The following is a 123,834-nucleotide window of genomic DNA, read 5'->3' on the forward strand; positions in this document are numbered from 1 at the left end:
AGGCATGGCAAAATTTTTTTTAACTCCACCTGGTAACATGTTTAAACATTACAGAGATCATTCAAACAGACTATTGTTCTTAAAACTAAACTAAAAAACCACAGCTATAAAATCATACATTGCAAATAAGACTTAGATTTCAATTGATACTTTGAGGCAAAAAAAAAAAATCAGCACTCAAAGATTGTCTTACTACAAAATACTGTCTCAAAGGTAGCTGGGAGGCTTTCCTCTCTGGATCTTCCCCTCCCCTTCTTAAAATTCCTCCTCTTCACCCTTTTGTAACCTAAACTTTCTTTTTCTTTTTTTTTTTTTTTTTTGAGACAGAGTCTCACTCTGTTGCCCAGGCTGGAGTGCAGTGGCGTGATCTCGGCTCACTGCAAGCTCCGCCTCCTGGGTTCACGCCATTCTCCTGCCTCAGCCTCCCAGTAGCTGGGATTACAGGTGCCCGCCACCACGCCCAGCTAATTTTTTGTGTTTTTAGTAGAGACGGGGTTTCACTGTGTTAGCCAGGATGGTCTTGATCTCCTGACCTCGTGATCCACCCGCCTCGGCCTCCCAAAGTGCTGGGATTACAGGCGTGAGCCACCGTGCCCGGCCCGTAACCTAAACTTTCTTTTTCTAAAATAGCTAAGCTATTCTGGCATATTAATTATTCTAAAACACTTGAAACCAGCAGATATAAAATCAAATTGTTTTGACCTTCGTGCTGTTTCTTAAAAGCTAAAGATTAAATTCTCATGTAAAACACTATACTATAAGGAATGGCAGCATTTTTATCTTCAAGGACAAATAATTGAGAACAAGAAAACACTGTACAGACCTTGTTAGAGTAACTCCTACCTTCTACCCCTCCTCATGTAATTCAGACACATTTCCACAGTTACTCTTTGTCCAATCCACTATATTGGTAACCGCCTCAAACTGCTTTACTCAAAATTTGTTTCACAGCCATATCAGGACTACAAACAAGTTAAAAGCTTAGCCTTCTCCCAGTTTGTGAGGAAATAATTTCAATTCAACTGCTTTTTAAGAAACCAGTATGTATGTTTTAATATCTCATGACTAAAATTCTAAAATAAAATCCGTAAGATCTTTATTTATATCTATGTGTATGTGTTTAGATGTATTTATGCATATATACATGTATTGTGTGATGTGTTGCATCTACATGATAAAACCTGGTGTAGTCGGCCAGAAATCCCTTAAGGAATTCTATTTAGATAAAATATGTACTCATATAAAATATGTAACAACCCCAGATATTTTGCTTTGCCTTACTTAAACAAATCCTTGATAAATTAATTGGTTTTTAAATTGTTGATAAAATAAAATTAGAAAAGTCTTCAAAATTGTCAACATTTTTGGCTGGGTTTATTGTTCAGTTTTATATTTGCCTCTGCTAGAGTTCTTAAGGTTATAAAGCTGTAAACCCAGCCTAAAACAAAATAATGTTTGTGTATGCAATTCTTTGATTGATAAGGTTTAATATTGTTGATTTAATAAAAACAGCTGTATTTTCTGGGTTAAGAACAGGATACCCATGTATTAAACTTTACGGTTTCACCTTAGGTAAACACTTGATATTAACAGGCTATGAAATTGGTTCATAAAAAATAAAATAGTGACTTGCTCTAATATTTTAATTTTCATAAGTAATCTAGGTGTAATTACTAAAAAATAAATTAGGTAATCAGAAATGAAATTAACATTTATAAATGAAACTTCTATGCAATTTAAAATTTTAAAGTTGTATTAAATAATAATACTCATTAAATGACCAAGTTATATCCAAAATTGAGCCAAATTGGTAAATACATAAAAGTTCTTTCTTGGCTTCTTAAATTTTATAAAAATACTAAATATGTTTAGGTCTATTAATCAAAATAGAATTTAGGGAAAAATAATTTTGTATGAGAAAAAAATCTTAAGTGTTACATTTTTGTCCTGAGATTAAATAATTAGTTATTCCAAACTTTACAAAAAAGAAAAACTATAGGACTAAGAATGGGGGCTTGGGAAAATAATGAAAGTTCTAAACAAGTTGAAGAGGATTTATAGAAGATGGGATTTATGAAGGAAATTTTATTTGTGATCAGATTGGCTGGGATTAGAAAGAAATTGTTTATGTGTTTTTCTAAAAATTAAACACTGGTGTCAGGAGTTGCTGATACCGGACCAGAGTATAGTTCTCTATATTTAAAATAACAAATATTTCCTGAAGTACTGATCTGTCCTTAATAAAACTGCAAGAAGTTTTGATTTTTAATTCTAAAATCTGTTTAACAGCCATGTTCTGAACTGCACAATTTTTGTTTCTGCCATTTCTTCCTGAGATCTATTTAATTTCTCTAGTTTCAGGTTTAAAATGCTGCCTTTTCATTGAAAATGGTAATTTCATTTCCTGAGGTAAAGTTTTCCTTTTGAAATTTCTCAGATTCACATCTCAGAGATTCAACTTTTGCTATATCTCGCTACACGTGACTTGTAGATCCGACATCCCTGCCTTCACCTTTTTCCTCCCCTTGTGAAGGCCTGGGGTGACAGTGCTCTTCTCCAACTTTGCTATCAGCTCCTAAAACATTTTTTTTTTCCAGTTCTAACTCTGCTTTTTTGGCCTGACACTGAAATATTTATCTTAAAGGCTTAGAAAAGCAATATTTTCCTTCAGTATAACTTGATTCTGTACTCTTAGCTTTTCTTGATGTATATGAATTGTTACACTCATAACTTTGGACATAGTATTCATATGTCTGCATCAGGCTTGACTTCCAGGTTATCTAAATGAGGTTCCGTAAGGAGAAACACTCACCCTGCAGAAAGTTTTTCTCTACCTTTTTGGTAGCGGGTCCAAGAAACAAAGATTTTACATTTTGTCAAGATAACTTTCTATGTTGCCTTTATTAGATTTTTTATTACTTAGGAAAACTAAGCTTTGAAAGGGTTAAGGTTTTTATATCTGTGTAACTTTCTGGATTGCTTTTAGAGTCTTTTGACTATCATTCTTTTTAAATGAATGACTATTATTTTACAGTGACCTGTTACTCTGTTTTGATCAAGTGTTTCGAGCTTTTTAACATCTTTGAAAAACTTCCCTAAAATCAAATCCTAAATTAAGTCTTTCTGACCTAGAATTAACTTTAGGATTTTTCAGTTGAGCCCATGGAAAGCCTCAAAAGATATATGTCATCTTGTAGAGATATTAGTTAGGCTTATTTGGTAAACTGTGTAGGAAACATTGTCAAATAAGTGATACTAGATCTTTTAGTTACATTTATGGGTATGTTGTTGATAATCATGTTTCAAAAATTACATAAATTCACAGAAATCTAATATGTTAGACAGATAGGTTCATCCTGTCACTAAGGAACAATTAAGCCTTACTACATAATGGTTGGTCCCTGATGTTTTCAGAGAAAAATCATGATCAGAAAAGGGAAATGTGAAAGGTGATCATACAAATTGGGTCATTTTTTATATTCAATGAGAACAAAGTTGAGAGTCCAGGGGGAATAAGCACTCGGAGCACATAATATAATAACATTGCACTAAGAATGTAATTGTCTGCAAGGCTGGCTTCAGAAACTGCCTGTTGTAATCTGAAATCAGTTTTAGCTACTCACTACTGAAACAACCTGCTGCTACTCTAAGACCGGTTTTACCCACTACTGTCACTCACCAAACTTTCTAGTGCCAATGAACTTTCAGAATAACACGTAACATTTCTCCTTTTTATAAAACCTCCAACCTTCTTTGTTCTTCAGACATACTAAAGAATGAAGACTAAAATAAAATGTTCTGTGTGGGGCCAGAATTGCAATTCTTGCTTCCCAAATAAAGTGTTTTAAATTTAGAGATTCATCTCTATATTTTGACTTCAACATTATCAATAAAAACATGTTTCTGTTCATGTCTTCCACTGAGAAATGTAATGCCTTTTGCATCTTAACTAAGCAGTTATCACACACTGTGGTCATAACTTTTGCAGTTTTAGGTGCAACGGCAAAACTAACCTGAATTTTTCTTTCTTCACAATTGCACAGGTCGAAGATCATCCTTACCTTAGATCTTAGCAGTCTCAGCCTATTTTTTTCTTTCCTTATTAAATTGAGAACTTTTTTTTTTTTCACTTAAAGGAAGCACTTCACAGCTTCTCATTGGCATATCTGAATTGCCAGCATCACTACTCTTGCACTTTGGGGCCATTTATTAAGTGAAACAAAGTTCACTGGAACACACAGTGTAATACCACAACAGTCAATCTGACAGCCAAGAAGTCCACTAACTGGCTAACTAATGAGCGTGGAATGCCTACAGTGTGGGTATTCTGGATAAAGGGATGATTCACATGCTGGGATGTGAGGGCAAAGCAGGAAGGTGCCAGATTTAATCCTGCTACTCAGAATGCTGCACAATTTAAAACTTATGAATTATTTATTTCTAGGATTTTTTACCTAATAATTTTGGACCGTGGTTGACAGTTGGTAAATGAAATCATGGAAAATGAAACTGTGGATAAGGAGGCCTATGTTAGTTCCATCCTGTCTTAGATTTCTGTAGATGTGTGACAACCACCACAAACAAGATACAGACTGTTCTATCACCACAAACGTCTCCCTGTTGCTACCTCCTTGTAGCTGTACCCACTGCCTTTCCCATACCACCCCTAACCCCTCATAACCAGCAACGTTTCCCATCTATATAATTTTGTCATTTAAAAAATGTTATATGAATGGGACCATACAAAATGACCTTTTAGATTGGCCTTTTTCGCTTAACATAATGCCTCTGACATCCATCCCAGTTTTTAAATGTATCGATAGTCAGTGCCTTTTCATTACTAAGTATTATTGCATGGTATGGATGTACAAGAGTATCACAATTTATTTAGCTATTCCCCTATTGAGGGACATTTTTGTTGTTTCCAGTATTTGGCTATTACAGCAAAACTGCTATGAACAATTAGTGTATAGGTTTTTATGTGAACATAAGTTTTTATTTTCTTTAGGATAAATGCCCAGAAGTGTGACTGTTGGGACATATGGTTTAGTGTATGTTTAGTTTTTTTGGAAACTGCTAAACAGTCTTCCAGAGTAGTTGTACCATCTTATATTCCTACCAGCAGTGTATGAGAGATCCAATTTTTCCATATCCTCACCAACATCGGTATTGTCACTATTTTTTATTTTCAATTTTCTAATAGGTATGCAGTGATATCTTATTGTAGTCTTAATTTGGGACATCTTTTCATATACCTGTACTTATTTGTCACCTGGATATCCCCTTCAGCAAAAGGTCTTTTCATGTCTTTTGCCCATTTTAAAATTTGCCCATTTAAAATTTTTTATATGTTGAGTTTTGAGAGTTCTTTTTATCCATTAGATATGGATCTATTGTTAGATATGTGGTTTGGGAACATTTTATCCCCATTTGTACTTGTATTTTCATCCTCTTACTCTTCCTCAAAGCAAAAGTTTTTCATTTTAAAGAGGTCCAATTTATCACTTTTTTTCTTGTATGCATCGTGTTTTTGGTGTCATGTCTAAGAACTTTACCAAGCCCTGTATTTTCTCATATGCTATCTTCTAAATATTTTATAGTATTACATTAATTGTATAATTTATTTTGAGTCACTTACACTGGGGTTCATTTTTCTTGTATCTAGTTGCTCAAGCACCATTTGTTTTAAAAGACTATCTTTCCTTCATTGAATTGCTTTTGCACCTTTGTCAAAAATTAGTTCATTGTACTAGTATGAAGCTATTTCTGAGTTCTCTGTTCTGTTCCATTGATCTATATATCTATCCTTCCACCAATATCATCTAGTCTTGATTAGTGTAACTAGGCAATAAGTCCTGAAATCAGGTAGAATGATTCTTTCCACTTTTTTTTCCAGAATTGTTTTAGCTATTCTAGTTTGTTTGTCTTTCCATATACATTTTAGAATAATCTTGTCTGTATCTATTGATGCATTGGAGATTTTGATAGGAACTGCTTTAAACTTTTAGGCCAGTTTGGAAGAACTGCTGTTGACTTTTCCAATCCATGCACACAGAATATCTCTCTACTTATTTAGAAATCTCTCTTAATATTTTTATCAGCATTCTTTAATTTCAGCATATAAGTCCTGTACATGTTTTGTTAGATTTACAGCTAAACATTCCTCTTTTTTTGAGTAACTGTAAATGGTATTGTAGTTTTTGTTTCTATGAGTTCACTGATAATATATAAAAATACAATTGATTTTTATGTTTGTCTTATACTCTGCAACCTTGCTGAACTCGGTTTTTTTTGTAAATTTCTTGGCATTTTCTACATAGATCATTATGTCACCTACAAATGATGTGTGCCTTTTGTTTCCTTTTCTTGTCTTTTCACACAGGCTAGACCATCCAGTACTATGTTAAATAGCAGTGGTGAATGTACACCCTTGTCTTATTCTTGTTCTTAAACAGAAAGCATTCAGTCTATCACCAGTAAGTATAATGTTGTATATCTTTCTAGATGCTCTTTATGAAACTGAGGAAGCTCTCTACTATACTCAGTTTTCTAAGAGTTTTTATCATAAATGGGTGTGAATTTTATCTAATTATTTTTCTGTATCAGTTAATGTGATAATGTAATTTTTCTTCTAGACTTTCATATGATGGAATACATTTATTGATTTTCAAATATTCAAATAGCCTTGCATCTCTGGAATAAAGCCCACTTGTTTACAGAGTATAATTCTTTTTATATATTGCTGAATTCTATTTTTAATGTTTTGTTAATAATTTGTGTATCTATACTTATGAGAGATATTGGTGTATAGTTTTCTTTTTATGTACTGTAGTAGTCTGGTTTTGATGTTAGGTTAATAGTGACTTCATAGAATAAATTGGGACCTTCTTTTCTATTTTTTCTATTTTTCTGAAAAAGATTTTGTGAAATTAATGTTAGACTTCTTTAAAGGTTTGGTAGAATTCTCCAGTGAGACCATATGGGTCTAGAGATTTCTTTTTGAGATTTTAAGCTATCAATTAAGTTTCTTTAATAGTTATAGGACTATTCAAATTACCCATTTCATATGGAGTGTGTTGTCACAGTTTATACTCTTTCAGAGAATTGGTCTGCTTCACTGAAGTTGTCAAGTCTATGTGTGTAGAGTTGTTTGTAGTAGTCCTTTATTATCCTTTTCATGTCTGCAGGGTCTGTAATGGTATCTTCAGTTTAATTCCTGATATTTGTAATTTGTGACTTTTGTCTTTTTATTTATTTGTCAACATTTCCAGAGATTTACTGATCTTTTAAAAGGGAAAGCTTTTTGTTTCACTGATTTTTTCTATTGTTTTTCTTTCTTCAATTTCATTAACTTTCTGCTTCTATCTTTATTACTTCCTCCCTTCTGCTTGCTTTGGGTAAACTTTTCTCTTTTTTTCTAGTTTCTTGAAGTAGGAGTTTAGATTATTGATTTGAGATTCTTCAACATGATCCCATAGTTCCACATCTAACGTTCCCTTTTCAGGAAACCAAGGACAGTGTTCTTCCACTGCCCTGAATAGGGTGACCATATTTTCCATGGGCACCCGAACTCCTCCCTGTTTTAACAGGAGTTTAATATAGCAGAGATGGCATAATGTTTAGACTCCGTGTGCCCCATAGCTACCCTGGACAATACACAGACAACTCACCAATCGTCAGGGAGCCGAACAAGCGTTTCTGTGGACAGAACGGATGAACGTTTCTACGCACCTACCAAAGGGAATCGGGTTTCCACATGCCCTTAGGAAAAAGAAAACCATGTTGGCACACCAGATATTGGGGGAACCCGCCCCCAATATTTCAACATACATTCTTTCTATTTTCCGTAAGTGTCAGCTGGCTGAGAAATAAAGAGAGACAGTACAAAGAGGAATTTTACAGCTGGGCCGCCAGGGGTGACATCACATATCGGTAGGACCGTGCTGCCGGCCTGAGTCACAGATCAGCAAGTTTTTATTAAGGGTTTCAAAAGGGGAGGGGGTGTGAGAACAGGGAGTAGGTACAAAGATCACATGCTGCAAAGGGCAAAAAGCAGAACCACTAATAAGGGTCTAACAAAACCTAAGTGTCCATCAACAGATGAATAAAGAAAATGTGGTGCATATACACAATGGAGTACTATTCAGCCACAAAAAGAATGAGATCCTGTCATTTGCAACAACATGGAAGAAAATGGAGGCCTTAAGTGAAATAAGCCAGGCACAGAAAGACAAACTTCACATGTTCTTATTTACTTATGGGAGCTAAAAATTTAGAACAACTGAATTCATGGAGACAGATAGTGTAATGATGGTTACCAGAGGCTGGAAAGGGTAATAACGGGGAGTAGGGAAAAAGTGGGGATGGTTAATGGGTACAAAAACAATAGAAAGAATGAATAAGACCTAGTATGTATTAGCACAACAGAGTGACTATAGTAAAAAATAATTTAATTGTACATTTTAAAATAACTAAAAGAGTGTAATTATTTGTAACACAAAAGGTAAATACTTGAGGGGACAGATACCCATTCACCCTGATGTGATTATTATGCATTGTGAGCCTGTATCAAAATATCTCATGGAACCTATAACTATATACATCTACTATGTACCCCCAAAATTAAAAATAAAACATTAAAAAAAAATTTTAGCTTGTGCTATTATTATTATTACTCAAAAGATTTCCTTATTCTAAAACAAAGATGAAGAAGCATCCTATCTGGCAGTTACTCCGATGTGAAGTTAATCTAGGCAAATTTAGAGACAAACAACAGAGAAAGCAACACAAATATTTACAAACTCCTCCTGACTTTCCCTACAGTAAAGACAGTTTTATACATATTTAGAAAACCACTCCTACTCCTAAAGTTCCTCAGGTAAAAATATAAAGTAAAAAGCACTCATTCTTCTCTTCTACTATAATACCAAAAAGTAGTATTGTTACTTTTTAAATTATTTTTTCTAATTCCTTCTGTCACTCAATCCACAAGACCTACTTGAGCAGATCTTTCCTGCCCATAGGCAAATAGTTATATCAACAATAGAGAGCTGGTTCCCTCAGCAAATGAGCACTTCCATGCAAATGAAATCTTCAAATATCTACACAAATTATCTGTAATATATCCATGTCTTTTAAATATCATGTTAGCACAGGTTACTTTTTTCCTTCCAAAAATATTTCTATTTCTAGTAGATACACCACATTTAGTTGATTTCTAAACAATTCCCTAACTATTAGCAGTAATTCCCAAACTCTGCTAAATTTGTAAAGTTTTTATTCATTTTAAAATAAAGCATTTATGACTTGAAGTTGTTTTTCCCTCGTGTACCTTTATAACCCACCAGCATGTCTGCTGGGAGCCTCTGATCATTTGGATTGCCAAGGCAGAACAAGGAGCAGAGCGCAACGGATAATATCTCATCATAAACCCAAAACAAATATCTGAAGTTCATTGCTGACATAGTGGAATTTTCCTCAGTAACTTCAATGACAAGTTAATTATGTAGGGCATCTTACTTACTGTAAATATGTCCTTAGGCACATTTTTCTTGTAGGTCCATCTTTAAGTAGGAGAAGGCCAATAAGGACAGTAAATGTTTAATTGTAGGACATGGTTGAAATATAAAATTTATTTTTTAAATCTCTTTTTGTCTCCAGCATAAATTGAACAATGGTAAAATGGTAAAAAGGAAATTCCAGATATCATATTTAACTTTGTAAAGTGTGCAGGGAACTGTAGACAGTTCCATGAAATAGTTGATGCTGCCGCTGTCATAAGGTCACTATATTAATTCGTTCTCACACTGCTATAAAAATACTACCTGAGACTGGGTAATTTATAAAGAAACAAAGATTTAATTGACTCAGTTCTGCATGGCTGGGGAGTTCATGGGAAACTTACAATCATGACAGAAGGCACCTCTTCACAGGATGGCAGGAGAGAGAAGAAGCAAGCAAGAGAGGAACTATCAAACACTTATAAATATATCAGATGTCCTGGGAACTCACTCGCTATCACAAGAACAGCATGGGGAAACTGCCCCCATGATCCAATCACCTCCCACCAGGTCTCTCCCTCAACACCTGGGGATTACAATTCAAGATGAGATTTGGGTGGGGACACAAAGGCTAACCTTATCAGTGACCCAAGTCAGAAGCTTGGGAATCATCCACATCATCGTCAAAACTGAATTCATCACCAAGTCCTGTAGATTTTACCTGTAAACATCTCTCCAATCGGTTCTCTTCTCTTTATTCCTACAATCTTTGCTCCAGATCTTCCTTCCAGGATTACCTGCATACACTGCTTTCAATAACTTCCTAACAGGTTACTCTCACCTCTAGTCCTGACTTCCTCAGATCCATCCTCCATACAGGAGTGGACTCAAAATTAAAATCTGATCATATCACTACTTGCCTAAGACCTTCCCATGTCTCGTGATAACCAAAGTTCAAATTGCTTACCACAACATAAAAGATCACTCAAAATCTGGTACCTGCCTATCTCTCTAGCTTTATCCTTTGTCATTTCTGCCTCAAACCTTAGAACCCAGCAAAAATTAGCTATTTTTAGTTCTCCACACAGCACACTTTCCCAATTTCCATACCCTTGCTCAAGTCCTCTCCCTTGCCAGAGTACTCTCTTTACCTCCTTTCTCCCACTTTCTCTGTACTGGACAAGGGCTGAGGACTCTTTACGACTCAGCTTAGGAGTCACTTCCTGAAGGAGGCATGTACTGACCACACCCTTCCCTTCCACTAGGTGCCCTCTCAGTGCTTCCTTGATTCTTTGGTTATATCACACACACCAACTACATCGTCCATCTACATGGCTGTCTCTCTCATTGGCTCAAGGGTTCTTTGGGACAATGATGGTTAGTCGCATTGCTATCTCCAGCACTAGCACAGTGCCTAGCACTCAACAGATGTTCAGTAAGTGTTTTTGAATGAATAAGAGCATAAATGTGATCCAGAAGATAGATTTTAAGTACATGGAAAATCATAATTATATTGTAACCAGACTGAGAAATGTGGATTTACTTACTTATCTGTCACTAGCAAGAGTACCAGCAAAGTTTTAAATTTTTTCCATGACTTCTGCTAAAGCTGAAATATTGTTTTATTTCTTTTCCAGTATAGAAAACAGAGGGAAAGGGAGGCTAATGTCAGCAGCAGCATGAAAATAGTTTAAAATGAAAATGTGTGCTGTAATCAACTTGGACGTGATTAAGTCCAAGTCTGAGGTGCTTGATAAGTAACACAACAGGAACAATGGAATGGGCAATGGCATTTTCATACCCTATGCTTCTGGGAGTCACATGTCAGATACACAGCTATCTACTTTGATAAAAATAGTCTAGGAACTCTAAGGTTGATTCGAGACGAAACTAAACCCTGGACATCAGTGTCCAAGTATGCAACTGCATCCATTGGATCCTTCTTTCCCTCAATTCCCTCAGTGATTACCAATATCACTCCTTGCCACCCACCACTACTCTTCTCTTTTTATTACTGTGGCACAAGTGGGGATGCATAGCCTTTACCTTGCTTTCTTATAGCACTGTTAGAATATTAAAATGAACTTCACGAAAGGATAGCAAAAAAGAAATTATGCATAAAGTACAATGATTCTGTTACAGGATCTTTGGGGTGTCACTTTTCTGGCAGGAAACCTCTGTGGCTGGTGGCACCTTTGCCTGCAGGCCCCCTGGGCTTATTCCACCCACTTGGCCTGGCAGGCGGCACTCAGCTCACGCTACTGGCTGGATGCCATGCCTGCCAAGGGTGAGCCAGGTGTGGAGGCACAAGGGGTGTGTCAGTGAGCAAGCATGGGGTTCAGCCACTGCACACAGTCAGGCACACTGGCTGCTGCAGCAGGGCAGGGCAGCTGCAGGTGCTGGCACAGGCACTGACTCTCTGCAAGGCTGCAGCTGGACCAGGCACCCTGCAAGCAGCTTCCACGGCTGCCACCAGGGAATGTGGTGTTGCCCAGAAACTTGGAGACTCCAGGAACCGCAGGGCCCCAAAGAGGGAGTCACAACCCAGGGTTGGGGAGCTTCCAGGTCTGGGGTCCCTGAAGGGCCACAGTTCTTTCCTTTTCACCTGCAACGCGGCGAGCAAGGGGTGTGTTTCAACCCTGTTTGTCTTACAGCTTTTTCAGCCCTGCCATTCAGTAGGTCCTGAGCTCTTCTCCTGCATCCAGGAAGAATGAGGTATGTGGACACAAGAAGGGTGAGCAAGGCAAAGAGAAGGTTTATTAGTGACACAATAGCTCAGAGGAGGACTTGGAGTGTGTAGCTCCTCTCTGTAGACAGGTCCTCCTGATGTCTCTGCAGCTCTCCACAGAGAGGAGGCCCTGGAGTGGGTAGCTCTTCTAGCTTGTCCTCTTGACATATGCTCAGCCCCACCCTTATGATCTCATTAATCTTAATTACCTCCTTGTAGGCCCTGTCTCCAAATACAGTCACATGTAAGGGGGTTAAGCTTCAACATATGAATTGGGGGAGACACATGACTCAATCTATAGCAGATAAAAACCAAAGCAAAGGAAGGCCAAGGTGGTAAAATAAGATAAAACAAGAGTAAAGTTAGTAACAAGATGAACTAACATTCAGTAAGTGTTTATCATGTGGAAGTATTTCCAAACATTTTATATACATATATACATTATCTCATTTAATCCTAAGAATAAGACTGAGCTAGTGACTGTCATTCCCATGTGTCATATGGTCAAATAGTATCTTAGAGAAGCAAAATATCAGGCCGAAGGACACATAGTAAATGTGACTAGTATTAATACCAGAGCCTCCATAGCCTGTTTTATACTTCTTCCCCATGGTTTTAATATTAACTATACCTGACACTTAAATTGTCCTTACATCAAGCACTGATGTAAGTATTTTATGTATTTAATGTGCATTAACTCCTTTATTATGTTAAGGGGTATATTATCACCCTAAAAGGTACTATTATAATCCCTGTTTTTAAGGTAATGAAACTGCAGTACAGAGAGGTTAAGTATCCTACCTTAACATTACATAGCTAGTAACTGGCAGAACCAGAATTCAAATCCAGGCAGTCTGGCCCCAAAGACCATGCTCTTTACCACTAAACAACAGTTCCTCTCATGCATATATAAAGATGCATTTCCTCAAGTCCTGCACAATTGCTCCAAGTGGATCTCAAATTTGGTTTTGAGCTTATCAGCTAAATCAAAGATGGTAGCAAGATTCAGAATTCATGACATAAAATCTTACCAGCTTCTCACAGGCATAATATAAAAGATTGGGAGACATCTGCTTGTGAATCCATTCAATAAATATTTGTTAGGCACCTTTTATATGATTAGAAATGGCCTTTTTGGTATTTGGGTATTTGGTAATGTGAACATAATTTAAAACTTCAGACCAGGCACTGTGACTCACGTCTGTAATCCCAGCACTTTGCAAGGCTGAGGTGGGTGGATCATGAGGTCAGGAGTTCAAGACCAGCCTGGTCAATATGGTGAAACCCTGTCTCTACTAAAAAATACAAAAATTAGCCAGGCGTGGTGGCGTGCGCCTGTAGTCCCAGCTACTCGGGAGGCAGAGGCAGGAGAAATGTGGGAACCCGTGAGGCGGAGGTTGCAGTGAGCCGAGATTGCGCCATGGCACTCCAGCCTGGGTGACAGGGCGAGACTCCATCTCAAAACAAACAAACAAACAAACAAACTTCAAATGTCTTTAATTCTGCCTTGGTTAAAATTATTGTTGAAACCAGAGGCCATAAGTTCAATAGCACAGATATTAAGAACATAAAGTGTTGATACATGTGCTTTTTGGAATAAAGAACACTTGGCTTCCCTTTGTTTAGATAGATAGGAAAGGCTAGTGAATATCCACAGTTACCACAAAATTTAAATTGAATCTATATTTACTTTTTACCTGTCTTCATAAAACAGAGGGGTTTCTTTCCCCATGTGTATATACCAAGTAGGACAAAGAGATTTTCTGTAATATTGAAAGGTTTGTTTTAATAATTGCAAGGACTGTGACATAAAACCTTCAGACTGCAGGTGTTAAATTTGAGACATTACATTTGTTAGACTATTTCAGAAGATTGTGTTTTGTTCAATTAATGTAAAGTGTATTTGTCTTAGGAGGCTGATTTGTCTCAACAACGTTGTGATAATCACTTACTATGATCTCACATCTGGGGTCATAAGTAACCAAACAATTGTAAACATTGAACACATTCTTAATGCTAGGAAGATACGTAAAAACATTCCTCTTTGCCAAAAACTATTTTGCAAATAAAATAGGTAAATGACTTTAACTGATTAGACATTAAACACAATATAAAATCTCATTCTTTCACTATACCACTTCTGGGAGCTGGGAAGATGTAGGATTGAAAAGTAGCAAATCTCTGACTTAATGAAAATTTCCTGACATTCCACCCATGAAGTTCCTTGTCATCTCCCTGACCTCATATTGGGGTGTCCCAGGATCCAGTGTGAGGGTTCCTTTTCTTCCTACATGCACTCTCATGGAGATCCAATCTAGCCTCAGGTTTTAAATAGCATCTATTATATGCAGATCTTTCCCCAGAACTCTTATTGTTCCTCTTCATTTCTCAATGTCAACAAGTCCAAAACTGACATGAACCCTCCTGATCTTCAGCCCCAAACTTGTTCCTCTTAGTCTTCCCCTTCGTAATTAACGGCAACCCAATCCTTCTGAATTCTTAGTATAAAAACCTTGGAGTGATGCTTGATTCCTCTCCCTCTCTCTCAGATCCCACATCAATCCATATCCAAATCCTATTAAATCTAATTTCAAAATATATCCAGAATCCAATCCCATCCCATCCCATCCCCTCCACTGCCACTGCTCTGATCCAAGCCACCTCTCTCCTTATTGCCATTGCCTCCTAACTGCTTTTCTTCCTTTCCCTGTCCCCTTCAGTCCATTCCAGCACAGCAGGCTGGATGCACCTTTAATACTTTCATGGCTTATCGGGCCTAACCCTGTCTGGCTCTCTGTAACTCCTCCGGCCTCACGGAGCCACTTCTTTGCTGCTCTACTGCAGCCAGCTGGCGTCCCTCCTGCCCTGGCCTTTTGTAGGATTCCCTCTCTCCTAACAAACATTCTCCCCCGAGACATGCACGAGGCTGCCCACTCTCATCGCCTTCATGTCTTTCTCAAACGTCCCCTTCTCCACGAGGCCTTCCTGACCACGCTATTAAACCTAACGACTTCTCCTCGGCACTCCCCGCCTCCCTACCCTACTTAATTTTTCTCCAATGCACCTATCACCATCTGCCACACTAAGATTTTGCACATTTATCTTGCTTATCTGTTTTCCCCCAACTACCAAGTAACATGTGCGTCCCACAAGGACCGGGAATGCTGTTTGCTTAGTGCTCTAGCAGCAGACCCTAGAAACGCATCTGCACACCATAGGCGCTTCGTGGATTTACTCCCACGAGCGTGCACCACGCTTCCCCTCCACACCAGGCATGAAGATGTTCCAGTCATGGAGATTCCCACCACTAAAGGAACTGCAGAAGCTGTAAATTCGGGCATGAGAATCTGAGGAGAAACGTGCCGAGGCAAGAGGCTGGGTAGCCCCTCTGCAGCACGCAGTTAGCCGGGGCTTCAGCGCTGGAGCTCCCCGTTGGACGTGTTGCGCTGATCCAGCTTTCCCGCCTTCGAGGGCGGCCAGAACCTTGTGTCCCGGCCCCACCCACACCAGCTCAGGCTGAGAATCTCACAGGGATTCACTGGGTCATCCGTGACTAGCTTTGGTCGGTTCCTGCCTTGGCGGGAAAAGTTGACCTACATTGCGTGCCAGGAGCGCAAGGCTTGCAGGGCATGCTGGGAGAGCGCAGGGAACGCTGGGAGAGCGCGGGAAATACTGGGATTGGCTCCTGAGGGCCGTGAGGCGGGCACGAGGGGACACTCCGACTAAGGCAGGGCACACGAGGCGAGCCGGGAGCGTCTCCTGAGGGCAGCGAGGAGGGAGCTGAGGCGCACGGGCTGTCAATCGACGCCCCACAGAGACCAAGAGGCCTGGCCTTGGGGGGCAGCTGCTTGAAGGAGGCAGAGCGGAAGCGAGGGAGACCGCTGGAGGCCCTGCCGCCCACCCGCCCTTTCCTCCCCCTGAGGAGAAGCCTGACGCATCTGCAGTGCAGGAGGCCGTGGGCGTTAGAAGCGTTGCTTTTCCAGTTTGTAAGACCATTTTCCTGATTCTCTTCCCCACGGTTGCGGAGGAGCAGGTCAGGGCGGCCATGAGGGCAGGATCACGGTGCCGGTGCCGGCGCCGGCACCCTGAGGACGTTGGTTTGGGTCAGGAAAAAAATGTATTCATCTGCAAAGACCCATGAGTCCCAATTTTTCAGGCATTTCATTATATTGGAAATTTATAGAATCACCTTTTAAAATGGATTTAGCTGAACAAAGACCTTAGATTCGTTTCCACTCACGTCCATTACTGTTCTCACAGAAGCCAGGCCGGAAGAGGGGTGGGCGCTTGCCTGGGGGCAGCGGGAAGCCGGGTCTGGGGCCGCCCTGAACCCCGCGCCCCAGGATGATTTTTAGGAAGGGTCCCTCGTAGCCGCGGTCCCGAGGCTTAACGCACAGCACTGCAGGAGCTGGGCGCTCCCAGAGTTTTGGTCCTTTGGGGTTCTCTGAGTCCTCCCTCACGTGTAGAATTGTGTAGGTTCCTGTTGCCTGCTCCTAGCACTTGTTCCTTGCCCTGCTGGGGATTGGGAATAAAGATGAAATCCTGGGACAGAAACGTAGTGGAGCGACTCCCTGGACGGGATGTTAATAGCGCATCCGTAGATCATAATAAGGCTTGGCCCACGTTTTGAGCTTCACAATATAGTTCTACAGCCTAGCCAAAGAAAACAACATTCTTTTTGAATCTGCAAGTTTTGCCAACTAGGAACTCACAAAATTAAACAATAGTAATAATTCTAATAAATTCATGATTATCCCCGAGCGGATCACTCTTGTTTACATACAGTGTTGCAATCCGTGAGTATTTGAAGATTGGCAAAACGGGAGGACTTGCACCCAGGAATTTTTTGGTGACCTGGAATTTGCATTCCTACTGTATTACATTCCTACTGGCATTGCCAGCATTCCTCAGATGACACCACAAACTCATTTCAGTACTGTGATCAGAAGGCTGGTCACACTGCACATTCCCGGGCCAGTATGTTATTTTTTCTTAAAAAGAAAAAACATGTTGATGTTGAAAAGTTGAAAGTACTAGAGTCCAGCTTACTTTTCCCTAATGTATTTGTGCATGTTAGTGTACTGAAGCTTCACTGGGTTGCTTTACTTTTACATTCCAGTTTTTGTTACTGTAGTAAAATGTAATGTAGACTTCAAAGGTATACCTTATGAATTATCAGCTGTAAACTGTGTCTCCAATAGAATTTGAAAGCTGGATAATTTAGTGGAAACAAAAACTAGGTAACAATTTAGAGACCAGTAAACATTTTCTTTCGTGTACAGTGAAAAATAATATATTCCTCAACCTTGAGGTGCTTTACGGAAAAATCTGAAACAACAAAAGACTTTGCTATACATTTTGACTTTTAAAAAATAGTTATTGTTATAGAAAAAGGAGTGATGAAAATATTCTAAAAATTATTGCAATGATGGTTGCACAACTCTGAATACAGTAAAAAACAGTGAATTGTACACATTAAATGGGTGAATTTTATGTTATGTGAACTATATCTTAGTAAAACTTGTACCAAAAATCCTAGAAAATCATTAGAAGACCTTAAAGGTAAATGGCAGTGATACTTAACTGCTGAAGTTTGCAAACTAACTTGTTTGTATCATCCTATTCTAAAACAATATCAAATATTGTATGCTGACTTGGCATTGGAACTCTATTGGTAAGATAATTTACTACCTTTTTTGCTGTTTATTTTTAAAGGCCTGATTGCTGAGACACTCAGTCAGGAAAGTATGAATGATTCTAGGCAGCAGTCTCTGTTCTTCATCACACTTCCAGATTTAAACAAACTCTGTGCTGTCAGAATAATACTGAGTAATAAGGTGGCAGATACTGAGATTAGGACTATACAAATGAAGATGTGCAGGTAAAAAAATACATCTTATAACTAAGACTTTTAAAACTTTGAGACCTATAAAAGCTGTTTTAGAGGAATTTTCTATAAAGCAAAATACTCATTCACTCAACTTGTGTTTATAATTTTAAAATAAAGGAAGTCAGATTTTGTTTTGACCAGGTATATTGAATTATATTTAAGGAGGGATTTAAAATACTTGCAATAGAATTATCTCACTGTTGAGTTTTTATATCTGTGACCTCTTATGTGCTTTTTAAAAGTTTAAAATCTCCACAGACATTCATGAATTAAATTCAGGCTCCCAGAAACTTAGACGTCCTAATTAATCAATATTTATGGAATACCTACTGTTTTCCAGTAGGTATTTCCAGTAGGTGGGGCACTTAGAGATCCTATAAACATCTTAGATTAGTATAGTTTCTTAATTCTCAAGTCAGTATGAGACACTGTGGAGTATTTCTCTAGGATCTGTCTCAAAATATCTGATCCCACATAGTCGTTGAAAAACAGCTTAAGAGGGCCGGGCGTGGTGGCTCACGCCTGTAATTCCAGCGCTTTGGGAGGCCAAGGTGGGCGGATCACGAGGTCAGGAGTTCGACACCAGCCTGGCCAACATGGTGAAACCCCATCTCTACTAAAAATAAAACAAAGTAGCTGGGCATGGTGGCAGGCACCTGTAATCCCAGCTACTCAGGAGGCTGAGACAGGAGAATGGTTTGAACCCGGGAGGTAGAGGTTGCAGTGAGCCAAGACTGTGCCACTGCACTCTAGCCTGGGCAACAGAGCGAGACATTGTCTCAAAAAAAAAAAAAAAAAAAGGAAAGAAAAACAGCTTAGAGGAAACCTAAAGTATAATTCCATGATTACTGAGGACCCTCCTTTAAATTGTTCGAGGCACTCAAAGGAAGAGTCATAGAATACATGAGGAGATTCTATATTTAAATGAATTGCTTAGAGAGGAACAAACAACTAGAAGATACCCAGAGGCAAGAAATAAGGAAGCCACTTTTGGGGTGTCCTTCATTTTCGTCTTATTTACAAAGTTTTTCTTCTCTCCATTGCACATTTTCCCACCCAAGGGCATCAGGGAGCCTGTACCCTTCCTGCTAAAGTATAATATGATACCTGTTAAGGACTTAATCTGTGACTCCTTTTGAAAATACTAAAATAGGTAGAAAACCTAAAGTCAGGTTTTTCTTCTGCTTGTCCTCAAATTGAAGGCAGCCATGCCCACAGAGTGGGGTTATCTTAACTCACCCTCCCGGTAATTGACAGAGAGTCTTGAATAGCATTTGGCTCTCTCTAGTAGCATTTGGCTGTGTCAGGTAATGGCAGGCCTTGCCAAGGCAAGTACCTGATATACCTTGGTTCCAACAAATATGAAGCCACCAGAAACAGATTGGCCCATGTTGCTTTTTAAGGTAACCCCATACACATCCTAATGGTTATTTTAATTTGTTTCTTTGATGATTAGTAATGTTGAAGGCTTTCAGATTTCCAGTTGTATTCTTTTTGTGTTTTTCCTCTTTCCCTTGAACCTTGAAATGAAATTATTAATGGTAATTTGATTCTGATGATGTTTGTTTTAAGTTCATTTGGCTGTTGAAACCACTACCCAGTTCTTTCTGGCTTGGGAAGAATTTCCTTTCTGAAGGAAAAGGATTTAGTCAGTAGTTCTAAATGTTTAAGTGGTTGGTAACTTCACTGATAGGTGAATCCTTAGACTCTTGCCTCTGGTGCCCCCTGCCCACCACCTTTTTTTTATTTTAAAGGAAAAATGGAAGAAATAGGAGTTAAAGGAGACAGATTCTTCACTGTGTGTAGATTTCTTCAAGTATATAGGACAAAAATTGAGTTCTAAAAGATGAATTTAGGTTCACAGATGAAAGAGGTTGGGAAATTCAGATGCGGGGACAAGTTCTCAAGTTAGCATTAGTGTCTAAAACTTCCTAATTCTCTTAAGTCAAATATTGCCTGAGTACCTACACCTACACTGTTCAAGGTGCTATGCTAAGTGTGGGGAGAGAGTCTCTAACACAATTGCTGCCTAGGAGAAACTTAACGTTTTAGCTAAGCAAAGGTTTAAAATGTTCCAATAGAGTAAAAACGGATAGTGAGTGTATTAGTCTGTTTTCACACTGCTGTAAAGAATTACCTAAGACTGGATAATTTATGAAGAAAAGAGGTTTAATTGACTCACAGTTCTGCAAGCTTAACAGGAAGCATGATTGGAGGCCTCAGGAAACTTAAAATCATGTCAGAAGGGTGAAGGGGAAGCAAGCACCTTCTTCTAATGACAGCAAGAGACAGAGGTGGGGGGAGGAAGTGCTACACACTTTTAAACAAGATCTAATGGGAACTCACTATCACTAGAGCAACAGGGGGGAAATCCGCCCCCATGAGCCAATCACTTCCCACCAGCTCCCTCTGCCAACACTGGGGATTATAAGTCAACATGAGATTTGGGTGGGGACACAGAACCAAACCATACCAGTCCACTTTGTAATATATTTCATCTCCACAGGCAATTGCTGTTTTTGCATCAAGATATTCTTACATCACCTGTGTCTGGAATATTAAACCAAATCTGGGTGGTGATGGCGGTTAGTATTTTAATATTTTGTGAAATGTCATTACTAGTTGAGAACAATATTGATAAATAATAATTTAGGTATTATAGCTAAAGTTAAGATGTTTATGAGGATTAATTGATTAATCACAATGTGTTACAGGTTAATTGGATTATTAACAAACTAATATTGAAATGCCTGATGCTTAAAATCCATTTTTGTGTTTCTAATTTAACATTTATTTTTCTCATTATAAATGCTAAGATAAAGACTGTTAATGAATAAAACATGCTACAGTATAATTTTTAAGATAGCATGGGCTTGATACATTTTATCATATTTTATTCTTTAGACTAAAAGGAAAAAGTTTCTCATTTCAACAAATCTCCAGTTGTTTTTAAACAACTTGGATCAACATTTCTTCTAATGGAACATTTTGTTTAAAAATATTTTTACACTTAAAATTTTAAAATTAGTATTGGAAACATATTTCCCAATTCTGTATGTAACCCTGAATTATAGCAAAGTGCCAAAAATCTTTCTAAAAATCATATTATCCTGAGATTTTTATCAAAAATCTTCCTGGAAATTCTGTTTTTCTGATATTTTAATTCCCAGAATCCAGTGAAATCAGCATTTATTGACAATGCTGATAAATCATCTAAAAGTTTAGTTCTTTTATTTTTCTCCTAGGTCTTGGTTATATGTCCGTCTCGTATTTTCCCTCCCTCCCTCCCTCTCTCTCTTCCTTCCTTCCTTTTTATGAGACAGGGTATGGCTCTCTTGACCAGGCTGGAGTGCAGTGGCTCCATCTCGACTCACTGCTGCTTCCACCTCCCAGGCTCAAGCAATCCTCCTCCATCAGCCTCTCGAGTAGCTAGGACTACAGGTGCATGCCAACATGCGCAGCTAATGTTTTGTATTTTGTGTAGAGAGAGGGTTTTCCTGTGTTTCCCAGGCTGGTCTCGAACTCCTGAGCTCAAGCAATCCTCCCACCTCGACCTCTCCAAGTGCTTAGATTACAGGCTTGAGCTACCGTGCCCAGCCATATTTTCTTATTCTTACTATAGTTTTTTTAAAAGGCAAGCTGTTGGTGAACAGGTAAATTAATATCTTATTCGTATCTTTTTCTACCTAAACATCTTTATGGAACAAGGACATTATTTTAGAGTACTAGTAAATTCAAGGATGTGAATTTAAGCAAGGGCGATAAGAGGAAAGTAGCCATCTGTTTTTAAAAAATGTATTGCTTTCTTACAAAAGTATTCTGTAAAAAAAAAAAGTTGATGTTTAAAAGTAGAAAATGGGATTACATACATACTATTTTGAAACTTGCCATTCATTTCCCCTTTAACAACCTTTCCTGGATATCTTTCCATGTCAGTACACATATATTCCTCACTTTTAAGGCTGTGAAATATTTCATTGTATAGATGTATAGTAATTTACTTAATACTTTCCAGTGCACATCTGAGTCTGTGCTCTTACAGTGTTTCAGAAAGCATCATTGAAATTGTATCACTTTTATTTGTCTGATAATTTGTCGGTTACATTTTTAGAGGTAGCTTGTAATACACTTTAAACTATAATATAGATACTGCTAAATTGCTGTCTGAAAAGCTTTTTGCCAGATTGCACGTTAACAAATAGTCTGGGAGAAAACCTGTTTTTCCATACCCTCACGAACACTGTAGATATTCACGCCTTTAAATAGTTGTCAGTCTGTTAGGTTACAAATAATATTTCCTTTAATTTGTATTCCTTTTATTAATGAGTTGGAGCACTTAGGCCTTTGAACATGATCTTCCATTTATGTCCATTTTCCTTATTCATGCCTAAGAATTCTATATTAAGAAAGGCGTTAAATGTTTATTACACAAAATTTATTGACCTTTTCCTTTATATGGATACTGGGGTCATGTCACTCCTAGAAAGGCTTTCCTCACTTTGAAAATGTGCCCACAGATTCCAATTCAGGGAGAGAATGATCATCACTTCTTCTCCAAGGCACAAACCCTAATCGGATGATGGCCTGATTCTTTGCCCTCTGTAGAATAATGCTTAAAATCTTTCTTTATTGCATTATTTAATTATATATTTATGTTAAGTCCTTTTTATAAATGTGGATTTTTGTTACAGATACCATTTTATAAAGCAAGAAAACTTAATGCTTATGTTGAAAAATATGGAGCTAAGGTAAGTGTTAAAAAATGATATTAATACCGTATGTTGTTTATAGTGATTATACGTTCCACTCCTTTTGTCAACAAACAAAAACTGGAGTATCTTTCTCATAGACCATTGTTATGCATATGAAAGAACCCAACAAATTTTTTCTAACAATTATTATGTGCACAATTAGTGCAGAAAGAGGAGAAGAGGCTTTTTTGTTGGATGCTTTATTTCAGGCATTTTATGTGGCATAATCTTATTTGCCATATACGTCTTCAGATAAGTGAATCTTGTCATTTTCACAGATAAACCCAGAGATGGGATTATTGTCCACATTCTATAGCTAATATGTAGAGAAATAAAATATTATAGATTGTATTCTACATGGTGATGAGCTTCTGGATCTTCACAAAGAGAAAGATGAATACAGTGGTTAGTATTCATTTACTGAGACCTCTCTGTGTCTCAGTAAGTCACGAAGCCTTGACTAGAGCTCCTTTCATGCCTCTGCATGTAACTCTGAGACACTGTGTCATTGGTTATCCCAGAAGTAATAGCTGTTATTGCTGGCCTCTGTTCCTAAGTCTAGTAGAGTTTGGAATAATGAGGTTTCTAGTCATCTTTAAAATGAGATGTTGCCTTTAGGTCCTAGGGAAGTAAAATGTCAGTAACACTTTCCAGTTCCCTGAGAAATCTTTGAATGACCTGAAAGCTGGTTCCAGCCATCAGTTACAATCTGTGGGAAAACAGTATTATTCAGGAGCAATGAGGAAAGAATATGTTTACATCTTTTTGCTGAGACAAGTCTTTGGTCATCTAAGGATTCTGGTTATCTTGAAAGGCCATTTACAAGCTAGCTATGAGAACCAGATTTATAGTATGTCACTCACCTAGAACTAGGACTTGGGTCTTTAAGCAATCTCTACCATATTCTATTATTTATTAAGGCCTAAGAATAGGTAACATTTTAGTATAGCAGATCCTTGAGTAAATTAATTTTGTTCAACGTTGTTTCAATATAACATTAATGAGAAAGGAAAATAATTCAGTTCCCAGCCAAGGCCACTGTCTGTGTGGTTTGCACCTTCTCCCCTTGTCTGGGTGGGTTTTCTTTTGATACTCCAGGTTCCTGCCACATCCCAAATATGCACACATTAAGTGAATTGGCATGTATAAAGTGTCCCAGGCTGAGTAAGTGTGGGTATGTGTGTGTTTGCCCTGCAATGGAATGGAGTCCTGTCCAGGGCTGGTGCCCACCTTGCACCTGGAGCTGCCAGGATAGGCTCTGGCCACCCACCACCCTGAACTAGAATAAGCTAATTGGAAAATAAATGAATAAATTGCTGCATGAATACAAATTATAAAATAAATGTTCATAAAGTATACAATAATCATACAGATGCACTACAGTAAATGATGCAGTACAAAAGCACTCAGGGAGCCTGTCATATTTGTGATTGTTTTGAACCGTGTGGTAGTAGGAGGTGCTCCTTACAATTTTCGCTTTGCAAACATTTATTCCTTGATTTTACCCACTGCCACTACTACCACTGTCATTCACTGATTCACCAAAAATTGGGTAAATAATTCTTACTTGTTTTTATTAATCTGTCTTAAATGTATGTATAGCTTACATTTATTTCAATGTTAATATTACAAGTGTTTTTGGTCTTTATTTAAAAGCTTGGTGATTTTTGGTGACCAGAACTATGCCATAGGAACTTTTATTTATATCAGCATATAGTTTTAGCAATAGCCAAAACCAATATAACAAAATTGGTTTTGTTATATGTCATTTTGCTTAAAGTCATGGTTTGTAAGAACTTATCAATGACATTAAATGAGGACTTACTGTATTGATTTAATAAAGCAACATTTATACTAAGCATCATCATTTTTATGTGTACTTTACAAGAAAAAATGAAAAATTAAGAAAATATCACCCATAGTCCTTATACAATAATAAAAATGCTTTGTCCTATATTTTTCTTCCACCTTGTTAATTCACATCTGTGACTTCATCAGTACAAGCTGTCATATTTCCAAAATGTTTAAGATTTTTCTGTTTACACTCTTATCCTTTTTCCATGTATCTCAGTTTCTATTCCTATAAACTAAATTTTTGTTACCTTCACTAGACTTCCAACCCTGAATTCTTTATTATTCACAAGCTTTCTTCCAGTATCACTTGTTTTTCTACCCTCATTGAGCCTTTATGGTTATGCTTAGTTTTTCTTTATATGAATACTTTTCACATAATCATAATCAGCAGATATTTATTGAACATCTGTAATATGTCAAGCACTCTACTTGATTCTGGGGATAAAGCTGTGAACCAGATAAAGTCTCTGCCCTTGGTAATCTTATAGGTCTTATTTTTCTAATTTCTTATTGTGGAAGCTGAGGTCATTGATTTGAGAATTTCTTTGTTTTGTAATATAGAGACATTTCTTCCTAAACACGTTCGTGCTATACATTTCTTCCTAATCACGTTTTGTTTTGATTTTCTTCAGTTAAAAAACACGTTCTAATTCCTGTTTGATTTCTTTTTTGATCTATGGGTTATTTTGAAGTGTGTTATATAGTTTCCAAATATTTGAGGATTTTCCAGGGATCTTTTTGCTGTTGATTTCCAATGTAATTGTTGTTAGAGAATATGTTCTTTATAACTTGAATCTTTTTAAATTAATTGAGATTATTTTATGCTCCAGAATATAGTCTATCTTAGTAAATGTTCCTTGTCCATTTGAGAAGAATGAGTATTCTATGAATGTGTCATCAAGTATTCTGTAAATGTTTATTGGGTCACATTGGTTGATAGTGTTTTTAAGTCTGCTATATTCTCACTTATGTTCTGTTCACTTGTATCAGTTATTAAGAGAGCAGTATTGAAGTCTTTACCTGTAATTATGAATTTCTCTGTTTCTCCTTGAAGTTCTGTTCATAGCCCTTAAACAATTGCTGCAAACTTTCCAAAATGAGGCTGCCCTTGGTTATTTTGGAGGAGCTTCTTAGAGAGATAACAATCCATTGTTCATGCCCATCCTGAAAGCAGTTTTCCCTGCAATGGGAGTCACTCACATAGAAAAGGTGGTAGAGAATTTGTCCTTGACTTTAGCTGAAGTGATAACTCACACCATCTTTGCACTGCAAGGCATCCAGGTCACCAAGCAGGATGGTTATGAATGACAGAATTGCCCCATACTTCCTCTTTGCATGCCAAGGCTGAGTATGTGCTGATAGATTTTGCTGTATCTGGATTAATTCCTTGGGCCATAGAGAAAGTCAATACAGAAATTAAGAGAGAAATCCACCTGGCCTTCTGAGGAAGACCCTGGTGGTTTATGGGATTTGTTCAGCTGTTTGGGTCTGGGCCCCTGGGGCCATGTTTGAGGTCAGCATTATGGAGTCCTAATGATAGTCCTTAATTAAATTCTGTATGAGACAAACTGAAGAAATTTGGTTCCATCCTCTGACAACAGATTATTCAGTTATGTCCTGGAAACATTCACCAGAAGTCAAAATGGTACAAAAATTAGAGATGGATAATATTGGGAGACAATTTTCCTTGGCTTTCTCATGCTTCTGCATGTCCTTTTTCACAGAGGCAAAGCCAGCAATTTTTTCTGGACTGTATTTTCAAGGATGTTTATATACCAAACAGCCTTGGCTCTTTCTCCAGCCTTGGGTAGCTTCCTCACATGTCTGTGCTAATCCATAATCAGCTGATTACTCAAAAGAGACTCTCTGTTGACCTCCAGAGTTTGCTTTCTGTGCAGCTCCCATACTTCGCACTGAAAACTCTAGCTTCCTAGACTCTCAGCTCTGTCTCCTCAATTCAGGGAGACTACTGGCCTGTTCCTAGGTTCCCCTGCTCTGTACTGCAGCCTAGAAACCCTCTATCATCAAGAAGCTGGGGAAATCCTAGGACTTATCTTGTTCATTTCCCATCTTTTGGGGATCACTTTTCTTTGTTGCCTGATGTCCGATATGTTGTGAACTGTTATTTCGTCTAACTTGCCTGGTGTTTTAGGCATTTCAAGTGGGAGGATAAATCTGGTTCCTATTACTTATTGGTCTTAATTTTAAGTGAAAATCTTAATTTTTAAAATTAATTTTGTATTATACAAATAGAGATATTCTCTTGGTTGCATGTGCCCATGTATTGTTTTCTATAGTTGTGGCAGGCAAGGTCTCACTAACTCAGGCCTCCATTACAACTGTCCCAGCACTGACTGAGTAGCAAGGTTAAACATTAAAAGCTAATTGAGCCCATGCCCTTATACAAAGGCTGGAATGTAACAAAGAGCCCACCAAGAGTTTTGCCTAGGCTTTTCCTGGGCCTTGAAGCATGACAAGATAACAAAGGAATTCTTAACCGGACCCTTTTAGGATTAAACAAGTTTTATTGTGAGTCTGAAGAAACTCCCCAGGCCTCCACAAACAAGTTTATTGGGGTCTAAAGGAACTCCCCAAACTTTTATGATTTAGCAGGAGACAAGATAAGGGTAGTCACCTCAGCACCTAGACCCATTTAGATTAAGTAAACTTAATGAGGCTCCACAAGAAGGTCTTCAGGACTCAGACCTTAGTTATAGATTAAAAGAAGTTAATCACTTATGTCTTTAGATAAATGCACACTTACACATAGACATATAGCTTAGGTGTATAAGCTCTGGAAAACTTTGTAATTTTGAGTTGGTCTGGCAATAATTTCCAGGCCTTCTCCTTGTAACCAGTTGCAGAAAATAAAAACTCTCTTCCTCCCCAGTTCATTTGCATCTCGTTATTGGGCCGCAAGAAATAGCAGCCCAATGTTCAGTTTGGTCCAGGAACAGACTGAACAATAATGAGAACTATTACAAGTTTGTCCTTGTTTGGATTTCTCTTTGTGGAGCAGAATACAAAGTGAAGATCAAGGGTTTTAGCACAGAACTCCCAAGATTTAGACTTACTGGCCAGGGTAAGCAGGTAGTATTTGGCCATGATAGCATGACAATAGTAGTGGTTTTGAAGTGAATATATTTTAACACTTCTTTAACTTTAGAACCAGATGGGATTAGCTCTAGCAATGGCTATAAGTTTTACCTAGAACACCCGAGTTTGTTGGGTGGTGATCTAAATGGGCAGTCATTTCCTATTAGTATATACATACACAGAAATTGTTCTAAATTGGCCCATATTTTGCCATTTAATATTTTTAGATGGAGGCTCCACAAAGAGTAATTCCTGTAATCCTTCAGAACTGCCTGTCATATTCATTCATGGCTAGACTTGCTCCAGCCTGGAATAGAACTGGTCATCTCTTCATACAAGGTAACTTTATCTTTTTAGTCATTGGGGCTTTCTGAGCTAGATTACGTCTGTTATGTGTGTATTAGTCTATTCTCATGCTGCTAATAAAGACATACTGGAGACTGGATAATTTATAAAGGAAAGGTTTAGTGGATTCACAGTTCCACATGGCTGGAGAGGCTTCACAATCATGGCGGAAGATGAAGGAAAAGCAAAGGGACATCTTACTTGGCAGCAGGCAAGACAGCGTGCTCATGGGAACTCCCCTTTATAAAACCATCAGATCTCATGAGACTTATTCACCATCATGAAAACAGCACATGGAAGCCCCACCCCCATGATTCAGTCATCTCCCACCGGGTCCTTCCCACAACATGTGGGAATTATGGGAGCTACAATTCAAGATTCAGATGGGGACACAGCCAAACCATATGAATGTGCATCTGTTCTTAATTTTAAGATATACAATTTTTAGAAAATAACTCTTAAAACTGACCCAACTAAGCAATCTCAAGCAAGCCCACAACGATATAAATGTCATTTCTTTACTTTGGGATTATATACAGAGGCCTGATGTTTCTTTAAAAAAATCAGTATGTAATACTTGATACTTAGGAATAAATGTAAGTTACAAAGCAGTATGATAAAATGAGCACAATACTGTTAAAACTGAGAAGCTATCCTGAATTTTTCTTGAAGTCTGACTGTTTTCTAAATATTTTATAGCAGGAAATAGACATTTGGGGGAAGAATTGGGTATTTCCATCCTTTTAATTGAAGAGATACCTTTTGAATGATTATATTTTTTCAGCTGTCATCAGGTATTGCTTTATATAAGAACTGCATTTTAAAGTATTTTCTTTAGCTTTGATAATCTCACATCAAGCATAGTTATAAATATCAAGCATGATTATTTATGAGTTGTAATAATATGGCATATTCTATGAATTTTTTAAGGAAGAGATTTTCTTTCTCAGATGGGAAAACAAAGTGCTGTTGGTAAGTAAAAATGCATAAGTCAATAGATAAAACAATGTAATTCATAGTTGCTAAAGAAAACAGTATCATATGCTGGGCACAGTGGCTCACGCCTGTAATCCCAACACTTTGGGAGGCCAAGGTAGGTAGATTGTTTGAGCCCACAAGTTCAAGACCAGCCTGGGCAACATGGTAAGACCCCATCTCTACAAAATTATTAGCCAGGCACCACACCTGTAGCCCCATCTACTTGGGAGGCTGAAGTGGAGAGCCAGTTGAGCACAGGAGGTTGAGGCTGCAGTGAGCCATGATTGTGCCACTGCATTCCAGCCTGGGTGACAGAGCAAGACCCTATTTCAAAAAAAAAAAAAAAAAAAAAAAACCAGTAACATAGATCATTGGGTTGTTTAAATATTGATTAATTAGGTTGTATAAGACCTTAATCAGATATTATTGTAATCAGAATTTCACCTGGGAAATCACTTCTTATTCAAAATGTACATTCTAGACTGTATGAGAAAAATTCATCTTAATTGGAAAAAGCTATATTTTTATTCTCTCTACTTTAAAGAAAATCATGACTGTGAAGGAGTTTAATTCTGTAGGCATTTATAATGTATAGTTTCCAGAATCATATCATCAAAAATTCTTTAGTACTGATGTAAGTCAAAACTTTATTTCTTATAAGAATAGGATTCATTTTCTCCTTAAAAAATTGGAAAAAGAGACACAGATGATCTAAAGTATACAGTTTACTACATGGCCTAATCCAGTTCTTTCATTGATTTGCACAGTTGTGTTTCAGATAGACACTTTCCTAAACAGTAGTCCAGAGATAGCAGATAGATGAGAATCCTGAGTCACCACCGTAGACATTATTAATCAATCATGGTAGCTTTTCACATCATTTGGGCATAGCCTTAAAATCCTGACCTGTAATCTACAGCTATTAGATCTGGGTTGACTTTCCAGCTGAAGCCTGTTTGCTCTCCTTGCACTAGTTGTATGTTTAATTTGTGTAGTGTCAGTCAGTGTGCCCTACCTCTGGGTGAATGGGTTCATTACCTACATCTAGTTTCATCTCCAAACACTGTCATGAGACTACAGCTGTAGGGATTAAAAATAACAGTTTAGGAGAGGAAAATTCCTCACTCCTGTGTTAGGATTTGTTTTCTTTTACTTTTATTGAAATGTAATACACAAATTTTAAGTGTCTAGCTCATTGAATTTTAACAAACTAAACATTCTTGTAACCATTTCTCAGATCAAGAAACAACATTAAGAGCACCCCAGAATCCCCCTCATGCTTTTTTCATGTACTAACCCTTCCCAAAGTCACCACTATCCTGACATTTCAGAAGTAGTTTTCTTTATGAAAAAGAAAGGTAAAGACTTCAAGGCTCTAGGAGATTTGGAATATATCTGCCAGTATATTTGATGATATTTGTTAGTAAAAGACTACTCAAGTCAGAAACATGGTGTGATACCTCTTTAGATTACAGAAGAGGACAATCTCCATATTTATATATATAATATATGCCAGATTTGTGTAAGGTATTTGTTGGATTTTTCTCTTAACTGTGGGGTGTCTCATTTTTTTTATTGTAACCTTGCCTATGACCTGCACCCCCCACACATATTCATGCTGTTTCATACCTTTGTCCTCTTTTAGATGTCTCATCTGTAAAATGTCAAATATTAAGTGGTTATTGTTTGAATTTTACCATGTGCGGAAAAAAATCTGTTCTTGTTTTTGACTTGAATAAGTTAGTTTCCTTTGTTACTAAAATACTTAATTTAATAGTAGAGTAATAATTCCAGATAGTTCACAGTTAAATATTTTATTTTCAGTATTAAACATCAATGTAACAGAAACTCAAGTTTGTCTAAGTATAGAAGCTTGCACAATCAGACTGCCAGCACCTGAGGTACCACATATTGTGATTTCTATACTTTATTATATTTACTATATACTTTTTATATTTATTATTGTTACTAACGTGATTAGGTTTTAATTTTTAACATGAAGCGTGCTAGAAAGGTTTTTATTATCAAAATCTGTATTATTAAATGCTTGATATATTTATATCATTCTAAATCTGCTTCCCCAAAGAAAATATTGTTCTGTCCATTTAACACAGGTCTTCACATTATTCCTTTGTTCAAAAACTTTGTTAAGATGGTATCCGAGACTCTCCACAACCTATCCTGTCTTAGCACCCACTTCTTGCCTCTTCTTTCACCTCCAAATATAAAAAGCATGATTTCAGTTCTTACTAAATTTAATATTAATTCCCCTGCCCTTGATATTCTGGTAGCATTTTTTTTGCATCTATTTTTTACACATAACACTTTCTGTCTTCTTAGTAGAATGATATGTCTTTTATTTTGTGGATTCCCATAGCACCTAGCATAGAACCTTACACACTAGTGTCACTCAATGTTATTGTCTTTCCTCTAGGCCAGTAGTTCTCAATGGAAGCGGTTGAGGGCAGGGAAATGAATGATTGGCTCCTTATGAGAAATTTGGCAATGTCTAGAGACAATTTTGGTTATCACAGTGGAGGAAGGATGGTGTTGCTACTGACATCTAGTGGGTAGAGGCCAGAGAAGGGATGCTAATGAATATCTTCCCCTGCACAGGACAGTCATCTTATCCCCACCCACAGAATTATCCAGCCCAAAGTGTCAATAGTGTGGAGGTTGAGAAACCCCAGGCATAGGACAAATGATGCTTTCTTTGCTTAGAATGCCCCTCTGATTGGCTATACGTGTCCTGCTCATCATTTAAGGGCCAACTCAAATGCTACTCCTCTATTCATTTATTTCCATTTAATTCTTTGATTACCTCTTATGTGGATAAGTAACAAAGGACAATGGATAAGTCCAAGATGAATAGGAGCTACTTTTCTGCCCTGGAGAATCACTTAAGCCAGTAGGGAAGATGACCTGCATATAAATAACTGGAATGGGTAACATGACATGTATATCTTGGACTGATGAGGAACCTTCCCAAGGTTCCAAACCCTGTGTGATCTCCCACCCTCATTTAAACCCTCATACTCTCCTGTACCAAACTGTCTTTGTTTTCTGTCACTTAGAATACCTGAAATTGGGTAATTTGTAAAGAAAATGAATTTATTTATTAAAGTTATAGAGGCCATGTCCGGTGAGGACCTTCTTGCTTTCGGGGTCTCTCTGCTGAGTCCTGAGGTGGCACAAGGCATCACATAGCAAGAGGGCAGGGTGTGGAAGCTGAGGTCTCTCTTCCTTTTATAAAGCCATGAGTCCTACTCCCATAATAAACCATTAATTCATTAACCTTCTAATCCACTAATCCATGAATGGATTAATCCATTCATGAGGGCAAAGCCCTCATCACTCAATCACCTGTTAAAGGCTCCACATTGGCTCAGCACAGTGGCTCACACCTGTAATCTCAGCACTTTGGGAGGCTGAAGTGGGTGGATCACGAGGTTAGGAGTATAAGACCAGCCTGGCCAAAATGGTGTAACCCTGTCTCTACTAAAAATACAAAAATTAGCTGGGCATGGTGGTGCATTCCTGTAATCCCAGCTACTCGGGAGGCTGGGGCAGGAGAGTTGCTGGAACTGGGACCCAGGAGGCAGAGGTAGCAGTGAGCCAAGATCATGCCACTGCACTCCAATCTGGGCTACAGAAGAGCAAGACTCCATCTTAGAGGGGGAAAAAAAAAAAGGCTCCATCTCTCAATACTGCCACATTGGGGATTAAATTCCAAAATGAGTTTTGGAGGGGACAGATAGTAAAATTGTAGTTTATACTCACATGCTTATTTCTATTTTTATACCTCTGATTTCCTTATAAGAAGCATCATGAAGACTAATATTGTGGCTTATTCAACTTTGAATTTTCTACAGATGATACTTCTGTATTCTACACCTCAGTTTGAACCAATTTAGAGATTGACAGAGGAGTAAGACATAAATAGAGATCAGAATGTCACCTGTATTACTTGGGTGAGATTATAATTTATCCTCAAAATAGGATGCTTCTGAGAGTGAAAGTGGCACTAACCTGATGAGATACTGGCCCAACATGCACGAACTGGGATATATAGTCATGCTGTTCATTACTGGAAAGGAAAAACAGCTCTTGGAGGACATGGTTTATCTGAACCTTAGAATTAGGCAGACTTACCCACCCACTTATTGCAGTAGTGGAAAAACCTTAGGCCTCCCTTGGGAGACCAGGCACTCGTTCTGATATGACAAAGAGAATGCAGAACACCACTCTCTGCCAGTAGGCCAACTCCCAAGAGGAAGGGGAGGAGGTGAGCCAGCATGCCTGGTTATTCATCCCAATTTTACCATCTGTATTAGTCCATTCTCATGCTGCTCTGAAGAAATACCTAAGACTAGATAATTTATAAAGGAAAGAGGTTTAATTGACTCACAGTTCCTCATGACTGGGAAGGCCTTAGGAAACTTACAGTCATGGTGGAAGGGGAAGCAAGCATGTCCTTCTTCACAAGGTGGCAGGAGAGAAAAGTGCAGAGCAAAGGGGGAAAGGCCCTTTATAAAACCATCAGATCTCGGGAGAACTCACTATCACAAGAACTGCATGAGGGTAACTGCCCCCATGAGTAAATTACCTCCCACTGGGTCCCTCCCACAACATGTGGGGATTATGGAAACTACAGTTCAAGATGAGATTTGGGTGGCAGTGCAGCCAAACCATATCACCATCCATATGCCCTAGGGAGGAATGAATGACAGAGCAGAATGATTCCAGGAATATGTGTTAGTAGAGCTTTCTGGGCATGGAAGGAAACACCAAAAATGGGGCAATAACATTCCTCTCCTCTATTCAACATTATACACTCAACATGTACTTGTTAAATTAAATCGATTCTCTAAATTATGATTGTTCATCAGCTTCTCTGAATCTCACTTTTACTTATGTTTTTGATATGGGGTCTTACACATTCTGACTGCTACAAAAATTAGTTTCATATATACCTATGTTCCCACTAAATTGTAATATTTTTGAGATTCTAGGTCCTGTGTTATTCATTTTTATTCCCCATGGAGCCTAAAAGATAATTGCATTTAATTTTCCTTTTATTAAAATCTGGCATTGGTTATGTTAACCAAAAAGTGACTGAGGCAGATCTCAGTTGACTCAGGTTTATTTTGCCAAGGTTGATGACATGCCCAGGGAAAAGAAATACAAGTTACAATAGGATCCGTGCCCCATGCTTTTTCCAAACAGGGTTTTGAGGACTTCAGTATTTAAAGGGGAAGGAACAAGCAGAAGGGGAAAGAGGAAGGGGAGACAAGAGGAGGAGGGTAGGCAATGAGTCAAATGGTTACATTCTTGTGAGGCTTTGATTACAGCTGAGTGAATCTACATTATACACATGAAAAGGGGTAGCAGAAAAGTCAATTATGCATTTCTCTCACTCAGTAAATCTACATTTACAGTAATAATCTGAAACTAAGCTGTCTGGGAATGAAAGGAAGGCAGGGGTTTTTTGTTTGTTTTTTGTTTTTGTGTGATTCAGTTACCAAGCTTAATGTTCCCTTTGGCATAGTGAGTTTGCGGTTCTGAGATTCTGGTTTTTTTCTTTCATAGTTATTAGGTCAGGTTGTGGGGAGGGGAGAAATAAGGATGAAGAGGTGAGAAGGAGGATGTTTCTGGTTTCTCTTCCCTCCAGTTTATTTTGTTTGCTTTCATTCCCCCTTTCAAAAATCTACCATGGCCTCCATTGACTATAAGTTGAAATCTCAGCTGTTTACTATGATATACAAGGTCTTCAGCAAACTGATCCAAACCAACCTTACTTATAGCCTCATCTCCCATTACTGCTCTCCAAGTAGCCAGACTATGAATTGTTTCTCAAAGATAGTATGGTCTTTCATCCTTCCATGTCTTTGATCTCACAGTTGTCTAAGCCTGTAATTCCCTTTCTTCTGCTCATCTTTCAAGGCTTATCTCAGACATCACCCCTTTGAAGAATTCCCCAGCTCCTAAGTCTCATCTCTCTTGGTGCTGTCTGCCTTGTTTATCACATATTATCTATGCAAATGTCTCATTCAACTGAGAAGTCCTAGAGGGAAGGTTCTGTGTCTTATTAATCTTTCTATCATAGGAGCCTACTCTAGTGCCTGTCACTCACTTCAGTAAAGATTTATGGAATGAATGGAGCATTGACTGGAGTGAAAGACTAATTTATTTTTTGAACTAGGTGACTTTTGTTTCTAAATTCTTTTTTAATTCCTCTGGGCTAGAGATTGGAGTAGTTTTCTAAATCCTGACCTTTGACCCTATTTAGACAAATTTGGAAGCAGTTTATTATAATTCATTATGAAAAATGGGATTTCAGCCCTTATCTTTACAATTTACATAGAGATCAAAAAATTTAAGAGGTAATTGAAACAGTAATTTACTCATTTCTCAAATTTTGGACTGTGCTAAACTTTAAAATAATGCTTTCCTGGAAGTAATTAAATGTTTCTAAAGGAATTTATATGCACAAGTTGCCATTTTACTGTTTGGTGCATTGAGATTATAATTGAATCCACAGTTACATGAGGGATATATTTCAGAAAAGCATTATGTAATATTAAACTGTTTGCCTTGAAATTTAATTATATGGAAAATTTGGGAAATGAGTGCCTCGAAACAAATTTCTATTTATTTCATAGATGGATATTTACTGGGTACTACTATGTATATATGCCAAGTGCTGATGGAAAACACCTTTTCCTCCAAGAATGTTTTATCTAGGTCAGAAGAAAGAAGAGCATGCACACATAAAACTTACCAGAAGAAGGGAAGATTTACTGAGTACTGGTTAATATTCACATACCCAGAAAATTCAGTGTAGGCCTAGAATCACATTAAAATTCTCAGATCTGCACTTATTGGCAGTGCCTCTTTGGCATGTTAGTTAATCTCGCAGAATCTCCATTTTTCTTATAAATTGGAGATAATGATATCCCTTCTAGGGTTGTAAGGAGGTTATGGTGTAAAGTACATTAAGGGCCTAGCATAGTACCTGGCAGTAGAGGTTAAAAAATGATAGCTATTGTTATTATTTTATAAATAAGTAAATTAAGACACAAAGCAGTTAAGTAAGTTGCTCTGGATCATAAAGGTAGTAAGAGATTCAGGATCTGAGTTTGTCCTTCAACTCTGTCCTTTCTGCTGTACCATGCTTCCTTCACCTAGCCTTAGGTTTTTTGGTTCAAATTTGTATGTCCCATAGAGCCTCACAGAAATAGAAACCTAATATATGTTAAATAAAAATACAATTAAAAAACAATGTTTGGTAATGGAGTATCAAAATTTGTGTTATAGGAACTATGTTACTTGAGGAATTAAGAGAAAAAGAAAATGTCTGAGGGAATCATATGTGAAATCTTTGAAACACTTATACTATTTTTCACACTTTTCTTCTTGAAATAATCTCCTCTCTTGATTTATCTGAAACTGATTTTTCTAGAATCTCCTGGAATTCATTTATCTTCATTCATTTATCATTTTAAATGTTGCTGTTTCTTAGGGTTCCATTTTCAGCCCTCTTTTCCTTAGCAGGCTTACCCATTTCAGTGGCTTCAGCCTATACACCAGTACCTCCCAAATATTCTTGTATAGTTGTAACTTTTCTGTCATCTCTTGGATACTTTCAAATGAATGTACTAATGGCAGTCAGACCCAATTATGTCTAAAACTGAATGTATTTATTTGTCACCTTCCTCAACCCCAAATCTGTTCCTCCTGTGTAATTATTCTTTTCATTAGTGGCATCAGCAGTCAATAATTTACCTACCTAAAGACTTCAGAGTCATCCTTGGCTTTCCCTCTTTCTCACTTTCTCTTTCCAGTTAGTCTTTAATAGCCTACTGTGGTCTCTGAAATGGACTCCTCTCTGCCTCCATTTATGTTACTCTAATTCAGACTCTCTTTTTTTACTTGAACTATTAAACCAGTCTCCATATGGGCCTTTCTCCTTCAAGTTTATTATCTAATTTTTCCTTACAATGTCAACAGAGTTCACTTTCTAAAACAAAGGTCCCCAGCCTAAATATCTTTAGTATTTCAACATTGCCTAGAGAAAATTAAGTCTAAATTCTTCAGATTGGCGTTATAAGGAGAAAATAATATTTATTGAATACCTGCTTTTCAGTATGGTTTTGGTCATCATATAAGGGCACTTTATAAATATTTGCTAAATCAAGAAATACAAAGGGTTAGCATTCGCAGTCTCTTGGAGTATATGGTGAACAGCTGGGTGGTTTGCCAGTCTTTAATCTGTGTTGAGAAAGACCAATGTAAACAATAAGTACTGGTACTTATTGAGGTCCCTGCAGCAATCGACTTGAGTCTCTGAATACTGTAGAAAGTACCCAGAGGATGTATACTCAAGCTATATAAGTAGGTGTGTGTGGGAACCCATAAACTTTAAACATTTGAACCTGATACCTACCTTCTGTGAATTCAATTTTAAGTTCTGTTTTCTCTCAGTTTAGTCCTCCCTCTGCAACAAGTCTTTTCTGACATTCATAACCATGCCTCCTCTAACCATGTTTTTATCACACATTTCAGGCAACTGATCTCTTAAGCACAGTACATCACAGTGCAAGATTTATCTCTCGTGCACAGGAAAATATGTGTCCTTATTCATTCTGCGTGTCCTTGCTCTTTTACCTCACAACGTAACTAGCATATCTTATCTTCCTCTTCCTGCATTCATGTTTTCTGCTCTTCCCTGCTCCTCCATTTCCATTAGTCTTAATGAATGACATAGGAACTCAGAGAAGGATCAGTCACTGGACATGGAGAAGATGGGTCTAGATCCAGGCATTAGGACCTTATTGGTAGGAGTCCAGGCAATAAAAAGTTGTCCAGTTTAGTTGGACTTCCTTGAAAAGTAGTAGGCAGCGAAGTTAGAACATTGTTTCCCAAAAGATGTTAGGTGGTTGGTTAAGAATGGGGTAAGGGTTTATGAATCATCCTGTCTAATCTTAATATAGTGTCCTTTCACCCATTAATACTTTATTTTTTCACCCTCCTTGAGGTCTCTTTATATCTTTGGCTAACTGGAACAGTGCCTCTCAGGGAGATTTTCCAGGGTAAGAGAGCTGTAATTGGCAAACTCTTGTAGGTTAAATACAAGCCAAAATGCCCTACAGGGAGGACACTTGAGGAACAGGGAAGAAAGTGTTCTAGGAAGCTGGGAGGGGTATAAAAGGAGACTGGAGCATTGGGTCTGTCTTTTCTCCTCCCAAAGACCAGATGGAGGTATAATTCCCTTACTCATCCTCCATTTAAAAAAACAATTGAGGTTAAAAGCTATTATTTTAAAATATGAACACCTTCCTTTGGAAGAGATTCAACTTTCTGCAAATTAACATAATTAAAAAAAACACCTGAAAACCAACTAAAATCACTGCAAAATAGGAGTTTGGGCTTGGATGGTAAGAGGGAAAGCATGAAATACTTCATATATTGTATAAAGGAGAAGCAGGGTGAGCTGCAACTTTGACTACTTATGTAAAGTGGTTATGCATGATTCAATGTAACTTGAGTCTTTAAATCTACTTTATAACCTACTGTGTGTGTGTAACAAATATGTATCTTTTAAAATGTTTCCTTTTTTGCCAAATGATTTGAGGACTTACAAATCTTATTTCTATTAAAAGCTAAAAGAGTTTGAGATTTCCCAGAGTATTATAAAGGATTTTCACGCTAACAAGCGTGCTGTCATTGAGAGACATTCCATTTTAAGCAACTGGTGCTACGTTTTGCCAAGGTGAGATTTCAATTTGTAATATCTAGGGTGGGTTCAAAATATGGTGGTTTCCCTTATTTTGCTTTCTTAACATTGATATGTGTAAAAGTATAAACTATTTTGGTGAATTTTAAAATACTGAATTATGACTTCACAAAGGTATTGAAACAATATTGTCATATTTACAAAAGCCATGAATTTTCTTTATCAAATTAATAATTTTATTATATATTCACATCTTATTAGATCTAGTTTCAAAAAAGGTAATATTTCTAAATTTCTCATTATAAAATGAAAACTATCAAAATAATATTAATAAAATCTCATAAACTTGTATCTAATAATGATTCATTATAATTTGATATGAGCTGAGTTTTGAGTTTGTACTATTTTCAGGAAAAAATAATTTGTTACTAGTATAAGCAGGACTATTGGGATAAAATTTTAAATTGCTTGGGAAAAAGAACTTCAGTAGCATACACATAATAATTCAATCATTGAAGCTGGGAGGAGGTAGGTAGAAAACATAGGTTTGACTCTCTTTACAGACTTTTCCCTAAAGTCTAACAATTACCAGCAATATCTTTGGGTGGAAAAATTTATTAGTCATTATTTTGTGCTTACAATTGGCACGTTGTTTACAAAAATCTAATTTAGTTTTTTCTAGTAATTCTAGTTATTAAAATATAATACAAATAAAGGCCATATATGACAAACCTGTAGCTAACATCATACTCAACAGTGAAAAATTGAAAGCTTTTTTCTCTAAAATCAGGAACAAGACAAGGATGCCCACTCTCTCCACTTCTGTTCAACATAGTACTAGAAGTCCTAGCTAGAGCAGTTAGACAAGAGAAAGAAATAAAAGGCATCCAACTTGTAAAGGAAGAAGTTAAATTGTTGCTGTATGCAGGTGACATGATCTTGTGTATAGAAAACCCTAAAGACTCCACAAAAAAACTGTTAGAACTAATAAACAGATTCAGTAAAGTTGTAGAATACAAAATCACATAAAAAAGTAGCATTTCTATATACTAACAACAAACTATCTGTAAAAGAAATCAATGAAAATAATTTTGTCTGTAACACCTACCAAAAACATACTTAGCAATAAATTTAACAACCAAGGAGGTGAAAGACCTGTACACTGAAAACTATGTATCTGTGAAAAAGCACAGACAACAAAAGCAAAAATAGACAAATGTGGTTACATCACTGAAAAGCTTCTATATGGCAAAGGAAACAGTCAACAGAGTGAAGAGACAACTTACAGAATGAGAGAAAATATTTGTAAACCGTACATCTGATAAAGAGCTACTATCCAAAGTATATAAGGAACTCAAATAACTCAATAGCAAGAAAACAAATAATCTGATTTTAAAATGGGCAAAGCCCTCGAATAACATTTCTCAAAAGAAGATATTTAAGTGACCAACAGGTGTATGAAAAAATGCTCAACACCACTAATCATCAGGGAAATGCAAATTAAAGTCACAATGAGAGATCACCTCATACCTGATGAATGGCTATTATCAAAATGACAAAATATAACAAATACTGGCAAGGATGTGGGGAAAAGGGAACACTTGCACACTGTTGATGAGAATGTAAAGTAGTTCAGCCATCATGGAAAACAGTATGGAGGTTCCTCAAAAAATTAAAAATAGAACTATCTTATGATCTAGCAATCCCACTACTGGTGATACATACAAAAGAAATTAAATCAGTATGTTGAAGAGATATCTGCACCCCCATGTTCATTTCAGCATTATTCATAACAGCCAACATATGGAATCAACCTAACTGCCCAGCAACAGATGAATGGATAAAGAAGTATGTCGTCACCCTTAAAAGAGAAGAAAATCCTGTCATTTGCAACATGGATGAATCTAAGGGATATTATGTTAAATGAAATAAGCCAGGCACAGAAAGACAAATACCTTATGACCTCACTTCCTTGTGGACTCTAAAACAATTGAACTCTCAGAAGCAGAGAGTAGAATAGTGCTTACCGGGGCTGGGTAGGTGGGAGTGAAGGAGTGGATTGGGGAGATGTTGGTGAAAGGATACAAAATTTCAGTTATATAGGAAGGATAACTTCAAAAGATCTATTGTACAGCATAGTGACTATAGTTAATAAAAATGTATTAGGTTGGTGCAAAAGTAATTGCAGTTTTTGCTATTGAAAGTAATGGCAAAAATCGCAATTACTTTTTTTACATACATATTAAAAATCACTAAGAAGGGGTGAGGTGGCTCACATCTGTAATCCCAGCACTTTGGGAGGCCAAGGCAGGCAGATCACCTGAGGCCAGGATTGAGACCAGCCTGGCCAACATGGCAAAACCCTGTCTCTACTAAAAATACAAAAATTAGCTGAGCATAGTGGTGCACGCTTGTAATCCCAGCTGGCGGCTAAGGCAGGAGAATTGCTTGAACGATGGCTTGAGCCCGGGAAGCAGAGGTTGCCATGAGCTGAGATCGCACCACTGCCCTCCAGCCTGGGCAACAGAGCAAGACACTGTCTCAAAAAATAAATAATAGCACTAAGAGTACATTTTAAGTGGTCTACCACAAAAAAAAAAAAGTATGTGAGTAAATGCATGTTAATTAGCTCGACTTAGCAATCCACAATGTATACATATTTTGAAATATGTCATACATGATAAATAATATATACTATTTTTATTTGTCAATTAAAGCAAAATAAAAAGATTTAGTACGTGTTTGAAACTTGAGATGTTTAGTTTACTATATATAGCTAGTGATATAGTTGTTGAATCTTTTTTGAACACTTTCTAAATCATGTAGTTGACTTATTAAACTATATTTAAGCATTGGCTCATAATAGCTTCCTCTCATTTTTCATAGTATGAAAATGGGACAAATTATAAATATTTTTCATGCCATCCCCGCTGCCTGTCCTTTTCACTCATATGGAGATTTCCAGAGACACTGGGATGCCCTGGTAAGGAATGGAAATATATGTTACATTAGAAGTTATTTGATTTTTGTTTATTGTAACTTAACCTAAGTTTAGCTTTCTCCAAGATATTTAAAATTTTGTGCTTAATTTTTAGTATGGCTATAAACTTCCAGATGATTGTGGAAAAATTAAAATATACTGCAACATCTATTTCAAAATGCTCGGAGAAAGGACCTTCACATATCCTTTACACACCAACTGAAGCAGATGCTGTCTGCCCGCCTTATAATCTAGTTTTGCTCCCACTCTCATGTCATACTTTTCAACCTTCTTTCTCTGTGTCTAACTGAAACTGTGGTACATTTCCTCCTACTTCTTATCTGCACAAGTGTTTCTGGTTTGCTTAGAATATCTTCCTATTTTTATTTGAGGATGAGCTCAATAAGGATATTTTCCTTAAACACCATTTCAACAATTTAGAAAAGTTAGAAAAAAATGTGTACTTAGAAAGTAAGAAAGCAATCATGATTCTCCTTAGCCAAGTGCTCCCTCCAGTGGCATTTCAGATACAATTGAAAGGGTTGAATTAAAAGCTTAGGTTGTAAACAAAAACAAGATTTTTCTTTTGAGGAGATTATCTAATTTTATAGGCAAATTTTCGATGATCTGACTTATACTTAATTGCACCCCATTGACTTAAGAAAATATCTTTTAAACAATATTTTTTAAAATCGAAATATACACACGAGAAGAGCATAAGTGCTCAGGCGAAACTCTTAAATCTTAGTACTGATTTCACCATTTCTATCTTCTGACCTGCTGGAGTTTAAAAATGGGAGAAGGAAGAGCCTCAGTGTTGTCTTTTTGCATTCTTTGTTTCCTAAGCCAAACTTATTTTAATAGTAAAACTGAGGTTAACATACATCAGTTATTTTATTTCATTAGATGCCAACATGTTATTCAAAATCTACAGAATATGTTTCATCAGAAAAAGTAACTGCTTTCTCAAAGAACTGCTTTTGCAGCTTGAATACAATCTATATGTGTTGTTTCTCTGTCCTGAATTTTTAACTGTTTTTGGAGGTGCAACCTGTTCATTGTTTATTATAATACTTATTTTGTAATTGGTAAGGCTTATAGTATCTTCCTTATAATTTGTTTTTGGAATATCATAGTTGCCCTTCCATTTAGAAAGCCATATAGTAAGATATTATGAATTGTCTTGATTTGGAATGTTAGAATAGAAGGAATGAAGATCCCTGTGAGAAAACATACTTTCAGCTGTGGATGGTATCAGATAGGCAATATAAAAGAGTTAAGATATATTTATGTGTGCCTTTTTAACATTGCTACTTTAATACTTTTTAAAATCCCTTATAAATTTCTGCCTCTTATGTAATAAAATCAGACATTGTTCTTTAACATTGTTCAGATATCCTCTCAGTTGCATCAGAAGTCAGCCCATGCAGTTCTTTCCAAGGGTAGATTCGGAAGTTGTGTTGAAAAGTTTTCTTTCAGATTTAAAATCTAAACTGCCCCATATATGTGGATTTCCCATAAAGATGACAAGTAAACCATGCTACTACACACAAGAACTAACTAAACCTAATATACAGGTAAGAGATCTCTTGTCCTATCTAGTTCTCCAAGACATACTATCCATCTATTTTACTTGAATCTCTTGTCTTCTGGGGTGGAACACCCAACCCAGTGTGCAGTAATTCTTTTCTCAGTTCAATGTTTCCCTAAAACTATTTGTTATTATTATTACTATACTCAGTCATTTGTTATTATTATTATATTTAACACGGTCTTATACTAGTAGTTGTTTACTGAAATGTTTCACCTACATCAAGGATATAAATGAGTTGGGTTATTGGAGATTAAAGAGACAGAGTTTTATGAAGAGTATTTATTTGGAGATACTGTGCTGACAGTACAAGTTCAGTTAAATGGAAGGTAAGATGCCTGCCCCTCACCAAATCAAGTAAGTTGGGGCTTCTATGGAACCACTTAGAGATTGAAGTATGATCCCTGCTGTATAAGGAAAACAGAGGGCTAGTGTCTGGCTCCTGTCTGATTTCATTAAGAAATTAATATAATTGGCTGTCTGCTAATGGACAAGTTAAAGATGAAATGGCCATATGGGGATTGGCCTACATCTCAGAGTTTGTCAGAACAAAGCTGTTGAAGACTTAACTTGAAATCAGATTCACGGTTTTTATTTTTACTGAGGCTGGAAACTATCGGGGAGGGAGGGTGTTTTCTACTGAGTTTGTCTGCTCTGCATTTTTAAAATCTATTCTTATGGTGACATATGACACACATATAGAAAAGTAATACTGTATAGCTTAATGAATATCAAGCGTCCATGTAACTATCACACAGATGAAACATAGAACCTTGCCAGGACTTAGGAGCCTCCTACTTAACACCTTCCCAGTCATAACTCCTTTCCTCCTCCCAAAAGGTGACCACTACTATGGAAATTATTCCTTGTTTCGTTTTTATCAACTAAGTATGTGTCCTTAAACATCATATTTCATTTTGCATGCTTTTGAACTTGATGTAAAATAAATCATAGAGTATGTATTCCTTTGTGACTGGCTTTTTAGGCTCAGCATCATGTTTGTGACATTCATCCATGTTGCTCCACTTAGCTATGGTCGGTTTATTTTCCTTTATATGTAGCATTTTATTATGTGATTATGCTGCAATTTATTCAGAATATTATTGATGAACATTTGGATTGTTTCTCTTTGGGGGCTATTACTAGTAATACTGTGATGAACATTCTTGTATATGTCTGCTGGTGCTCATGTACATGAAACCTCCAGGAGTAGAATTGGTGTGGGTATTTCCAACTTTGCTGGCTACACCAAACTATTTCCCTAACCAATCTGTATTCCCCTCTGCCCTAAAGCAGTATAGGAGAATTTATGCTGCTTCACATCCTTGCCCATTTTTGGTATTGTTGGTCTTGAATTTCAGCCCTTTTGATAGGTGTATTTATTACTGTGTGTTTTTAATTTGCATTTTCCCGATTATTAATGAAATTGAACATCTTTTCATATGTATTTTGGCCATTTGGATTTTTTTGAAATGCCATTCTTTCATTTTTCTACTGTGTTATGTGTTTGTTTGTTTTTTTATTGATTTATACGTATTTTTAACATAAGCCAGATACGAGTTTTTCATCAGTTATACATAATTATCTTCTTTCATTCTATAACATGCTTTCTCTCTTAAAGGTGTCTTGGTGTCTTAATAGTATCTTTTGGCAGCAGGTCCTAATTTATAATCAAAATGATCAGTCTTTTTCTTTATGGTTGCTACTTTTTGTACCCTGTTTAAAAAATCTTTCTGTACCCAAAGTCATGAAGGTATTCTCCTCTAATATCATCCAATAAAAGGTTGTTTTGCATTCACATTTAGATCTGCAATGCAGTTGGAATTTATTTTTGTAATGTGATGTAGGGAGTCAGATTTCTTTAATATGGATATCCATATGTCCAAGCCAAAAATAAAAAACACAATTGTTACCCCAGTACTTTTTCCCCAATAGTTTTTCTCCCCTCAGTACTTTGCAGCACTACCTTTGTCATAAATCCAGTGTCTTTGTGTGTATGGTATTGTTTCAGGCCTCTTTAATCTCTTTCTCTGGTCAGTTTGTTGATCCTAGCACCAGCACCATGCTTTTAGAATTATCTTAATTATGTAATCTTAAATTTTATATTTATTATAAATAGTGTTTTAATCTTAAATTTTATAAGATTTTTGAAATCTGATAAAGCATCTTATCTATTGATCTGTGCATTTCCGTACACATTGAGTTTCAACTTGTCAACTTACACATAGACACAGACACACTCGTGCACACACACACATAGAGAGAGACAGAGAGAGCATGCTGGGATTTTGATGGGAATTTCATTGAGTCTTACAATCTAAGAATATTGTATATTTCTCCACATATTAAATATATATTCTTTAATTTATCTCAATAATAGTCTATAACTTTGTGTACAGGGAAGTCTTTTGTACTTCCTATACATAAATTACTTCAAAATGTATTAATTACATGAATTATTTTAAAATGTATTTATTAACTTTCTAAGATATGGGAATTTTCTAGCTATCTTTTTCTTATGTTTCTGGCTTAAATACATTATGACCTGTCAGTCAGTTGCTGAGAAGTGTGTTCTAATCTCCCAACATGATGTGGATTTATCACTTTTCCTACTTTCAGATTTTGCTTTATGTATTCTGAGACCACAATATTATATACATGTAAATTTAGAATTGAGAGTTGTTTATCTTCCTGGTCAGGGGTCAACTCCTCCTACTGTTAGTTAGAGAAAAATTGTACAAAAACCTGACAATCTAGATACAAAGGCCTACAGGCAAGGTCATCTCCTTAGAAGGGAGAGTGAGTGGACAAATGCCCATTGACATCTTTAAAATAGTATTAAAGTTTTGTCCAGACATAATATTTTTTAAAGTTGCTGGCCAAATATGAACCTAAAGAATCTGGAAGAAGCTATGTTGTTACATCATGCATGTTTATTGAATATATTTCTGGAATACTTAAGATTTCCAGCCCATGTCTGTTTTAAAAATAGTGAATCAGAACAATGTACTTGTTAAAATTTGCTTCATAAGTGTAAAATAACACTTAATTGGAAGTTATGGTTTTATATTGTTCCTTACAATAAGAATTTATCCTACTCAATTCTATTGAGTGCTTTCTGCATGCCAGCTGCTTTTATGTGTATTATTTCATTTAATAATCAAAATTGATCTTTGGATAAAGAATTCACTCAATTTTGCAGAAGAGGAGACCGAAGCTCAGAACATCCAAATAATTTAACCAAAGCCACACAGTTAAATGTGTTGCAGAATTAGAATTGAAACCCAAGATTCTTAGTCCTGTAATTGGAAAAAGTTTATATTTGTAGCTAAGAACTCAAGCTCTAGAAACAGGCTGCCTGAATTTGAACCTCTTATTAATTGTATAATTTGGGACAAGTTATTTGATCTCTGTGTGCCCCAGTTTCCTCAGTTGTCAAATGAGGCAGAGGCTAGCGGTGGTAATGATAAAACTTGTCACAGATTCGGTTCTCTAGGAGCTGATTCTGAGGTGGTCTAGTGCACATGATGTTTGTTAGGGACTGCCCTTGGAAACAATACCTGTGGAAGGCAGGGAGGAAGCAAGAGTGGAGAAAGGGAGAAGTCGAAAACAAAGCAGACACCAGATGGCCTTGGCCATTCTTCTGAGGAGCTCTGAGACTAAAATGGCCCATCAGAGTTGTTCTGCACTGGTCCAGATAGCCAGGCCTTTATAACCCTTTCTGTATCTGTCATTGGATTTGGGCCACCCTGAAACAGGCACATCCTTGGGCATTGGCCCTCTGTAACCTATTTCTGCTGACAGCACTCTACCAGAGGCAGTAAGTCCTTCCTTTGAAGGGGGTCATGTCTTTTGCAGTACTTACTTCAGAGGGGTTTTTAGGACTAAATGAGATAACACATAGAAAAGTTTCTTGGTGAGCTCTCAGTAAGTTGTTATTACTAGACCATATACATGTTAACTCTAAGATTCATGCAGTGTAAAAGGCATAAATTTAAAAAATGGAAAATAAATTGATCAGACTACTTGATAAAACTCAGCCAGCTTAAAAAAATTAGGAATCCTTAGTCAAACTTGTTTTTTTTTTTAACATATAGAAAATGTCAAAGATACATAAAGGAAATTAGTATAATCACCTCTCACGTGCTTCTCATCTAGTTTCCCCTTGACATATTTTTGGGTAGGGAGTGAACTGGGGGATTTTGGAATCAATCCCAGATATAGTGTTTTACCTGTAGAGACTATGGTGTACATTCTCTCTCATTTCAAAATATTTTTATATAACCCCTATGTTATTATTACACCTAACAGAATTAACAATAGTTTCTTAATATCTATTAAGTACTAGTTCACACTGAAGTTCCCCATTTATCTCACACAGACTTATTTTTAGGAGTTTTATTTAAATCAGAATCCAAAAAAAAGGTCCACATAATTTTATGTATGTCTCTTAAATCTCTTTATTCTGTAACATCTCAAACTCTCTCCCCTTTTATTTAGGCCAGTTATTTGCTAGAAAACTAGATTGTTTTCCCTGGAGAATGTCCCATATTCTGAATTTGACTACTTCCTTGTTGTGTCATGTCACTTAAAGAAAATATTCTTCAAAAACCCTTATGTCCTATAAACCTGTGGTTATATCTAAGCTTGACTGAATTCGGATTCAACTTGAAGCAAGAAATACACTGAGGTGGTGCAATGCACTGAACCAAATTTTGATCGATAAAACACTTTTGATTAGTCATCTTTGTCATTTCTCAAGTTTCATTTTCATTTAATTATTGCTTTAATATTAAGCTTCTGTGAAATATTCGTTCATATCTAAGTTCAAGCTTTTGGCCTTCTTCTATAATGTTATGTTAATATATAAAGTTACATAAGTTGTATATAAATTCTAGAAATTAAAATTCAACCAAGTTGCATTTGCCAATGACACTTGGCAGAATAATGACAATGATATAATAAAGCATATTTTTTTTGTTGGCTTGCGACTTCACAAAGCTGTAGTTTGTTGACTATTAAGTATATTTAAGTTCTGTGAATTATTTATCATCTCATCTGCTGTTTACATAGGCTCTTTTGTAGTCTTTTTATAAATTTGAATATAAACCTTGAGGTTTCCCCCTTTGAGCTATTTACTTTATCTTAAAAATTGAAAGAATGAGTAAATAATATATTGACAGTCTAGGCTAGGGAGCAAAAGAAACTTCTGGAAATTATGTTCACCATATGTATATTTACAAAAGACAGCTGAAGAAGAAACAGTGTGTGAATATAAACATATTTCATATACCACACACATATTCTAGTACAGTTTTATGTTCGAATACAAATAACTTATATGAATCTGCCTATGAGTTTTCTTTTATCTCAAGTAGTAGATATGTTGTTTAAATGTTACTACAGTTTATAGAACCCAATGGTCCAAACAGTGGGTGTTCTTTGCTTTTCTATAATTCATTTTAATTCTTTAACTTTTTTTCATGAAACGGAAAAAAATTCAATCTGGACACTTCAAAGTGACTCAGTCCCTTATGACAAAACATCTCTTTAAGGTAGAAATGTTCTTCAATCCAATTTAAGAACCCTTCTTCTCACGACAGCATCTGTGCAGAGAAACCTTGCATAGGATGAGGGCAGTGGTATGTGGTGAAGTGCATTGGTATGTTTGCCTAGTATGCTCTATAGCAGGGGTCCCCAACCCCCAGGTCATGGACCTACCAGTCCATGGCTTGTTAGGAACCAGGCCACACAGGAGGAGGTGAGTAGCAGGAGAGCGAGCGAGCATTACCGCCTGAGCTCTGCCTCCTGTCAGATCAGCAGCAGCATTAGATTCTTGTAGGAGCACGAACCCTATTGTGAACTGCGTACACGAGGGATCTAGGTTGCATGCTCCTTATGAGAATCGAATGCCTGATGATCTGAGATGGAACAGTTTCATTTCAAAACCATCCCCCCCACCACCCCGGTCCATGGAAAAATTGTCTTCCACAAAACTGGTCCCTGGTGCCAAAATGGTTGAGGACTACTCCTCTATAGCAAGAGAATGGTGCCCTACATTCTGCTCCCCTACACTTAAGCTGCTAACTCTGTAACTGAAAATCAAAGGCATTCATAGTTAAGCATTTCTGCAAAAACAGAAGTGTGGCTTGACCTTACTTCTACTTCCAAATATTTTATGAGTGCATCTGATTGGCTGGTTCTAAATCACATCCAAACCCTAGCTGCAAAAGATGAAATATAAATTTTAGATTTCCAGGCTTTAGTCTGTATAGGAGCACAAGGAGGAGGGTGGAATGGAGGTTGAACACCAGTCCATCCTATCCATTGCAGTCACAGCATAGAGATTGGATGTGGGGTGTGGGGGTAGGAGGCCTTCACACCTTCACTTCTTGACCTGGGTTGATTTAATGGTGGTGGTCTCTGCTCATATGGTATCTCAACAGAGATAGTATATGAGCTTTTATCAGTTACTTTTTAGCTTTACCCTAGCTCCCTTGTACAGGGAGTCTTCAGAAAAACAGCTCCCTCCTCTCTCTGTTCTCTCCGGAAGTGTATATCCAACCCTGTTACAGGTTGAATTGTGTACCCCTCAGATACATACACTGAAATCCTAACCCGCAGTTCCTTAGGATGTGACCTTATTTGACATAGGGTCACTGCAGATATAGTTAGTTAAAGTGAAGTTATACTGTAGTAGGGTGGGCCCTTAATCCAATATGACTAGTGTTCTTATGAAAAGGGACAATTGGATACAGACACACATAGAGGAAGAACACCATGTGAAGGTGGAGATGGTCATCTACAAGCCGAGGAAACAGGCCCGGAACAGATCCTTTCCTCCTGGCCCTCTGAAGGAACCAGCCCTGCCAACACCTTGGTTTCAGACTTCAAGGCTCTAAAACTGAGATAATATGTTTCTGTTGTGTAGGCCATCCAGTGTGTAGCACTTGGTACCACTTTGCCCTAGCAAACTAATACAAACCCCTTCTTGATGCATGCTTTTTCACTCAGCTGAGCAATGTCAAGGGGCAGTAAGCCAGTAATTCTTCCGTGGTTAACTTCTGTATTTCTTCATTCAGGGTCATGAAACTTAGCTGGGTTTTCTTTGCACCCCTTGAAAATAATGGGCAAATTAAGAAGGATGTGCTATGCTCTGAATATGTTTCTCCAAAATTTAAATGTTGAAACCCTAACTCCCAAGGTGATGATATTAGGAGGTAGGGTCTTTGGGAGGTGATTAGGTCATAGGGGTAGAGCTGTGCTAAACAGGATTAGTGCTCTTATTTAAAAGGCCCAAGAGAGATTTGCCTTGATCTTGGACTTCCCAGCCTCCAAAACTGTTGCTTATAAACTACCTACTTTGTTATAGCAGCCAAAAGAAACTAAGACTGGGTGTCTTCTTGCCCTGGTGGCATGGGTAAGCCTCCAACTGAAGTAATCTCCAGATAAGAAATGAATCCCAATCACCTATTTTCAGCATTGCCCCCAAATCTCACTCAATATTTTCTTGGGGACTTTCCGTTTTTCCCAAGAATAGTCAACATGGAAGGAGGAGTATTGTCCTCTATAATGACTTTCTATTATGTCAACTTAAGTATCATGGAACTAAGTTTCCTGGAATTTCCTTCTCCACATCATTTTGGTCATGGGACAATACTCCTCCCGTTGAGGTATGGGTCTCGTTCTCTTGAGTCTGGATGTCCCTATGATAGAGTGATGCAACATACCCTGAGGCTAGGTCTTTAGGAGAAACAGCTTCCACCTGGTCTTTCTGGGGACATTTGTTCTTGGAACTCAATCTGTGAGAGATCCCCAGCACAGGAAGAGACTGCCTGTCAGCATTCCAGCCAACAGCCAGCATCACGCATCACATGTGAAAGAGGAAGTGACTCCAAGGTGACTCCAGCTGCAGAGTATCTAACCACACAGCATGAGAGATGCCAAACTAAGCCAAGCCAACCCCCAGAATAGTGAGAGATGATAACATAATTATTATTGGTTTTAAGCAAGTAAATGTTGGTGTGATTTGTTTATGCCTAATAGATAATTGCATTAGTCTCTTACTTGTGCCTATTTCCAACTCTGATTTCCCAAAATCTTTCCTATTCTCTTCTCAACCTAATTCAACAATGGAACCTCCAGTAGTGGAGAGAAAAACCAGTCATTCAAGTTTGCATATTATTCCTAGCAGTTTTAAAATGTTTATTTCAAGCTGTGAACCTGTGTTTTGATGGGGAAAGTGAGAAAAGAACTTGGTGTTCAGTGTTTCAGGTTATTGCTACCTATCACTCTTTTACAGACAACAGGACAAGATATGTACTTTAAAAGACAATACTTCCACCAAGAGATGAGTGGATAAAATATGCTATATAAGTACAGTGGAATAGTCAGTCATTAAAAGGAATAAATCCTGACTCATGTTGCCATATAAATGAACCCTGAAAACATTATGCTAAATGAAATAAGCCAGACACAAAAAGACAAATATTGTATGATTCCACTTACATGTGGTACCTAAAATGGGCAAATTCATAGAATAGAAAGTAAAATAGAGGTTACCAGGGCTAGAAGGAAGAGGAAACAGGAAATTACTATTTACAGAGTACAAAGTTTCTGTTTGGAATGAAAAAAAATTTTTGGAAATAGTATTGATGGTTATATAACACAGTACAGTGGTAAATGTACTTAAAGTCACTGAATTGTTCACTTAAAAATGGTTAAAATGGTAAATTTTATATTATTTATGTGTATGTGTGTGTGTATCCACAGTTCATCTTTAAAAGACTGTAAACGCTTGGCTCTTTTTAATGTATCTGACAAATTTCTTTGACAAATACTTGCTGAATTGCTACCACGTACCAGGCACTGTGGTAGGCAGTGAAAAAGTAAACATGATTAAGATACAGATAGCGCCTTCCCTGTAGTCAAAATCCCACTTATTCCTAAAGGCCCAGTATAGATGCAGCCACCTCTTCATTAATTTCTTTCAACAAGGATTTTTAGTAACTGTGAAGGATATAAGAGTAAATAAGTCATGGTTCTTACCCTCTAAGAATCTGGTACCTACTTAGGAAGATGGAATATGTGCACTAAAAGATAAGAGAGCTTACCTTGTACTATTTTTTTGTGACAAATATTATTTAATTGATAGCAGATCCTTGGAGAGTTGACAGAAAAACAGTCACTCTGTGGTAGATTGATGGGTGGGAGAAGGTGGGACTTTGAGTATCTGAAGGAGGTCATACCTTGTTCAGTGAGCAAGGCAGCAGCATGAGCATGTTTGGAGGACAGTGGGTAGCTGTGTGAATGGTTTTTATGGTAGATTTATATGAAATGTAGTATATACCTTTATCTTAAGATAGTATCTTGGATAGTATCTAAAGGAGGATACAAACCATAAGAAATGTACACATTTCCACCAGAAGGCTCATTTTTATTTTGTTTTTCTTTACCTGTTCTGTAAATCATAGTGTTGCTTTATATTCTTATTTGGATGATACTTTATATTTTATTTCTTTTCCATTAAGGACATTATTAACATTTTTAATTTTTTTTTAATCTCTATCCTTTCAGGAACACAAAGTCAAGCCACCCAATTTGACCACTAAAAAAATGCTCAGGGCATCTCTGACTCAAGCCACTTCCAGAAAGCCTGCCTGTGCTCAAAGTCTTCTACCATGTTCAGTAGCAGTGGACCACAAGGTGGAGCTTTCAGTCAGCCAGCCAACATCAGGCATTTTCTCAGCTTTGCATCTCCAGCCAGAGTCTGTTCAGGGTAGAAAGAAATCCCTGTCTATCAGGGCTCCACAAGTACATTCAGAAGTATTAATGCCCAACAGAGGAAATACTCAAGTTCAGCACACAAATCTTAGCTCCCAAAGCAACATCACCCCTAAGTTTGTACCAGTTTTCAAAAATAGATTGTTACAAATGAACAAAAATACCTCAGTACTTGGCAGCCCAAAAAGAAAACAGCATGATGTGACACAATCTAAACTGTTTTCACTCAAAACTAGTATGATCCAGCATGACAAACTGAATTTAGGTCCAGCTATAAAAAACCGTTGTAATAGTAACATTCAGATGCAGGCTGCTAACAATTTAAATCAGGAGAATTCCAGACCTCTGCAAGAAAAAAATACAGAGTCTTCTGAAAATATGACAAAATTTCCCTCTTCTCGTGGAAAATCGACTGTGAGTTTAAACAAAAATAAGCAACTATCTAATAGTGCAGTATTTGTGGTGTCAAATAACAATTTAGGGGTGGTAAAAAGTGCTGTTGACTTCCAAACGAAAGGAAAAGAAAATTTAACAGGCAAAGGCATAACACAAATTTTAGGGAAAAGCCATGGGTCACTAAAACTGAAAAGACAGCCACACATTTTTGAATCAGATGGAGAAACCGAAGATCCACGACTGCTACAGCAGCAATCAGAAAATCAAGCTAAAGAAGTTGGTACAAGTGACCACAGGTTGATAGTAAGCAAAATAGCCCACAGGTCTAAAAGAAAATTATGTCCAGAGTCTTCCAAAACTTCAAAGAAGCATCATTCTGATACTGTGCACTATGGCCAATCCGGTTCTTCTAAGAAGCAGGTAAAAAAAAAAATTAATCTGGCACTACTTATCATATGCTAGACCTTTAAAACCCCTAAATAAGGATTTAAATGATTTCCCCAAGATCATTTAGAACCATACTAATTAATAAACAGAATATCTACCCTAGAGCGACTGTAAGTATATGCAGTTAATTTGTAACAAAATGTGATTCTTCAATCTAATACAGATACTTGACTCGGATAAATCAAAACCTAAGAAATCTCTCATCATTCATAATGCTTAGAACATGGACCTGAAAGAAGGAAATGTCTACCAGGTAACTGAAGTGATAGCTTTTGATTTGTTTTTACATTATCTGAATTGGGATTGCCAAGTTTAGGGGTCCCCAACCTCTTGGTAAAAAGCAGCTACTTTTAAATTCTTTGAAACTGTAAAATCAGCAAAGAAATAGGACATGGTGGGAACAGTTCACTCCTTGAATAAGGACCATACACAGCAGCTGTTTTGCAATGACTTCAAAGAGGGATGGGTGCAAATGGTCCACTGTGGGCTCCCCCTCACTCTGTTCTGGGGATCCTTGCAGACTAGGAAGAGCTCACACAGCAGCAGCAGACTATCTAAAAATAGAAGATTTGAACAGCTACTACAATATCCACTTTTTGGGATACCTACCCAAGATAATAAACCTTAAATGATGTTTCAAAGGTTAATCATTTAGTTAAAATTTACTCCAAAAGTGCTACAGTGCTGGCTATGTTTAAACTTGATACTCAGTTAATAATGCCCAGTTCATGGCACTGAATTTACAACATGATACATCTGGAAATTACATTTTATTTTGTTCTGCCATCTGTTCTATTCTAAGAACAAACATATTACTAAAATACCCACAAGTTATTTTTTTACATAGAACTATTGGAATACTTTCAATTCAGATTCTTTAAGAACCAACTAGAAAACATTTTCTTTTCCAACTGCTATTTCTTCCTATAACTAATAAAATTTTCAGCCTGATTTTAATTAACCAAAAAGTATTTGAGTCTATTCCTATATATGTTATGATGTTGTATTTTACGTACTTTTTGACATCTTAACATTTTAATGCACTCAGTAGGTGACTGAGGGAAAAATGCATGTGCCTTTAAGATGTTACTTGCATTTTTAGAAATCAATGAAATCTATTCTAGGTTTCATATTGTTTTAGAAATATAGCACTTTCCCACTTTGAACTACTTAAGTCCTGACACAATTTTTAAAATTAAAAAGTCATCCAGGAGGGGGGGCTTACACCTGTAATTCCTACACTTTGGGAGGCTGAGGCAGGCAGATTGCTTGAGCTCAGGAGTTCCAGACCAGCCTGGGCAGCATGGGTGAGACCCTGTCTCCACAAAAAATATAAAAAATTAGGGCCGGGCATGGTGGCTCACGCCTGTAATTCCAGCATTTTGGGAGGCTGAGGCAGGTGGATCACCTGAGATCAGGAGTTTGATACCAGCTTGGGCAACATGGCAAAACCCCTTCTCTACTAAAAGTACAAAAAATTAGCTGGACGTGCTACTCAGGAGGCTGAGGCAGAAGAATCACTTGAACCCGAGAAGTGGAGATTGCAGTGAGCTGAGATCACGCCATTGCACTCCAACCTGGGTGACAGAGTGAGACTCCGTCCCCCGCCAGAAATATTAGCTGGGCGTGGAGGTGCATGCCTATAGTCCCAGCTACTTCGGGGGCTGAGGTGGGAGGATTGCTTGAGCCTGGGAGGTAGAGGTTGCAGTGAACTGTGTTTGCCACTGCACTCCAGCCTGAATGACAAAGTGAGACCCTGTCTCAAAGTCAATAAATATTAAAGTTTAAAAATAATTTCATCAGGTAGAAAGAATAACGAGAACATTTTTAATATTTTATTTGTATAAATTTGTGGGGTACAAGTGCAACTTTGTTACCTGCATGTATTGCAGGGGTAAAGTCAGGGCTTTTAGTGTATTCATCATTGGAATAACGTACATTGTACCTGATTAAGTAATTTCTCATCATTCACCCCCCTCCCTTCTTCTATCTGTCAACACCCTACTCTTCTGTCTATCATTCTGCACTCTATGTCCACGTGTATATATTATTTAGCTCCCAATAACAGGAATCATTATAGAAAATAATTTCCCCTAAATATAAAATTAATACATACTCCTATACTTGAGTAGTACAGAGAAGTTTCAAGAAAAAAGTAAAAAACCATCTGTAATTTCTCTTTGCAGAGATGACCATTCTGAATATAGGATGAACACTCTTCCAGATGTCTCTCACACTCCTGTGACCATGAAATCAGCTCTACTTACTGCTGTGGAACCTCCTTTTTCACTTGACAGTTTCTTTTTATTGTTTGCATAGCATTTTGTTGTATGTGGGTTTCTGTATTTAACTAGTCCCCTATTGATAGACACTTCAGTTCTTCCCAGCTTTTCACTATTACAACATCATGTAAATAGTCTCCTGCAGATCTTTGCAAAATATCCAATGATCTTATACAGTAGTTTTGATAGTTGAAAATATCTTTATTTTGCCCTTATTGAAATTATCAAACCACATAAAGCACAGATAAGAGTATGAAGAACCTCTAAGTACCTATCACCCAGATCTACCAGTTATTAATATTTTGCCACTGTTTCATCTGTTCCTCACAGACATGCTTTTTTTTGCTATAATCTTTTAAAGCAAATTCAAGACATCATATAATTTTACCCATAAACACCAAAGTGTATATATTTCTAACATAAGATATAGTATATTTTTTAAGAAAAAAAGAATGTGTATATATATATTACATTTTGGGGATCTCTACTATATCTCTGCAGGCTCACTAAATTTCACTTTTGCTTTTATATGCAAATTAACAGGAAGCCCTGAATAAATGTAAAAGCTATTTCTCAACAAAACTGGAGCCTTTTTTGGGTGGAGATTTCTGTTTCCACCAGTACTCATTAGCATCTTCCGTGTGCCAGGCAGTGGGGACAACACTGTGTCCACGGCAGAAATGGATGAGACAGCCGTGGCCTGAGCCCCTGAGTGCTGGTGGTCTAGTCTCAAGCAAATTCATTCTGGGTTCCCAGCACAGACTTAGGGATATGTATGTATTGAAGCATATGTCCAGAATGACCTTCTAGTCCATATTACAAATAAATTATCTAACATTTGAAAAAAAAGAGAAACAGAAGTGGAGCTTCTCAGACAATGAATATTATTCTGGCTTTCAAACATTTTATATGTTTGATATACAAAATATTATATAATTGTTGTAATATATTTAAAAGAAACCAAAATCTTCATTGGCTATTCCACTGAAACAATAATTACATAAAAATAGCCACTAGAGATCCAAGTATAAGTTGAACTCTGATTTTGTAAATGTGATTTATTGTCTCCACCACTTTACTAAACCATTGCAATTAAAAGCAAAAGTAAACACAAACTCTCCTTCAAACATTAAATGTAACTCCTGCTCCTGAAATTGTGTTTAGTTAATTAATTTGCTATATACCTTTATTGTAAGCATTTCTGTTTTCCAGAATTATCTCTATTTCCCAATTATTTTACCATTTTCATAAGGATAAGCATTTTGTCTGAAGCCCATTTTGAGTGTGCTTTTCTCATTCCAAAGTTTGTATTATAGATATCTAGTAGACTGTTATAAAGAGTGGTATGTCATTTTGTTTATGAGGCTATGGTGAAAATAACATTAGTAAATATGCATTTTTGATGAGCACAGTCATCCACAGCATGTAATCATTCCTAAAACCAGCCTTCCCCACTGTTCCATACATTCCCAGGCCACCTTCCTGCTACTGCCCAGTCACTATGCCTCAGGTAATGGATACTTACTTTATTATTACACTGAGCAAAATAATGAAAACCATACATCCACTGCTGAAGTGGTATTAACATCTTCCATTTCTTTATATAAATAATCTTGATGTCCCCTCCTATACTCCATTAGTGTCTAAAATTTAGAATATATAGTATAGTACTTGAGTTAGATCAATGTTAACCTACATGGCAAAACCTGCCATGTTAATATTAGTGTATTTTTTTGTATAAAGTAGGTTTTATTTTTATCTTACAATATTTATCCTAATGAAAGTTATAAAAATATATGCATATATGTATATGTGAGATTTAATATAGATAGGTATATAGATTGTTGATTTCATATTTCATGTTCCAAGAAGAGGTTCTAGATCAAATTTCTGTGTTCAGAATCACCAGAGAAATCAATTAAGATTTTGGTTCATTTTAAACATTGCAATTTTTGAAAGCCAAGATAATTCCAAATCTAATTAGGGAAAGCTACATTTTACTTCTTTGTGTAAGTTATTGGTGATTTATATGCAGTATGGACCATCCTCCCCCCAGAAATTATTCTTATATTCCAATAGTGCATTAGTTTTAGAACCATTTTAATTTTAAAACCATAAGCAAATAATTTTATGTTTGCCTGTGTCCAGGAGCTGAAGAAATCAGAGATTACTTTAAAAAATATATGGCAATGTCAAAATAAATGCCAAGAATCATATTTCTAGGAATGCAAAAGTGCTTCTCATATACTCATATATTAGGTTTCACAGTATTGGTTGCTTACTATATTTGTTTTTATTTTTATTATATATCATAATTACACATTTTTATTTGCATTTGTTGCTTACTGTAGTAAAAAGGTAAAAAAAAAATGGACTTGTTAATGATTAGCTTTTATCTGACTAACCAGTTGACCAATTTTGCTCTGTTTTCAAATTGCATATGATGGGGTATTATGCTGAAACTGCTAATATATTGGGTATTTATTGATACTTAGGAATAGTCAGTATTTATAAATATTTAAGAATGTCATGGTCCTTATGTTTTCATGTTTAAAATGTTCACTTTGTTGTACGCTACATAGTGTCTTATTCAAAATTGAAAATAATAAAGGTATTTCTAATAGATGTAGTTTTCATATGTCAGAGTGACTGTATAGGAATGGAAAGGCTTAGATAAATTACAAATTTCTTTCCCTCTGTGGTTCCATTTCTTCACATACATTTGCTGCTGGACCCGTGTAAACTACCTTAGGTCCTTAGTGCTTCACAGAACTTTTATTCTCAAAAGTCCTTCATTCTTTCATTTGACACATATTTTACTATTTGTAATGTGCAACCATTATTGTAGATACTTGAAATATATCTGTGAACACTGAAATTACATTCTAGCAGGCAGACACAGATGATAAGCATATGTAATTAAATTACATAATGCATTAGAAAATGGCAAGTACAGTGGAAAAATAAACAGAGTAAGGTAAGATAAATAGTAAGGGTAGGCTTCCTTGAGCAGAGACTTGAACGAAGAGAGCACATGGAGTTGTCATCTGAAGGATATGCTTCCCAGGCATAAGGAACAACCTGTGTGTTTGCAAAATGTTTCAGGGGGAGCCCAGGCTAGAGTAAAAGCAGCAGAGAGGAGGATTCGCTTTACCCTGACTGAAATGGGGTTGAGGCCAAAGAAGTGAAATGATCTGACTTAGGTTTCAACAGGACCTTTCTGGCTGCTGTGTTATGAATAGACTTGGGGTGGGGGTGGGGGTGAGAAGAAACAGAGACACCAGTTAAGAATGCAAGAAGTGGCTGGGTGCGGTGGCTCACACCTGTAATCCCAGCACTTTGGGAGGCCGAGGTGGGCGGATAACAAGGTCAGGAGATCTAGACCATCCTGGCCAACACGGTGAAACCCCGTCTCTACTAAAAATACAAAAATTATCTGGGTGTGGTGGCACATGCCTGTAATCTCAGCTACTCGAGAGGCTGAGGCAGGAGAATCACTTGAACCTGGGAATCGGAGGTTGCAGTGAGCCAAGATCACCACTGCACTCCAGCCTGGTGACAGAGCAAGACTCCGTCTCAAAAAAAAAAAAAAAAAAAGAATCCAAGAATCAGATGGCAATGATGGCTTGCACCACTGTGGTAGAAGCAGAGAGTATGAGAAGTGGGGATTCTGAAGGGTAGAGCCCACTGTCTTGGGGATTTGAGAGAAAGGTGTCTAAGATGGCACCAAAATTATTGGCTCACTTGGAAGCATGGGGTTATCATCAACTGCGATGAGAAGGAGTGGGTTTTGGAGTAGGAAGAGGACTGGGAATTGACCATGGGGTTTCACACATGGGGACCACTGTTACCCTGAGGAGCAGTTTCCGTGGAGTGATGTAGAAGCCCGACTGGAGTGGATCTAAGAGAGAAGGGAGACCAGAATTGGAAATCGCAAGAACAGACAGCTCCTTAGAGAAGAGTCATCAGTGGACTTTTCTAAATCCTTATTTTCATTTTCCCCTAAATATCATTGCTTTTGATTATATCCTTCTTTAAATGCTGTTCTCCCATGGCCGTTATAGTCTTACATCTCTGGGTGCATTTTTTCAGTCTCCTTTACTGACTGGCATTAAGTACCCCAGGGACCTTGAAGGAAGAACACATTTGGGTCACAGGAGAAATGGGAAGGCCATTCCAAAGAGAAAGACTACAATGAGCAGAGGCATGAAGATGCATGTGTGTTAAGGGAGCAGTGGATGCCGATTCTGGTGTGTTTAGCATGAGCTTCATGTTGGGACCAGAATGACCGCAGAAGAAACTGGAAGATTGTCCCAGGCCAGGGCCATGAAGTCATATGGAGACTTTCAGAAAACAAATCCAGAGGGCGGAGATAGAAAATCACCCCAGGGACACACCCAGAAATGGCAGCTCCTGGAAAGCTGAGAGCACCGTGTGCTATAGAGGTGGAGGCAGAGATGAAGCTACATTTTCAAGCTTGAGTCGCTGCAAGGAGAGTATTGCTTCTTAAAAACAGAAAATGAAGGCGTGGTAGGAAACAATGCCAGCAGATAGATGCCTGGTTTATGTGTTACAAACTGGGTTGGTGGCCTTAGTGGAAGACCCTGGTAAAGGTAACCAATCACTGAGATTGAATATCAGGAACTGTCAGCATTTGGGGAGTCATCCACATAGACATGTCAGCTGGAGGTGTGTGTGCGAGTGCTGGGAGTGAAGCGCAACTGATGCTGGCGGAGTAGGGAGGGAGGAAGGAGGACGGAGACAGTCGGCTCGAGTCAGAAAGTAGAGGTTAGGTCAGGGAGGCCGGGGAGAAGGGAGCGTCAGCAGCCCACAGTGTCAAGTGCGGTGAAAAGCCCAGGAAAAGGACTTGAGAAGAGATGAGGGGACTTAGTCTCTGAGGGGGTCCGGATGGCCACCACAATCCAAACTCAGGTCCTGAAGACATGAGAGGTGGTCGGGCATGGAGGAGACGAGTGTCCGAGGCCTCTATGAGAAGCTTGGCTGTGAGGCAGCACAAAGAAAGATCAAAGGAATCTTTGTGATGTGAAGCAAATGGATAGACACTTTATTATATAATTTATAATTATATATTTGTATATAATATAATGTATAATATATTTGTATATAATATAATTTATAATATATTTATATATAATATAATTTATAATATATGTATATTATATAATTTATAATATATGTATATTATATAATTTATAATATATGTATATTACATAATTTATAATATATGTATATTACATAATTTATAATATGTGTATATATTATATAATTTATAATATGTGTATATATTATATAATTTATAATATGTGTATATATTATATAATTTATAATATGTGTATATATTATATAATTTATATAATTTAGCCAGGAAATCCAAAAATACCTAGTGAGAATATAAAAATAGGTAGGATTTTTCCATTTTAACCTTTTCCCCTATGATTTTTTAAATCTGGGGAATCTGCTACCACTTAATATTAACAGAAGAAAACTCATAAATAGTCATCTTAATTTATTGAAGAGTAACATGACTGAATTTTTAAATATTACATATATTTTTACTCTTGTTTTCTGCAGTAAAATTTTTTCTAATTTCCATAAAAAATAAAATGCATTAATGTTTTATTGTATTCCACAAAGATCATCCTGATTACTAATATATATATTCATTGTACTATGAAATCCCTGAATTTAAAAATACTCAAGAAATGTTTAGCTATTGCATTCAAAGGTTATATATTATACACTTTGATACCATGAAATTATATAGAGAGTATACACACAATATTTTAAATTTTATTCCACTAGCTTCTTTCCAAAGCATCGAAAGGAATTATTTCTACTTAACAGCCTGTATTCCTTGCATAAGAAGTACAAATCTGCAGTCATCCTCAAGGAGAAAATTGGCAAAACATAATCGTTGTGTGGTTTATTCTATATCTACTTCACCATTAAAATAATTTTGAAATAAAATCTTCAAATCTCTGAAGAACATGAGTTAAGCTGCCTTAAAAGAAAGTCCTGGGTCAGTGCTTAGAGGGAACACACATCAGTATAATCATTTAGCTAAAATGAATAACATAATGGAATTTTATAAACAAACTGTTTAAACCATTACGAAGTCTTTTTTTTAATTCTCCTGATAACTCACAGAACAATAAAGTTTTATTTCTGAGAATAAAAATTTTATATAAATTTTCAAACTCATTTCTAGTTCTGCTATTTACCAATATTGCCATACTGAAACAAATAAGCATATTAAGCAATATATAAATATATTAAGCAAAGAGAGCCTCACTACCTTCTTTTCCTCTTTAGTTCTAAACTCTTGTTTTGGTCTGAATCAGAATTTGAAAACTAACAGCTTTCTGCTGGGGCCAATGGCAGCCTAGGTTATTCAAATTTGCCTCTCATGGACCACAGCTCATCATGATGGATTTTTTAAAGTTTATAGAAACATCAAAGAACCAAAATAATATAAGGAATTACCTGTCTAAAACCAGAAAGGTAAGCAGAAACCAAAATGAATTTTGCTCTGAGAAGATTTGATAACCTAGATTTGAAGCTGAGCTGCAGTTTTGATGATGCCGAGGAGTGAGGGGAACAGAAACAGGGAAGTCCAGGGCCCACCAAAGCTGGCAGTCTCCCCAGAGCTGCCCATCAATCCCAGCCGCACACACATTTTGCTGGGTCCCTGCAGGGCTGTACCCTCAGAGTAAACCTAAGCCACAAGTCACCAGCTCCACTCCCTCCACCCGCAGGACACCATGGGGGTCTGTTGCCTTGGTGCTGAGTAAAGTAGGGGAAAAGAATCCCTGAAAAAACCCCCTCATCATCCCTGGTGGATTTCAGCCTATATTCATATCACCAACGTGATCCAGGAAACCTCAAACCAAGTATTTAGTTTAAAATAACATCAGAAATATCAAAAACTTTAGTGAGAAAAATGAAACTTTATCCAGTGGCATTAAAGGAAATCAAAGTAACTGGAGAACTCTGTTACGTTCATAGATTAGTCTTGGAGATGTGGATGTAACTCATTCCAGAGATGAGAGTGAGCAAGGAGAGTGTTTATTAGCAAACAGGTGGCACTTTTTCCTGCTGAACTTAAACCGTCAGCTGCTGTCTTGGCAGTGTGAGACTGGGATCAACACAAAAAAGATGATAACTCGTCCCAGTGATGTCTGAGTCCCAGTGAAACAGTGCTTGAAGCCAGCTCTTCAGTCTTGGGGACAAAAAATTTCCCTTTGCTTTTGAGCTGGTTCATGTTGGGTATTACTGACTCTTGTGACTCAAGGAGTCATAATCAGTACACACCCTAATTATAAAGAGTTTATACAGAAAAATGTAAAGAAGGAAATTCAAAATCATCACCCCAAACCCCACCACCCCAAAATAATCATTGTCAACATATTGGCATTCTTCCCTCTAGATTTTCATGGGTATGTGTATAAACCTATATTTATTCTTACAAAATTCCCGTCATACTGCCTGTTTTGTACCCTTGTTTCAGTTAACATTGTTTTATATAGCCCTCATTTGTTGAATATGCTTCAAAAAATTATTTTAAGAAATGTATAAGTTTCCATTATGTGAATATGCCAAAACATAAAAATTGTTTTCTTATTATCCTACTCTTTTTTTTTTTTTTTTTTTTGTAGAGACAGAGTCTCACTCTGTCGCCCAGGCCGGAGTGCAGTGGTGCGATCTTGGCTCACTGCACCTCCACCTCCCAGGTTCAAGCAATTCTCCTCCCTCAGCCTCCCGAGTAGCTGGGACTACAGGCGCACACCGCCACACCCGGCTAATTTCTTTGTATTTTAGTAGAGACCGGGTTTCACTGCGTTGTCCAGGCTGGTCTCAAACTCCTGAGTGCAGGCAATCCACCCGCCTCGGCCTCTCAAAGTGCTGGGATTACAGGCATGATATCCTACTCTTTTAGCTATTAGCAGAAATTTAGTAAACCATTTTTGACTCCTGGGACTCTATTCTGAGCATTGAGGATACAGAAATAAAAATCCCCATAGTCAAAGGGCGCCTCGTGGGTTAGGGACCAGCCATTCTGACTCGAATGAAACCCGCGCCATCTGTGTAGGGAGAAGCACAGGGTCTGTGTCCACTGTCTACGCGACTCTTCTTTTATATCTGCTATTGCTAGGAAAAAACTAGGAATAATTATACAGCCTTACTGGGTGAATCCTTTATTTTTAAAAAAAATACAGTGATACTACTTTAGCCAATAGCGTTTCATCACAGTGGCAAATTAATGAGCTTACAGCAACTAAGATCTACTGGAATTCTTTCTACTTTGAAAAGCTAACAAAAAAAGAAATACAAACTAAGTAAAATGCGCCACCTTTAGAAATTTTTTTAGTTAGGAAATAAGAGTTTATATAATTTGCAGATACTCATCTTGGCCCTGAATTTTTTTATTTCTGTTTTTATTCTATGAAACATTTTAAAATTTGAACAGTTGCTTTTCAAGGTCACAAAAGTATAGCTTTTTGATCAGTATTATTTATAATAAATTCTGAAAAAATACATATAATAATATGTTAAATTGTACTATATTTTATAATTAAAAGCACTTTCACTACAATTTTCTATTGTTATTCCTCACAATATCTTGAGGTTATTATTTTCATTGATGAGATAAAAAAATTGATGTGGAAAGAATTTATAAAATGTGCTCAAAGTCATACAACCAACTACGTGATAATGCTAAGGCTGGAACCCAGATTTTCAGACTGTTAGATTTTTACTTTTAGATGGTGATGGCTCCTGACCTTCTGAAAGGGTGACATTCACAAAAAAGTAAGTTAGCCTTTGCTGAGCCAAGTAAAGAATAAGAATCCGGGGCCGGGCGCGATGTCTCACGCCTGTGATCCCAGCACTTTGGGAGGCCGAGGAGGACGGATCACAAGGTCAGGAGATCAAGACCATCCTGGCTAACACGGTGAAACCCCTTCTCTACTAAAAATACAAAATATTAGCCGGGCGTGGGGGGTGCCTGTAGTCCAGGCTACTCGGGAGGCTGAGGCAGGAGAATGGGGTGAACCCGGGAGGCGGAGCTTGCAGTGAGCCAAGATTGTGCCACTGCACTCCAGCCTGGGTGACAGAGAGAGATTCTTGCCTCAAAAAAAAAAAAAAAAAAGAAAAGAAGAATCCATCTTTGAATGTGGGGAGTTGCAGGGCAGTTCTGAAGATGAAGCTTTCAGCCACTCTGCGGACCCTGGAACTTCCTTCCTGCTCTTTCTCCTCCTCTGGTAAAAATGGGTGAAATATAAGAGTTCTACTAATCCAGAGTGTAATTAACCTCCACTGCGTCCCTCTTGAGAAGCACAAGTTCTGGCCAGCCAACAAGTGGTCTATTTAAAGTAAGAAAAATAAAGGGTTAAAAATGGAAAGGAGGCCTGGCAGGTGGGGGGGCCTCTGACCACAGCTGAGGAACAGGGGCCTCCACTGTCCAATCTGCTGTCCAACAAGCTGAGCTCTTTTCGCCCTGGAGTGGGGGGATCCTGTTTTTGTTATTGATAAGTTCTGGTCGTCTTTGGACAGCTGCTTGCAGGGGAGAGATCCAGCACGATTCCAAGGAAATGTATTTCCTTTTTTGGAAGTTTAGAAAGTGGAACAAGAAATGATTGTCTTCCAGATCCATTACTTATGTAGGAAAATGTGTCTTATTAATAAGGAAATTCTTTACAAGATGGAAATCACTTCATATAATGGTAAGACTATAAAATGCTTTCCTGAGATAGTATTGCAATTTTTAACTTCTGAGTGAATTGAAAAGTCCTAGAAATAAACAGAATTCTCAGAAAATGTGGTTGCCAACCAATACACCCACAGCTTAGTAGAACTAGATTGTAAGCCTCACATATGACCTGCTATGGCATGAAATGTAATCATATGAGGCTATTGGAGAAGTTCATACTATAAATGGTTAGTGATAAGAACGCGAATTGAGCTGTGATCTTAGGTCTGCAGCTGGGTTGCATGGCTTTTACTTTGAGGGCCTCTTTTTAAAAAAATCAACTCATGTGAGTTCCAGAAAATAACAATAGCTCATACTCTCTGTTTCCAATTTAGTTTAACAGATATCCACATAATGAAGATGCTGAGAGATAGACCTGAGGACAAAGAGTGGTGAAGGAAGCTCCATGATGGAGCTACTTGTGACCCACGGGAATCTAAGGTATTACTATTTTATGTGTCTTCTTCAGGATTAACTAGAGAACAAGAGTACAACAGAAAACTATTCCTTTCCTCACTTGAAAAGCAAATGCAAGTTGTTACACTGCGCAATAGGAAGCACTATGAAGAAAGAGCCAGGACCTAGCATATCTTCAATTTTAAAGGGAGGGGGAAATGCCCCCCTCCAAAAATTAAGTGACTCAGAAAAGCAGGAGATAGTCACCAAAAAGTTTAATTGTTTAAGAATGGATGGGGGAACAGAATTCACAGCTATAATCAGTATTGAAAACGGGAAACATGGATAGATGGGAGGCAGAGTCCACCCAGCATCTTATTAATCGCAGCAGGGTTACTGCGGGCCTCCAGGATGGCTCCCACGGAGTCCCACCTTCCTCTGCGTGTGGCCTGTGTCATCTGTTCCCATAGCCAAGCCTCAATCAAATCCCTGGCCCACAGAAACTGCAAGGAATAAATATTCACGGCTGTTTTCGGCCACTGGATGTTGGGGTTAATTTGTTACATGGCAATAGATAACTAACACAGTGGTGCAGTGTAGGAACAAGGTCAAGAACCAGGGGTTGCAAGCAAAATGGCTAGGTAAGCCCTTGAGAACAGTCATATGAAAAATATGAGAAAATGTCTGGCAAATTAGACTGTGCAAATTAGACTAGGCTCACTCTCACCTCACTTTGCATAGGAGGAGAACAAAGCTCTGAAGCCTTACTACCCAAAACAGATTCCTCAGAAACTCTGGGGAAACCTGTGTTCTTACCAAGTCCACCCACTCCATGGGAAACACTGATCTAACTGTTATCTCAAGATTGGGAAATGACAAAATGCCAGGGCTTCTTTCCCCAGTTAACTCCCCCCAGTGTTGCTAACATACAAGAGCCTGGTCAACCTGAGTCAGGGTTAGGTGCCCCCTTCCCAGTACCCTGTCTTTTCCCTTTCACGGGACTTTCTTGGTTTTGTAATTGCCCTTTTACTTCTCTCTGGGCCGTGCTGGCCTCCTGAGCCAGTCCTGGGTGGCAGGGGCCATGTGGCATTGCCATGCCTGGCAGCCTGGAAAGAAAGCCAAGGCTGTGAGAGGCAAGGTGACCTCTGCCTGAGGTCAGTTCAGCAGGCTGGTGACACACAGAGCAAGAATCGGATCTTTCAATGCTTAGCGCGGTATTCTCCCTGCTAAGCCACACAGTATGTCACTACTTTCAAGAAGTGTTTAAAAACATGTGATCTAGGCCGGGCATGGTGGCTCATGCCTGTAATCCCAGCACTTTGGGAGGCCAAGGTGGGCAGATCACCTGAGGTCAGGAGTTCAAGACCAGCCTGGCTGCCATGGTGAAACCCCATCTTTACTAAAAATACAAAAATTAGCCAGGCGTGGTGGCAGGCGCCTGTAATCCCAGCTACTTGGGAGGCTGAGGCAGGAGAATCACTTGAACACAGGAGGCAGAGGTTGCAGTGAGCGGAGACCGCGCCACTGCCCTCCAGCCTGGGTGACAGAGCGAGACTCCATCTCAAAAAATAAAAAATTAAAAAAAAATTTTTTTTAATGCAAAAATTAGCCGGGCATAGTGATGTGTGCCTGTAATCCCTGCTACTTGGGAGGCTGAGGCAGGAAAATTGCTTGAAGCCAGGAGATGGAGGTTTCAGTGAGCGGTGATCGTGCCGCTGCACTCCAGCCTGGGTGACAAGGGTGAAACTCCGTCTCAAAAAACGAAACAAACAGAAAAATGTGATTTAAAGGAAGGACCTAGAAGGCACGTTCACATGGTCATTTTCATGGGTGTCAGCAGTCTCCGCTGTATGTACATACAACTCCTTTGAAAACCTTTCTTCAGATTAGTAGCTCTCCGTCTTTTCTGTCCTTCCCTGTTCCCATGTAAACTCACTTCTCACTTCACTCAGGGTTGACCGAGGCTTTGAGGGCAGTGCCTGGAGCTGATCTATTTGAAAAGCCGCTCCTGAAGTTAGCTATGTAGTCAGGAAGTGCCTTCCCCGCTTCTCCTCTGTTGTCCTCGGGAATCACTCTTAATCGGCTTGGGCCAGTGCCCTGAAATCTTCCTAGTTTACAGCACTGAGAACTTTTTGAGAAACAAGCGTAAACGCTCCTCAGTTATCAGCAGAGAGGATTGGCCCTCAGAGATTGTGATCAAGGATCCAAAGTCCATCGAGCGGTAACACATTCTCCTGCCAATCCCCAGTCCCCAGCCAGGCAGTTGTTTTGCAGGCGGGGAAGCCGGGGGACTGACAGAGCCCCCGACGCACGTGGCCATGTGATCCACCACCTCAGAAGGTCCCCAGGAAATGTGGTAAACTTGCCACGGCTCCCAGTGTAAATGACAGCTAATGGTTACAACTGAGATTTTTATCGCTTATCTATAAAACAAAGAACTTTTATGTGTTGTAAAATTGAGTAAGCTTGGTATTTCCCAGAGCAATAAATTCAGCCTTTTTCCTCCCAAGAACTTTAGGACTTTGTAAACCAAAGTAAACCACACTATGTACAAGGCTGTTGAGATGAAACAAAGGAAAGTATTTTTAGTTATATTTCTCTTTAACCAGATTTACCGCATTTCATTACTTTGCTGCCTACTATTGCTCTGTGGTCCCTAAGGAAATAAGTAGATGAAATCGAGAATAAAAACAACATAAAGGAGGATATTCAATACCCCAGGTTGCATATACTCAATCGGGTCACACAATGATTACATTTAGCTCTAGTTAACCTGATTTCAAGTGCGGTTCCATTCTGGGGCTCTGAGAAACAGAATACTTACTCTAAATTATCAGAAAATATTTATATTGAAACACATGGTTTTGAGTTTCCCTGCTGGATAGGAATACTAACACACAGCAGGCAGGTTCTGCTTTCAGAGATCACTGAACATGGCATTTGCCATCAACTTCACAACTTTATTTGGCCAAGGAGAACATCAACCAGCACTCCTCACTGCTCACCTCTTCACAGACCTGTGTACACACACACACCTCCCCCATCTGTAGCATCTCGGCCCTGTCGTGTCTAGGAAAGAATATAGATTTCCATTGTCTTATGGGAACCGTGACATTTTGACAGGCAGCTCCATTTAGATTTAGTCCTCCAAAATTTTGCCAACCTTGGATGTGTTGTAACATTGTTTGGAGAGAGGCTCCAAATTGTGGAAAATCTGTGTAGGTCAACAGAAAGAATTTTCAGACACTTAAAGCTGATGATATAACCAGGCTGTGTAATTTCTTCCTGGGGAAAGGGAGGGGTGGGGTTTCCAAATCAGATTGGTTCTCTCTTGCCTGAACTGGTTTTAATTAACTAGTAATTCTGCAAGGAGAGTATGGAGATGCCCCATATGTCCCCTCAAGACTCTGTCAAGCCTGCCTGCGGTTGACTGAGTCACAGGACACAGAACAGAAAGGGATCTTCCTCCTTGTGAGCCCAGCGCCTTCACTTGTCAGGGAGGGAGCTGAAATATGAGGATGCTATGCAGTTCCCGCTCACACAATGATTATGAGCAAATACCACTATGTCACTTGGTATATTTCCATCTTCCCCTTGTTTCTTTTAAAAAAATTTTATTGTGAAGAATATCATGGATTCAAAAGAGTTCATGCAGTCATGTGTACAACTGAAAGAATAATAGTGAATAATAATGAAACAGAGACCTTGCACTCTCACCCAGGCTGAGAGACAGACCCCCGCAGGAACTTCAGAAGCTTCCTAAGGGCTCTTCCAGGGGTCGCCCTTGCTTTTCTTTAGAGTTTCACCACTGATGTATCCATCTCTATACAGTACATCGGAATATCATCTAAATGGACTCAATACTGTATGTGTTTTTCTGTGACTTTTTTCTTTTTCTCAACATTATGTTTTGAGGTTCAACCCTGTCAATGCCTTAGTTGTAGTTTATCCATTTTCATTTAGATATACAATCTCATCATATGAATCTACCGTAATTTATCTAGTCCACTATTGAAGGAATATGGATCATCCCCAGTTGTCATTTGTTTTTGTTTGTGTGTGATTTGCATATGTGTAAGTTTCTCTGGACCCTAGAGGTGAAAGTGAAGGGAGAACCACCTTTAAACTGAAGTGGCATTTGAGCCGAGTCCCCAGTGGTAAGAAAGAGGCAGCCATATGAACAGAGCAGAGTGTTCCAAACAGGAGCGACATGTGCCAAGGCTGCGGTGAGAAGCCTGGGGTGCTAGAGGAAGAGCAAGAAGGCCCGAGTGGCCAGTATGTCGGGAGCCCATGGGAAAGCCGTAGAGATGAGATCTAAAAGGCAGACAGACGCAGACCAGTCAAGGCTGGATGCAGTGAGTGGATTACAGGGGCTATTCTGGGTGACATGTAGTGAACCAATTATACATGTACAAAACAGAAGGCAGGAGGACCATGAGGAGGCTGTTGAAATAATACAGGCAAAACATGAAATGGTGGCTTAGATAAGATGAGCTGGAGGTGGAGAGATGAGAACGAACACAATTTTTTGGAGAGAGAGAGATGCATTTGTTGCTGGGTTGGACATGAAGCGTGAAAAAAAAAGAGAGCAATTGAGCTTGAGTCCTGCATTCTTCCTGCCTTGAGAAACCAGGTGACTGTCATGGTGGGTACTGGAGATGCAGAAGGCTAGGGGAAAGACAGAGGTGTTTTAGAGATATGAGGAAAATAAAACTTTTGTGTTAGCGATGTTAGGTTTGAGATGCATAATAGACACCCAGAGAATACCTCTGAGAAAGGTCTGGGTTGGAGAAGTCAGCTTGGCATCATCAGCAGATCACTGGTAGTTAAAGCCATGGGAGAAAATAAGATTACCCTGGGAATGTCTAGAAAAGAAGAGGTCCAAAAGGAAACCCTAAAGTACCCTCAACAGTTTTTAGACAAAATGAGGGAGAAAAGCCAGCGGAGGATGCAGGGGTGAGAGGAGAGGCGAAAGGGTTGGGGTGACAGAAGCCAGGAGCTGAGAGTGTGTCTGGAAGGAGGGTTTGCTCTACTGAATGCTGCCAACGGGCTAGAGAAGATGAGGACAGAGGCGTGGATCTGATCAGCAATGGTTGGTAAGCTCACAGAAAGCAGTTTTAATTCAGGGGTAGATGATATACCTGGTCAGCGTGCATGGCAGTGAATACTGGGTAAGGAAGTGGGGACTGTAACCAAGATCAGATCTTCCCATAATAAGTGTAGCTTTCAAGGGAGCCAGAGATATCAGTGTAAAGCTGGAAGGGAATGCAGGGTGAGACGAGGGCTTTTGTTCATTTATGATGGAAGCTATTAGAGAATGTGTGTGCAGATGGGAAGAATTCATGGGAGAGAGAGACATTGATGGAGCAGGAGAGAACGTGGCTAACTGCAGGGATGAGGTCCTTGAGAAAGCAAAAGATGACCCAGAACACAAGAGGGGAAGGTGACCTGTGATTCAAGCCGAGATGCTCACACAGAGTAATTTATATTAGTAAAAAATAGAAGCAACCTAAATGTGCAACAATAGAAAAATTGTTGTTTAAATAGTTATAGCATATCCACAAAATAGAAAGTCATAAAAATTATTTTTCTTGTTTTTTTGAGACAGAGTCTTGCTCTATGGCCCAGGCTGGATTGCAATGGTGTGATCTTGGCTCACTGCAACCTCTGCCTGCCGGGTTCAGATGATTCTCCGGCCTCAGCCTCCCGAGTAGCTGGGATTACAGGTGTTCGCCACCACGCCCAGATAATTTTTGTATTTTTAGTAGAGACGGGGTTTCACCATGGTGGCCAGGCTGGTCTCGAACTCCTGACCTCGTGATCTGCCTGCCTCGGCCTCCCAAAGCGCTGGGATTACAGGTGTGAGCCACCATGCCCAGCCAAATATCACTTTTTTGGGTTATGATGTATGTGAAAAAAGTCATGTACAAAAAAATTTTAATTTTGAAAAGAAAAATACACATCTGTCTGTATATGTATAAAAAGTTATGAAAAGAAATGCAACAAGACATTCCCAATGGGCCGGGCACAGTGGCTCTTGGGAGGCCGAGGTGGGCAGATGATTTGAGGTCAGGAGTTTGAGACTAGCTTGACCAACATGGTGAAAGCCACCTCTACTAAAAATACAAAAATTAGCCCAGCATGGTGGTGGGCACCTATAATCTCAGCTGCTTGGGAGGCTGAGGCAAGAGAATTGCTTGAACCTGGGAGGCGGAGTTTGCAGTGAGTTGAGATCATGTCATTCCACTCAAGCCTGGGCAACAGAGCAAGACTCTGTCTCAAAAAAAAAAAAAAAGACATTACCAGTGGGTATTTTGTGTATTATTTTGGGTGACCCATTTTTAAATACTTTTAAAAAGTGTCCAAATTTTCCATAATGAATATGAATTATTTGTATTATCAAGGAAAAAATCATTCATATTATCGTTTTTTAAAAAAAGGTGGTATGAGGCACGGCATTTTGTCATCAAGCCAGATAGCTATTTCCTTTTGTTTGATAGGTGCAGATACCACAGGAGTGATAGTGTTAAATTTAGGTTAATTCCACTTTGATTTTCTTGTCTTATTCTTACCTTATCTGTTTTATCTCCTTTGTGGCTTTAGGCCCGTTTCACTCAGAGATGTCACGTTATGGCTTGTGCTCTTTCTAGGGCACTAGGTAAGCACCCACATCCTTTTGAACATGCGAAGCTAATACATATGTAACAAACTTGCACGTTGTGCACATGTACCCTAAAACTTAAAGTACAATTAAAAAAAAAAAAAGTAAATAGTCAAGCCGGAAAAGCCTAACAGGAACCTGCCAGATACCTTCACCCCAGTACCGCTCATTAAAGGGGGATGACTTAATGGGAGGACCCTGTACACTTCCAGGGAATCCCAATAACATATTTAACTGAGAAATGATAGTTTTAAGTAACCAAGCCACAAAAACAGATCTGTTTTCTCAATGATGAATATTTGAGTAACTACTTGAGCTGGGATAAGTGGCTTCTCAGGAACCTCATGAGCCCCCAACAGAATTCAGGGCTGTTATTAAAAAAGAAAGACAAATGGATGCTGGGAGATGCCCAATGTTGACGCGAACTATGATCCAGGAATGCTGATCTTCTCAACCTGTAACTACAATCTCAGTGGTCATATTTCCACTAAAATAGGCTTTCATTCATTTGTCAAATAGAAGTTAAGCACTCAATAAGTGCCAGAAACTGTGCAAGGGGACAGATACACAATCTGATATACAAGACGAGACCCAGCTGCTGGGGAAGACAGACAATTAAAGAAATCACGAGCATAGGTTAAATGCCACCACAAAGGAAGTACAATGAGCTAGAACGGAAGCGTATAGCAGGACCCAGCCTTCCAGAAAGAAGAGAAATTCCATGGGTGGGAATTAGCAGGGTGAATTGGAAATAAAAGAGTGGTCAGGCAAGGAAAATGTGTGTGAGATGACCCAGAGAAGACCATGAGAGCTTTAAGGAACTAGAGACATCAGTAAGGCTGAAGTGCAAGGAGAAAGTAGTGGTGAGAGGTGCAGCTGACAAGAAAGAACTGGGCATTTGGGGTTGGAGACGACTTAAGATAGGGGGATCAGGAGGCTGTGACAGCAGGACAGAGGGAAGGAAACTGATTAAGAGTTATTTAGGAAATACAATTGACAGGATTTACTATTAACTGAATATGGTAAAAGCTTAGATGACTGACCTTAGACTTCTCTTTGCCAATAAAAGCATGAAATGCTATAAGTATTCCTCAAATCACTGCTTTAGCTATAACTCACAATTTTGACATGTTATATTTTCATTTTCATTCAGTTTGAAATACTTTCCAATTTCCATTTAGAAGCTTATTAATTTCCAAATATTTGTGGCTTTTCCATATATTATATCTTTCTCTTATTGCTATTTAGTTTTATTCCACTGTGGTTACTATTTTAAATTTATGTAAGCTTATTTTATAGTCTAATGTATGATCTGGTATAGCAAATGTTTTACAAGCACTTATGAAAAATATGCATTCTGCTGTTGTTGAGTAAAGCCATCTATAAATGTCAGTGAGGTCAATTGATTAATACTGTGTTCGAGTCTTCTATATCCTTACTGATTTTTTATCTACTTGTTCTATAAATTATTCAGAAATTAGTTTGAATCCCTTGAGGTTTACTTATAAGCTTTTTGGGGCCTAGAGTAGCCTTTATTCCAGGACTGATTTGACTCCTCTTCTAAGTCATGGCCTTTCTGGGGCTTGTTCTAAATGCCCCATATATTCAGTGAGGTCTCTCTCTCTGGCTGGAGGGAACTTGAGTGATTTTTGGCTTTGCAATTTTAGGGAATTGTTCATTTTAGAACTCCTCGCCAGGTGCAGTGGCTCATTCCTGTAATCCTAGTGCTTTGGGAGGCCGAGGCTGGCAGATCACTTGAGTCCAAGAGTTTGAGACCGGCCTGGCCAGCATGGTGAGACTTCATCTCTGCTAAAAATACAAAAATTAGCTGGGTGTGGTGGTGGGTGCCTGTAATCCCAGCTACTCGAAAGGATAAGGCATGAGAATCACTTGAACATGGGAGGTGGAGGTTGCAATGAGCTGAGATCATGCCACTGCACTCCAGCCTGGGCGACAGAGTGAGTGAGACTCCATCTCAAAAAAAAAAAAAAAAGAACTCCTCATAATTACTCTTTCACCAGAAGCTTTTCTTATCTGGCCTTATATTTCTATAGACTTCTGTTTTAAAAAGATTCCATGAACTCCTGTGCAGATTTCTGGAGTACTTTTATCTGTGTAGCCCCTTCCCTTGAGAACTCTGCCTCACAGGTTCTTCACAGAGCCGCCTGGCCTTCCCCATCTCTGACCTCTGTCTCTTCAGCTCTGTGAAGCTGCCTCACTTTTTTGGAGTTCTCCCTCCCTGGACTGTAGCCCAGGACTTATCTCTAGGCAGAAAGGCCAGCTGATGGTAGGGCTTACCTTGTTTTCTTCCTTTTTCTCAGGAATCACAGTCTTGTTTTGCCCTATATCCAAATAGTGGCTTTCTATATTTTATCTTTTTTTTATAGTTGCTTACAGAGGGAGGGAGATCACAGGCCGTCTTACTCCCTCATGGCCAGAAGCATGAGATCATTAGCAGATCACTAATGAGATCCAGAGACGATGGAGAAAGCAATGAGGCATGGGCAGTTTTGAGGTTACTGCCATGGGCAAGCAGGTGGATGATGGTCCCATTCACGGAGATGGCAAAATCCAGGGTGATAAACATGGGTAGGGGAGGGCATGAAAGAACTCCATGGGTTTACTGTTGTGTATGTTGGATCTGAGTCACCTGCAAGTCATTAAAGAAGCAAGTAAGCAGTGGACGTTACAGAACAGCTCCCTCACGAGCTTCCACCTCCTTCTCTTCATTCCACTCTGGGCTGCAGTTGCCACGGACTAGTGACCCCTTCCCAGGGTAATCAGCAGTGGTTATAACCACTTATTTTAGAAGAAAAATTTATTTGTGAAATTTAGTTAGGATAATCCAGGCCCACAGTCTTCCAAATTATTAGGGTGCGTGGCCCAGCATTGGTACATTTCCCAAAGGCTGGATTGTCCTTTCTAAACAACACAACAGATGAAACACCAGTAACCTAGTGCAAGTAGCACGGCCCCAAGCCCAGTTCATTCCTTCCCTTTTGCAAGCTGCACGGCCCCAAGCCCAGTTCATTCCTTCCTTTTTGCATAGCACAGCCCCAAGCCCAGTTCATTCCTTCCTTTTTGCATAGCACGGCCCCAAGCCCAGTTCATTCCTTCCCTTTTGTAAGTTGCACGGCCCCAAGCCCAGTTCATTCCTTCCTTTTTGCATAGCATGACCCAAGCCCAGTTCATTCCTTCCCTTTGTTTTTCCCCTGACCTGACCTTAACTTACTTTTCCTCCTCTCTTTCTCTTTTTTCCTTTACAATGATCTCTCCCCCACTGCAGAGAAGTGAAGAGAAGGCCAAGCTGTCAGGGTTTCCTACAGCATGGGGAACTTGTCTAGGGACCGCCTGTGAGGAGATGTGCACCAACTCCACAAAAATAAGCAATAAAATATTTGCACATTGTGGTCTATAGCCATATTTGGGAAAGAAAATTATTCTAAAAAATTATTCTAAAGAAACACAATCTGCAGCAATGTAACTCTGACACCGTAATTACAACCTTTACATTATTATCCCAAGGGGTTAGCTCCTTGGAGCCTAAGCCGCATTATATCTTCTTCCTGGAGGAGGTTCATTCCCCACTGGGGTGATTTCCAAGAAGAAAGAAGTCCTCAAAAACAAATTCAAGTTTCTATCCCTCAGGAGGCAGGAAATCGCAGGAACTTTAAATTTACAACGTTTAAATATTATCTCTTCAGTAAGGACGTGTGTGTGTGTGTGCGCGTGCATATATGTACCATTTATATATAAATAAAACCAGCCGGGAGCAGTGGCACTTTGGGAGGCTGAGGGGGGCGGATCACCTGAGGTCAGGAGTTCAAGACCAGCCTGGCCACCATGGTGAAACCCTGTCTCTACTAAAAATAAAATAAAATAAATAAAAATACATAAAAAAAATTAAAAAATTAGCTGGGTGTGGTGGTGTGTGCCTGCAGGTCCCAGCTACTTGGTAGGATGAGGCAGAAGAATCACTTGAACCCGGGAGGCAGAGGTTGCAGTGAGCCGAGATCATGCCACTGCACTCCAGCCTGGGTGACAGAGTGAGTCTCTGTCTCAAAAAAAATAAATAAATAAAGTAAAACCTTGGGATCTGGTCTCAACCTGTGTTTTATTACTATTGTTTGGTAAGGAAGATAATCCTGTATTAGGCTGGGAGCACTGGCTAGAAAATGTGGATTTTGCTTTGTTTTCTATAAGTGGCTACAGCATAAAAATAACCTCTGAATCTCAGTGAGCATCTATTGATATCTAATGCCAGCTCCTTTTTCTAATTATAATGGTCCCTGGAAAGTGTTGTTCAACTTCATTGTTACAACACTGGAATTCTAGTAACTTTGGAGACACTGTGGTGGTTTCTGCTGTTGCAGAAGAGTTAGAATATGATTTAACTGGGTGAGAGCTGTCCTCAGGAAATGCCGTGAAGGTCCCTGCCTTGTAAGCTAACAATCAGAGGAGTAGTTGACAAAAATATAGTGAAGAAATTCTGGAGCTGGTAGTTTGAATTCCTGTAAGTCCTTAAAATCACAAATTTTAGAGAACCTGGTGATATTTAAAGAGAAGAAAACAGAGCTTTTTTTGCCATTCGGAATTGTGTACTTTGAAAGAGGAAGTGGGATGAAGAAAGGGCTATAAAGTGAGTTATGGCGTCCAATGGTAACCTGCAACAGCTTCAACTCAAAACAGCTTGAGGACATGTTTTATTCTCCGGGTCCTTAAAACCATGATCTCTACCCACACTCCCTAACTGCGGGTTTTTAGCCACATCCGTCCCTCATCTGAGAACAACACATTTCTCCCTCTGTCAACATCTTGAGGAGCTCTGTGCCAGCAGCCACCCTTGCAGTTTAGTTCATTCCTCCATCAGGCTCCAGTTTGGAATCCAGTCCTGATTTGACCGCAGCCTCATGGGAGAGGCTGTACACTGTCTAGTCATGCTCATGACCACTGGAAACCTCCACACGCCATGCAGCTGCCCAGCCTGGGCACCCACAGCCCAGCTTCTCTCCACATGCAGACCTGTCCTCCCTGACTGCTGGCCCAGCTCCTGCAGTCACCCAGCAGCTACCAGAGGGCCCTGCCAAAAATCACACAAGACTTTTACTCAAGTTTTCTAAAATAAGATTGCTTATAAATGCCACTGACAACCATGTTCATGGTTTCGACTTCTTAATTTCTGCCAGCATTTCTACCTTAGAAGTTTCCACCGGCTTCCTGCCGAGCAGTCTTCATCTGTCCCCCTGATGGACTCCTGAGGACCTTTCTATCTGCACAAGGTAACAGGTGGGAGCTGGAGGGTTTCTTCTAAGACGATTCTGTGGAAGAAAATCCAGAAGACACTATGTGGAAATTATTAGATAGGAGATTAGGATCCAACAGGACATGCTATTGTATCTGTTGCCTCAGCCCCTCACAACAAAGAGTTCTCTACCCAAAATGCGAAGCTGAGGTTAAGAGACCCTGAGCTAGAGAACATGAAGGTACACCTGCTGACCCTCATCTCAGAACTACAGAGTTATAAAAATTACGTTTTCTGTAACCCAAAGTTACAGAAAAATAGGACCTAATCTACACCAGCAGTCCCCAACCTTTTTGGGACCAGGGACTGTTTTCACAGAAGACAATTTTTCCACAGACCAAGGTTAGGGGATGGTTTGAGGATGCTTCAAGCCCACTACATTTATTATGCACTTTCTTTCTATTACTATTACATTGTAATATATAGTGAAATAATTACACAACTCACCATCATGTAGAATTAGTGGGAGTCCTGAGTGTGCATTTCTGCAACTAGAAGGTCCCAACTAGGGGTGATGGGAGATAGTGACAGATCATCAGACATTAGATTCTCATAAGGAGCGTGCAACCTGGATCCCTCCCATGCACAGTTCACAGTAGGGTTTGCACTCCTACGAGAATCTAATGCTGCCACTGATCTGACAGGAGGCGGAGCTCAGGCAGTGATGTGAGTGATGGGGAGTGGCTGAAAACACAAGTGAAGCTTCACTTACTTGCCTGCCACTTCACCTCCTGCTGTGTGGCCCAGTTTCTAACAGGCCGTGGACAGGTACTGGTCCATGGCCAAGGGGTTAGGGACCCCTGATCTACAGGATACAATTACATTGGAGGAAAATAACTTGGACACACAGCATAGCTAATAAAGACTAACAAGTGGCCCAGACAATAAGTGCTCTGAGTTCAGTGGACAAAGAGGGTCCTCCTGGGATCTGCTTCCATCTGGCACAGGTAGAGAAGATGCCTCTGTGAATCGCAGACTTCAGAAGAACCCTGAGAAATGGGTAGGAGAGGCAAAAGAGGACATTTGCAAATGTCTGATGCTGGAAATTTACAGATGTGTTGGAAGGCAGGGAGTAGACTGGCTTGTCTAGAATGGGGGATTATGAAGAGAAGTGGTAGGAATTTAGGTTGTAATGGTGTATTGGGACCAAATGATGGGGGCCTTCAGGCGGCTTGGGATTTTACTCAAAATGAACTTTTTTTTTTTTTGAGACAGAATCTCACTCTGTCACCCAGGCTGGAGTGCAGTGGTGTAATCTTGGCTCACTGTAACCTCCACCTCCTGGATTCAAGCGATTCTCCTGCCTCAGCCTCCCGAGTAGCTGGGATTACAGGTGCCCGCCACCACGCCCAGCTAATTTTTATATTTTTAGTAGAGATGGGGTTTCACTATGTTGGCCAGACTGGTCTTGAACTCTTGACCTCAAGTGATCCACCCATCTTGGCCTCCCAAACTGCTGGAATTACAGGCATGAGCCACTGCACCCGGCCCACAGTGATTTTATAATCACTAGAAAGCATCCAGTAAATTTATAAAATAAATGATAAAGATGAGAAGGGAGACCTGCATTTTGAGTTCTCCTCCCACAGAGTGGCTGCTAACAATTCTATTTCACGCCTCTGCTGCCTTCCCCCTAGACCTAAGACAAGTAGATGTCCTCATGCTGCCAGTAAGAGATGGCAGCAGAGGGGGAAGAAAGAAATGCAGATTTTTTTCAACCATGGGAACCAACAGCAGGGAACACTATATCCCCACTATCCTGTATTCATTCAGGCAACAAACATTTATTGCCAACTGTGTACAGATGTTTGAACATTGATTCATTATGGAATCATAAATCTCAGGTAAGAATGAACCTAAAATGCAGTCCAGGGCCTTAAACAAGGGCCTTCAATGAACTTGAGTACAAATAAACCCCTGATGTGAGTGAGTTTCCAAGGCCACAGGAAGAGATGACAGTCTGCTTCCTACCTGTACTGAGCAGGCCTGTAGCCAGAAGCCCTGGGCCAGTGCGGGGAGGGGACTGGCTTTCAAGCTGTGTCTGGCAGTGGCGGTGGGATTGTCTTGCTTCACATTTTCAAACTAGAAACAACACTGTGTGGCACCGTTGGTGTTTGTTAAGACATTGGATACCAGTAATTCTAAGAACTAACCAAGCCGCAGCAGCTCTGCATCCCCACTGCCGGGTAAGGATTATGGTCGGGCTGTGGAGCCCATCAACATGTGAAAAATAAAACGGACCCCACGGTCACCTCCCCATGGTCACCTCTGCCACAGAATCAAGCCCACCAGGCAGTAAATTGCCGAGACCAGCTCAGTCGGGGAGACCCTAACCCAGCGGCGCTAGAGGAATTAAAGACACACACAGAAATATAGAGGTGTGAAGTGGGAAATCAGGGGTCTCACAGCCTTCAGATTTGAGAGCCCCGAACAGAGATTTACCCACATATTTATTAACAGCAAACCAGTCATTAGCATTGTTTCTATAGATATTAAATTAACTAAAAGTATCGCTTATACGAAGGGATGGGCCAAATTAAAGAAATAGGTTGGGGTAGTTAACTGCAGCAGGAACAAGTCCTTAAGGCATAAATCGCTCATACTATTGTTTCGGCTTAAGAACACCTTTAAGCGGTTTTCCACCCTGGGTGGGCCAGGTGTTCCTTACCCTCATTCCCGTAAACCCACAACCTTCCAGCTTGGGCACTAGGGCCATTATGAACATGTCACAGTGCTGCAGAGATTTTGTTCATGGCCAGTCTCGGGGCCAGTTTATGGCCAGATTTTGGGGGGCTTGCTCCCAACAGTAAATGGCAAGAGGGAGTCCTCGCCCTCAGAACTGCTTTTAGACAAAGACCGCTGCTTGCCTGAGGTCACAAAGGCCGTCCTTGTCAGTTGCAGCTTCCCAGAGGCTCAACATCGGCTGAGCGGTGCCCTCGTCCAACTGCGGGAGCCGCACCCGGGAAGAAGAGAGAGAAATGCTGCTCCCCCGTGTCCTTCTAGCCAATGGCTTTGGCTCTGGGGGACAAAGTAACAGGAAACCATTTCTAAATCCTCCTTGTCTATGATTTTTGCCAAGTCAGTTTCAGGCAACGGGGAGGACAGCTGCCCTTCTGGAGTACATGTGTTCTTGGAGAGGCTGTCCCACCCTGCACCTCTGGGGGACAGCTGTTAATGGCCTGTGGACCAGGGCCTCCATCCACACGGGGAGGGGCAGCTTGCAGACAGTTTTTTGTGTCAAAACTGCTAACAGTGCCCCGTCCAATGCCCTCCTCCCCACGGGTGAGCAGTCCTCCTTATGAACATCTGAGCCCCATGCCATAACTTCAAGTTTTTCAAAAGCTGTATTTGAGTTCTACAAGACTCAGCCATATTCACGTTAAGATGTAAATCTCACATCGCACCTGTGGCCCTTCTCCTCCCGCAGAGCAGACCCAGTCTAGCCCTGGGAAATTTGTGAAGTGTGTGCATTGTGGGGAGGGGTGGTAGGAAAGGAGGGGGCAGGGGCTGCTCTTTCCCCTTCCCTCTCCTGGCTCAATCTCCGACAGGGGCCAGGGAGGATGAAGAGAGACAGAGACAGCTCATCTCCAACACAACAGCCCTGGCAAAGCCTCTCCCTCTGGGCTGATCATGGCTGCACTTCCAGCCGTGGGTCCGAGGGCTAATGTGCAGGCTACGGGCCAGCAGCCCCGTCCACCCAGCAGAGCCCTGTGCCCTGGTCCCAGGGAGGCTCGGAGCTTTCTCTGGCTCCATGGGCCCTGCCTTTGGGATTGGAATCTTGGGTGATGGCCCTTGCCCCCTCCTCCTGGCTGTCCCAGCACACCATGCCTGCTCCAGGAGCTGTGGGCAGGTCAGCTTCCCCATGGCTGAGCAGATGCCTCGCTGGGAAGGACATGAGGTGCCCTTTCCTCGAGGACACCTGGGACATAATGAGGGGTTCCCTTGGGCCTTGCTGCTCCTCTTTCCCCACTCCCCTGGGGAGGTGCAGGGTGGGGCAGCCTTTCCAAGAACACACGTACTCCAGAAGGGCAGCTTCCTCCCTGTTACCTGAAACGGCCTTGGCAAAAATCATAACAATGAGAAAATTATGTGTCGATGAAGAGTTGAACTCTGTAAAATATTTGAAGAGATTTACTCTGAACCAAAAATGAATGACCATGGCCCGTGACCCAGCCCTCAGGAGGTCCTGAGAACATGTGCCCAAGGTGGTCGGGGCGCAGCTTGATTTTACACATTTTAGAGAGGCAGGAGCCATCAATCAAATACATTTAAGAAATACATTGGTTTGGCCGGGCGCGGTGGCTCACGCCTGTAATCCCAGCACTTCGGGAGGTCAAGGCAGGCGGATCACGAGGTCAAGAGATCAAGACCACCCTGGCCAACATGGTGAAACCCCGTCTCTACTAAAGATACAAAAAATTAGCCAGGCGTGGTGGTGTGCGCCTGTAGTCCCAGCTACTCAGGAGGCTGAGGCAGGAGAATCGCTTGAACCCAGTAGATGGAGGTTGCAGTGAGCCAAGAATGCGCCACTGCACTCCAGCCTGGGGACAGAGTGAGACTTCATCTAAAAAAAAAGAAAGAAAGAAATACATTGGTTTGGTCCCGAAAAGCGGAACAACTCAAAGACTCAAAGCGGGGTTGGGGGACTTCCAGGCTATAGGTGAATTTTAACATTTTCTGGTTGCCGATTGGTTGACTTTGTCTAAAGACCTGGGATAGATAGAAAGGGAATGTTCAGGTTAAGATAAAGATTGTGGAGACCAAAGTTCTTTTGAAGTCTTATAGTGGCTGCCCTTAGAGACAATAAGTGACAAACGTTTCCTATTCAGATCTTAGTTAATCTCTTCGGGATTGAGAGGGTCTGGAAGAAAAAGATCTAGCTGTGTTAATAGAGATTGTTTACAGATGCAAATTTTCTCCCACAAAGAACAGCTTTGCAGGGCCTTTTCAAAATATGGCAAAGAAACATGTTTTGGGGTAAAATACTTTGATTTTCTTCTTTGTCTCATAATGTTATGCCAGAGTCATTTTGGAAAGTAAATCACAATATATAGGGTTAAATAAAACCCATCTGATGAGAATTTATGATTTGTAGGGCATGACTCCTCAGACCCCTTAGATAGGAATTTGGGCAAGATAAAAAAATCAGAGTTTAGTCCTCATATGGCAGTGAAGGAGATCTGATCTAGCCAATCCCCATCTTGACTTTGGCCTTCAAATCACCCTTGATTATTCCTGGACTTGGGTCAAACTAACTTTGGGAGACACGGAGTTTATAGTTTAGATGCTAATAGCCTTTCTGTAAACTCAGTCACCTTTGTAAAGCTAATGCAAAGCTACCAGGCTAGGAGGATGAGAGGAGCCTGAATTCCACTAAGGTGTGGATATAAACATTACAAACCATTGTTCCAGAGGCCACAGGATATGCACCTTCCCCAATTACTCCTGTGGATAACATCACTATTGTAGAACCTTAAAGAGGCCTTGTGAGATATCGTTTCAGGCTTTTTTTTTGCATGTCTAATGACTGAAGGCTCCACCTGGACCCACCAACTGCTCCTGTGGCCCCACCCAGAAGTGACTCATGGTGCATGAAGACCATTTCCCACTGCCCTGTGTTGCACCCCCAACCAGTCAGCAGCAAGCACCCATTGCCTAGCCACCCCCACCATTCTTCCCCCAAACTGTCCTTGAAAAATGCTAGCCTCCAAATTTTTGAAGAGGCCGATTCAAGTAATAAAACTCTGGTCTTCCATTTAGCTGGCTCTACATGTGTAAATCGCTTTCTCTACTGCAGTTCCCCTGCCTTGATAGATGGGCTCTGTCTGGGCACCAAACAAGGAGAACCCATGGGGTGGTTATAAGTCCTCCCCTGATGCTAGGTGGGGCTCCATCAAGTGCTGCAATGGTGTCTTTCAGCAAGTGACAATCCCAGTGGCTGTGGTTTTCTAAACAGAGTGGGGAATTCTTGGTGCCCCCAATCTTACCCCTAAAGGCAGCCGGTGTTAAGTTTCTTATGATTCCTTAAACCCCTTCCACACTGTGCTTCTCTAAGCATACATTAATCTATCCATTTATTTTTTAATGGCACGAGAGGGACCCTGCATGCACAGAGCTCCGCATCTCACTTTTCCTATAACTACCTTTTGGAGAGCTTGTCATATAAGCCTACAGGTAACAGCTACATCCTAGTCCTTCAGGTGCATAAAATGCCATTCACCCACCACCAGCTCTGTACTAGTGAAGACATGGTTGGTTCAAACTTTGTGTGCTGTTACTGACACAGCTGCAGCAAGCACCCTTTCCTCGTCCACAGCATATGCTGCCTGCAGAGCTTGCTTCTGGTCTTTTTAATGCATGTGATTCTGCTAGGAGAGTATCAGCTCCATAGGAATTCCCTGACTTTGATGAAGGATCATTGTTACTAACATTCTGGCAAATGGTAAGCCTTACATGTGTGCAGCATCTTACACCAGACCAAGCACACACACACCTATCTTCTATTCACAACACCCTGCCAGCCAGAGGATTTCCCTCCCTCCTGGCCACATATTGGAACCCATGGGTGGGGGACGTTAAACATCCCCGTATTTGTTACCAGTGGCAGGTATCTGAGTTACCATGAGTTACTGGTGGCATATTCGGACAGGTCTGCAGCAACTTCAGCCCTTGCCTCCTCAGAAGAAAGAATTCAATGAGGGGCATAAAGCAGAAAAAGAGACCGAGAAAAGTTTCAGAGCCGGAGTGGAAGATTATTATTATTATTATTATTATTATTATTATTATTATTATTTTGAGATGGAGTCGCCCTCTCTGTGGCACAGGCTGGAGTGCAGTGGCATGATCTCAGCTCACTGCAACCTCCTTTAGAACAGGAAAGAAATAAGATTCACTTGGAAGGGACCCAAGTGGGCACCTGAGGGTCAAAGAGCAAGTGCCCATTTAACTGTGATCCTAGGACTTTATAGGCCCGCCTCTTTCCCATGATTCTCCCCTCGGGGCGGGCTTCTCACATGTGCAGTGCCCTCTTTACCCTTAGGAAGTGAGCATGCACAGTGCATTTAGGAAGTCATATGCATGCCCATCTGAGGCTTTCTTCCCTTTGCTATGGAGTGCCCCTGGAAGGTCAGACTTCACCATTTTGTCTCTTAACGTGCACGCCCAGGAATTCTTTCCTCCCTGGCTCTGTATTCAATGAACACTTTAATGTTAACAGCTGTGGATCATCAGGAGACTGTCTGTCCTTGGTGCGCTGGCACCAGCTGCTAAATTATTGTTTTTAGAGAGGCAGTGTGATAATTGTCGAACCATCACCTGGCATTCCTAGTGGATGGGAGGAGAGCCCTTTTCTGCCCATGCCAGGCTCATGCCTGTCTAACTACCTGTAACATATTCAGGCTGTACCCTACAGCAGTTACACCAGAGCTCTGAGGATGGGACCCAGGTCTCAGTGTTGCCTTTAAAACCCTGGGTGATTGCAGAGAGCAGCCAAGGTTGAGAACCTCAAAGCCGTTCTGGAAATGTGAGCAGAGAGGCCAGACGGGAGGTGGCGGTCTGACTCCATCTCAGTGCATATGGAGAGTAAAGGGAAGACGCTCCTGAAGTGTCTGTCCATTTATGAAACCAAGACAGACTCACCATCTGCACCCACTGCATTTTCTCAGCACCGTTTTCCTCTTAGCTACTGCATTCTGACTCTCCCACCTATGGAGTCCTAATAAGGGAAAGGGAGTCAGCCTGGTAGGAATAGGGGAGAGCAGAAAGAAAAAGCAGACAAGCTCTCAGTCTGCCTTTCTTTGTGGTCCAGGACACATAGCCCTCCTGCACGAATAACTCACAATCTTCCTGCACCTGGCTTATCCTCAGACACCCTGGCTGATAGAAACATGCAAGTTAGCTCACTGCAACCTAGGCAGCCCTCTCCAGCACAAGCACCATCCTATAAAACACCTGCAAGCCTGCATCTCCTGGCAGTCAGCTCGTCTCTTGCTAATCTTCGTCTTGCTTTCTTGCAACATATTTTCCTACTTTTTCTAATAAACCTGCCTTTCTTACCTACAACTGTGTTGGTAAATTCTTTTTACCACCCACATCACTGGCCCCAGATAGTTGTTACCCGCACCGCCACCCCCATCTCTCCACTGAAAATATCCCTAACAGAGGCCACCAAGGCCAGATCTCATGCCCACCTCTCAGCCACAGCCATGTGGACTGACCCTCCTGTGACATCAAGCGGGTGGCCCCCACCCTTCCTTCTGAGGTGTGTCCCCAGGCTATGGGACACCAGCTGCCTTGGCTTTCTTCTGTCTTTGGTTGTTCCTCCACGTATTCCCATTCATCCCCCTCTCCTTGCATGTTGTGTTCCCAGGATTCTGTCCTCACTCCTACACTCTCCAGGGACCTGGATCACTCCATGGCTCTAATTACCACTTATATGCAAACAATTTCCAAGTCTGTATTTCCAATGCAAACCTCTTTGCCTGAGCTTGCTCAAGCTGGTCATCTCTACATCAGTGCCTAGTTAGCACCAACGTTCATCAGCAAATGCCTGAGTTCTGACTCTTACCATATTCTCCCTCAGTTGCTGCAATAACCTCAGCTAGTTTACACATCTCTGGACTGGCCTCGCAAACCTGATCCGTTCTTACAATGCACCCTGAGTGCTCCTTCAAGATGTAATATTTCCATCTCCCAGATTTATAACCATGACGACTTCTCCAAAACTTTCAGAGGATGATTCACTTGTTTTGGCTTAACCTGCAAGCCTCACTCCTCTCTAACTTCATGATTGCCAGGACCCTTTCGTTCCCACTACAACGAATGGCTTACCCTTCTCCCAGGCCTTTGTGATCTTTCCTCTTGGCCAGAAATGCGTTTCTCAAGGTGGCATAGCTCTAAAGCCCACCTCCACTGCTCCCCCTTTTCTCACGTCCATGGAGCTTATACGCAGCTGTCATCTCACATTTACTTGGGTGTACCACCTCCCTCCCAGGCCATCAACTCCTTCAGGGCCATTCTCGTCTTATTTCATTTTTTTCTTTTCAGACCCAGCACCTGAGAAAATATTAAAAGAACTTCTGAGATCCTGAAATGAGTTGTTTTTATATATGTTATTTATTATTGTGCTAGTTCAACCAGCCAAAAAAAGTGCAGTGTTGCTTCTTACATGAAATTAACTAGATACTTTTCTTTTATTGTTAGTTTTGTAGCCAGAACAATGGTTGTTTACAGAAGGAACAAAAATGAAAAGGATCTGCAGGTACAAAGTCACCTGTTTCCTGCACACACCTCTCTGTATTGTCTGGGTCCTATATTAGTATGTTTCTCATTAATTGAGAACATAAATGTTAGAAATAAATATGTAGGCACACACAAGGCATTGCCAGTAAAATGTTAATCAATGACCAGATGCAAAGAGGCTGGGGAAGGCTTTAAAATTCCTGGCTTGGAGTGCAATGAAATTTCATCAGCCCCTTGGGCCTGCTGGGACCAGTTCAAAGCTGATGGGGTGTGCCGCCTGAGGCTGCCAGGAAAGTGTTAGCAACGGGTGAGGCTGCAGTTGTGCCTAAGAGAATGGGTAGGGTTTTGGAACCTGGGAATGTGGATGCAACAGCAGATTCAGAAACTGGAAAATCCAACAGCAGGTAGGCAAATGGTTGGATGTACATGCAACTTCCCAGAGACATGTCTATGGCATGGAGGTACCTGGCACTGCACAATTCCATCTCATGTGTTGACTCCCTGAGGGCAGAGAGGGCTGAGTATCACCTGCAATGGGTCCCCAAAGTCAATCCATGCAGGACCTACCGTGGGTCCACAGGCAGAATAGGCCTGAAAATGCCATTGAGGTGCTCCTGGTTGACGGTGCCAGCCCGGTTGATGGTCCCCAAAGCACGGTGCATCTTCAATGACAGTGGTTCCTAAACCCATGGAGTCCTGGCCCTTCCTTTGTCAGATTTAGTTTGGGCACCCCCAGCAGGATATAGTTCCTGAATCTGGTTTCAGTTTGAGGAAGCCAAGGTTGGGGTTGGAGCTCTCTGCATGGAGTTTGGGGAACACAGCCCATTTCTCTGCCAGGAAAGCAGTGGAAGTGACATAGTTAGGCTCGGTGAGGAGAGCCTTGGTTTTGTTCAAATCACAAAGACAGAGCTGCCTTCCCCTGCCTGCCAGCAGGGCCCAGGCTCTTTAACCCTGGTCCTGGGGTGTTCCGTAGACTGTCCAGAGAGATGACACTCACCATTCCATTCCTTCTCTTCACTGTGACAGTCTGAACCTGGGGAGGAAATGATGAACCTGTGATCTTCACAACTTCTCCAGATTAATCGGATCAAAGCCTGCCTCATGGTGAAATTAGCTCTTCAGGAAGTGTTTGCTCAGCTCCTTGTAGAGGATGCAGTTCCTGCAGGCTCCAGGTACCATCTGACACCCACCAACAAATTCTTTCCTCTTGTTTTTCGCCTTCCTTCCCGGATCCCTAACCCTGGTCATTAATCTTTGTCTTTCAAATGTTTTCCTAGACAGTGGGAGATGGAATGAATCCTAGTGTGGTCTGCCTGCGTTCTGAGAAAGTCAGAGATAACGTGGCCACGAGGCCAGGGGAGGAGCACTGGGGGTCAGGTCCTAGGACCTGCTGCCTAGAATCACCTGGATTCCAAACGCAGGCCATGAACTGACTGCCAGCCTGGTGTGAGGGGGATGCAGAGTAGGTGAGCCCCAAAGTGGGGCTTAGCCTGTGAGGGTTCTTGGCTTTGCCCAGGAAAGAATTCAAGCACAAGCCAGAGGAAACAGCTTAACTGAAGCAGCAGTGTGACAGCTTCGTGACTGTTCCTGCAGAGGCAGAGGGTAGCAGTTCAAGGCAGTTCTGCAGTCTTATTTATTTATTTTATTTTATTTTATTTTGACTGAACTAAGTGGCTTTTTTTTATTAGAGAAAGCTAGAATTACAAAGGACTTAAGAGTTGGCATTGGGTCCCTTCTTCTTGCTAAAGGTGGGCACAACGTTGACAAAGCGCCGGTTGTACTGCATCCGCTGCTTAGCCTGACCTGTCTTCTTCTTCTTCCTCTTCTTCTTCTTCTTCTCCTGTTTGGCCACCTTAGGAGTCTGACCTCTCACTTTTCCAGCACGGGCCAGGGAACCATGGACTTTACCTCCAAGCATGCGGCCTGCTACTTCCAGGGTACTCAGGGCCTCCACCCCGCACTGGCCCAGAGTGGCCTCATCCTCCAGGGGTGCACCTGCCAGGAGCACAACTTGATCTTCCGGGGCAATGCCCTCCAGTGAGGCTACATGAGCCTTGATCTGGGCGACCGTTTCCTGGCCAGTCACCTCGAGGGTGTGTAGCTCCTGGGTGCGGACAAAGAGCTGCATATTGGTGACTGAACCACGGTCCCAGCTGCTGCTACTGCGAAGATGGAGTCGAGAAAGAGGAATAAGCGAGGGCACGTCCGTACAGACCGCGGGCTGCATGTCACGTCATTGCTCAGTTATATTTATACCTACTTTTAATTACATGTGGACTAAGAGGTGGTTTATGCAGAAATTTCAAGGTAAAAGGCAGTAACTTTGGGGTTGTCAGGTCATTGCCATGGAAAAAGGCAGTAACTCCCGGGTATTGCCGTGGCAATGGTAAACTGACATGGCACACTGGTGGTTGTGTCTTATGGAAAGCTGCTTCAACCCCATTCCAGTTTTAGCTAGTCCTCAACTTGGTCCAGTGTCTAAGCCCTGCCCTACATGTTGAGTCTCAACTCCCACCTCAAGGGCACCACAGCAGAGAGCAGAGAGCTGCAGCCAAAACCCCAGGTTTCATGGGACTGGCTCATTCATGCTGGGCAGATGGTCCCCCGACAGGTCTCCCCTAAAGTGCTCCAAGTCCTTCTCAATCCCTGTATGTCACAACTCTTGTTTTAATTAGGCATAAAAATTACATAATGCAGAAATTACATAATGTGATTACATAATTACATTACCCCTTGGGGTTGGAGTATTCTGATTTGCTAAATAAAACCACCAGAGAATTATCTACAGAAAAAATACCTGCTTTAGAACAAGTGAAGCATCCAGCACAGTTCTCACAAGTATTGGTTGAATGAATATGTTTTTGGTAAAATACTAAATAAGTCATATAACACATTATATATGACATGCTATAGAAAGCTTGGAAAATATAGGGAGAAAACTACTCATAACCTCACCATTATGACCCAACTGTTATAGTTTTGTGGTTTCTCTTTTACTTTTTACATGCAAAAGTCAATAGTTCTCCTCATCGTGTTCTGGTGATCTTGCAGTTTGATTTTCTTCAACTTAAATTTATATCATGACCAGCTTCCCATGTTGCCCATATAATCCACATAATTACTGTGTCAATGACTATGTTTCCGATTTCATGGTGAAAATGTTTCATCGTGAATTTATATTTCCCTAATGTTGGGCATTTATGTTGCTTATAACTTTTGCCATTTTTACATAATGCTGTGATGAACATCTTATTCCATATAGCTTGCTTAATAATATTAACAATTTGATGCAGCTACAGCAAATCTGAGTTTCATGATTCTTACCTTCACGATACTAAGCACTTAGGCTTAGCACTGAGAAGAGAAAGACATTTCAAATGATAGTCAATCCAATAAAAGCCTTCATGTGTTTAATCCTATAATATAGCAAAACTTCATTAAATCAGATTAACTGGGGGAAGGTAAGGCTCAGTTAGTGGATCTAAGTAAGGAAATTTTATTTTATTACTTCTAATTACACAGAAATGCAAGTTTGTTGTTTAGTTTTTCCAAGTGAAAATCCTTCAAGATTTGCAAATACTATTTAATTTGTGAGAAACGCTGACAATGTTAAGTTGACGACAATGGGCACTGATAATGTACTTACAACGTAGTTGATATAATCCAGTGGCAAGGTGGTTTTAAAATCCGGACAGCATCCTGGCCAGCTGACGGGTGACTTTGCATGGCTAGGAAGCAGTAGGATGAAGTAAGGCGTTGCCGGAGGTTTGTCTAAAGAGTAAGGTCATATTTTCCTGCTTCTGCTATGTAGGTGACTTGGCTGCCACAGACAGGCTGGGGTTTCTTCTCCACAGACGTGATCCAGGCTCTTGGGCTGGGAGAACTACATGGCTGAGAGTTGGAGCACGCTCTGAGGAGAGGGGAGAAAGGCCAACAGCAGTGCCCAGCTCAGAGCAGGTGCTCCATAAACATGTATTGAATTAATTATTGATGAATTAGTAATTATTTAATTGGATAGGGAGGTTGTGATAGTTTGCCTCTTTGCCTACTTGGCCAGGCCACGGTACCCAGTTACTGAATTAAATGCTGACCTAAGTGTTGCCATGGGGTCTTTTGTAGATGTGGTGAACACCTACGATCAATAAGACAGATTACCCTTGATAATATGGGTTGGATAAGTTGAAAGTCTTAATAGCAAAAACTGACATTTCCCAGAAAAGAGGAAATTCTGCTTCAAGACTGCAACATGCCCTCTGGCCTGAGTCTCCAGGTGCTGGTCTGCCCTGCTGAATGCACACCTGACCGCTCCTGTGGTGGTGTGAGCCAGTCTCCTGCTGGCTCTGCTCCTCTGGAGAACCCCGGCTCATTCAGAGGGCCTCGGCTTTCCTCCAAGTTGCTCCTGGAACTCTAGCACCAAGCCCAAGTCCTCCAGGCAACAGACTGAAAAATGCTTTTCTGGGGAAGCTGACCAGCTCAGGAGGAAATTTCCTAAATACAGGTAGTGGTGCTATTGGGTCCCCAATTACACAGCTCAGCAGATCACCCCACGAGAACCCTACACCCACCAAACCCATACAAATCCTCATATCTTTAATCAGCTTCTTGGTTCCAGTTACCAACTGTGAAGAAGAAGGAGATCCAGGAACACTCAGGGAATAACAATAAAAGGGCTCCTGGCTATGAAAAGATAATGGCAAAATGAAAAACTCAATAGAAGAATTAGAAGATAAAGATTTGGAAATCTCCAGAACATAGAGCAAAAAGAGAACAGAAAAGAGGAGAGAAAAGATAAGACAAAAGTAGATCGTTCCAGAAAGCCTAATATCCTAACATTTTTATAAAAACATAAAAATAATATCTAAAACAGAAGAAATAATCAAAAAATAATTCGAGAAAATTTCTCAAGTAAAAGGCATGAGTTTCCTGAGAGAAAGACTCATTAAGGACCCACTATAATGAATGGAATTTTATAGCATGGTGAAGGTTCAAAACGCTGTACACACAAAAAAACTACAAATGTCCAGAAAGAAAAGCATAAGTGACATCTAACAAGCAGAAATCAAAATCACTTCACTAGGCAATAGCAGGAACTCAGAGGCGATGGTGCCTAATTTCTTCATTATTCTAAAGGAAAAATACATTTTCAGCTTAGACGTCTATGTCCAGCCAAACAGATTGCATTACAGCAGACTCAAGGCATTTCAGAGAAGCAAGGTCTAAAATAAATGAACTCCCAGGCTCCCTTTCTCAGACAGACACTGAAATGTGCTCCACCAAACCAAGAAGGTGAAGCTATGGAATACAGAAAGAAGTGAGAGGAGGAGAATGTGTGTCACAGTAGTGAACGGCCATCTCGGAATCTAGCTGCTCACTTGGCCTAGAGGGTGACCCTCAGATGGAGTGGGGTAGGAGGACCTGGGAGACGTCTTCAGGATAGCAGGACTGGTGGCTGAATGTCTTGACAGGAGATTCGGACAAATGGAAAGTAGTTTGAGGTTGAATTCATAATAAAAACATGAAAACCAAGCAAACAAAAAAAGACACTTAGGAAGTACAGGGAAAACAAAACTTTGCAGAGCAAATGCATGGCTCGGCTGTGGATAATCTTTAGTCATAATGATATAAACATTGAACACGGATGTAAGCAAAATGATGGTGGGACAACATTGGGGAGGTGTGTGAAGGTGGTGGGGATGGAAGTGGAGTAAGGGCGGGAGGAGAGTCCAGCGAACCTTCGTCTCCATCACAAGTGAGTAAATAATGCCTGATGTTGCAAGGTGAAAGGTGGCAGTGGCAATTGAGCATGGGTTTTAAAGACAGAGAGGTAAATACTCAAATCTCAGCTCCCAGTGAAGTGACTACTTCCTTGAGGGGGAAATGAGGGACAGGAGGGCTGGGAGCCACTGCTTTTTGTAACAATCTTTGCAGAGCTTTTTGAATGTTTAAACTATGTGCATACCTAACTTTGGTGACAATAAAAGCTAGAACACAAAACAAGAAATGAAAACCTTAATATTCAGCCCAGCCTATGTCCAAATGATCTCAAAACTCTCTAAGTATTCATGACTTCTTGCTGTCATAAAACCACCGCACCATTGAGTAGTTCCAGCATGTCACCATTTCATTAGAATCTTACCACTTTGGAGGCACAGATGAAATTGTAGAACTTGAGGTGCTTCCCAGTTGGGGGTGTGCCCCGCTCTAGGATAAGGCGATGTTTCTATTCCCTGTGGAGCGAGAATACCCATCATCTTACCTAAGGGGGTAATCTTCTGTCCCCTATTCTAGAATGCTTTTCACCTTTCCTCTAGTTGCTTGGTAAGAGCTATACTACGCTGAGCCTGGTGACTTATCAGTGCTGACCATGGGTGATACTTAAGCACCAAGGTCTGTAGTCACAGGTTTATGAACACCTGTGGGCAGGTGTTAACCCCGACGCAATGAGAGACCTCACAAGCTGAAGGTGGCAGAGAACTCTGAGGGAAAAAGGCAAATTTTGGTTAGGAAAAGAAATTCATCCTGGTGTTCTCAATACTCTTCCTCCACACCCGGTGCATTAGTCTGTTGTCATGCTGCTAATAAACACATGCCCGAGCCTGGGTAAATTTATGAAGGGAAGAGATTTAATGGACTCACAGCTCCACATGGCTGGAGAGGCCTCACAATCATGGCAGAAGGTGAAGGAAGAGCTTACATGGCAGCAGGCAAGACAGTGTGTTCAGGGGGAACTCCCCTTTATAAAACCATCCGATCTTGCAATGCTTATTCACTACCATGAGAACAGTGTGGGGGAACCTGCCTGCATGATTCAATTATCTCCACCTGGCCCCACCCTTGACATGTGGGGATTATACAATTCAAGGTGACTTGGGTGGGGACACAGCCAAACCATACCACGTACTCATGTGACGTGGGGTGGTCGTATGTTGGAAGGGGGATGGAACTATGAGACAATCGTATTGGGCAGACTGTTTTTTTGTGTGTTCACCTTTGGGATTGGCTCACGGCCCATGGGCTGGGTCTTTGGGAACAAGGACCAGCAACTCTGAAAAGGAGACATTTTCACCACCTCCTTTTCTTGATAGGCTGAAGAGCATTGCTGGCCAGCAGCGAGCCGGTACTTGGTATTCAAAGTCAGATCTGTCTGACTCCCGTGCTCATGGTCTTTCAACTATTCTTGAAAAATTTTAGAGGCCCGGTGATAGTTAATTTTATGTGCCAACTTGACTGGCCCACAGGGTGCCCACATATCTGGCTATACATTAATTGTTTTCCCTTGCTTTGCTTTCTTTTGGAACTAATTAAACTCTAGACTTTATTTGAATTTGATTAGTTTTCCACTTAGGTTTTTTTTTTTTCTTTTTCTGGGATCCAATCCATGATGCCACACTGCATTTAGCATATATAGATTTTTGAGGAATGTGATTAAGCACTGGGCTTTTCACGGTTTTGCTTTAAAAAATCAAATTTGCTTAAACAGAAGGAAGGAAATTGCACAAAAATCAACACAGTTTGTTGAAACTATTTTTGTATGACAAATAAAACTTAACCAAATCAACTCACAGGTCTGATAATTACAACACACACACACACACACACACACACACACACACACACACACACACACATATGCTCCTCTTGACAGAACATAAAATGCAACATTGGAACAAAGGGAAACTAGGTGAGCGATTGGTGCTGACTGCCTGCTGTCCACTCAGACTGCAGCCAGCCACCAAAATCCTCCCTCCCCTGGAGATGGATTTGCCCCGTGACCTTCCCAGCATCAAGTCTGCTACTCACATGCAGAGTGGCAGGCTGGGGCCTGGAGGTCAACCTCACAAACTGGGACTTGCCCGAGACCCGTAAGGGAGGCACTGGTAGAGCGGGGGCCAGAAAGCAGGTCTCCCCATGTGCCTGGGGTCTCACTCTGGGAGCCGGCTTCAGGCACACAGAGTACACCCAGGCACTGGCTTCCAGGACCAACCTGGAGCATGTCAGACGCACGCTGTGAGAGAAAAAGGGACAAATCCCAACACCATGAGAAAATGAAGGAAAGAAAAATGCTTCCAGACTATCACTAACCTAATATTTTCTTATTTCTTAAACTTGGAAAACCTTTGCCCATTTTCAGATCTCTGGGCATGTTCCCAAGAAATCCTGCTACTTCCAGTGATTAAAAGCCCCCTGGGACAGCACTCTTGGGCACTTAGGATTCGAATTTCTATATTACGGTCTCATGTTTCCCAACTGGAAATACCACAGTTAATATATATAGGTTTAAAATACAGCACTTGAAGTATTTGCTAATGTTTCACTTAATCTTGCATTCCTCTGGCACCTGTAGAAATTAGGAGCCTGGGGAAAATAGTGAAATAGCAAGCATTTATAGCTGATAGCACCCTGTAATTGCAAAAGGAACTTTTAAATGCTTTTAAGCCGTTCATTTCCCAGTCCCTCTCCTGTGAGAAGGTGGCTGTATTCCAGAAAGTTTGCTAGGCCGTTCCAAAAAGTTATAGCACATGTGCGGGAGACAGAATCCTCGCCGTTCTCAAGCCCAAGTTTGTCTGCTCCTGTAAAGCATATGGGGCGCTTCCTCAGCACAGAGCTGGGTATAAACCCGGGATCAAGTGGTTGCCCTCTACAACCTTCCACCCCATTAGCACCCAAAAAAGGGGAACCCTTCGCCCTAGCGAACTTCAGTACATAGAATGCACAAATCACTTGGATGATTTTTCTCTGACATGGTAAATCCCAGCTTCCTCAAGCTTTTTCATGTCATTCCATCACATCACCATAATACTCTTTAGGAAACCATCTTTTTTTTAAGCAATAAAATGTCAAGTGCAGGAACTACGAGTTTCCGTCTTTAGTTGTGCAATCTAAAAAGCCGATGGTCTGAGGGGTGCAGGGCCAGATCCCAGAAGGGGCACAACTTCTGTGAAATTGCTTCTCAGTTCCTCTGTTTTTAAAAGAGGAGGTGGCATCTAACATAAAAGAATGCATGACTTGGCCAGGTGCAGTGGCTCACACCTGTAATCTCAGCATTTTGGGAGGCCGAGGTGGGTGGATCACCTGAGGTCAGAAGTTCAAGACCAGCCTGGACAATGAGGTGAAACCTCGTCTCTACTAAGAATACAAAAATTAGCTGGGCGTGGTGGCATGCACGCACCTGTAGCCCCAGCTACTCAGGGGGTTGAGGCAGGAGGATTGCTTGAGCCTGGGAGGTGGAGGTTTCAGCAAGCTGAGACTACACTACTGCACTCCAGCCTGGGCAACAGAGTGAGCGAGAGTGAGAGCGAGAAGCAGAAGCAGAAGAAGAAGAAAAGGAAAGAAGAAAGAAGAAGAGAAGAGAATGCATTGCTTTACTCATTGTGGAATCTCAGGTATCTGCCGGAGTAAGGAGGGGCAGGAAGAGGGATCCTCCTCCTCAGTGTCAGCTCAGACAGTGGAAGCTGCCTGGGAGATCACAAGGCACCTATGGCCTCCTCGGTGTACTCTAGGACCATGGTTCTCAAAGCCTGGTGTGCACCAGAATCACCTGTAAGTTGGGGTGGGGCCCGCATTTCTTACAAGTTCCTCGGGGTGGCTCCTGAGGCTGGTCTAGGGACCAGGGCACTCTGAGAGCCACTGGGCTATACCTGACAAGGAGCATCCAGGCCGCGCTTCTCTTACTCACTGTGCTGCCAGACACTGGATTTGAACTAAGATGTGTGCTGCGATTCCCCCCAACACCATCCATATTTTCTGTTTACTGTCTGCCATAACAGAATACCATAGACTGACAGCCAGGCATGGTGGATCACGCCTGTAATCCCAGTACTTTGGGAGGCCGAGGAAGGCTGATCACTTGACATCAGGAGTTTGAGACCAGCCTGGCCAACATGGCGAAACCCTGTCTCTCCTAAAAATACAAAAATTAGCTGGGCGTGGTGCAGATGCCTATAATCCCAGCTACTCAGGAGCCTGAGGCAGGAGAATCGCTTGAACCTGGAGGCGGAGGATGCAGTGAGCTGAGATCGTGCCACTGCACTCCAGGCTTGGTGACAGAGGAAGAATTTGTCTATTTAAAAAAAAACAAACAAACATAGACTGGGGGGTTAGACAACAAGCGTTTATTCCTCACAGTCCTGAGGCTGGAGGTCTGAGATCGGGGTGCCCACATGGCCGGGCTCTAGGGAGGATGCTTCTCCAGGGTACAGACTGCTGCCTTCCAGCCACATCCTCACATGGCTGACGGGGGCTTAGAGGGCTCTCTGGGGGCCTCTTTTGTGTGTTTGTTTTGAGACAGGGTCTTACCCTGTCATCCATGCTGGAGTGCAGTGGTATGGCCATGGCTCCCTGTAGCCTCAACCTCCTAGACTCAAGCGCTCTTCTTGCCTCAGGCTCCTGAGTAGTTGGGAGTACAGGCATACACTATCACATCTGCCAATTTTTTTTTTTTGTATTTTTTGTAGAGATGGGCTTTTGTCATGTTGCCCAGGTCTCAAACTCCTGGGCTCAAGCAACTGTCCGTCTCAGCCTCTCAAAGTGCTGGGATTACACAGCACCTGGCCTGGGGGCCTCCTGTATGAGGGCATTAATCCCATTCGTGAGAGCCCCATCCTCATGACCGCCTCCCGAAGGCCCCACCTCCTAGCACTACCACACTGGGGATGAGATTTTGATGTGAATTTTGGGGTGGACACAAACATTCAGTCCATAATAACCGTGTTTAAAGTGACTGAGCTAAATCACTTACGGGAAAAACAACAATTTTTAATGTGGAAAAAAAAATCAACTGTTCTGTTGTTGTTTTTAAAGGAAAATTCCTAGGCTTTGAAAGTCTCACCTTTGGAACAGAATAGTGCTGATGCATTCCTGTTGAGAATATTGAGCTACCCAGGTGAACGTGTACTTCACTCTGCTTCCTCATCTTAAGACGCACATTTTCTACAACCTCTGAGCTTATCTTGTTTTACCAGCCACAGAGTATATGTAAGGGTTGCTATGTTTTAAGGCAAGAGCAGAGGAATATTAAAGAACCCAGTCTAAAAGCAGAAAAAGCCAACAGACACAGAGATTATTTAAAGCTCTAGCACATTTCCGTGCTTAAGATGAATGGGTTCCAAACTGCCCCATTTGCCACTTAACGACCTCCTTTCCCTCCACCCGCAGCTGCATTTGGGGAATGGAGCCAGAAGAAATATTTCCCCTTGCTTAGTGGTTCTCCTCTTCCTTTTCCTCTGGTAAGTTCTGGAAGGATTCTTATGCAATCAAAGAGCATGAAAAATGACTTGCAAGAGGAAAATAGACAAGTCAAAATAAAAGCAAACAAAACAAATGTGAAGGGGGTGCATGGGTCCTCCAAAACAGTGCGACTGTCATTCTGTGTGGAGAAATCACGGTCAAGTCGAAGATCTTCAATTGGTCTGTCAGCTACAAAGTTCAAAGCAAATGTGCATCCAGCCTTCCTGTGTTTCTGTGGGCTTTGCTCCGTGCTTTCACTGGCTTTATCTCAAGCCTATCTGGCAATTATTTTTGGCTCATTCAATAAACAGCTTTCAGTCAATTTCTTCTGTTTTGAATGCTTAAAGTAGGGCTCATCCTCATGTACTATAGTATTCAGAATATTATTGGAATTATTATTCTGATCAGAATTATTATTCTGATCAGACTCGGTCAATTAAAAATTGGCCAGCTATTAGATGGAGTGTGATGTTGGATGGGGGCTGCGGCATTCTAGAGGGGTCAACACAGGCCTTGCTTTTGAGGGTCTCACAGTGCCAGGAGGGTGTAATAGACAGAATCATGGTCCCCACAAGGAGGCTGCACATCCTAATTCCCGGAAACCATGACTATGTTGCTTTACACAGCATCAGGTACTGATAGGTAAAGGGTCCTGATGTGGGGACAGTTTTTTGAAATATTTGGGTGGGTCCAGTGTCCTCCAAAGGGTCCTTCTAAGGAAACAGGGAGATGGGAAAGCCAGAGAAGGAGCTGAGACAACAGAAGCAGAGGTCCAAGGGAGGGAGGTGCGGAGGTGGTGTGCTTCTGGCACTGAGGGTTGGGGAGGGGGCCGTGGGTGAAGGAGGGCAGGCAACCCCCAGGAGCCGGAGAATGCAAGGACACAGATGCCCCCTTGCAGCATGTGGAAGGAACACAATTCTGCCATCACCTTGGTTTCAGCCCAGAAGACCCACTTTGGACTCCTCCAGGACCGTAAGGGCATAACCTGCATTGTTTTAAGTCATGACGTTTGTGGTAGTTTGCAACAGCAGCCATAAGAAACCATATAGAGGAAGAGGGGCATAGAGAGGATGTGGAACGAGCCTGAGTGCCCCACATGCCTGCCCCGAGCCTGAGTGCACCTGCCCCGGGCCCAGGTGCAGCAACCTATCCCCAGCTACCTGTCCCCAGCTACCAGCAGGGGCCTCTGACCTTGGCTTCCAAGTGCAGTGCAGACAGCCTCAGCCAGGGTTCTCCTCACCCCCACTGCTTACCACCAATCCTTAAAGACTCTGGACACATGAAATATTGTGTAAATTCTAGGACAGTATTTTTCAGATGTGGGATCTGAGAAGCGACTCCTCAGTAGGGAACCCACTTAGAGTTCTTCACCGAGGTAAGCAGATAGGCCACACACAGCACCCATGAACAGGAAACTGGGCTAAGGATAAAAAGATTTGTTAACAAGAAATACTTTCCAACAATATTCTGAATACTATAGTACATGAGGATGAGCCCTACATCAAGCATTCAAAACAGAAGAAATTGACTGAAAGCCATTCACTGAATGAGCCAAAAATAATCGTCCAATAGGCTTGGGATAAAGCCTGTGAAAGCATGGAGCAAAGCCCGCAGAAAACACGGGAAGCCTGGATGCACATTTGCTTTCAACTTTGTAGCTAACAGACCAGTTGAAGTTCGTCCTCCCTGTCCTGCACCCTACTTAGAAAGAGACCAAAAAGGAGGTAAAATCCTGTCCCCCAAGGTCAGAGGAGTAGAGACTCCCAGTGGCTCAGAGCATAACCGTCGTTCAGCCAGATTCTTTACTTGGCAAAGAGATACAAGACTTGATTTACTTTGGCGTTTGTGATGGGGACTGTGGCCACAGGAAAGAGGACCAGGGATTGTTGGGTTGAACTCTACACATCATTTATCCAACAAGTTCTGAGCACCAGTGCACCAGGTGCTATGCCAGGTAATGAGATACAATGGTGCAAGAAGCAGTTCTGGGCCGTCCAGGACTCCACCATATGGAGTAGAGGGGAAGGAAGTGAAGCACCCACAAAGGTGTAAGTAATTACTTATAACAGAAAGTGTGGCAGAATAACTTGAGACTCCATGGGACATACTTAGTGAGCAACTGGTGGTCTTGTCTTGCTCAGCAGACTGCTTGGCTGGAATGTGCAAGTTGACAAAGCTTTGAGGATATCTTGGGGAGAAAATGGTTGCTTCTGCTTAAGAGGAGATTTGGAGGGTTAGAGAGGGAAAAAATAGGAATTAAACAGCTGCCCTAGGGAAAAGTATCTTGGAGAAAGAACAGAAACATTTTTAAAGGGATTTTAGAAATTCATGTGGTTTGCAATATAATATCCTTCTCCATCTTTTCAGACATATTCATAAAATTGACATTACTTTTCCATGCTTCTGGAGTTGGTAGAGGGAGTTTTGAGTTGCAAGGATATGCTAAGTCTATCAGTTAAGATTCTGCTTAGCCTATGTATAACAGAACTATCCAAAATAATAGTAGCTTAGATGACATGTGTATTCCTCTCTCATGTAAAGGCAGTCCAAGGCTGATACGGCAGGTCCATGATAAGATCCAGGCTCCTTCCAGTTTTCTGCTTCACTATCTAAGCAGTGGCTTCCATACTTAAGGAAACCTCTTTATCCATCATGGCTGCTGGAGCTTCAGTCATCACATCTGCCTTCCAGGCAGCTAGAAAGAAGGAGGAAGGGTGGCTGGACATGGTGGCTCATGCCTGTAATTCCAGCACTTTGGGAGGACGAGGCGGGCAGATCACCTGAGGTCAGGAGTTCGAGACCAGTCTGATCAACATGGAGAAACCCCACCTCTACTAAAAATACAAAATTAGCTGGGTGTGGTGGTGCATGCCTGTAATCCCAGCTACTCGGGAGGCTGGGTCAGGAGAATCGCTTGAACCCGGAAGGCAGAGGTTGCAATGAGCCGAGATCGCGCCATTGCACTCCAGCCTGGGCAACAAGAGTGAAACTCTGTCTCAAAAAATAATAATAATAATAATAATAATAATAAATAAATAATAAATAAATAGAAAAGAGAAGAAAGAAGGGGGAAGGGCAAAAAGGATATACCAATTCTCTCAATAAAATAAGGTTTCTGATATTAAGGAAGAAGAGAATGGCCACTGAAGTCCAACTGAACAGTCTCTGCTTCACTTAGTCCAACCTATAAATGGGAGTGGAGTAAAAACAAGAGGGGCAGCCCAAAAATCCCCATGTGAGTTACAAATGTGACAAAGCTTCAGTGACAAGATACATAAACGCAGTTGGAGCTGACTCGGATTGCATGGGCTCTGAGAGGCTTCCTAGAGGAAAGTATGCGGTATTTGAACTGAGCCTTGAGGCGTGTATGAGAGTCCACCAGGTGAAAGGGGAATGGCATTGCAGTAGAGAAACAACCAAAGAACAGAAGCCGAGTGGCACTTTTCAAACTCTCACACCCTGGGCTCTTCTTATTCCATTTCTGTCCTGGCTGGGTTTCCTGCAGGGGAAGCCTGCAGCCCAGCCCTCTGCAAGTGGCTCTCGGAAGTCACCAGCAGCCTGCTTACCTCCAAAGCCCGAGACCAAGCCCCAGGCCTCGCCCGCACTGCAGAGCCTCTGCAGGATTAAGCCTGCACGCCACCCTCTGGCTCTCCTCCCATCTCCATTGCTGCTGCCTCTCCTTCTGAAGAGGGAATAACACTGTTTACAACAGCACCCCCAGCCACATCTGGAAACCTGTCCCCAAACGGCCAGCATGGAGGATTTGAATCAGCCTGCTCTGTGAACCCGCGGACCTGGGCTGCCAAAGTCTTCTCACTTCCAAAGATGTGCCTCTATGTGTGTATGAACTTCACAGGACCAAGTTCTTTTCAAGAAACACTCTAGTTCAAGAAAATAAATCTAAGTGTGTGTGTAAATGAGGCCATGGATATGCTGGTTAGCTTGATTTAATCATGCCACATTGTATACATATTTCAAAACATCACATTGTATACATGTATCAAAACCATGTATCAAAACATTACATTGTATACATGTATCAAAACATGAATATAACATAATGTATACAATTATGATTTGTCAATCAGAAATTTTATATATATATATATATATATTTTTGAGATAGGGTCCCACTATATCACCCAGGGTATAATGGTGCAGTGGCATGATCATGGCTCTCTGCAGCCTCAACCTCCCAGGCTCAAGTGATCTTCCCACCTCCACCTCGGGAGTAGCTGGGACTACAGGCACGCACCACCATGCCTGGCTAATGTTTTGCATTTTCTTTTGGTAGAAACAGGGTTTTAACATGTTGCTCAGGCTGGTGTCAAACTCCTGGGCTCAAGCAATCTGCCTACCTCAGTCTCCCAAAGTGCTGGCATTACAGGTGTGAGCCACTGAACCCAGACAGAAATTTTAAAAATTAATTAAAAATAATAAATCAATTCATAGAGATGATGAGGAACTACATTCCTGAGACTAGAAGAAAGAACACAGGCCTATCAGTAAAAACTTATTCCTATTTCTTGGCTCTTTGCACATATTACTTAAGGTGTCCGGCCAAGACTTTGCACCATTTTTCTTTCCGTGCTCTTTCTCCTGTTGATTGATTTCAATGTTTTATGTATTCTGCATAGAATCTATTATCATAGCCCTGTGTGGTGGCTCATGCCTGTAATCCCAGCACTTTAGGAGGCTGAGGTGGGTGGATCACCAAGTCGAGAGATTGAGACTATCCTGGCCAACATGGTGAAACCCTGTCTCTACTAAAAATACAAAAATTAGCTGGGTATGGTGACACGCGCCTGTAGTCCAAGCTACTTGGGAGGCTGAGGCAGGAGAATCGCTTGAACCCAGGAGGCAGAGGTTGCAGTGAGCCGAGGTCATGCCATTGCACTCCAGCCTGGCAGCAGAGCAAGACTCTGTCTCAAAAACAAAAACAAAACAAATCTATTATCATATCCATGTATTGCAAACACTTTCTTCTACTCTGTGGCTTGCCAAATCACTCTTACTGGTCATTTTTGAACATATACGTGGTTGATTTTAATATAGCTCAATTTATCAAACGTTTCCTTTATGATTAGTATACTTAATGTCCTATTTAATATACCTTTTAGTACTCAATACAGGTATCGACCTACAAAAACAAAAACCAGTCATCTTCAGAAGAAACCTGTGCAATAACATTTGTCTGTCCATAGCTGAGGGATGGAGAAGTATTAGCATCTCTCTTCTCCAATCAGCACATTTTTTTATTGTAGTAAAATACATATAACATAAAATTTACCTTTTAAATCATTTTAAAGTGTACAATTCCATGGTATTAAGTACATTCACAATCTTGGACAATCATTACCACTACCTAGTTCCAGAACTTTCTCATCACCCCAAAAGGAACCCACAAACCATTCCCTTTCAACTTCCATCTCCTCCCTCCCATTGGCAACCATGGATCCACTTTCCCTTGCTCTGGATTTGCAGACTCTGGCTATTACATATAAATGGGATCATAGGACACATAGCTGTTTGTGCCTGAGCTTCTTCCACTCTGCATTGTGTGATCAAGGTTCATCCGCATTGTGACCTGTGTCAGCGCCGCACTCTTTTTTATGGCTAGATGACACACCATTGTGTGGAGAGATGGCATTTTGTTTATTCAGCTGCTGATGGGCCTTTGTGTTTTTTCCCCCTCATGGCAATTGTGAATGATGATACTATGAACATTGGCTTACAAATGTTTGTTTGAACATCTATTTTCAATTCTTTTCAGTATATACCTAAAAGTAGAATTGCTGGGCAGTATGGCAATTCTGTTTTTAACTTTGAGGAACTGCCAAACCATTTTCCACAGCACCTGCACCATTTAACATTTCTACCAGCAGCATATGAGGATTCTAATTTCTCCACATCCTCACCAATACTTGTTATTTTCTGGTTGTTTATTATTGTTATGACCATCCTAGTGGGTATGACGTGATAACTCATGATTGAATGATTGATTGATTGATTGATTGATTTTAGATAGTCTTGCTCTGTTGTCCAGGCTGGAGTGCAGTGGTATGATCTCAGCTCACTGCAACCTCCACCTCCCAGGTTCAAGCGATTCTCATGCCTCAGCCTCCCAAGTAGCTTGGATTACAGGTGTGTGCCACCACACCCGGCTATTTTTTTGTATTTTTAGTAGATGTGGAATCTCACCATGTTTTCCAGGCTGGTCTCGAACTCCTGAGCTCGGGTGATCCACCCACCTCAGCCTCCCAATGTGCTAGGATGACAGGCATGAGCCACCACACCCAGCTCTCATGGTTTTGATGTGCATTTCCCTGATGACTAATGTGAGCATCTTTTGGTGTGCTGTTTGGCATTCATATGCCCAACACTGGCTATGCCAATGAGGATTAGGTGTAGGTCCTAGGTGGCTTATCTAATCAGCAATTTAAAAAAGTTGTTATTTCATCATTTTCTGAGGTCAACTAGAGGAATATGAATTTAATCTATACCACTTGTATTCTTTTTCTATTTTTTTCTAAAAAATATGAAGTTTTCCTCTCATTTTGAGAACTTTTTCTCAAATCAAATCAAATACATATCTGTCATCACCATGGAGGAAAGGTAAGAAAATGACTTCCATTGAGAAACAATTTTGCAACCACCCTGGACTTTTTTTATTGACTAAACATTTTGTCTCTTTTCCAGGAAAGGAATGGCAAGGTTTGCTTCTATCTGCATGTTTGGCAGCCTATTTCTGTGTGGTACCCTTAGTCCCCAAGAATAAGCCATCAGAAGACCTGCATAGCTACAATCAGCATTCATGGCATTGGTCACTCCTCATTCTAAAAATGCCAGCGTTGTTTTCTCTCCTGCTGCCTCACACCAGGCACACTCTCCATTTCTCAAGGCAGGTAATAAATACACAATTATGGCTTAAATATAATTGAGCAAATCAAGAAAATGAATATGTTGCCTAGGTTTACAACTCGAAGACATCTATTCATGCTGGAAGAGGAGAGAAAAAAATGAAAAACAACAACAACACAGAGATTACAGGCATGTGCCTAAATCGAATTTAACAATCCCTCCCTCACCACCACCTACTTGGGAGTGGTATAAATAGGTCATTGTCTTTTGCTGTCTAGGACTGCTTGATTTTTCTTTGAACCATAGAGATGAAGTATCAATAACGAGACCGTTCTTGCACCATATAGACCAAGAACCTTCTCATTTGGAATCAAATATCATCTGGCAACTCCCTGTTAGAACCCAGTGCCTTACATGTGAAGCCCAATCCTCATGATGAGATCACATGCAGGTGCTCAGGCAACGCTCCCAGGTGAGCTAAACTAAGTCATCTCAGGCCAGGGAGCAGCCCTGGCAGGGAAGAAGCCATCTTGGAAGTGGATCCTCCTGTCTCATCTGTTCTAGACTCAGATATAGAAGTAGGGCTTCCCCACTGCAGGCTTTCCAAACTCTGACTCCAGAATCCGTGAGCATAATAAAAAACGGTTGCTTTTATGTCACTAACTTTGGGTGATTTTTTTACAAAGCAGTAGCAACTATGACAAACTGACACATTTATAATATTATGTCTTCAAATACACAGACATTGCAGGTCTTTGCACTAACCTAAGTCTCCTTTCTATCCTTCTTTTATTTTTATTTTTAATTGTTTTCGAGACAGAGTTTCACTCTTGTTGCCCAGGCTGGGGTGCAATGGCACAATCTCGGCTCATTGCAATCTCTGCCTCCCAGGTTCAAGCAATTCTCCTGCCTCAGCCTCCTGAGTAGTTGGATTTCAAGTACCCGCCACCACGCCTGGCTAATTTTTTGTATTTTTATTACAGACGGAGTTTCACCGTGTTGGCCAGGCTGGTCTCCGCCCGCCTCAGCCTCCCAAAATGCTGGGATTACAGGTGTGAGCTACCTGGCTCCTTTCTATCCTTTTTTAAAATTGTGTAATTTTCTGCATAAAGGATATACACATCTTATGTTAAATTTATTGCTACTTTATTTTGTTCTTGTTGTTACTGTCATAAATGGCAACTCTTTCAATTAGCAAAACTGCTACATTTAATACAATTAATTGGTTCTTTTTGTTTTTTAATTTGCGGTTTTGTTTTAAGTGTATCCATCCTAATTGAAACTATGTACTCTTTGACCAGTATCTCCCCATACCCCCAGCCCTCATAACCACCACTTTATTCTCTGCTTCTCAGAGTTTGACTTCTTTAGATTCCACATGAAAGCGAGGTTGTGCAGTATTTGTCTTTCTGTGTCTGGCTTATTTCACTTAGTGTAATGTCTTCCAGGTTCATCCAGTGAGTTTTCTGAAAACAAATTCTTTTTGTTTTCTACTTAGACAATCATATGATCCAAAAAATAATGACAGTTTTCTTTCTTTCTTCTGGTACTTAAACTTTGATTTCTTTTTCTTATGTTGCTGCATTGGCTAGGACTTTCATCCAGGGTGGTGAGGATTTCTCCCCACTGTGGCATTTTTGTTTTCTATTTGCTTTGCTTCGTATTTGGCTCCTTTCTTCATCATTTCCTTTTTTAAAATTGAATTTATCAAGGTTTCTTTAGTTTTCCTCTTTCTCTCTTTGTTAGACAGTTACAGTTTCGATTTCTATTTTAACACACATACCTAATCTTAAAACCTCTAAATGTTAACCCCATACTTACCTGCCCCTATGGGCAGGCTCAACATTCCAGAATATTCTGTCCAGATAGCTCTGGATCAAACTGCTCTGGATGAAAAGACATCAGGAATAGCAGCCTTTTCCAGTTCGGAGGTTCTGGTTTCTGGGGTTTCTTCCCAAGCTGTCATGCTAAAAAAAAGGCTTAAGACAATTTAGCATATATTAATTATTGTATGTGATTCATTATTCAACACTGATTCCACCCAGGATTATTGATAAGGTGTACGTCACAGCTGTTTCTCTCTTTCCTACTCAATGGTCACAACACCTGCCTACACCTGGGTGGCAGGTATTGGCGCCTAGTGAGTCGCCGCCAGATTCCCAGCTTCAAATGGCATCTAGCAAGCAGCCCACGACCCATCTTCCAATTTTCCACTATAATACTGGGGAGTATGAGCACTCCTATTGCCAATCTCCTTAGCTAAACTTAAATAAACACAACTCACATTTCCCTAAAATGGCATCCAAGTGGTCAGAACCATTTGCATATTTCTTGATGAAACAGAAGACATACAAGCCATGAAAAGGATGGAATTTTAATTTTGATAATGGGTGACAGCTTGGCTTCTCTCCCAGTGTGGTCTAGTTTACTTAGATTTTCCTAGCTAAGCTAAAAGTCTTTCCCTCCCTTTGGAGAATAGGTCTCCCTTGAATACTCTGGAATTCATTTCCTCTCACTCAAAATTAAAGCTAATGAAAATTTCTATTATTTTCTTAAAAAAAGAAAAAAAACCTCACTCCCTCAGAATGTCTTCACTCCACATTCCCTCCTACTTCCCACATCATTTTTTATTATCTTAGTTCCATTCTTGTTTCCCTAAATCAGTCATTTTTAAGAGCTAAAACTTATCTAGGTTTCCTACCTTATGCTATTGACTTCTTTTCTTCCTGTGTGCCTCTCACTCACTGCTCCCAGAAACCAATCCCATTCTTGGATATACCCGTTGGTCATTCTTTCACAGAGGGCATGGCCTGGCAAACATCTTAGACTGCAAATGTCTTTATTTCACCCCCACTCTTGAAGGATAAGCTAGCTGAGTACACAATTCGAGGATGAGAGCTATTTTGTCTCATTAAAAAAAAAAAGTTATTTGCTGGTGTTTAATATAGGTTGAGCATCTTTAAGCCAAGAATCTGAAATGCTCCAAAACCTGAAACTTATGTGTGCAGACATGACGCTCAAAGAAACCCTCACTGGAGGATTTTGGCTTTTTTTTTTTTTGAGACGGAGTCTCGCTCTGTCGCCCAGACTGGAGTGCAGTGGCGTGATCTCGGCTCACTATAAGCTCTGCCTCCCGGGTTCACGCCATTCTCCTGCCTCAGCGTCCTGAGTAGCTGGGACCACAGGTGCCCACCACCACCTCTGCTCAATGCGTAAGTATAATGCAAATATTCCAAAATCCAAAAAAAGTCAGGATCTGAAACCATTCTGGTGCCAAGCACTGTGGGTAAGGGATACTCAGCCTGTATTGTCGATGAGAAATCTGGTATTACTCTAATTGTCATTCCGTGGTAAGAGAGGTGCTATTTTTCTCTGAAGTTTATCTTTGATATTTAATAGTTATGATGAGTCTAAGCGTGAGGTTGCTTCTGTTTTTCCTGATTCGGACCTCACATGCTTTTCAACATGAAGACTTAAGTCTTTCTTAAATTTTAAAACATGGCTAGGCATGGTGTCTGAAGCCTGTAATCCCAGCACTTTGAGAGGCCTAAGGCCAGGAGTTCCAGATCAGCCTGGCCAACATGGCAAAACCCCGTCTCTGCTTAAAAAAAAAAAAAAAAAAAAAAAAAAAATTAGCTGGGCTTGGTGGGGGGCGGGGCGGGGGGGCCTGTAACCCAGCTACTTGTGAGGCTGAGGCAGGAGAATTGCTTGAACTAGAGAGGCGGAGGTTGCAGTGAGCTGAGATTGCACTGCTGCACTCCAGCCTGGGCGACAGAACGAGACTCTGACTCAAAAAAATAAAAAAATAAAATTCTAAAAATTTTTAGCCTTTATTTTTTCACATACTTTTGTCTTTCCCATTCTCTGCATGCCTTCCCTCTGAAGGAAGTTCTGTGGGTTCGATTATGTCTAAGCCAGTTTACATTTCCTCTGGGCATGTGTTGGAAGTTTTCCTTTCGTGTCCCATGCTGTTCTGTGTCCCTCCTGCGGTTCCCTCTGCCGCGTCCTGTCCCATGTTCCTGGTAGCTTCTGCAGACCTCCCTTCCCACTCGCACATGCTTTCAGTCACGGCTGGTTTACTGTGCAGTGCATCAGTTGAGTTTTCATGATCACAGCTGCATTTCTTAATAGAATTCCTACTCGTTCCTTTTTAATTTTGCCTGTACTTTTTTCATCCCCTCTCCTGAGACTTCAAGCACAGTTTTGTTGACATCTCTTCCAGATTCTTCCAGGGTGTGCTTTATTCTCATTGCTACATCCAGCCACTGGCACCAGGCAGTTTGTTCCCCACGTGATGTGTAATACTTGGCTTCAGTATGAGCTAGTTCCATATGTAGACATGCACCTGCCCTGGGGCGTGGGACATCCGCAGAGCCCCCAGGTTTCCTCATCTCTGGGCCAGTTTCCTGTGTTCTTTTCTCAGCTTATAGGCAGTGTGAATTCAGAGCCCGCACCTTCAACTGGCCCAGGATTCTGCCAATGCTTTTTCCACGCCTGGCGTGGAGGGGATGCCTCTGAGCTGTGTCCCCCGTCAGATGGGTGGATTTTTCTAACTCCCAGATCACAGTTGGGGCGATCCTCCTGGCTCCCTCATGAATGACAAATCCCAGCTCTGTGTGGAGTGTGGGGCATGAGGCAGGGGACAGAGGACAGCTGTGGGCTCAACTCCTTCCTCCAGGCAGGTGGAGGTGGAGCTCTGAGCGCTTCACAGTCCACTGAGTTCCCATCTTGGTTCTCAGCTGTGGCTTGGAGTTGCCTTCATTCTGGTGCTAGAGAATTTCAAGCGAGGATCTGAATTTCCAAATGTTTTGTTACTTTATGGAGCATATTTATGTGTTTGGAGCAGGGCCACTCTGTGAGCGGTTGATCTCCCTATCAGCTCAGTTCACCATGGGGGTTATGGGGGCAGAATTGGAATTCTCAATTCATAATATAACCAAGTTGAGCTTGAAAGAATAACCCAAGGACGTTATGTCCTGGTGCTAGCAGTGGGCGCATCGAGTCTGAGAGCTGTTGCATTTCCCTGGACCGTGGAAGGGGTAATCTCTGCCTCTCCTTCCATTTTTAGGATCCAGCCTTGTGCCTAGCCCCTCCTGGGTGCCCGCACAGCAGACAGCTGCCCCTTGCTCATGCTTTACAGACATTGTCTCTAATTCTCATAACTTTTTGAAGTAGATATGTTATGGCTTTTGTTCCTTTTTAAAATTTACCATTTTGTGCTAAAATACATTTGAAATAAAATATACCATTGTAACCATTTTTAAGTGTACATTTCAGGAAGGAATACATTCATGCCATTGTGCAACCCTCACCACCGCCCATCTCCAGAACTCTCTTCATCCTGCAAAACCGAAACTCGGCCCCGGGTGCCCATCCCCCTCCCCGCCCTGGCATCCACCCTCTACTTTCTGTCTCTCTGATCTTGACTGGAAGTAGGTATGTACTTAGTCCGCATTTTAAAGTGCAGAGCCTGGGACCCAGTGAGACGAAGTCATGTGCCTGTGGTCACTTGATAGAAAATGGCAAAGCCGGGCATCTCACCCGAGGTCTGTGTCCACAGCCCCTGCCTTGGTGGCCACTATACTGTGGCTTCTTTCAAGTGAGTGCTGAGGAGGAAAGGGGATTACGCTGCACAACCTCAGTGGTGAGATGAGATGAACGGGTGGAAACTAAACGTAAGGAATGTAAGGGATGGGTGAAAAGATGCCAGGGAGCCTCCTGGAAGGGCAGCAAGTTCCCAGACATTCGAAGAATCAAGGTCCTGAAAGGATGACCCAGCAGGGACAGGGCAGAGGGGACCCTGCCACAGCTGAGCGATGGCCTAGATGCTCGTTCTGGGTGCTGTCCCTTCCGGGACTCTAGCGAAACTGTTTTCCTCTCTATTCAGAGTCTGCCATTCATTGGACTATAATGCCCCATTTCATCTGATTGATGACCCAAATAGCTTCAAGTAGCTCTCCGCGGGTGGCCAGCCGCCCTGGAGGGTGTCCAGTTACAGGAGCTGAGCACACTGGACGCCTTTTCTCTTCCACAGTGGGCAATGCACGGTGGGTCCCCCCTCGTCAGGATTAATGAGAGCTTTGGTTGCAGGGCCCCCCCCACCCCCCGCCTGTTGCCACGTGACAGTCTCACAAGCTCACCCGGGAGGAGAGGAGAGAAGCCCATCAGGTCACTGAAGTGGGCAGTAGAACCCAGGAGAGGAAGAAAGAAAGGAGAGAGGGGGAAGTGGATGCAGAGACAGAGCCATTGAAAGTGTTTTCCAACAATGGACTTGGATAGGCTTCCCCTGCCCCTGCAGCAGGGAGCTCGCTGTGCCTGCGCCGCTGCAGTACTGACGAATTCATCCCTGTCCAAGGAGAGTGAAGTGAAGGTCCGTGAGGCGAGACCTGCTGGCACTCAGGGTGCGTGGGGCCTGGACCCGTGTCCAAGTGCTCCCTCCTTACTGAGGAGCTGGGTTGCCAGGTGCAGCGGCAGTTTCTCTAAGCCGCGTTCAGAGCTGAGTTACTGGGTTCTGTGTGAGAAGGGAGCCCACGCCTGAGCCTGTGGGACAGGTCTCGGCTGGAGCAGGTGGTCTGTGCCCCTCCTCACCCCATCTGTCCTGGCTTGCTCTCACCTCAGCTTCCTGGCCTTCCCAGGAAGTCCTTAGGGTCTCATCCTCACCCTAAAGCAGGCCCCTCCACTTGAGGCGCCTTCACACTGAGATGCCCGCTGATCTTCCCAGGGCCCTCATCTCCGTGGCTCTAAGCTGTTCACCTTCACCCTGGACCCCCAGGAGGTCAGTGGATGAAGGACAAAGAGCAACAACTCTGCTGCCAGCACCAAAAAGCCCTCTGCTGACTCCCTCAAGTCCTCTTTTGCAGATACCTACAAAGGTCCTTGAAAGAAAAAAGAACTAGAATTATGAACAAATCTCTGATGTGGTGGCTGCTTTCATTCTAGTCCCATCGCCCCTGAAGACAGTTGGGAAGGACCTGCTTTTCCCCTGTAGCCCTGGGGGACACCTGCCCTAACAGCCCTGGTCCTCAGCTCCCAGCTGGGATGGCTGGAAGTGGTGTGGCTCCAGGCCATCCTCTCTCTGCACAGGCATGGGTTTTCAAACACAACCCTGGTGCCATGCGTGCAAAGGGAAGGCGATCTGCCATCCTGTGGTTTTTGTCTTAGGAAGGTCCTCCCCACTAGAGTGAGCATAAGGATTCAAGGATTAACAGGGGGAAGAGGATATGAAGCCCCGATAGGGCGGTTTCATCCTAGACAGAGAGCAACTTCAACTTTGGAGAATGCTCTTGCAGATGTCTACAGCTATTTACTTCCTGAACCCTCTCCTTCTGCTCGTTTATTATTATTATTATTACACATTTTTGAGACAGAGTCTTGCCATGTTGCCCAGGCTGGAGTGCAGTGGCTCAATCTCTGCCTACTGCCACCTCCACCTCCCAGGTTCAAGAGATTCTCCTGCCTCAGCCTCCTGAGTAGCTGGGATTACTGGTGCACGCCACCACGCCTGGGTAATTTTTGTATTTTTTGTGGAGATGGGCTTTCACCATATTGTCCAGGCTGGTCTCAAACTCCTGACCTCAGGTGGTTCACCCACCTTGGCCTCCCAAAGTGCTGGGATTATAGTTGTGAGCCACTGTGCACCTGGCCTCCTTCTGCTCATTTAGCCTAAGCTGTCTGCATTCCAATCAGCTCTCCTGTGTCATGCTGATCAAAGTGCTGGCACAGACTAGAAGGAATGAGAACAAAGTGAACACGCATGGTTCCAAAGACGGGAGCAGCACAGCATAACTGACGTCAGCACTGTTTGGCTTGGGGGGAAGCGAAAACGAGAGACAAACAAAGCATCTTCACGTTCTGTTTTATAACCAAGGGGGTGCGCCTGATCTGGGACACGTCATAGTCTTGAAAGAAATCATTTCTGGGTCACAGATTTTCCTAAAGAATGGCCCAGGTCACCTGAGTTACACCAGGAGGTACTCGAGGTCAGGGACAGTGTCTCCTTGCCTTTGTCACCCAGAGCTAGGAGGCACCTGGACTTAGCGGGTGTTCACAGAGAGGGTGGCCTCAGCACAGTGCAGCGGGGGCCTCAGTGCTCCATAGACGCTGAGAAACAGAGAGGCTGCAGCACAGGCCTCTCGGGCTCTGCATGTTGTTTGACGCAAGTCCACCTTAGAAATGCCAGAAAGAGAAGACAGGAGAGAGGCAGAGGGAGGATGCAGAGATGGAGCCTTTGAAGGTGTTTCAAAGACAGAGCCTCATGGATGCCAGAGCAGGATTGAGATTGAAATTCATGGAAGTTAAATTTACGGAAGCTCTTGGCAGGCTGTTGAGGGGTGTTTGGGGGAAGCAGCTTCTGTAAATGTTGGTTTTAAGTATCGCTTGTGCCATTCAGAGCATGGTGGGCAGTGGAGGCCCATCATTCTGGGACCTGGTCGGGTGGAGCATCAGCACATCGCAGACTTTTCCCCTCCAAGGTGCAATTTTATTTTTTTCAAGTATAGACAACATTCTGAAATACTCACAAAGCACTCCTAGGCAAAGTCCTGTGTCTTCGTGGGTCACACTCATTTGTAATACACAGGGCCTGGCTGAAGCTCTGCAGACTGGGCTAAACCCCTGCTATTGGTGAAAATTCCTTTCCAATGATGCACATTGTTACACTTAAGCCCTCAAATGTCATTCTTCTCTGTAGGGTCCTAGCGACCCTACTATGTTTTTCTTCTGTGACCCTCGCAGCCTTGCCTGCTCTCTTCCCCTGATTCCAGTCATTTGTCTTGGGCGGGAGTCACGCGTCACACCAGGGCCCTCTCTGCTGTTGTCTTTGGTGTCTGGCCACAGGGCTGCTTTCTAGATGCTACAGCCCCTGTGCTGAGCCAGAGGGCGGACGGTTTCCCACCAAGTCCTGTTCACACTGCAAGAATCTCCCAGAATATCTCAGCCTTGGAGCCATGTCAACCCTCCTCATGTGAGGGCTCACTTCAAGTGAATCCCCAGGGCAGACCCGAGCCAGAGCTATGGGCAGAGGGGGCAGCTGGGAGGCAGGGCCCCGGTGTCCAGCACCCCCATGTCAGAGCCAAATCCGGGCTGGGTGCATCTCCTCACTGCCTTGCTCCTCCCACAATGGCTGCAGTACTTAGTTTGGGTTGAATTAATAATTCTAATATAATCGTGTCATGTAAGGAGAATAACTGTCCATGTAGCCATGGAAATAAGTTTATAGTGGTCACCCCTAAATAGGAAAGTCAAGCCCTGTGAATGTTCACAGCATTTTTCCGAGCGGCAATCATCAAAGCATCATCCTCTATCAATCACAGAGTGCTCTAGTTAGAAAAACACCATCACACAATCACTCCATAAACACTCATTTGAGCACCAACTATATGCCAGGCACTGTGTGTGGTGCTAAGGATTCAGGAACAAATAAAGCCTAGTCTCAGGCACTGAGTGCACTGTGCCCAGTGCTTCTGAGAGTTGACCACATCTGACCCACAAACAGGGAAACCAAGGCACGCATGCACTAGGTAGTGACGATGTGGCATGAACCACCTGTGCCCTTCAGCACTATGCATTGTTGCCTCCAGATCCTTATGAAGTTTGAGGGCATTTGATCCTACTTAATAAAGCAAAAACCAACAAAACACAGAGCTCAGAAAGAGCTCTGAAACGCAGGAGTCTGTGTTTCTGCAAAATACAGAGCTCAGAAACACAGGAGTCTGCGTTTCTGCTAAGGTGAACCACTGACCACCAGCAGTCCACGTGTCTTATATGTTGTCAGCCTCCAAGGCTGGCTCTTCCCCAGGTCTCTCCATTTGAAGTTGTGACATGGCACAGACCCCACGCCGGCAGTTAGTCTCCTACATTCAAGGGCAGAGGCCAGCAGGGCCGGGCATGTGCTGAGGGAGGAGAGCCTGCCTCCCAGGGCATGGGCTGCAGGTGTCATCGTCCCAGCGTTTTCCTTTCCGACCAAAATGGAAGAGGATGGCTTGAGATCCTGCTGTGGTCTCCAAGGCCTGCACAGAGACACCCTCCCTAGGGCTCTCCTCTTGGCCACCTGCCACAGGTCACAGGGCTCATTCTCCCATTGGAAGGCTCGCAAAGAAAGAACGCGTTCCCACACACCCAGAAAACGGGACACCCACTCATTTCCAAGCCCGTTCCCAGTAGGAGCAGCTTAAAAAAGTGTTTCATTTTAAATGACTTCATTTGGTGGCAAACACAAAAGCATCGTAATTTACTCGTGCTTTAAGGAAAAGAATGTCTCTTTTTTAAAAATATCATTATTTAAGTTCAGGAACTTTCTATTTGGAATCTTGAGATACGTTTAAAAAATACCCCCTTCCTTTCGACCTTCCTTAAAGACCTTGTCAAAAGCTCTGTGTGATTTGTAATCTGCTAGTCTCCATGTTAATATTTGCAGCTGTGAAGCTTAGAAACTCTCAGGTTCGCGTTAGTGAAATCTTTTGCAGGAGAAGAAAGTTTCTCAGAACACTGTGGCTTTAGGTTAAAAGGATAAAATAAACAAAGTGAAAATTGAGTGTTTCCTTTTGGGAACTTGATACCTTGGTATCGGCACAGTCTTTGTGTACAGGTTATAGCAATGGTGTTAATCACTAACACATATCTAAAAGTCTCTTTCCCAAAGTGTTCACAATCGGACGCAGAGGTGGCAGGGCAGGTGTGGACTCCTTACCCTTTCCCCTAAAATCCTCCCACAGGAGCAGATGGTGCTTGCCTGGCCCTTCCTGCCCTTTCCCTCCAACCCACAGGCAGCCTCGCTCTGCTCCTCAGACCCCAGTGTTCACTCACCTCTGGTCAGACCCCAGGGTTCACTCACCTCTGGCAGACACAGGAGCCACAGCCTTCGCTCTCCTCGCTCTGCAGTTCTCTTTCTTCAAACAAAAATGCACCTTCACTCTCCACAGCTGATTTTCATTACATTTAGGAGGTCAAGTAACTTGCCAAGTGTCTGCATGGTTCATTCATCCAGAGTAGGGTGAGTGGTTGGCTGATCATGACCCCCACCAAAGATGCCCACATCTTCATCCTGGAACCTGTGAACGGCGCCTTCTATAGCAAAGGGAACTTCACAGATGCGATTAACTTAAGGATTCAGAGATGATCCAGGTGGGCCCTAAAAGTCATCACAAGTGTCTTTGTAGGAGGGAGGAGGTGTGATCACGAAAGCAGAGCTTGGAGTGAGGTGGCCGCAAGCCCAGGAACAGGGGCAGCCACCAGGCACTGGAAGAGGCAAGAAGGAAATTCTCCCTGGATCCTGCAGAAGGAACCAGCCCTCTGACACCTTGACCTCATGAACCTGAGTTTGGGCTCTGGCCTGCAGAATTATAAGGGAATAAATTGTTGTTGCTTTAAGCCGCTAAATTTGTGGTCATTTGTTACAGCCATAGGGAATGAATCCAGGTGTATTATATAACAATTGACTCTCCCTGAAATGCAGTGTTTGCTTTTGTAGAGGGGAGTCCTTGGTTTTGGGAATTAATATGCACTTTGTGGAGTATTCAGCAGAGTGAAGGGCAGAGTTGTGAAAGGAGCATTTTTCACCCACTTCTAGCTGGCCCTGCCTCAGTTTACTAGTGTACCATTGGCCCCCTGGCGATGAAGATCTATACCAAAAGTATATTAGTATTAGCTGTTCGAATTAGCACTAGTTTTCAAAATGTCCTAGTTGATTACTTTTCTCTACCAAAATTTGGCAAACCAACCTAGCTGATCATCAGAATGACAGGGAAAGCTTTTCTTAAAAAAAAAAAAAAAAAGCTGACTCTGGAGTCATCCCTAGAGATACAGATTAAGGCGGTTTGAGATGGAGCCTGCATATTTGCATTTTAAAACGTTTCTGTGGGAGTTCTCATCGTTCGCCAGCTTGGGGAAACAGTTTCCCCAGTAGTTTAAGAAACCCAGTGTCCCAGTAGTTTAAGAGACTATTTACTTTCTAGCCCTCAGGAAATGTTTATTAAGCAGAGTCTGCCTCCAGGGACTTGACTTCCTCCAGAGATAGAATTTCATGATCAATTCCAGAGCCCAGTAATAATTGTGGCAAGGAAATCTTTCACCACACTCAACTCAAACTCCTTATTCTGCAGGGTAAGTTGGACACATCCATGCAAAACATTCATTGGGTATCTGTAATGTGCCAGGCACTGGGCGTATACAAGTGAACTAAACAGGTAAAAATATCTGCCCTTCCAATCTAGACTTGATCATCCCCTTCTGTCACCCATGCTTTTCTTCCTGGGTCATCCTCCAGTCCATCCCTGACGCAATCCACTTACTAGCCTCATGGCTCTTCTTTACATTCACCTCCAAGTTCTCTTTATTCCTAGATGGTCAGGGATCTGTGAGAATCCCATGCTGATCACAGGTCACTCACTGACATCACTGGGCACTAAGCTGAGTGGTGGGGACATGGAGGTCCGCTCACCGTCTCAAGGAAGGACATGCGCTGATTGTGTCCACAATGACGGAGCCATGTGCCAAGGCTAAGGGGAGTGCAGAGAAGGGGACCAGTGGTCTTCTCAAAAGAGAAGGGGAAAAGGAGAAATGGGAAGCACCCTGAAGGATGGGTGGGCACCTGCCTGGTGGAGGAGGTGGGGAGAATATTTCAGCATGTGAAGAGGAAAGGAGGCAAAAGAGGAGCGTGGATGTCCTTGGGATCTCAGTCCGCATTATTCAAACAGCCACAGTAATGACCTAAGCGCCTGTAAAATCCTCACTCAAAGATCCCCTGGTTTCAGGAGGCCTATTCTTGCCTCTGTCAGTCCCCTCCTGCCTCACTGCTCCCAAATCATTTCTGGACCAGCAGAATTCCCTCCCAGACCTCAGGAAAATGCCAGTCTACCAAAATGCCAGTCTACCAAAATGCCAGTCTACTTTCCCAGATCAGTAAACTTTGTCATGCGACTCTAGGTATCCCCCTTTTGTGAGCAGAGGAAGCAGCCCACCTGTGCTGTGTGATTGATGTGGACAAGTCCCACCCGTGAGCTAGTGAAACTCCATCAAGAAGACCTCAGGTTAGAGCTGATGTCCATGACAACAACACCCATTTGTGGCTGTGAAATACTTTGCTGTCCCCTTGTGAATGAGTGGTAAACTCCAATCCTGTTGCATCAGGCATTCACAAAGGATCTGTGGCTGCTCCTCATCCTCCTCCGTGGCATACTCTTGCCCACAGAAACATCTGTCTCCACCACTTTTCATTTACAGTTTTAGTTTTTCTCTCCCAACCCATTTCTTTGTTTAGTCCCCAATAAACCTTCTTTTATAGATTTCTATTTGTTTCTTCCAAGGAATTAGAAGGCTTAATGTCAATTTCAATCTCCAAAGCTGGTAGCAATTGAGAAAGTGCTTTCTTCAGATCAATACTTCCTCCTGACTTGACATTGAGCTGTTAATAATTACTTGATATATGCTGTCACCAGGAAAAACATAAGAGCCAATAGAACCACAATACGTGGATATAAAATGAGCTGGTTTCCCCTGAGAGAGATCTTTATGGAGAGGCTTAAGTGCTTAAAAGAGACAGAAAGGTACCCTAGTTCACTTCACTCCTGTTATCCACTAAGCTCATTATCACATCACCAGAAGTGAGGTCCATTTGTTAAGATGCACTTCAGTGACTTTTCTGCCAACCATGTATCAGCATGTCTCCCTCTCCAAGATTTCAAATTGATGACTCCTCTGCCCATTTCAGCAGCTTGCTCAGCATTGTAAATTATTTACAGCTGCTAATTGACTTGTTGGGATCCCTTATGAGTCGACTGAAGACATCTTAAGTGGGTTCCACTCCAAACGTGAAATCCAGTCACCCTCCAGGGGCTGCCCCCACACCCCTGTGGCTACCCCTTCCTCCTCCGCCTCTCCAGAATCCATGTCCTCACTTGGGTACCCCAGCAGAGCAGTGGATGACGGTGGCCTGAGCGCCCTGCCTTCTCAGCCCCAGCCCTTCATTCTCTATGCCACGTGAAGTTGAACAAGATTTTCTTGAAGGGTTTAGAACAACCAAAGGGAAACAAGTGGTTGAATAGGAAGATTTTCAACTGTGTAGTGTAGGATGGCCTCCATAGTCCAAGGGGAATGTGATGGTTAATATTAAATGTGAACTTAATTGGTTTGAAGGATGCAAAGTATTGTTCCTGGGTGTGTCTGTGAGGGTGTTGCCAAAGGAGATTAACATTTGAGTCAGTGGATTGGGAGAGGCAGACTCATCCTCAATCTGGGTGGGTACCATCTAATCAGCTGCCAGCATGGCTAAAATAAAGCAGGCAGGAGAAGACGGAAAGAGCAGATTTTCTGAGTCTTCCCATCTTCATTTTTCTCCCATGCTGAATGCTTCCTGCCCTCAAACATCAGACTCCAAGTTCTTCAGCTTTTGGACTCTCAGACTTGCATCGGTGGTTTGCCAGGGGCTCTTGGGCCTTTGGCCACAGACTGAAGGCTGCACTGTCTGCTTCCCTACTTTTGAGGTTTTAGGACTTGGACTGGCTTCCCTACTACTCAGCTTGCAGATGGCCTATTGTGGAATTTCACCTTGTAATCATGCGAGTCAATTCTCTTTAATAAATTCCCTTTTATATATACATCTATCATATTAGTTCTGTCCCTCTAGAAAACCCTGAGTAATACAGAGAACAACACAAAACAGGCCAAGACCTGAGCAGGCTTAACCCCTTCTCTTACCCAGAAAGTTGCTCCAGAGACAACGCGGTTCCCACCAGCAGTACCTTCCCCCGCTGGGATTTCCCGTTCAGGATGTGCCTCTTGGTGCTAGAAGAACAGTCTGGGTTGGTGTGGGCTCTTGCCAGCAGCCACCCACATCTCCTCACCCATGTGTCTCTTTCTCCCAAACCTCACTCTGGTGCCAGCTGGTGAAACACACACATTCCCAAATTCAACGTCATGAGAAGCAACAGGAAGAATACAAACATCCTCCTAAGAACCCAATTTGCAAGATCTTGAACGCTGACATAGGAGCTGGTACATTACTCATCTTGGGCAGACTTTATTTTTGTCACCACAACTTTCTCTGCTATGATTTGAATGGGTCCCCCAAAGTTCATGTGTTGGAAACTTAAACCCAATGCAACAGTGTGAAGAGGCAGGGCATTTTAGCAGTGCTTACGTCATGAAGGCAAAGCCCATTACTGCTGTTATCATGGGAGTGGGTTCTTGGTAAAGGGACATGTTCAGCCCCCTTCCCTTCTCTCTCAAACACACTCTTTGCATTTCTGTCATGGAATGTCTCAGCAAGAAGGCCGTCGCCAGATGCCAGCATCTAGATAGTGGACTTCCCAGCCTCTAGAACTATGAGAAATAAATTTCTTTTCAGTATAAATGACCCAGCCAGTGGTATTCTGTTATAGCAGCATGAAAGGGACTAAGATAGTCCCCAAACCCTTTCAGATTATGTTTCCTTGGGCCTGTTAGAGGTAAAAAATGGGATTGTTTCAGAGATACCTGCCTGCTTTTCTAGCTTCACAAAGACCCAGGTACAACTTTAAAAAGAACTGCTTACAAAAGCCTGGAAAACACAGGCCATCCTCTTCACCTGGGAGAAAAGGGAAAGGAGGGGAGAAATTGAGGGTGAAATGTGATTTTCCTTCCACTTATATACAGTGGGGAGGGGGGTGCGTTTTAAAAGGAAACTTTCATGAAGGGGAGAAGGGTAAGGGTGGCTTTCCCCAGCCCCTCATTCTGTCACCCGCCAGGAACACTGAGTGTTCTGTAAGCTTTGCAGCAGGTTGACTCCACCAGTGCACTTACGAAGACTTGGCACCCCAGCTGTGAAAGGTTTCCAATTTTTGTATTAATTTATGTCATTTATACTTTCAGCATCATTGTAGATATTACTTCTCAAAAATGGTACCATCTCACTCAATATTTTCTTTTCAAAATAAGAGAGCTTCTGTGGAATCTCTTTTTAGGTATATACTACCATAAGATGGCTAGACAATAGATAGATAGATATGGATGGATGACGGATGGATGGATGGATGGATGGATGGATGGATGGATAGGTGGATAGCTAAGATAATAGCTTCTCTCTCTAAAGCTAACACATGCCAGCTATTTCCTTAGAGCAAGTACCTAAACCTTCTGACTACTCATCAGTTGAAAATGGGCCCCCTGTTTTAATCTTCAGACTCAGCTGTTCAATCAAGCTGGGGAAGAGATGACTGTATTGACAACTTCATCAGGAATCTCAGGCATATATGTTCCAAGGAAAATTCACATTAGAATTTATTATGAGCCCATATGGACCCCTGGAAGCAGCAGCAGGAACAGCTGTCTTCTGAGGTCCTTGCCAATGGGCCCGAAAATCAGTTGCACCATTGACCTCAAGTAGAAATTTCCTCAGCCACCCTGCCGTGAACTTTCCAAGTTGCCATATGGTGCTTCCTGCTCTCCCATGAGCCCCTCCCATATGGTCCCCCTGTGGGGAGGTTACAGTCCCAGGAAGATTTGGAGAACAGAGTCCAAGGATGGATCCAAGAACAAAAGGTATGGCCAAGCTGCAGATGTGTGTACGTACATTTCCAACAGGTTCCTCCACACGGCTCATGCTGGACCTAAAAGGATGTGTTTAGTCATCCCTCTCCTCGGTCCAGAAAGGATTTAAGATAGATGGCTATGTTACAGCCGTTGTTTGTGATTTAGGGGTAAATATATTTTCTCAATTATCCTCAAGAAGAAAAATAAAAAATCAAACCAAAGCAAAATAAAGTATCAAAGACTCGAAAGAGATTTTAGCAAATTACTGTCACAAATTTTACAAACCTACTTTCTTTGCCTGACACATCTCAGTTTTTTTCCTATCTGTATCTGTAGAGTCTCAGAAAAAGGCTGCAGGGATCCAATGTCCTTCATCAATTACGCTGCAACATATGCTGCAACAGCAACCACAGACTTACCCCATTTCTGTAGAGAGAGAAAGAGATTTTGAAGACATATTATTTGTCCCTACTTATATTTAGGTACACAGCCTACTTATCCTTGTTACCTGCTTTTCTTCTGCTCAAAAAAAATGAAATAAAATAGGAATTAATTACATCCAAAAAGGTGCAAAACAAAGAAAAAGCAATATCAGAAGTCAAGTCAAATTCTATCCAGACAACATGTGAGTAAATAGTGCCTTGAATTTTAAAACATTTTGAGAATGAGCAGTAGATTCAAATAATGGAATTTTCTTTTCAACTATGAGCATAGCATATCGTAGAAACTGGGTTTATTCAGGGTTATAGTCACAAATACAAGTTCTATGTTCCTGACAACATGAAATCAAGCCTTTTACATGCACACAAATGTGAACGTGCCTCTGATGTTACTCCAAGACAGGTAGTGCATATTTTGGATGTAAGAGCAGAGTTGCTTCACTTCCCAACTCACAGAACAGTTCTGTACTAAGGATATGAGCAAAAAATAAACTTGATTTTTATAGACTTGTGTTTTTTTCCAAGGCCTTGGCCCATAATCTTATTAAATTTAACAGTTCAAAATAAGTTTCCCTGGGAAACTTCAAAAACTGACTCATATCTTTGAAAACACTGACTTTTAAAATGTTTATTATCAAAAAAGTCAGAAATTTCCAATACGGAAGATTACGACTTAAGAAGTAAACATTCACCCTTTATTCCCTCTCAGAAACAATTGAATTGTAGTTTTGTGTATGTACCCTTTCAGGGTTTAAAATTTATAGAGATAGATATTTGTATAGCTACACACGCACAAACAGATGTACTGTTTTTCTTTAACGAAAATGGAACTGGAATTTACCAACTGTTCTGCAGCTTGCTTTTTCCATGTAATGATCTATCCCGGACGTCTTTCAATTCCCATGTCCCCTTTCTCTTGGGAGGTCCCACTTTCCCACCCCTGGTGTGGCTGGGACAACGGCCCCTTGCTTACCCACCCCCTGTTGAGGGACAGTTAACAGGGGGTGGGTAGGCTGCTGATTGCTGTCGATTTTTAGTAATTGTGAGATCCAACATTGAGTCTGCTGTGCGTGCGGCTT

At 41.1% G+C, this 123,834-nt stretch overlaps 2 protein-coding genes and 1 long non-coding RNA gene across 3 annotated transcripts; 2 read left to right on the plus strand and 1 right to left on the minus strand.

The window, feature by feature from the left end:
* The first annotated feature begins 15,916 nt into the window (after positions 1-15,916).
* On the plus strand, positions 15,917-58,980 carry C17H18orf63 (chromosome 17 C18orf63 homolog). Its single transcript, XM_004059545.5, has 14 exons — positions 15,917-16,214; positions 17,944-18,109; positions 20,625-20,703; positions 22,810-22,866; positions 28,047-28,158; positions 29,095-29,136; positions 30,967-31,043; positions 38,805-38,914; positions 41,765-41,861; positions 41,974-42,059; positions 43,252-43,435; positions 53,026-54,048; positions 54,239-54,328; positions 56,262-58,980. The coding sequence occupies exons 2-13, from the start codon at positions 17,976-17,978 to the stop codon at positions 54,293-54,295; spliced, it is 2,058 nt and encodes a 685-aa protein (XP_004059593.3). The 5' UTR covers positions 15,917-16,214; positions 17,944-17,975; the 3' UTR covers positions 54,296-54,328; positions 56,262-58,980.
* Positions 58,981-89,408: 30,428 nt separating this feature from the next.
* On the minus strand, positions 89,409-89,861 carry LOC101128102 (ubiquitin-like FUBI-ribosomal protein eS30 fusion protein). Its single transcript, XM_004059550.5, has one exon. The coding sequence runs from the start codon at positions 89,851-89,853 to the stop codon at positions 89,437-89,439; it is 417 nt and encodes a 138-aa protein (XP_004059598.3). The 5' UTR covers positions 89,854-89,861; the 3' UTR covers positions 89,409-89,436.
* Positions 89,862-108,940: 19,079 nt separating this feature from the next.
* Positions 108,941-112,721, plus strand: LOC109023980 (uncharacterized). The gene is made up of 2 exons (XR_002003454.2): positions 108,941-109,024; positions 111,090-112,721. It is a non-coding gene; the product is annotated as an uncharacterized lncRNA (long non-coding RNA).
* The last annotated feature ends 11,113 nt before the right edge of the window (positions 112,722-123,834 follow it).

This window comes from Gorilla gorilla, chromosome 17 (assembly GCF_029281585.2).
Source record: "Gorilla gorilla gorilla isolate KB3781 chromosome 17, NHGRI_mGorGor1-v2.1_pri, whole genome shotgun sequence".
Classification (NCBI taxonomy): Eukaryota; Metazoa; Chordata; class Mammalia; order Primates; family Hominidae; genus Gorilla; species Gorilla gorilla.

Excerpts from the sequence above, each read along its gene's own strand:
- C17H18orf63 (XM_004059545.5), top strand. The coding sequence starts at position 17,976 with ATGAATGATTCTAGGCAGCAGTCTCTGTTCTTCATCACACTTCCAGAT. Across the intron at positions 29,137-30,966 it reads GGGAAAACAAAGTGCTGTTG|TATTAAACATCAATGTAACA; the intron begins GTAAGTAAAAAT and ends TTTTATTTTCAG. Across the intron at positions 54,049-54,238 it reads CCGGTTCTTCTAAGAAGCAG|ATACTTGACTCGGATAAATC; the intron begins GTAAAAAAAAAA and ends AATCTAATACAG.
- LOC101128102 (XM_004059550.5), bottom strand. The coding sequence starts at position 89,853 with ATGCAGCTCTTTGTCCGCACCCAGGAGCTACACACCCTCGAGGTGACT.